This window comes from Heptranchias perlo, chromosome 5 (assembly GCF_035084215.1).
Source record: "Heptranchias perlo isolate sHepPer1 chromosome 5, sHepPer1.hap1, whole genome shotgun sequence".
NCBI classification, from domain to species: Eukaryota; Metazoa; Chordata; class Chondrichthyes; order Hexanchiformes; family Hexanchidae; genus Heptranchias; species Heptranchias perlo.
The window spans coordinates 51413041-51521804 of record NC_090329.1 but is presented as its reverse complement, the minus strand read 5'-3'; the positions used below and the strand labels follow the sequence as shown (position 1 = coordinate 51521804).

Here is a 108764-nt window from a genome sequence, read left to right as displayed (position 1 = left end):
GTTGAGGTAAAAATCAGATCAGCCATGATCTCAATGGCAGAGCAGGCTCGAGGGGCCAAATGGCCTGCTCCTATTTCTTATACAAGTATCTATTAGACCATACAATTTTCTGTATGTTTGTTGAAATAGGACTTTGTTGCTTTTATTAAGTATATTTCAGTTTAATTGGACCACATGTTGGATTGTAGTAGTGGTGCCCTTCTAAAGGATACTTCTGGCAGGTTACATCGGGGCAACTCAGTGCTGCCCCTATTGGTCCAATTAAAATAGGCCTAAGTCTCCCTCTTGCCTTTGCCCATTAAATGATCGCTTTATGCTAACCCCTGCCCACATTCTTTCCAATGCAAAATCATAAAAATTGCTGAAGTATTTTTGCCCCATGAACAAATTCTCTAGCTAAATCTGATTAGTGGTACCTAAACATTGTGTGTGTATACATGTATTGGCCCAGTCATTTTATGAAACGTTACTTAAATTCCTTGGTCAAATCCCACTACAAAAGGATTCTAATCTTTTTTAAATAATTGTCTTAAATGTATGACAGCATATGTGTAGTTCCTAGGATGTGAGATGGGCAAGGTTGTGCTTGGTGGTATCATTTAGATGGCAGAAGATTATGGTGAGGTTGGTGTGATTGAAGGTGAGGACAAAGGGACGCCTCTTCATTTTATGAGACAAACGGATACGAGCAGAGGCATAGGAAATGGAACTGACATGGTCAAAGAACTTGTCGGTCACTGGAAGTGCCATAAGAACCATAATCTAGGTGGTTGTGGTGGGCAATGGGCTTGCAAGCCCTTTGCCAGGAATTAAAAGCAGTCTGGGAAGAGAAGGCAGAGACCAGGACATTGGCCCAGATTGTTCCCTTAGTGGTGAATGAATGGCACCTGCTGATCATTAGACTTGAAATTGCCCACATACTATCCATGGGCTTTTGGGTGCTGGCAGTTCCTCTACCATTTGCACTGATAACATGAGACCTGTTAGGCTCACCATTTTTGGCACAGAATGCAGGTGAAGTTGGAAATTGGAAGGATAGTTAATGAAAGGTTAAAGGAAATTTTAGGGTTTTTTTTCAGCTGATTGGGATAGCATACAGTCCTTTTTGTGAATCTTGTAGAGTTGGAGAACAAGAGTGGATGAAGCAGGAGAGATTTCCAATTGAGATGAGAGGGAACTAGGGAAATGGTTTACAGTTTGGTAGCAGGAGATAGGAGTCATTTAATAGTTAGCATTCAGCCAGGTAGAGGTCCTTCCACCATATGAGAACAGTGCCCCTTTTGTCAGGTTAGATGATGGGGCAAGAATTAAAAGACTGGAAAGCTATGAATGCAAAGGAGATTAACTAATGGGAGTGGAGAAACTAAGGCATCCAATATCATGGCAATTCTCAAAGATGAAGGCAAATGATCTAGAGGGAGGTCGCCAGAGTGGAGCAGGGGACAGTTTTATGTTGAGTCAAGCCTCCTGGATTAAAAAGCATATGGTAGAAGATCTGTCATGTCAATCTCGGAAGTGATTTGAGGTGCTGGCATAGGGGATGAAGCCAAGTTCTTTGCTGAAAACAAATCATTTGGGGTCAGAAAGGGGATGGTTAGAGGGTAAGGTTAAAACCAACAAGAAGTGAGTTAGAAGTTGTGGGGGTCAGAAGAAAGTGAAGAGAAAAGAGGAGCGTGGGTTAGGATCCAAGAGTTACTTTAGGTTCTGGCCCTTACGACTTGAAAGGAGGAAAAATAATCAGTTATAACTGAACTTTCTAAACCTATTTCACACTACATACAGGTCAGAGGCTGGGTGTTCTGAGGCGAGTGACTCACCTCCTGACTCCCTAAAGCCTTTCCACCATCTACAAGGCACAAGTCAGGAGTGTGATGGAATACTCTCCACTTGCCTGGATGAGTGCAGCTCCAACAACACTCAAGAAGCTCGACACCATCCAGGAAAAAACAGCCTGCTTGATTAGCACCCCATCCATTGCCAAGGCTTCTTCAACAGCACCTCCCAAACCCACGACCTCTACCACCTAGAAGGACAAGAGCAGTAGGCACATGGGAACATCACCACCTGCACGTTCCCCTCCAAGTCACACACAAACTCGACTTGGAAATATATCACTGTTCCTTCATCGTCGCTGGGTCAAAATCCTGAAACTCCCTCCCTAACAGCACTGTGGGAGAATCTTCACCACACGGACTGCAACAGTTCAAGAAGGTGGCTCACCACCACCTTCTCAAGGGCAATTAGGGATGGGCAATAAACGCTGGCAGCGCAAGTGATGCCCACATCCCATGACCCAATTTTTTAAAAAACATTCACTTTTTACATGTATAGATGAGAGACCAGTTTAATAAAACTTTGCAGAAAGGAAAACAGACTAAAGTTCAAGCTGCTCTGCTTGGAACAAGTTGTCCTTTCAATGTTTAATAGTAATCATTCATGGTGACTCTGGTTTTATCTGCTATTAACGGCTCTCTCCATGACATTGCTCATAACACATCAGAGGATACATTCTTTTAATCACAGTGCCCAGTGTATCACTGGGGCTACTGGCTCACAGTGACAAAGTCAAATAGTGTTTTCATTGTGTAGTAATCTGGGATTTTTATTAGTGTTTTGGGAATCGAATTATGCAATATGTCCAATTTTCTCTGAAAACTAAATCAGTGGCCTTGATTACATATTCAATTACCCATGTATTCAATATTTATTTCTATTTAAACACAGATCAAAAAGCCCACCGACTCCCACAGCTTCCTTGATTACATTTCCTCCCACCCCGATTCCTGTAAGGACTCTGTTCTATTCTCCCAGTTTCTCCATCTCCGTCTTATCTATTCTGACAATGCCACCTTGCACACCAGTGCTTCCAATTTTTCCTCACCCGAGGACTCTCCACCAGTCTCGTATCCATCCCATTTCCCGCACATCACTCCCAGAACCACAATCGTCTCCCTCTTGTCCTCACCTTCCAACCCACCAGCCTCCACGTTCAACGGATCATCCTCCGTCATTTCCGCCACCTCCAGCGCAATGCCACTACCAAATACAGCTTCCCCTCCCCTTTCAGCATTCTGTTGGGACCTTTCCCTCCACGACACCGTGGTCCACTCTTTCATTACCCCCAATAACTGCTTCCCTTTCCCCCGTACCTTCCTACAAGAGCCACAGGAGATGCAACACCTGCCCTTTCACCTCCTCCCTTCCCACTGTCCAGGGCCCCAAACACTCTGGGTGAAACAGCAATTTACTTGTACTTCTTTCAATTTAATAAACTGTATTTGCTGCTCACGATGCGGTCTCCTCTACATTGGAGAGACCAAATGTTGATTGGGTGAATCGCTTTGCGAAATGCTTCTGCTCAGTTCCCAAGCGTGACCGTGACCTTCCTGTCGCTTGCCATTTTAGTTCTCCGCCCCACTCCCACTCTGATCTCTCTGTCCTACGCTCTTCCAATGGAGGCTCGAGGAACAGTACTTCATTTTTCGATTAGGCACTTTACAACAGTCCAGACTCAACATTGATTTCAATAACGTCAGATCATAACCACTGCTCCCATTTTTTTGTAAACAATTTTACAACACCAAGTTATAGTCCAACAAATTTATTTTTAATCCCACAAGCATTCGGGGACTTTCCCCTTCCTCAGGCGGTGTGGACCGCCTGAGGAAGGGGAAAGCCCCCGAAAGCTTGTGGGATTAAAAATAAAATTGTTGGACTATAACTTGGTGTTGTAAAATTGTTTACAATTGTTAACCCCAGTCCATCACCGGCATCTCCACATCATGCCCATTTTTTTGGACAGCGGGTGCTGGTAATGGTTCTGCTGTTGCCATTTACAGCTCCCCTCGACCCATCTTTTGTTTCTTTACTTGTCGCTTTACCACTCTCCTTGCCTTGCACCATCATCCCATTTGTTATTTGATCACTCCTGCCCTCCACCCTATTTCACCTCTTTTGTTCTCTCCTCCCAACCCCCCTCCCCCCACTTTGGCCTGGCTCTGTACTTGCTTAAAAACTGTTAACTCTTTAACTTCCAGTTCTGAAGAAAGGTCTTCAACCCGAAACGTTAACTCTGTTTCATTCTCCATCGATGCTGCCTAACTTGCTGAGTATTTCCAGCATTTTCTGTTTTTATTACAGATTGCTGATATTGTTTCATATAAAAATCCCTTCTGGCACAGTTGTACTAACATTTTTTGCATTGATATGCAATCATAGAATCATAGAAGTTACAACATGGAAACAGGCCCTTCGGCCCAACATGTCCATGTCGCCCAGTTTATACCACTAAGCTAGTCCCAATTGCCTGCACTTGGCCCATATCCCTCTATACCCATCTTACCCATGTAACTGTCCAAATGCTTTTTAAAAGACAAAATTGTACCCGCCTCTACTACTGCCTCTGGCAGCTCGTTCCAGACACTCACCACCCTTTGAGTGAAAAAATTGCCCCTCTGGACCCTTTTGTATCTCTCCCCTCTCACCTTAAATCTATGCCCTCTCGTTATAGACTCCCCTACCTTTGGGAAAAGATTTTGACTATCGACCTTATCTATGCCCCTCATTATTTTATAGACTTCTATAAGATCACCCCTTAACCTCCTACTCTCCAGGGAAAAAAGTCCCAGTCTGTCTAACCTCTCCCTGTAAGTCAAACCATCAAGTCCCGGTAGCATCCTCGTAAATCTTTTCTGCACTCTTTCTAGTTTAATAATATCCTTTCTATAATAGGGTGACCAGAACTGTACACAGTACTCCAAGTGTGGCCTCACCAATGCCCTGTACAACTTCAACAAGACATCCCAACTCCTGCATTCAATGTTCTGACCAATGAAACCAAGCATGCCGAATGCCTTCTTCACCACCCTATCCACCTGTGACTCCACTTTCAAGGAGCTATGAATCTGTACTCCTAGATCTCTTTGTTCTATAACTCTCCCCAACGCCCTACCATTAACGGAGTAGGTCCTGGCCCGATTCGATCTACCAAAATGCATCACCTCACATTTATCTAAATTAAACTCCATCTGCCATTCATCGGCCCACTGGCCCAATTGATCAAGATCCCGTTGCAATCCCAGATAACCTTCTTCACTGTCCACAATGCCACCAATCTTGGTGTCATCTGCAAACTTACTAACCATGCCTCCTAAATTCTCATCCAAATCATTAATATAAATAACAAATAACAGCGGACCCAGCACCGATCCCTGAGGCACACCGCTGGACACAGGCATCCAGTTTGAAAAACAACCCTCTACAACCACCCTCTGTCTTCTGTCGTCAAGCCAATTTTGTATCCAATTGGCTACCTCACCTTGGATCCCATGAGATTTAACCTTATGTAACAACCTACCATGCGGTACCTTGTCAAATGCTTTGCTGAAGTCCATGTAGACCACGTCTACTGCACAGCCCTCATCTATCTTCTTGGTTACCCCTTCAAAAAACTCAATCAAATTCGTGAGACATGATTTTCCTCTCACAAAACCATGCTGATTGTTCCTAATTAGTCCCTGCCTCTCCAAATGCCTGTAGATCCTGTCCCTCAGAATACCCTCTAACAACTTACCCACTACAGATGTCAGGCTCACTGGTCTGTAGTTCCCAGGCTTTTCCCTGCCGCCCTTCTTAAACAAAGGCACAACATTTGCTACCCTCCAATCTTCAGGCACCTCACCTGTAGCGGTGGATGATTCAAATATCTCTGCTAGGGGACCCGCAATTTCCTCCCTAACCTCCCATAACGTCCTGGGATACATTTCATCAGGTCCCGGAGATTTATCTACCTTGATGCGCGTTAAGACTTCCAGCACCTCCCTCTCTGTAATATGTACACTCCTCAAGACATCACTATTTATTTCCCCAAGTTCCCTAACATCCATGCCTTTCTCAACCGTAAATACCGATGTGAAATATTCATTCAGGATCTCACCCATTTCTTGTGGTTCCGCACATAGATGACCTTGTTGATCCTTAAGAGGCCCTACTCTCTCCCTAGTTACCCTTTTGCCCTTTATGTATTTGTAGAAGCTCTTTGGATTCACCTTTGCCTGATCGGCCAAAGCAATCTCATGTCCCCTTTTTGCCCTCCTGATTTCTCTCTTAACTCTACTCCGGCAATCTCTATACTCTTCAAGGGATCCACTTGATCCCAGCTGCCTATGCATGTCATATGCCTCCTTCTTCTTTTTGACTAGTTGCTCAATCTCCCGAGTCATCCAAGGTTCCCTACTTCTACCAGCCTTGCCCTTCACTTTATAAGGAATGTGCTTACCCTGAACCCTGGTCAACACACTTTTGAAAGCCTCCCACTTACCAGACGTCCCTTTGCCTGCCAACAGACTCTCCCAATCAACTTCTGAAAGTTCCTGTCTAATACCATCAAAATTGGCCTTTCCCCAATTTAGAATTTTAACTTTTGGGCCAGACCTATCCTTCTCCACAGCTATCTTAAAACTAATGGAATTATGATCACTTGTCCCAAAGTGATCCCTCACTAACACTTCTGTCACCTGCCCTTCCTTATTTCCCAAGAGGAGGTCAAGTTTTGCCCCCTCTCTAGTCGGGCCATCCACATACTGAATGAGAAATTCCTCCTGAATACACAACAAATTTCTCTCCATCCAAGCCCCTAATGCTATGGCTGTCCCAGTCAATGTTGGGAAAGTTAAAGTCCCCTACTATTACCACCCTATTTTTCTTGCAGCTGTCTGTAATCTCCTTACATATTTGCTCCTCAATTTCCCGTTGACTATTTGGGGGTCTGTAGTACAATCCTATCAAAGTGATCTCTCCCTTCTTATTTTTCAGTTCTACCCATATGGACTCAGTGGGCGAACCCTCGGATATATCCCCTCTCACTACTGCCGTGATGTTCTCCCTAATCAAGAACGCAACTCCCCCTCCTCTCTTACCTCCTGCTCTATCTTTCCTATAGCATCTGTACCCTGGAACATTGAGCTGCCAGTCCTGCCCCTCCCTTATCCATGTTTCAGTAATAGCTATAACATCCCAGTCCCATGTACCCATCCATGCCCTGAGTTCATCTGCCTTGCCCATCAGACTTCTTGCATTGAAATAAATGCAGTTTAATCTAGACTTCCCTTGGTCTTTGCCCTGCTTTCTCAGACCATCTGTCCGGTCATGTTCTGTACACTCTCCCTTACTGCCTTTTGTTTCTGTCACCATTTTATTTCCCACTGACTTCCTGCATCGGTTCCCATCCCCCTGCCACATTAGTTTAAACCCTCCCCAACAGCACTGGCAAACACTCCCCCTAGGACATTGGTTCCAGTCCTGCCCAGATGCAGACCGTCCAATTTGTACTGGTCCCACCTCCCCCAGAACCGGTTCCAATGGCCCAGGAATTTGAATCCCTCCCTCTTGCACCATCTCTCAAGCCACGTATTCATCTTAGCTATCCTGTCATTCCTACTCTGACTAACCCGTGGCACTGGTAGCAATCCTGAGATTACTACCTTTGAGGTCCTACTCTTTAGTTTAACTCCTAACTCCCTAAATTAAGCTTGTAGGACCTCATCCTGTTTTTTACCTATATCGTTGGTGCCTATATGCACCACGACAACTGGCTGTTCACCCTCCCCCTCCAGAATGTCCTGCAGCCGCTCCGAGACATCCTTGACCCTTGCACCAGGGAGGCAACATACCATCCTGGAGTCTCGGTTGCGTCCGCAGAAACGCCTGTCTATTCCCCTTACAATCGAGTCCCCTATCACTATAGCTCTGCCACTCTTTTTCCTGCCCTCCTGTGCAGCAGAGCCAGCCACGGTGCCATGAACCTGGCCACTGCCACCTTCCCCTGGTGAGCCATCTCCCCCAACAGTATCCAAAACGGTATACCTGTTTTGGAGGGAGATGACCGCAGGGGACCCCTGCACTGCCTTCCTACTCTTCCTCTGTCTGTTGGTCACCCATTCACTATCTCCCTCAGTAATTTTTATCTGCGGTGTGACCAACTCACTGAACGTGCTATCCACGACTTTCTCAGCATCGCGGATGCTCCAAAGTGAGTCCATCCGCAGCTCCAGAGCCGTCAAGCGGTCAAACAATAGCTGCAGCTGGACACACTTCCCGCAGGTGAAGGAATCAGGGATACAGGAAGGAGCCCTGAATTCCCACATCTCACAAGAGGAACATGACACGGCTCTGGGATCTCCTGCCATGACTTAACCCTTAAGTTAGCTTAACAACAACTGCAATGTCAAGAGAAAAAAAAAGAAAAACTACTTACCACTCCCTTTAAGGAGTTTACTCCTTTAAATTGTTCTCAATTTAGAGAATGTTAACTACACTAGGGACCTTGATTCACTAAAAAATAAACGCTACTTCCTATAAGACCAGCAGACCTTCCCTTTCCTTTTCCTTCAGTTACTGTCGATAAGTAGAAATACTCACCTGAACCTACTCACCAATCAGGTGCCTCCCCTGTGTCGCGTCCCGATCTGATTCCTGACGTCACTTCAAACTCGGTCGCAGCTCGGCTCGGCTCTTCTCAGCTGTTCTCAACGCTCTGAAATCCCGCCTTTTATCGGACGCTCCCTCAAATTAAATGAATCCTACCAATTTCACTTCAATTAAAAAGGTATACTCAAGGGCCCTTGCTGAACAGCAGTCCCCCACTACACAACAGAGACCAGAGAATCCACAAACTCTAACCTTAGACAAATTCAGCAGGAAAATACTCACCAGCCAATCACTTACCTCTTCCTTGGTGACGTCCCACTTGGATTACTTTTTGCTTCTTATTTATCTCAGGTCCAGGAGTTAAGTCCCTGTGATGTCGCACAGTAGTTGTCTCTTGGTGCAGGTCTGCTGCTGCTTTTATTCCACAATCTCAATCTTCTACTCTCAGGTCCACTACCGCTCTGGAGGAAAAGCAAGGCAAAGCAGCACCTCCTTCCCCCACTTCACCACACTCCCACACTTACCGAACTCTCAGCACACTGTGTTGTCCTCACACCGTGCTGTCCGCACTGACAGGCCCCTGTATTTCTACAGTTGAGACTCAGATGAGTCAGGCCTGCCCCACCTTCAGGGACCAATTGAATCTAGCTAACCAATTAACTTGCTACAGCAGCTCTCTGCTGAAGCCTGACAGAAACTTAGAAATTTAAACTTTTAAATTGACCTTAAACAGTTGAAGCACTATGCACTAGATTTAAAGAGATTAACCCTTCAACTCCCACACTTACCGAACTCTCAGCACACTGTGTTGTCCTCACACCAATGGTGTCATATGCATAAGAAAAAATCAATAGCAGGTTAGCAATCTGACCACAGACTTTACTAAAGGCAAGAAGCATTGAACCGCATTCATGAGTAGTGTCAGTTTGGCTCACTAGTCACAGTCTCACTTCTGCTTCAGAAGGTTCTGGATTTGAGTCCCATTTCAGGACATGAGCACATAATGTAAGCTGACAGTGTGGTACAGCAAGAGCTGCGTTGTCGGAGATGCTGTCTTTTCGATGAGACGTTCGAGTAATATTCTTGCGAGGGTTCCCTGATCTCCCACTGTAACTTCAGTGGAAGATCAGCAGATACCCTGGAAAAATGGCACAAATGGACAGTTACGGTATTTCTTTGGGGTTTCTGTTGATGTTACAGCAGGAAATTGGAGAACCCCTGCCGAAATTCTATCCCATTAAATCAAGGCTTCATCTGCCTGTTCAGGTGGATATAAAAGATCCCATGACATTAATCAAAGAATAGCAGGGGAGTTATACAGGACAAGATGTATCCTTCAATCTACACCACCAAATTAGATTAACTGCTTATTTATTCGTTGCTGCTTGTGGGACCTTGCTGAACACAAATTGGATGCTGCATTTGACGACCTAACAGCAGTGACTACACTTCAAAAGTTGAGGTGTCCCATTGATATGAAAGGCACTATATGAATGCAAGCTCTTTACTCTCACTGCTTGGGTTTCACTTTGACTGCAGTATAACTCAAATATGCAATATAATCATAAGAGAACAACTAAATCATACTATCATAATAGGTACAGCACATGAGGAGGCCATTCAGCCCATTGTGCCTGTGCCAACTCTTGGAAAGTGCTATCCATTTAGTCCCACTATCCCTGCTCTTTCCCCATAGCCCTGTAAATTTTTTCCCTTCAAGTATTTATCCAATTCCCTTTTGAAAGTTACTATTGCATCTGCTTCCATCACCCTTTCAGACAGTATATTCTAGATCATTACAACTCGCTGCATACAAAAATGTTTCCTCGTGTCACCACTGGCTCTTTTGTTGATCACCTTAAATCTGTGTCCTCTCGTTACTGACCTTCTGCCACTGGAAACAGTTTCTCCTTATTTACTCTGTCAAAACCGTTCATGATTTTGTACACGTTGAAAAATATCTCCCCTTAACCTTCTCTGTTCTAAGGAGAACAACCCCAGCTTCTCCAGTCTCTCCATATAACTGAAGCCCCTCATCACTGGCACCATTCTAGCAAATCCCTTCTGCACCCTTTCTAAGTCCTTGACATCCTTCCCAAAGTGTGGTGCCCAGAATTGAACACAATAGTCCAGCTGAGGCCTAACCAGTGTTTTATAAAGGTTTAGCATAACTTCCTTGCTTTTGTACTCTATGCCTCTATTAATAACGCCCAGGAACCCATACACTTTTTTTAAGCAACCTTCTCAACTTGTCCTGCCACCTTCGAAGATTTGTGTATGTGTATCCCCAGGTCTCTCTGTTCCTGCACCCACCTTTAAAATTGTGCCATTTAGTTTATATTGCATCTCCTCATTCTTTCTACCAAAATGCATCATTTCACATTTCTCTGCGTTAAATTTCATCTGCCATGTGTCTGCCCATTTCACCAGTCTGTCTATGTCCTCCTGAAGTCTGTTACTATCCTCCACATTGTTTACTACATTTCCAAGTTTTGTGTCATCTGCAAACTTTGAAATTATACCCAAGTCCATGTCATTAATAAATATCAAAAAGAGCAGTGGTCCTAATACTGACCCCTGGGGAACACCACTGTATACTTCCCTTAAGTTCACCAGTGCTCTTTGCTTTCTGTCCCCTCGCCAATTTTATGTCCACGCTGCCACTGTCCCTTTAATCCCATAGGCTTTAAATTTGCTAACATGTCTATTATGTGATACTTTATCAGATACCTTTTGAAAGTCCATATACACAACCTCAACCGCACTACCCTCATCAACCCTGTCTGATACTTCATTAAAGAACTCTATCAAGTTAGTCAAACACAATTTTCCTTTAACAAATCCATGCAGACTTTCATTTATTAGCCCATACCTTTCCAAGTGCCAATTCTTTTTGTCCCAGATTATTGTCTCTAAAAGTTCCCCACCACCGACGTTAGGCTGACTGGCCTGTAATTGCTAAGTTTATCCCTCTCCTCTTTTTTGAACAAGTGTGCAACATTTGCAGTCCTCCAGTCTTGCGGCACCATCCCCATATATAAGGAGGATTGGAAGATTGTGGCCAGAGCCTCTGCAATTTCCACCCTTACTTCCCTTAGTAACCTAGGATGCATCCCATCTGGACCAGGTGACTTTTCTACTTTGAGCACTGCCAATCTTTTAAATACCTCCTTTGTATCTATTTTTATCCTCTCCAAATCACTATTACCTCCTCCTTTACTGCTACAATGGCAGCATCCTCTTTAGTGAAGACGGATGTGAAGTAGTCATTTACTACCTCAACTATGCCCTCTGCCTCCACAAGAAGATCTTTTTTGTCCCTAATCGGTCCCACGCTTCCTTTGAATACCCTTTTACTATTTATATGTTTATAAAAGACTTTTGTGTTCCCTTTTATGTAAGCCACTAATCTATTCTCATACTTTCTCTTTGTCCCTCTTATTCCCTTTTTTAGATCTCCTTTGTACTTTTTGTATTCAACCTAATTCTCTAATGTATTATGAACCTCACATTCGTCATCAGCCTCCTTTTTCTGTTTCATTTTAATCTCTATATCCTTAGTCATCCAGGGAGCTCTAGCTTTGGATGCCCTTCCTTTCCCCCTCGTAGGAATGTGTCTACTCTGTACCCAAACCGAATCCTCCTTGAAGGCCTCCCATTGTTCAATTACTGTTTTGCCTGCCAATTCTTGATTCCAATCTATCTGGTCAAGATCACTTTTTAACTCACTGTTGTTCCTTGTTCTTTTCCATAACTGTTCTAAACCTAATGATATGATCACTGTTCCTCAAATGTCCACCCACTGAAACATGCTCCACCTGCTCATTTCCCAGAACTAGATCCAGCACTGTTTCCTTCCTCATTGGGCTGGAAACACACTGTTCCAGAAAGTTCTCTTGTATACATTTCAGGAATTCCTCCCCCCTCCCTTTGCCCTTTACACTGTTACTGTCCCAGTCTATATTGGGATAATTGAAGTTCCCCATTATCACCACTCTATAGTTCTTGCATCTTTCTGTAATTTGCCTGCAAATATTCTCCTCCATCTCCTTCCCACTATTTGGTGGCCTATAGTATACACTCAGTAGCTTAATAGCTCCTCTATTGTTCCTTAATTCTAACCAGATAGATTCTGTCTTTGACCCCTAAACTACATTATCCCTTTCCAATACTATAATAGTTTCTTTGATCAATACTGCCACCACCCCCCTCCTTTCTTTCCTTTCCTATCTTCCCTGAATACCTTGTAGCCAGGAATATTAAGTACCCAATACTCCCCTTCTTTGAGTCAGGTCTCTGTTTTTGGCACTATATCATTGTCCCATTTGGCAACTTGAGCCTGCAGCTCACCAACCTTATTTACCACACTATGTACATTTACACACATGCACTCCAATCTCACCTTAGTCTGCCTCGCATTTGCCCCCATCTGATCCCTCCTATTTCTGAACTATTCTTTACTCAAGTGCTATTTGTCTCTCCCAGTCTTATTTGCACCTTGTTTCTCCTCTCTAATGTTTCCTCCTGGTGCCCAGCCCCCTACCAATTCATGTCAGCGGTTGCAGGAACGCCTGTCTATTCCCCTGAGTATCGAATCCCCTATAACAGCTGCATTTTTCTTGCACCCCCACCCCGTGCAGTTGAGTCTCCCACAATGCCGTGGATTTGTTCCTGACTGTACCCCACCCCCCGAGGTGTCAACACCCTCACTGGTATTCAACACTGAATACCGGTTTGTGAGTGCCACACACCCAGGGGACTCCTGCACTGCCTGCTCATTCCTCCTAGTCTGTCTGGTGGTCACTCGCTCCCTCTCTGCCACTATCTTTAGCTGCAGGGTGACCACCTCCTGAAATGTGCTATCCACGAAACTCTCAGCTGCCCCTCAAGCTCAGAAACTCTGAGCTCGAGCTCGAGCATTTGGCAGCACTTCCTGCACGTGTGGTTTTCCAGGACACATGAGGTGTTCTGGAGTTCCCACATGGCACAGGATGTGCTTGCAATGGGCCCCAGCTGTCCTGCCATGTTAGCCAACAGTTATTTAAACTGTTTGTTTAGCTTTAAGTCACTTTACTGGTTATCTGATACTTAAACACTAACCTCTAAAAGAAACTTTAACCAATCACTAAAACACACTAACCACTAAACACTATATCTACAAAAACACTTACAATAAACTAAACACTTACACTGACTTACCCTCGGTGCTAAAGGCAATTATGTTCTTAATACTTAATAAACAATTAGCTCTAATTTCTAGGCTCCGTCGCTCCTCACTATGGCGTCACTTTTTTAGTTTGCCCTTTGTTTGTTTCCCCTCTGCCGCACTGGGTCCATTGACAGGCTCTGCTGCTGCAGGTATTTCAAGCCCCAAGGTGGAAAATGATGGATAATATCCCTTCATAAACACTTCTCTTCAACATTAAGTTATTTGAGAGTTTATCGCCATGATTATATTTCAGGTAATGTCCTGAGCCAGACATCACTAACTGTGATGCACAGTCAGCAGAGCCTTGTTGTAATGCACACAGACCTGAATCTGAGCAGCTCAAGTGCAGCCGCAGAGCTTTACACACACTTACTTTGATATAACCGCTAAGCTCCCTACTCCTCCAGCAGCTAACTTTTAAGGAGAGAGCAGTAGGAGTGCTTGTTTTTTGCCTTATATTAAGAATATTCTATTCAAGGAAGAGGTGCAACAGGATGCCAGGGCACTTTTGAAATGTTACTTCACACCGCTCTCTAGCTATACTGCAGCTATGCTTGAGCATCAGATCAGGACCATTCACCTCAGTTATTTTGCCACTTTTTGCTTTGATGTGCAGCCAAACTGCTAACCACCCAAGTTCCCTTCCTGACCCACACGCTAGCTGACATTGTAAATCATTCCCACTCCTCAGGTACTGTTGCTCTCCCTTTCAAAATCATCTTCATCCCCCCCCCTCAAAAAACCCACCCCCAACCCCTAGGTTCTTGCAAACTATCAAACCATCTCCAATGTCCTTTTTCTCTATAAAGTCCTTGAACATGTTGTCACCTCCCTTTTCCCCTCCCCTGCCATAGCACCAAAATGGCCCTAACCAAAGTCACAAATCAAATCCTCTATGACTGTGATTGTGATGCATTATCCCTCTTCGTCCTATCTACGGCCTTTGACATGGTCTACCTCACCTATCCAATTGTAGCCAGACCATCTCCAGCAATGGTTCTCCTCCTGTCTGAGCACAATTATTTCCAGAGTCCCGCAATGATCTATCCTTGGCTTTCTTCTCCTCCTCATCAACATGCTCCCTTTTGGCGACATCATCCGCAGACAATGAGTCAGCTTCCACATGTATGCTGACAGCAACCAGCTCCACCTCTCCAACAGCTCTCTCAACCCTTCCACTGCCTCAATGTTGTCAGACTGCCTGTCGAGCATCCAGTCACCCCTTTGCCCCAGCATTGGCAGCCACATCTTCATCAACATTCACCCCACCCTCTGGAATTCCCTCTCTAAAGATCTTTGTCTCCCCACATCTCTCTCCCCCTTTAAGATCCTGCTTAAAATCCTCCTCTTTTTACCACCTTTCGAATAGCTCCTGCTCTGGCTTGGTTTCCATTTCTTTTATTACACTTCTGTCAAGAACTTTCGGACTTTTTTAAAGTTAAAGGCAGTATATAAATGCAAGTAGTTGGTATACTGTTCAAATCAAATTAGTCATTGTTTGATATTATGAAATGTGGAGTTATGCCCTTGGCTATGTTTCTGCACTGTTTCATGAGCTTCACTTTGCCTCACTCCTGTGCGGCTCCCCGGAGTCAGCGCCAGGTGCTCGCGCTGCTACTAACGAGCGCGTGACGCTCAGTCCGGGCTCGGCTCCCGGTATAAATGGCGCGCGCCCTCTGGGTGCTTTGGACCATTTCATTTATTGAGTGGCGGTGGGACTGCAGCAAAAGACACGGGCCGGGATTCGTACTATGGCGCGTGTCCTGTTATTTGGGTACGTTTTTCGCGATGTCAAAGTTGTACTGTTTAGTGGATTTCTCATCTTTCTAAAGGTTGCTCATTTGTTTAACAGGTTCATATTGTCGGTGGCTGCGATAGTCCCTGAAGTATGGATGCAAACTGCGCCTCCAGGTCAGATATCGTGCAGATCCCATGTGTTGTGTTGTCACATTCACTTGTGTTGATAGTGAAGGAATGTCTCTGATCCCTTTCTGTAGGTTTTCTGAAGACTGAATGCCGCGACAGTGTCTTTTGGGTTGGACTGAATAAGCACTTTCTTGCAGGGAAGTTCTGGCAGATTAACGTTGTTGGTAAGTTCAGCGCCGTTATCTTGGAATCTGTCTCTATCTAACGGTACTCGGCTCCTGCACCCGGTGCTGGTGTGGCGGAACCATGGGCTTCATTTTAGCACCCGCTATTGGGTGCGTTCCTGGCGCGGGGGCGGGGCTCCGAAAATCGGGGAATCCTGGAGCGGGTCCGGAGCTCTGCTCCAACCCGCCCACTCCGGGTTCCCCGCTGACGTGTGCTGGCAGCCCCGCATGTGGGACTCCCGCAGGCAATTAAAGCCCATGGGGTGCCACTTGACAATATTTACTCAGGTATTTCAGGTCATTAACAGACCTGATTAAGGGAATATGTGAGGAGGGGTGGGATTTTAGAGACAGCTGGGACTGTTTCCCATACTGGGAAAACACTCCTTGTTGAAATGGACTTGTTGTAGCTCTTAGCCTGTGGCAGCTGCAAAGGTCCATTTGATAGGTGGTGGGGGGGGGGAGACCCTCGCTCATTGCAGGAGGCCACTCTGTCACTTTGGACAAAGTTTGGCCTCCACCACCCTCCTAACAATAAAATGCACCAACTTGCACACTTACCCCAGGGTCCAGAGACATGTACCTACTTTGTGGACCCCCTCCGATGTACATCTTCCGGATTGGGGGGGGGCGGCCCCCCGCTGTAGCTGCAGTCATGACCTTCTCTGAGGGCGAACAGCATCACCAGCCTCGCCTGCCATGTGGAGCTCCACAACAGAGTGCTTTGACACATCCACCTGCACAGCAGGAGGGAGGGCAACCGCAGAGAGATGCGTCACAGAGGGCACTACCCTCACCATAGGGTCCACAGACCGAGGCTCAGCTTCCTGGACCTCTCTGAGCAGCAGTGCACACGGAGGCTCAGAGTCACTCTACATGTAGTCGTGGACATCTGCAGCCTCCTGCATGCCGACCTGCTCCCGGTTGGCCCGAGTGCCATCTTCTTACCTGTCGCTGTCAAAGTCACCACTGCCCTCAACAACTTCTCCGCATCCTTCCAGGGTGCCACCGAGGACATCACCGACGTCTCTGTCATCTGCACAAAAGAGCCCTGCAAATACACCTACACCCACTCTGCAGTGACAGTGGGTGGCATCAGTTATGGGTCTTCATTTTGATCCTCAGGAAAGGGCATTATTGCACAAACCAGACAAGATTTGCAAAGATGTGGCAGTAGTGGTGCCAATATAATATGTAATGTGAGTTGGTCAGAAATTAAATATGAGTAAAAATCATGACAAACCCTCCAACATCCTTCTTATGCATCCCCTTCATGCTCATGACATGTTTGCCTTATGCTTCCTACTGCACATATGTGATGCATGCCCTGTGGCTGCAGCACAGGTAGTGGCAGGTTGAGTGAGGCTGACAGTGAAACAGATGCATGAGGGGGTGAGTATGAGGATTGGGTTGAGTGGTAGTGGCGGGATGAGTACAGGTGAGTGAGTGCAGGTAAGATGAGGTTTGAGTGGGTATGAGGGGTGATGTGCCAGAGTAGTGTTGGCAGTGCAGAAGGAGATGTGGGGTGGGGGCGGTGATGTGGCAGACGGAGTGTAGGAGAATGAGTAAGTGCACTCACTTTGGCTGACCTACTTAGGTCATTGCAGCGCCTTCTGCACTGTATGCAGGTGGGTAATATGTTGGTGGTGCAGATGACCTCTTCTGCCACCTCGAGCCAGGCCTTCCTGGTGGCAGAGGTGGGCTGCTTCCTCCTGTCTGCTGGGGGGGGGTGGGGAGATCTCTGTCCTCCCCCTCCTCACCCCATCTAATGATACCTGGAGTGAGTCATCATTAAACTGGGGGAGCAGCCTTCCCCCGGGCTGCTCCATGCTGTAATTTTTGCTATTTGTTGCAGCATCAGTCAGTGGAGGACTGCCCCTTTAAATAGAGCTCCTCCAGCTGACAGAGCTCACTGCGCAGTCTGCCCGAAGCGCAGATCAACAGTGGGGAACCCAGAAGACCAGGTAAGTGGATCCAATTAGGCTACGATTGCGCGGGGGGCAGACTGATTTCGCCGGTCGCGTGGCTGCGAACCCGCAGCCCTGGTAACTTCGAGCCCATCTATCTGCACCGGCTCAGGTCCCACAATCTGGAGTTGTAACTCTTTCACTGCACCCTAAACTGAAGATCACTCCAATATCTGCATGTGCAGTAATCGTGCTAATATAGCCTTGGATTGTTAAACTTCTGAAATGCAAAAAACCCAAATCACCTTTAGCTCTAATATCCGTATGCTGGGGGATCGAAGCTTGGTCCTGTGCCACTATAGCTATAAGTAATGCAACTTTTTCATGAAGATGCATTCAGTTCACTTGATTTCTTTTTCTGAGATGTGAGGTGCTAGCTGACTTTTTTTTAAAAAGTCATTGACCAGTAGTTAGTAGCTCAATCTGTTTTGTACATTTTTTTCCAAGAGTTGAGATTTGATATCTCTTAATATGACAATGTAGTGAAGTAAGTTGCACTTGAGGTTAAAACACTGCAAAATTGAAGGTGGGTGATCTTGTGAAAGTGAAGCTGAGAAACAAAGGAGGGTTGCAACAGTAGGGAGTCTGGAGCTATGACATTCTCCAGAAGAGTGGCCATGACTGCTATAGCTCCCAGAACAGATCTCTTTTGTTGGTGGTTTGCTCCTAGCAGAAATGTAGTGGTGTCCTACTGCTATGATCATATTTCTGATTTGTTCTTACTAGAAGGCTGTCATAAAGATTAAAATAACATTTGTGTGTAGTTGTCTAATTTGAACAGACTTGAGCCTAAATTAGATACATACTACACCTGGCAAGCTCAATCGGCAAAATGTAGTTTGTATGATGCAATAGGTATTCTGCAGTCATGCTTGTTTTAGGGGATTTAGTATTGGTGGATTTATAACTATCTTGATGACTCTTGGTTGGCATGGATATGCTATCCTAAATTGACTTGGCTTCCAAGATGATTATTCATTTGTCATCAATACAATCCCTCATTTCTGGGGATGGTAAGTTTCATACCAGCTGATACAACAGTTTCTCAATACCGTACTGCATAGGGAGTGCACCCTTTTTTTCAAGGAAGAAATCACTTTCTTCCCCCCCCCCCCCCCCCCCCCCCATTTTTAAGTCTTGCTTTCTGATTTGCAGACTATTCACCAACAATAAGTGCACATCGAATTCAGTTTGGAGGCTAACTTTGTTTTGGTTTGCTTTCTCAGATCAGTCTGGTTATATCTTTCCTGTCACACCAAGATTTGCATCCCAGTGTGGTTATACGATTGCTGTGGATCACTGGCGTGTTGAATTCCGTGCCTCTGTCCTTAGCTGTTGTGTCCATATTGTGGTAAGTAGATCTTGGAAATCTAGTGTGGAGAGATTTGCAAAGGACATGTGTTTAAAAAAAAAATTATTGCTTTGCCTTGACCTATGGACCAGTGAGATGCAAATGTTGCTGTTGTTTGTTTCAATCTTAAAATGTTTATTGGATGCATTTTTCAAGGCAAATGCAGGCTACTGAAGTTTGAACTGTTTTTAAATGCTGTCTAAATTTCACCAAGAATCTTGTTTGGAGGCATATTTTCCTAGAACAGTGGACATAGGGGTGGGTGGGATGGCAAGATCACCAGAGCCCTACATCCTAATGGAGGGACATCCTCCCAACTGGAATCAAATGATGTTTGCGGTTCAGTGTGTACTGCATTAAAGGAGGATGTAGATGGACATCTTCAATTCACAATATAGGGGATATTGAATGGGAGTTATGTGCTCTCCTTAGTGTGGGAGTGCCTAATGAAGCTCTTCCAGGGTTGTTACTCCAATAGAATCCTTTTTGCCTGAGAACAGTCACTGACACAAGCCAAAATGTAATGCTGATTTGCTTTTAAATGTATAATGAAATGGTTCATCAACTGTATTTTGATACCATTGATCACCTTTCCAATTTGTTTGTAGAATGATGAGCAATTCAACCTCACTATACAAGTACAAGTATCAGGAACTGATGGAGTAGCTTCAACATATATTCAAACTCTGTCTTGTATGTACTCTCCATGGGCTGCAAGGGAAATATTCTGTGAAGAAAACTACATGCAGGTAAAGACAGCAATACTGAATATCTGTCCAGACTGTCAAATATTTCAAAACTGAGAATGGAGGCTTCAAGATTAATGCAACACTTCAAATACAAATCACTGATTTATAATCTGTGTGTGTGCTTCTGGGTCAAATACTCTACATTGGCTCATACATCCTTGCATCAGGATTGATGTCTTAGTTGTAAATTAAGCTGATGGGCAATGTTTCTGATTTAATAAACAAAAACTAACTACCAAGTTGTGTATATCCAGTGGGTTCTCGTGGATAGAATTGTCGTCTTTCTGAAGATAATGTGTCCTCCAAATCCACTAAACTGCCTGATAGACCATGTGCCTGGATTTCAATAGGTGACCTTATTGAACTTGGGCAATGAGTGTTCCTGCCATTTTCCCAGTGACTCTACTGGAACTGTAGGCATGTAACTTGTTTCAGTAACTACAAAGATCTATTACACCAGGTTGAAGATTCACTAACTTTGTCTTGCCATCAATCATGCCCAGATCTCCGTACAAAGAAATATACCAACCATTGAGGAGGATTATGCCCAAGATGCTGAAGATTGGGCTTTAGTATTGCCAGAAGTAAGTAGCTTTTTTCTTTTCCCTCACTCTCAGAAACTTGCACTAAAGATTTTCCAATATTGGAATGGAGGGAAATTGAACTCCCAGTACTCTATATTGCACTTGTAAATGTCGAACATATTTGTATGGTTTGACCATCTCCTGATATGAGATGGGAAGACTTTATTAGATCTGTTTATCTTGGCCTCACATTGGGTTAAAAGATGAGAATCAAAACTTGACCTGGACCCTTGATTTAACTGATGTGTGTGAAACATGCATAGAAAATGCTGGAACCACTCAGCAAATTAGTCAGTATCTGTGGGGAGATTAGATCCAGTTCTTCAGAACTGGAAGAAATCAGATAAATTGAGGGAGGGACAACCAATGCATGCACAAACATTGAAGTGCAATGTATTGCATGCTGTCAACAGCCTAATTGTATTTTTTCCTCCTCGCCTCATAGCAAGTAGTTTAATGCTGTTTAAGCCATCTTGTAGATTAAGGGGACTTGTATTTTTCTGCCATACATCCATCAATACATGTTCCCCACCATGAAGTCATGTGGCATGAGCATTTTTTTCCCTGTTAAGGGAGTTTCACCATAGTCAATAATTTTCCCTGTAAAATGCACATATTGTCTTGAATCCCCCAAAAAATGCAATGTAGTGGCCTTCTCCAATTAAATTCTTGAGTAAGGTTGCTGCTTCAATTAGCAATAAAACTGAGGAGTCAGGCTTATTGCCAGCTGTTTGGCATGCCTTTTGACAAAGCATGCCAAAGGTCATGTCCAGAGAATTTAAGCTTGTAACTTGTCCTGAAAAATGTAAAAAATCTCTTTACTCCTTTCCGATCTCCTTCAGCCCCATCTGATTTGACTACAATCACTGGTCCCTTTTCCTCATTAGATTCCTATATTCCTGAATTGTGATCTGATCTGATCAGCCACATGATGGCGTGCTCCTGCTCCTATCTCATGGTCTAATTATTTTCAACTGGCCAACATGTGTAGTATTTTAATCCCAATCTGCTGGTTAGATAGAAAGATTGAAATTACTGGCAATGTAACATTCAAATTAGGGAAAATTAAACTTCTGGATCTCCACATATTTGACTTGGATATGATGTACTTCTGATTCTCTTCTATAGTTTTCCTCTTAACTGGAAAGACTCATCCACCCTTTTGTGGTCTCTACTGTTCATGTAGGCAAGTAGTGCAGGCAGTGGAATATGGCAAGTGGTATTTCATGTCCCTGGTGGTAAAAGGAGTATGACTGTGAAAGAAGCACATGAGAGAGGCTATGGCATCAACACAACAGTGTCTCGTATTTTGCTTCGTGCTCCATATCATGCAAATGAGGCTCAAATAGTCTTGGTAAGTTCACTAATCCTATTCTCCTTCAAGTGGTGGTTTGGGCCCAAAATTCTTGACTGAAGCATTCCTATAGGTAGGAGTTGAAATATTTTGGCTTTTCATGTAAATTTCCCTTTCCAATTAGGTCCAAGGTGTCCCCTTGTCTGTAATCCGATCGACCAGCTTTTACAAACGGCATTGGGTGATTCTGCTAATTGATACAGCAGTGGCTTGTCCTGTTGGTAAGAACTTGCATATTATGCTCTCAGTTGCACCAGACATTCTTCACCCTCCTGTCCCTACGGAATGAATAGATCAAGCCATGCAAAACTGTATCCAGTTCTATAACAACTTAAAGCAAAAGTGTCTTCCTTGTTTAGACTAACCTGGGCAGAGTTTCCAATTTCTGTGCTAGGGGTCAGCCTGTTTTTTTTTTTCACTAAATAAACTTTTTCTAAAACAAAAAGCAAGCCATTTTCTGTCACTATCCAAGAATGTCACCATCTATAGTACTGGACTCTTGATGCACTGTGTAGGGGAGCCATCCATTGCTTTCAGAATGTTGTTTGCATTCTGTCTGGAATAATTGAAGCCACATTTTTTTTTAAATGTACAATCTGTCAAATCAACAAAACTTTTTGTTCCCCCACTTCAGATGGCATTACATTCACTGATAATATAATCACCTGGACAGTGCCAAGAATCTTCACTCCAATTGTGACCAGTGAAGTTCATCAGGACAACACCTCCATGGGAGTAAATGGCATCAAGTTGGGTCCTACAAGAATGGCAGAAAGAAATTATACCCTGAATAAAAATGATACTGCTCTTGCTATAAGAGTCCCAATTGGAGCACAGGATGGATACTATAAGGTTGGTGACAAATTAGATTTTTGCATTGCTGATGGAAAGCAGATATATTCTCCACAATAGATACCCTTTGGACAGGGATTGCAGCCCACAATGTTGTACCTACTTGAAGAAAACTCCTTCTGTAAATGTGGCAAATCTATGATTGTTGCTATTATGGTATTGGCTTCTGTATATTTGGAAGCAGAGATACAAAATGTTCACTCTGGAAATGCCTTGCATATTTTGATATGCAACCAGCAGATTCTGTCTGAAGGCAAGCCATCCAATTCCCACAATGTGGGTTTGGCTCTTCAGGGTTTATTTATCACCCAGTCATCTTTAAATCTAGGGCTATTTTGTTGAAATTAAGCAAGGCAGAGACTCTACAGACAGTTAACCACCCCCTCCTCTGTCCACTTTACATTGCAGCTTAATGTAGCTGATTTCAACTATCTTGTCATGTCCCCGAAGCCTTGTTAAGGCTACAGCATATCATATTTCTGTTCATTAACTGCCAGATTCAACAGTAAACAGACTTTTGCCTAAGCTGCAGGTAGTGAAGGGTTTATTCAATCTGAAGTTGAGAATGTGACTTAAAGAAGCAAGCTTAAAAAGTGGAAGGTTTTTTGGCCCTTGTTAGACATTTCCTAGAATTCTGGCTCACTTACAAGAGTGGTTTGTGACTGAACCTGAAGAAAATAGCCACATTTTACATTTGTCTGTTATCCGTGTTTAAATTCTGATGTAATGTCACTCCGTTCTAATAGCTGAATTGTTACCTTGCTTTCAGAGCCATGTGGTGGATGGACAGTATGGTATCAAATACAGCATTAACTTATTCTTGGAACACCTGTGGGAAGATGAGGCATGGGGATGGAATAAAATCAATGTGATCCATCCAGTCACCACTCCCTTTATTCCTCAGCCTCTTGTTCTCACTGATGGTATGTAGTGTCGTCTTAAATACAACTGGCATATAGTCTTTCCTAAATGGGATGTTCTTGGTTATTAAAATTGACATGATCTGGATCATACATGCAAAAGTCTGATCTTTCAATTTATTATTAATTCCTTGGATGTGGGCATCACTGGCAAAGCTGGCATTTATTGACTATCCTTAATTGCTCTGAAAAGGTGGTGGACTGCCTTGATCTGCTGCAGTCCATGTTTGGAAGGTGCTCCCACAATGCTGTTGGGAGTTTGCTGGGTTAAAATCCTGGATGATGGATCTGTATGTCCAAATCAAGATGGGGTGTGTCACTTGGGAGGAGGTGTTCCCATGCACCTGCTGCCCTTGTCTTCCGAGCTGGTAAAGGTCACAGGTTTGAGAGGTGCTGCCAAAGAAGCATTGTTGTTAGTTCACATTGCATCACTGTATACCAAGGATGGATTTTTAAACTAGCGGCTGATATGCTGATCAAGCAGACTGATTTGTCCGCTAACAAAAATGGCATGGTAAATTAGTAATCCATAGTGCATGGCTCTGAACCAAACAGCCATTTGAATCCTTTTGGGCTCATGGGAGTTCTGAGAAAATGCCTGCTTCCACAATCTCATGCTACTGGCAAATAGTGTGACCTGAGTCAATATTGCATGTGTCCTGTCTCTGCCACTACTATGAAATGCCCTTGTCCCCATCAAAACTGCTGCAGTTGAATATATGGATGTCAGATGTTCCCATCATGCTGGATGGATTAAAATCCAGGCCCCAAAGGTGAAAATGCCTTTTTCTAACTCTCTGCTCCAACACACTGTTCAGTGCTTGTTTATAGTAATGCATCAAGTATCAGTCCAAGCTGATCAATTCGGTTACATCACTTGTTCACTGCATGGGCAATTGATGTTTCATGCAGATAAAGACCAATTCACACACCTGTGACTTAAATGGGTTTATTATGCTGCTACATAAATGTGTTCCAGATTGGAGTTCAACTTTTCTATATCTATTCCAGATACCATTCCTGAGCAATGGCTATTCAATGTCACACTAGGCAACTTTCTTCCTGATGTGGAACTAAAAAAGCTTACTCTGGGCTCTCAATCCTTCCCTGTGGATGAAGAAAACCAGATATTTAATGTGTACAACTGGACTACCACAAATGAGACAACCCTAAATAGAATCTTCATTCTCGAAGTTCCAATGGAGTCACCAGTTGTAGACCGAAAGGTAATGGAATATTGGTGAGAAATGTGGGTTCCTACATGGCCTGACATGTTGTTGACTCTTTGCTTTCTTTTTAGTATATAGGAAATGGTGTTGAACAATACACCCTTGACATCATTTACACCCTGACTGTGGTACCAGAAAATGTAATATTCACACATACAGCTCGTTTAATCCATAAACATAAAATAGGTAAGTTTTTCTCCTTGTGCCCACTAAGTCAGGAATGCTTTCTTTAAAGGCTTCAAATAATACTGTGTTTACTTTAGTACTTCCTGTGGCAAATGGCTTTTGTGATGAAGAAAACATGACACTGGTGATAACCCATGGAACCTTGGATCAGTACTGGATTCCTTTCATTGGCAATGTACAGTTAACCCGTCACTCTGCTGAGCAGAATGGTTATATGCTGAGAGATAATGGCACCCACTTAATACTTGTTGTTCCACATGATGCAGCTGAAGTTGTCCATGAGGTAAGCTGCTTTTACCTAGTCCCTCTTTTGGCTTTTAATTTGAGCTGATTCTGACTAATTGTGGTTTCATTACAGGCAATGAATAACCAAGGCCTTAGAAACAGATTTGACTTCAGACTGAAGGATAATAAAACCCTGGATGTGCTGACCAACTTTTCTGTTTCCTGCAGCTTTTCTACAGCAGACTTCATAAGTAAGCTCTTTGCTTTCACTCATATCCAAAGCCTGGCTTGCATGTTGATATACTGACTTTTTTTTCTTCTCTTAGCTTGTTTGCCAAATGGAAGAATGGTCATTACTGCTCTAAAACTTGAAGCATTGTTGGGAATAGATGCTGCCAAAATGATGCTGAAGGATAGAAGCTGCAAGCCAAAGGAGAGTGATGAATTCAAAGCTGTCTTTGAATTTTCTGCCAACTCATGTGGCACAATTAGAAGGGTAAGCTAACTATGGCCTTCTGTTGAGTGACATAAGCTGGAGGCTACAGGAAGGGCTCAGCAAGCATCTAGTAATTGACTAATTGGCTTCTCTTGTAGTTTGAGAAGAATTACATGATCTATGAGAATGAAGTGGTGTACTTCAGAGAATCAGAACCAACTAGTGACCCAATATATCGGTAAGAATCTGAGCAAAGGCCTTTCCTTTTTGTGGGTATATAAATAGTAAATAACATGTTTGCTCCTTTTTTAGGCTTGCCATATCTTGTCATTACCACATAAATGACTCCCTGCATATTCAGTTTGAACACCAAGTAAATCCTCTGCCAGCTGTTGTACCTGGATATGGACCTATTGTCTTAGTTATGCAACTTTCCAAAGGTAAAGCTCCTAAACTACAGTTCTATACTAGCTTCCATTTTAAAATAGTTGTACCCCACATGTCCAGTATGCAATCATGAGTGAATATCCAAGATTGCTTGATGTTGAAATAGGAAGAGCTCTTTTTTTTTGGCTTGGATTCTTGCAGATGTGTTGTATTCTAACCTGTATGAAGAAGGTGACTATCCAGTAGTGAAGTATCTGACTGATCCCCTGTACTTTGAAGTGCAACTGTTGCACATAGAAGATCCACAAATTGAATTGTTCTTGCAAGATTGCTGGGCAACTGCATCACCAGACAGAAATGATATTCCACAATGGCCAATCATTGTCAAAAGGCAAGTATGAGCCACTTCTTTCTGGAGAAGGTGGGGAGCTAATTAACTTGAATAACTAACTTTTTTTAAACAGCTGTGAGAACAAGGCTGACGTGCATATGACCATCTTTCATCCAGTAACCAGTAATGAGAGGGTCAGATACCCCACTCACTACAAAAGGTTTGAGGTCAAGATGTTTGCTTTTACTGTGGGCAACCTGAATACCATCGTGGGACAGGTGAGGATTGCTTCAGATAAACATGTTGGTCAGTGCTTTCCACATAATGTCCTGCTATAATGCTGTACTTTTATTTTAGGTGTACTTTCATTGCAGTGTAGTCTTGTGCAGGAAGGACCCAGTAAGTGGGCAACTTTGCCCTGGTCAATGTATACCAGGAAAACAGAGGCTGGGTAAGGTATTAAGATTGGAATAAAACTTGTGGTGGTGCCTGTTGCATGCTACTGACAAACTGTGTAACTGCAGGTCGAAGTGCAGGTGCAGAGCACCATCTGCAGGGATCTGTATCATCAGGAGCAGTGGTGATCGTGGCAGAAATCCCTACACTGGAAAGCAAGATTGTGACAGGTGAAGAACCTTTCTTGAGCTAGTCCCAGCAGTGATTTTGAAATATATTTGCTGACTTGTCTGGCTTTTTTTCATCAGATATCGCAGTGAAGTCCTACTCCTGGCCATTGCTACTGATTGGAGGTGTAACAATAATTGTTGCTTCTATTGTTCTTGGAATTATTGGTCACAAATGCCAAATGAACAGGTTATATTGATCTTAATTAAAAACAAATCTCTAATTTAAATAGTGTATTTCTGGTTTTTTATTCGTTCATGGGATGTGGGCATCACTGGCAAGGCCAGCATTTATTGCCCTTGAGAAGGTGGTGTTGAGCCACCTTCTTGGCTGGTTTGCTAATCCATTTCAGAGGGCAATTAAGAATCAGCCACATTGCTGTGGGTCTGGAGTCACATAGGCCAGACCAAGTAAGGACAGCAGGTTTCCTTCCCTAAAGGACATTAGTGAACCAGATAGGTTTTTACGACAATCCAGCAGTTTCGTGGCCACCATTACTGATACTAGTTTTTTCCAGATTATTTAATTAATTTAATTATTCCCCAGCTGCTGTGGTGGGATTTGAGCTCATGACTCCAGATTATTAGTCCAGTCCTCTGGATTACTAGTCCAGTAACATAACCACTATGCTACTGTACTTTGTCATTGTTATGACATTAGCCAGAAGCACCTGATGCAGTAAACTGCTTGGATGAAGTCCTGAGCAGAGCTTTTTACTGTGTTCCCTAATTGCTATCTAGCAGAAATGACTAACAATTGTGATTAGGAAGCAGTGAGGATTTTGTATTCTTTTGCAGATTGGGGACACTGAGGCCATTTTTTTTTGGGGGGGGGGGGAAGGAGGGGTGAAGAAAGGAGGAATTATAAAATAGTTAGTACACTTTTTAAGCAATTCTTGAACTTTCAATTTAATCCCAATTGACTATTTGTTTACAGGTTGTTTTTGCTGTCCTAGTTAATGGCACCACAGGAGATGTTAACAAAATTGATCAATTCTATGCAAGCTAAGGCAACTCTGTCTCTTTGACTGGTAGACACTATTTCCTGTAGTGCCTAATGGTCCTTTTAATGTGGGGAAAGGGTGGGAAAGTGGAGTTGAGGTAAAAATCAGATCAGCCATGATCTCAATGGCAGAGCAGGCTCGAGGGGCCAAATGGCCTGCTCCTATTTCTTATACAAGTATCTATTAGACCATACAATTTTCTGTACGTTTGTTGAAATAGGACTTTGTTGCTTTTATTAAGTATATTTCAGTTTAATTGGACCACATGTTGGATTGTAGTAGTGGTGCCCTTCTAAAGGATACTTCTGGCAGGTTACATCGGGGCAACTCAGTGCTGCCCCTATTGGTCCAATTAAAATAGGCCCAAGTCTCCCTCTTGCCTTTGCCCATTAAATGATCACTTTATGCTAACCCCTGCCCACATTCTTTCCAATGCAAAATCATAAAAATTGCTGAAGTATTTTTGCCCCATGAACAAATTCTCTAGCTAAATCTGATTAGTGGTACCTAAACATTGTGTGTGTATATACATGTATTGGCCCACTCATTTTATTAAAAGTTACTTAAATTCCTTGGTCAAATCCCACTACAAAAGGATTCCAATCTTTTTTAAATAATTGTCTTAAATGTATGACAGCATATGTGTAGTTCCTAGGATGTGAGATGGGCAAGGTTGTGCTTGGTGGTATCATTTAGATGGCAGAAGATTATGGTGAGGTTGGTGTGATTGAAGGTGAGGACAAAGGGACGCCTCTTCATTTTATGAGACAAATGGATAAGAGCAGAGGCATAGGAAATGGAACTGACATGGTCAAGGAACTTGTCGGTCACTGGAAGTGCCATAAGAACCATAATCTAGGTGGTTGTGGTGGGCAATGGGCTTGCAAGCCCTTTGCCAGGAATTAAAAGCAGTATGGGAAGAAAAGGCAGAGACCAGGACATTGGCCCAGATTGTTCCCTTAGTGGTGAATGAATGGCACCTGCTGATCATTAGATTTGAAATTGCCCACATACTATCCATGGGCTTTTGGGTGCTGGCAGTTCCTCTACCATTTGCACTGATAACATGAGACCTGTTAGGCTCACCATTTTTGGCACAGAATGCAGGTGAAGTTGGAAATTGGAAGGATAGTTAATGAAAGGTTAAAGGAAATTTTAGGGTTTTTTTTCAGCTCATTGGGACAGTATACAGTCCTTTTTGTGAATCTTGTAGAGTTGGAGAACAAGAGTGGATGAAGCAGGAGAGATTTCCAATTGAGATGAGAGGGAACTAGGGAAATGGTTTACAGTTTGGTAGCAGGAGATAGGAGTCATTTAATAGTTAGCATTCAGCCAGGTAGAGGTCCTTCCACCATATGAGAACAGTGCCCCTTTTGTCAGGTTAGATGATGGGGCAAGAATTAAAAGACTGGAAAGCTATGAATGCAAAGGAAATTAACTAATGGGAGTAGAGAAACTAAGGCATCCAATATCATGGCAATTCTCAAAGATGAAGGCAAATGATCTAGAGGGAGGTCGCCAGAGTGGAGCAGGGGACAGATTTATGTTGAGTCAAGCCTCCTGGATTAAAAAGCATGTGGTAGAAGATCTGTCATGTCAATCTCGCAAGTGATTTGAAGTGCTGGCATAGGGGATGAAGCCAAGTTCCTTGCGGAAAACAAATCATTTGGGGTCAGAAAGGGGATGGTTAGAGGGTAAGGTTAAAACCAACAAGAAGCGAGTTGGAAATTGTGAGGGTCAGAAGAAAGTGAAGGGAAAAGAGGAGCGTGGGTTAGGATCCAAGAGTTACTTTAGGTTCTGGCCCTTACTACCTGAAAGTAGGAAAAATAATCAGTTATAACTGAACTTTCTAAACCTATTTCACACTACATACAGGTCAGAGGCTGGGTGTTCTGAGGCGAGTGACTCACCTCCTGACCCCCTAAAGCCTTTCCACCATCTACAAGGCACAAGTCAGGAGTGTGATGGAATACTCTCCACTTGCCTGGATGAGTGCAGCTCCAACAACACTCAAGAAGCTCGACACCATCCAGGAAAAAACAGCCTGCTTGATTGGCACCCCATCCATTGCCAAGGCTTCTTCAACAGCACCTCCCAAACCCATGACCTCTACCACCTAGAAGGACAAGAGCAGTAGGCACATGGGAACATCACCACCTGCACGTTCCCCTCCAAGTCACACACAGACTCGACTTGGAAATATATCGCTGTTCCTTCATCGTTGCTGGGTCAAAATCCTGAAACTCCCTTCCTAACAGCTGGTGGGAGAACCTTCACCACACGGACTGTAGCAGTTCAAGAAGGTGGCTCACCACCACCTTCTCAAGGGCAATTAGGGATGGGCAATAAACGCTGGCAGCGCAAGTGATGCCCACATCCCATGACCCAATTTTTTAAAAAACATTCACTTTTTACATGTATAGATGAGAGACCAGTGCAGTATCAGTGGAAAGAGACCAGTTTAATAAAACTTTGCAGAACGGAAAACAGACTAAAGTTCAAGCTGCTCTGCTTGGAACAAGTTGTCCTTTCAATGTTTAATAGTAATCATTCATGGTGACTCTGGTTTTATCTGCTATTAACTGCTCTCTCCATGACATTGCTCATAATACATCAGAGGATAAGTTCTTTTAATCACAGTGCCCAGTGGTTGCTGGCTCACAGTGACACAGTCAAATAGTGTTTTCATTATGTAGTAGTCTGGGATTTTTATTAGTGTTTTGGGAATCGAATTATGCAATATGTCCAATTTTCTCTGAAAACTAAATCAGTGGCCTTGATTACATATTCAATTACCCATGTATTCAATATTTATTTCTATTTAAACACAGATCAAAAAGCCCACCGACTCCCACAGCTTCCTTGATTACATTTCCTCCCACCCCGATTCCTGTGAGGACTCTGTTCTATTCTCCCAGTTTCTCCATCTCCGTCTTATCTATTCTGACAATGCTACCTTGCACACCAGTGCTTCCAATTTTTCCTCACCCGAGGACACTCCACCAGTCTGGTTGACAAGCCCTTGATCGTATCCATCCCATTTCCCGCATATCACTCCCAGAACCACAATAGTCTCCCTCTTGTCCTCACCTTCCAACCCACCAGCCTCCACGTTCAACGGATCATCCTCCGTCATTTCCGCCACCTCCAGCGCAATGCCACTACCAAATACAGCTTCCCCTCCCCTTTCAGCATTCCGTAGGGACCTTTCCCTCCACGACACCGTGGTCCACTCTTTCATTACCCCCAACAACCGCTTCCCCTTTCCCCCGTACCTTCCTACAAGAGCACAGGAGAAGCAACACCTGCCCTTTCACCTCCTCCCTTCCCACTGTCCAGGGCCCCAAACACTCTGGGTGAAACAGCAATTTACTTGTACTTCTTTCAATTTAATAAACTGTATTTGCTGCTCACGATGCGGTCTCCTCTACATTGGAGAGACCAAATGTTGATTGGGTGAATCGCTTTGCAAAATGCTTCTGCTCAGTTCCCAAGCGTGACCGTGACCTTCCTGTCGCTTGCCATTTTAGTTCTCCGCCCCACTCCCACTCTGATCTCTCTGTCCTACGCTCTTCCAATGGAGGCTCGAGGAACAGTACTTCATTTTTCGATTAGGCACTTTACAACAGTCCAGACTCAACATTGATTTCAATAACGTCAGATCATAACCACTGCTCCCATTTTTTTGTAAACAATTTTACAACACCAAGTTATAGTCCAACAATTTTATTTTTAATCCCACAAGCTTTCGGGGGCTTTCCCCTTCCTCAGGCGGTGTGGACCGCCTGAGGAAGGGGAAAGCCCCCGAAAGCTTGTGGGATTAAAAATAAAATTGTTGGACTATAACTTGGTGTTGTAAAATTGTTTACAATTGTTAACCCCAGTCCATCACCGGCATCTCCACATCATGCCCATTTTTTTGGACAGCGGGTGCTGGTAATGGTTCTGCTGTTGCCATTTACAGCTCCCCTCGACCCATCTTTTGTTTCTTTACTTGTCGCTTTACCACTCTCCTTGCCTTGCACCATCATCCCATTTGTTATTTGATCACTCCTGCCCTCCACCCTATTTCACCTCTTTTGTTCTCTCCTCCCAACCCCCCTCCCCCCACTTTGGCCTGGCTCTGTACTTGCTTAAAAACTGTTAACTCTTTAACTTCCAGTTCTGAAGAAAGGTCTTCAACCCGAAACGTTAACTCTGTTTCATTCTCCACAGATGCTGCCTAACTTGCTGAGTATTTCCAGCATTTTCTGTTTTTATTACAGATTGCTGATATTGTTTCATATAAAAATCCCTTCTGGCACAGTTGTACTAACATTTTTTGCATTGATATGCAATGGTGTCATATGCATCAGAAAAAATCAATAGCAGGTTAGCAATCTGACCACAGACTTTACTAAAGGCAAGAAGCATTGAACCGCATTCATGAGTAGTGTCAGTTTGGCTCACTAGTCACAGTCTCACTTCTGCTTCAGAAGGTTCTGGATTTGAGTCCCATTTCAGGACATGAGCACATAATGTAAGCTGACAGTGTGGTACAGCAAGAGCTGCGTTGTCGGAGATGCTGTCTTTTCGATGAGACGTTCGAGTAATATTCTTGCAAGGGTTCCCTGATCTCCCACTGTAACTTCAGTGGAAGATCAGCAGATACCCTGGAAAAATGGCACAAATGGACATTTACGGTATTTCTTTGGGGTTTCTGTTGATGTTACAGCAGGAAATTGGAGAACCCCTGCCGAAATTCTATCCCATTAAATCAAGGCTTCATCTGCCTGTTCAGGTGGATATAAAAGATCCCATGACATTAATCAAAGAATAGCAGGGGAGTTATACAGGACAAGATGTATCCTTCAATCTCCACCACCAAATTAGATTAACTGCTTATTTATTCGTTGCTGCTTGTGGGACCTTGCTGAACACAAATTGGATGCTGCATTTGACGACCTAACAGCAGTGACTACACTTCAAAAGTTGAGGTGTCCCATTGATATGAAAGGCACTATATGAATGCAAGCTCTTTACTCTCACTGCTTGGGTTTCACTTTGACTGCAGTATAACTCAAATATGCAATATAATCATAAGAGAACAACTAAATCATACTATCATAATAGGTACAGCACATGAGGAGGCCATTCAGCCCATTGTGCCTGTGCCAACTCTTGGAAAGTGCTATCCATTTAGTCCCACTATCCCTGCTCTTTCCCCATAGCCCTGTAAATTTTTTCCCTTCAAGTATTTATCCAATTCCCTTTTGAAAGTTACTATTGCATCTGCTTCCATCACCCTTTCAGACAGTATATTCTAGATCATTACAACTCGCTGCATACAAAAATGTTTCCTCGTGTCACCACTGGCTCTTTTGTTGATCACCTTAAATCTGTGTCCTCTCGTTACTGACCTTCTGCCACTGGAAACAGTTTCTCCTTATTTACTCTGTCAAAACCGTTCATGATTTTGTACACGTTGAAAAATATCTCCCCTTCACCTTCTCTGTTCTAAGGAGAACAACCCCAGCTTCTCCAGTCTCTCCATATAACTGAAGCCCCTCATCACTGGCACCATTCCAGCAAATCCCTTCTGCACCCTTTCTAAGTCCTTGACATCCTTCCCAAAGTGTGGTGCCCAGAATTGAACACAATCGTCCAGCTGAGGCCTTACCAGTGTTTTATAAAGGTTTAACATAACTTCCTTGCTTTTGTACTCTATGCCTCTATTAATAACACCCAGGAACCCATACACTTTTTTTAAGCAACCTTCTCAACTTGTCCTGCCACCTTCGAAGATTTGTGTATGTGTATCCCCAGGTCTCTCTGTTCCTGCACCCACCTTTAAAATTGTGCCATTTAGTTTATATTGCATCTCCTCATTCTTTCGACCAAAATGCATCATTTCACATTTCTCTGCGTTAAATTTCATCTGCCATGTGTCTGCCCATTTCACCAGTCTGTCTATGTCCTCCTGAAGTCTGTTACTATCCTCCACATTGTTTACTACATTTCCAAGTTTTGTGTCATCTGCAAACTTTGAAATTATACCCAAGTCCATGTCATTAATAAATATCAAAAAGAGCAGTGGTCCTAATACTGACCCCTGGGGAACACCACTGTATACTTCCCTTAAGTTCACCAGTGCTCTTTGCTTTCTGTCCCCTCGCCAATTTTATGTCCACGCTGCCACTGTCCCTTTAATCCCATAGGCTTTAAATTTGCTAACATGTCTATTATGTGATACTTTATCAGATACCTTTTGAAAGTCCATATACACAACCTCAACCGCACTACCCTCATCAACCCTGTCTGATACTTCATTAAAGAACTCTATCAAGTTAGTCAAACACAATTTTCCTTTAACAAATCCATGCAGACTTTCATTTATTAGCCCATACCTTTCCAAGTGCCAATTCTTTTTGTCCCAGATTATTGTCTCTAAAAGTTCCCCACCACCGACGTTAGGCTGACTGGCCTGTAATTGCTAAGTTTATCCCTCTCCTCTTTTTTGAACAAGTGTGCAACATTTGCAGTCCTCCAGTCTTGCGGCACCATCCCCATATATAAGGAGGATTGGAAGATTGTGGCCAGAGCCTCTGCAATTTCCACCCTTACTTCCCTTAGTAACCTAGGATGCATCCCATCTGGACCAGGTGACTTTTCTACTTTGAGCACTGCCAATCTTTTAAATACCTCCTTTGTATCTATTTTTATCCTCTCCAAATCACTATTACCTCCTCCTTTACTGCTACAATGGCAGCATCCTCTTTAGTGAAGACGGATGTGAAGTAGTCATTTACTACCTCAACTATGCCCTCTGCCTCCACAAGAAGATCTTTTTTGTCCCTAATCGGTCCCACGCTTCCTTTGAATACCCTTTTACTATTTATATGTTTATAAAAGACTTTTGTGTTCCCTTTTATGTAAGCCACTAATCTATTCTCATACTTTCTCTTTGTCCCTCTTATTCCCTTTTTTAGATCTCCTTTGTACTTTTTGTATTCAACCTAATTCTCTAATGTATTATGAACCTCACATTCGTCATCAGCCTCCTTTTTCTGTTTCATTTTAATCTCTATATCCTTAGTCATCCAGGGAGCTCTAGCTTTGGATGCCCTTCCTTTCCCCCTCGTAGGAATGTGTCTACTCTGTACCCAAACCGAATCCTCCTTGAAGGCCTCCCATTGTTCAATTACTGTTTTGCCTGCCAATTCTTGATTCCAATCTATCTGGTCAAGATCACTTTTTAACTCACTGTTGTTCCTTGTTCTTTTCCATAACTGTTCTAAACCTAATGATATGATCACTGTTCCTCAAATGTCCACCCACTGAAACATGCTCCACCTGCTCATTTCCCAGAACTAGATCCAGCACTGTTTCCTTCCTCATTGGGCTGGAAACACACTGTTCCAGAAAGTTCTCTTGTATACATTTCAGGAATTCCTCCCCCCTCCCTTTGCCCTTTACACTGTTACTGTCCCAGTCTATATTGGGATAATTGAAGTTCCCCATTATCACCACTCTATAGTTCTTGCATCTTTCTGTAATTTGCCTGCAAATATTCTCCTCCATCTCCTTCCCACTATTTGGTGGCCTATAGTATACACTCAGTAGCTTAATAGCTCCTCTATTGTTCCTTAATTCTAACCAGATAGATTCTGTCTTTGACCCCTAAACTACATTATCCCTTTCCAATGCTATAATAGTTTCTTTGATCAATACTGCCACCACCCCCCTCCTTTCTTTCCTTTCCTATCTTCCCTGAATACCTTGTAGCCAGGAATATTAAGTACCCAATACTCCCCTTCTTTGAGTCAGGTCTCTGTTTTTGGCACTATATCATTGTCCCATTTGGCAACTTGAGCCTGCAGCTCACCAACCTTATTTACCACACTATGTACATTTACGCACATGCACTCCAATCTCACCTTAGTCTGCCTCGCATTTGCCCCCATCTGATCCCTCCTATTTCTGAACTATTCTTTACTCAAGTGCTATTTGTCTCTCCCAGTCTTATTTGCACCTTGTTTCTCCTCTCTAATGTTTCCTCCTGGTGCCCAGCCCCCTACCAATTCATGTCAGCGGTTGCAGGAACGCCTGTCTATTCCCCTGAGTATCGAATCCCCTATAACAGCTGCATTTTTCTTGCACCCCCCACCCCGTGCAGTTGAGTCTCCCACAATGCCGTGGATTTGTTCCTGACTGTACCCCACCCCCCGAGGTGTCAACACCCTCACTGGTATTCAACACTGAATACCGGTTTGTGAGTGCCACACACCCAGGGGACTCCTGCACTGCCTGCTCATTCCTCCTAGTCTGTCTGGTGGTCACTCGCTCCCTCTCTGCCACTATCTTTAGCTGCAGGGTGACCACCTCCTGAAATGTGCTATCCACGAAACTCTCAGCTGCCCCTCAAGCTCAGAAACTCTGAGCTCGAGCTCGAGCATTTGGCAGCACTTCCTGCACGTGTGGTTTTCCAGGACACATGAGGTGTTCTGGAGTTCCCACATGGCACAGGATGTGCTTGCGATGGGCCCCAGCTGTCCTGCCATGTTAGCCAACAGTTATTTAAACTGTTTGTTTAGCTTTAAGTCACTTTACTGGTTATCTGATACTTAAACACTAACCTCTAAAAGAAACTTTAACCAATCACTAAAACACACTAACCACTAAACACTATATCTACAAAAACACTTACAATAAACTAAACACTTACACTGACTTACCCTCGGTGCTAAAGGCAATTATGTTCTTAATACTTAATAAACAATTAGCTCTAATTTCTAGGCTCCGTCGCTCCTCACTATGGCGTCACTTTTTTAGTTTTCCCTTTGTTTGTTTCCCCTCTGCCGCACTGGGTCCATTGACAGGCTCTGCTGCTGCAGGTATTTCAAGCCTCAAGGTGGTAAATGATGGATAATATCCCTTCATAAACACTTCACTTCAACATTAAGTTATTTGAGAGTTTATCGCCATGATTATATTTCAGGTAATGTCCTGAGCCAGACATCACTAACTGTGATGCACAGTCAGCAGAGCCTTGTTGTAATGCACACAGACCTGAATCTGAGCAGCTCAAGTGCAGCCGCAGAGCTTTACACACACTTACTTTGATATAACCGCTAAGCTCCCTACTCCTCCAGCAGCTAACTTTTAAGGAGAGAGCAGTAGGAGTGCTTGTTTTTTGCCTTATATTAAGAATATTCTATTCAAGGAAGAGGTGCAACAGGATGCCAGGGCACTTTTGAAATGTTACTTCACACCGCTCTCCAGCTATACTGCAGCTATGCTTGGGCATCAGATCAGGACCATTCACCTCAGTTATTTTGCCACTTTTTGCTTTGATGTGCAGCCAAACTGCTAACCACCCAAGTTCCCTTCCTGACCCACACGCTAGCTGATATTGTAAATCATTCCCACTCCTCAGGTACTGTTGCTCTCCCTTTCAAAATCATCTTTATCCCCGCTCCTCAAAAAACCCACCCCCAACCTCTAGCTTCTTGCAAACTATCAAACCATCTCCAATGTCCTTTTTCTCTATAAAGTCCTTGAACATGTTGTCACCTCCCTTTTCCCCTCCCCTGCCATAGCACCAAAATGGCCCTAACCAAAGTCACAAATCAAATCCTCTATGACTGTGATTGTGATGCATTATCCCTCTTCGTCCTATCGACAGCCTTTGACATGGTCTACCTCACCTATCCAATTGTAGCCAGACCATCTCCAGCAATGATTCTCTTCCTGTCTGAGCACAATTATTTCCAGAGTCCCGCAATTATCTAACCTTGGCTTTCTTCTCCTCCTCATACATGCTCCCTTTTGGCGACATCATCCGCAGACAATGAGTTAGCTTCCACATGTATGCTGACAGCAACCAGCTCCACCTCTCCAACAGCTCTCTCAACCCTTCCACTGCCTCAATGTTGTCAGACTGCCTGTCGAGCATCCAGTCACCCCTTTACCCCAGCATTGGCAGCCACATCTTCATCAACATTCACCCCACCCTCTGGAATTCCCTCTCTAAAGATCTTTGTCTCCCCACATCCCTCTCCCCCTTTAAGATCCTGCTTAAAATCCTCCTCTTCTTACACTTCTGTCAAGAACTTTCGGACTTTTTTAAAGTTAAAGGCAGTATATAAATGCAAGTCGTTGGTATACTGTTCAAATCAAATTAGTCATTGTTTGATATTATGAAATGTGGAGTTATGCCCTTGGCTATGTTTCTGCACTGTTTCATGAGCTTCACTTTGCCTCACTCCTGTGCGGCTCCCCGGAGTCAGCGCCAGGTGCTCGCGCTGCTACTAACGAGCGCGTGACGCTCAGTCCGGGCTCGGCTCCCGGTATAAATGGCGCGCGCCCTCTGGGTGCTTTGGACCATTTCATTTATTGAGTGGCGGTGGGACTGCAGCAAAAGACACGGGCTGGGCAGTGGGGCGGGATTCGTACTATGGCGCGTGTCCTGTTATTTGGGTACGTTTTTCGCGATGTCAAAGTTGTACTGTTTAGTGGATTTCTCATCTTTCTAAAGGTTGCTCATTTGTTTAACAGGTTCATATTGTCGGTGGCTGCGATAGTCCCTGAAGTATGGATGCAAACTGCGCCTCCAGGTCAGATATCGTGCAGATCCCATGTGTTGTGTTGTCACATTCACTTGTGTTGATAGTGAAGGAATGTCCCTGATCCCTTTCTGTAGGTTTTCTGAAGACTGAATGCCGCGACAGTGTCTTTTGGGTTGGACTGAATAAGCACTTTCTTGCAGGGAAGTTCTGGCAGATTAACGTTGTTGGTAAGTTCAGCGCCGTTATCTTGGAATCTGTCTCTATCTAACGGTACTCGGCTCCTGGACCCGGTGGTGGTGTGGCGGAACCATGGGCTTCATTTTAGCACCCGCTATTGGGTGCGTTCCTGGCGCGGGGGCGGGGCTCCGAAAATCGGGGAATCCTGGAGCGGGTCCGGAGCTCTGCTCCAACCCGCCCACTCCGGGTTCCCCGCAGCTCCGCATGTGGGACTCCCGCAGGCAATTAAAGCCCATGGGGTGCCACTTGACAATATTTACTCAGGTATTTCAGGTCATTAACAGACCTGATTAAGGGAATATGTGAGGAGGGGTGGGATTTTAGAGACAACTGGGACTGTTTCCCATACTGGGAAAACACTCCCAGTTGAAATGGATGTGTTGTAGCTCTCAGCCTGTGGCAGCTGCAAAGGTCCATTTGATAGGTGGTGGGGTGGGGGGAGACCCTCGCTCATTGCAGGAGGCCACTCTGTCACTTTGGACAAAGTTTGGCCTCCACCACCCTTCTAACAATAAAATGCACCAACTTGCACACTTACCCCAGGGTCCAGAGACATGTACCTACCTTGCGGACCCCCTCTGATGTACATCTTCCGGATTGGGGGGGGCGGCCCCCCGCTGTAGCTGCAGTCATGACCTTCTCGGAGGGCGAACAGCCTCGCCGGCCACCTCTGCCACGTGGAGCTCCACAACAGAGTGCTTTGACACATCCACCTGCACAGCAGGAGGGAGGGCAACCGCAGAGAGATGCGTCACAGAGGGCACTACCCTCACCATAGGGTCCACAGACCGAGGCTCAGCTTCCTGGACCTCTCTGAGCAGCAGTGCACACGGAGGCTCAGAGTCACTCTACATGTAGTCGTGGACATCTGCAGCCTCCTTCATGCTGACCTGCTCCCGGTTGGCCCGAGTGCCATCTTCTTACCTGTCGCTGTCAAAGTCACCACTGCCCTCAACAACTTCTCCGCATCCTTCCAGGGTGCCACTGAGGACATCACCGACGTCTGTCGTCTGCACAAAACAGCCCTGCAAATACACCTACACCCACTCTGCAGTGACAGTGGGTGGCATCAATTATGGGTCTTCATTTTGATCCTCAGGAAAGGGCATTATTGCACAAACCAGACAAGATTTGCAAAGATGTGGCAGTAGTGGTGCCAATATAATATGTAATGTGAGTTGGTCAGAAATTAAATATGAGTAAAAACCATGACAAACCCTCAAACATCCTTCTTATGCATCCCCTTCATGCTCATGACATGTTTGCCTTATGCTTCCTACTGCACATATGTGATGCATGCCCTGTGGCTGCAGCACAGGTAGTGGCAGGTTGAGTGAGGCTGACAGTGAAACAGATGCATGAGGGGGTGAGTATGAGGATTGGGTTGAGTGGTAGTGGCGGGATGAGTACAGGTGAGTGAGTGCAGGTAAGATGAGGTTTGAGTGGGTATGAGGGGTGATGTGCCAGAGTAGTGTTGGCAGTGCAGAAGGAGATGTGGGGTGGGGGCAGTGATGTGGCAGACGGAGTGTAGGAGAATGAGTAAGTGTACTCACTTTGGCTGACCTACTTAGGTCATTGCAGCGCCTTCTGCACTGTATGCAGGTGGGTAATATGTTGGTGGTGCAGGTGACCTCTTCTGCCACCTCGAGCCAGGCCTTCCTGGTGGCAGAGGTAGGCCGCTTCCTCCTGTCTGCTGGGGTGGGGAGATCTCTGTCCTCCCCCTCCTCACCCCATCTAATGATACCTGGAGTGAGTCATCATTAAACTGGGGGAGCAGCCTTCCCCCTGGGCTGCTCCATGCTGTAATTTTTGCTATTTGTTGCAGCATCAGTCAGTGGAGGACTGCCCCTTTAAATAGAGCACCTCCAGCTGACAGAGCTTACTGCGCAGTCTGCCCGAAGTGCAGATCAGCAGTGGGGAACCCAGAAGACCAGGTAAGTGGATCCAATTAGGCTGCGATTGCGCGGGGGGCAGACTGATTTCGCCGGTCGCGTGGCTGTGAACCCGCAGCCCTGGTAACTTCGAGCCCATCTATCTGCACCGGCTCAGGTCCCACAATCTGGAGTTGTAACTCTTTCACTGCACCCTAAACTGAAGATCACTCCAATATCTGCATGTGCAGTAATCGTGCTAATATAGCCTTGGATTGTTAAACTTCTGAAATGCAAAAAACCCAAATCACCTTTAGCTCCAATATCCGTATGCTGGGGGATCGTAGCTTGGTCCTGTGCCACTATAGCTATAAGTAATGCAACTTTTTCATGAAGATGCATTCAGTTCACTTGATTTCTTTTTCTGAGATGTGAGGTGCTGGTTGACTTTTTTTTAAAAGTCATTGACCAGTAGTTAGTAGCTCAATCTGTTTTGTACATTTTTTTCCAAGAGTTGAGATTTGATATCTCTTAATATGACAATGTAGTGAAGTAAGTTGCACTTGAGGTTAAAACACTGCAAAATTGAAGGTGGGTGATCTTGTGAAAGTGAAGCTGAGCAACAAAGGAGGGTTGCAACAGTAGGGAGTCTGGAGCTATGACATTCTCCAGAAGAGTGGCCATGACTGCTATAGCTCCCAGAACAGATCTCTTTTGTTGGTGGTTTGCTCCTAGCAGAAATGTAGTGGTGTCCTACTGCTATGATCATATTTCTGATTTGTTGTTACTAGAAGGCTGTCATAAAGATTAAAATAACATTTGTGTGTAGTTGTCTAATTTGAAAAGACTTGAGCCTAAATTAGATACATACTACACCTGGCAAGCTCATAGGCAAAATGTAGTTTGTATGATGCAATAGGTATTCTGCAGTCATGCTTGTTTTAGGGGATTTAGTCTTGGTGGATTGATAACTATCTTGATGATTACTCTTGGTTGGCATGGATATGCTATCCTAAATTGACTTGGCTTCCAAGATGATTATTCATTTGTCATCAATACAATCCCTCATTTCTGGGGATGGTCAGTTTCATACCAGCTGATACAACAGTTTCTCAATACTGTACTGCATAGGGAGTGCACCCTTTTTTTTTCAAGGAAGAAATCACTTTCTTCCCCCCGCCCCCCCCCCCCATTTTTAAGTCTTGCTTTCTGATTTGCAGACTATTCACCAACAATAAGTGCACATAGAATTCAGTTTGGAGACTAACTTTGTTTTGGTTTGCTTTCTCAGATCAGTCTGGTTATATCTTTCCTGTCACACCAAGATTTGCATCCCAGTGTGGTTATACGATTGCTGTGGATCACTGGAGTGTTGAATTCCGTGCCTCTGTCCTTAGCTGTTGTGTCCATATTGTGGTAGGTAGATCTTGGAAATCTAGTGTGGAGAGATTTGCAAAGGACATGTTTTTAAAAAAAAAAATTAGTGCTTTGCCTTGACCTATGGACCAGTGAGATGCAAATGTTGCTGTTTGCTTCAATCTTAAAATGTTTATTGGATGCATTTTTCAAGGCAAATGCAGGCTACTGAAGTTTGAACTGTTTTTAAATGCTGTCTAAATTTCACCAAGAATCTTGTTTGGAGGCATATTTTCCTAGAACAGTGGACATAGGGGTGGGTGGGATGGCAAGATCACCAGAGCCCTACATCTGAATGGAGGGACATCCTCCCAACTGGAATCAAATGATGTTTGCGGTTCAGTGTGTACTGCATTAAAGGAGGATGTAGATGGACATCTTCAATTCACAATATAGAGGATATTGAATGGGAGTTATGTGCTCTCCTTAGTGTGGGAGTGCCTAATGAAGCTCTTCCAGGGTTGTTACTCCAATAGAGTCCTTCGTGCTTGAGAACAGTCACTGACACAAGCCAAAATGTAATGCTGATTTGCTTTTAAATGTATAATGAAATGGTTCACCAACTGTATTTTGATACCATTGATCACCTTTCCAATTTGTTTGTAGAATGATGAGCAATTCAACCTCACTATACAAGTACAAGTATCAGGAACTGATGGAGTAGCTTCAACATATATTCAAACTCTGTCTTGTATGTACTCTCCATGGGCTGCAAGGGAAATATTCTGTGAAGAAAACTACATGCAGGTAAAGACAGCAATACTGAATATCTGTCCAGACTGTCAAATATTTCAAAACTGAGAATGGAGGCTTCAAGATTAATGCAACACTTCAAATACAAATCACTGATTTATAATCTGTGTGTGTGCTTCTGGGTCAAATACTCCACATTGGCTCATACATCCTTGCATCAGGATTGATGTCTTAGTTGTAAATTAAGCTGATGGGCAATGTTTCTGATTTAATAAACAAAAACTAACTACCAAGTTGTGTATATCCAGTGGGTTCTCGTGGATAGAATTGTCTTCTTTCTGAAGATAATGTGTCCTCCTAATCCACTAAACTGCCTGATAGACCATGTGCCTGTATTTCAATAGGTGACCTTATTGAACTTGGGCAATGAGTGTTCCTGCCATTTTCCCAGTGACTCTACTGGAACTGTAGGCATGTAACTTGTTTCAGTAACTACAAAGATCTATTACACCAGGTTGAAGATTCACTAACTTTGTCTTGCAATCAATCATGCCCAGATCTCCGTACAAAGAAATATACCAACCATTGAGGAGGATTATGCCCAAGATGCTGAAGATTGGGCTTTAGTATTGCCAGAAGTAAGTAGCTTTTTTCTTTTCCCTCACTCACAGAAACTTGTACTAAAGATTTTCCAATATTGGAATGGAGGGAAATTGAACTCCCAGTACTCTATATTGCACTTGTAAATGTCGAACATATTTGTATGGTTTGACCATCTCCTGATATGAGATGGGAAGACTTTATTAGATCTGTTTATCTTGGCCTCACATTGGGTTAAAAGATGAGAATCAAAACTTGACCTGGACCCTTGATTTAACTGATGTGTGTGAAACATGCATAGAAAATGCTGGAACCACTCAGCAAATTAGTCAGTATCTGTGGGGAGATTAGATCCAGTTCTTCAGAACTGGAAGAAATCAGATAAGTTGAGGGAGGGACAACCAATGCATGCACAAACATTGAAGTGCAATGTATTGCATGCTGTCAACAGCCTAATTGTATTTTTTCCTCCTCGCCTCATAGCAAGTAGTTTAATGCTGTTTAAGCCATCTTGTAGATTAAGGGGACTTGTATTTTTCTGCCATACATCCATCAATACATGTTCCCCACCATGAAGTCGTGTGGCATGAGCATTTTTTTCCCTGTTAAGGGAGTTTCAACATAGTCAATAATTTTCCCTGTAAAATGCACATATTGTCTTGAATCCCCCAAAAAATGCAATGTAGTGGCCTTCTCCAATTAAATTCTTGAGTAAGGTTGCTGCTTCAATTAGCAATAAAACTGAGGAGTCAGGCTTATTGCCAGCTGTTTGGCATGCCTTTTGACAAAGCATGCCAAAGGTCATGTCCAGAGAATTTAAGCTTGTAACTTGTCCTGAAAAATGTAAAAAATCTCTTGACTCCTTTCCGATCTCCTTCAGCCCCATCTGATTTGACTACAATCACTGGTCCCTTTTCCTCATTAGATTCCTATATTCCTGAATTGTGATCTGATCTGATCAGCCACATGATGGTGTACTCCTGCTCCTATCTCATGGTCTAATTATTTTCAACTGGCCAACATGTGTAGTATTTTAATCCCAATCTGCTGGTTAGAGAGCAAGATTGCCAGTAATTTCAATGTAACATTCAAATTAGGGAAAATTAAACTTCTGGATCTCCACATATTTGACTTGGATATGATGTACTTCTGATTCTCTTCTATAGTTTTCCTCTTAACTGGAAAGACTCATCCACCCTTTTGTGGTCTCTACTGTTCATGTAGGCAAGTAGTGCAGGCAGTGGAATATGGCAAGTGGTATTTCATGTCCCTGGTGGTAAAAGGAGTATGACTGTGAAAGAAGCACATGAGAGAGGCTATGGCATCAACACAACAGTGTCTCGTATTTTGCTTCGTGCTCCATATCATGCAAATGAGGCTCAAATAGTCTTGGTAAGTTCACTAATCCTATTCTCCTTCAAGTGGTGCTTTGGGCCCAAAATTCTTGACTGAAGCATTCCTATAGGTAGGAGTTGAAATATTTTGGCTTTTCATGTAAATTTCCCTTTCCAATTAGGTCCAAGGTGTCCCCTTGTCTGTAATCCGATCGACCAGCTTTTACAAACGGCATTGGGTGATTCTGCTAATTGATACAGCAGTGGCTTGTCCTGTTGGTAAGAACTTGCATATTATGCTCTCAGTTGCACCAGACATTCTTCACCCTCTTGTCCCTATGGAAATGACTAGATCAAGCCATGCAAAACTGGATCCAGTTCTATAACAACTTTAAAGCAAAAGTGTCTTCCTTGTTTAGACTAACCTGGGCAGAGTTTCCAATTTCTGTGCTAGGGGTCAGCCTGTTTTTTTTCATAAAATAAACTTTTTTTAAAACAAGAAGCAAGCCATTTTCTGTCACTATCCAAGAATGTCACCATCTATAGTACTGGACTCTTGATGCACTGTGTAGGGGAGCCATCCATTGCTTTCAGAATGTTGTTTGCATTCTGTCTGGAATAATTGAAGCCACATTTTTTTCTTAAATGTACAATCTGTCAAATCAACAAAACTTTTTGTTTCCCCCACTTCAGATGGCATTACATTCACTGATAATATAATCACCTGGACAGTGCCAAGAATCTTCACTCCAATTGTGACCAGTGCAGTTCATCAGGACAACACCTCCATGGGAGTAAATGGCATCAAGTTGGGTCCTACAAGAATGGCAGAAAGAAATTATACCCTGAATAAAAATGATACTGCTCTTGCTATAAGAGTCCCAATTGGAGCACAGGATGGATACTATAAGGTTGGTGACAAATTAGATTTTTGCATTGCAGATGGAAAGCAGATATATTGTCCACAATAGATAACCTTTGGACAGGGATTGCAGCCCACAATGTTGTACCTACTTGAAGAAAACTCCTTCTGTAAATGTGGCAAATCTATGATTGTTGCTATTATGGTATTGGCTTCTGTATATTTGGAAGCAGAGATACAAAATGTTCACTCTGGAAATGTCTTGCATATTTTGATATGCAACCAGCAGATTCTGTCTGAAGGCAAGCCATCCAATTCCCACAATGTGGGTTTGGCTCTTCAGGGTTTATTTATCACCCAGTCATCTTTAAATCTAGGGCTATTTTGTTGAAATTAAGCAAGGCAGAGACTCTACAGACAGTTAACCACCCCCTCCTCTGTCCACTTTACATTGCAGCTTAATGTAGCTGATTTCAACTATCTTGTCATGTCCCCGAAGCCTTGTTAAGGCTATAGCATATCATATTTCTGTTCATTAACTGCCAGATTCAACAGTAAACAGACTTTTGCCTAAGCTGCAGGTAGTGAAGGGTTTATTCAATCTGAAGTTGAGAATGTGACTTAAACAAGCAAGCTTAAAAAGTGGAAGGTTTTTTGGCCCTTGTTAGACATTTCCTAGAATTCTGGCTCACTTACAAGAGTGGTTTGTGACTGAACCTGAAGAAAATAGCCACATTTTACATTTGTCTGTTATCCGTGTTTAAATTCTGATGTAATGTCACTCCGTTCTAATAGCTGAATTGTTACCTTGCTTTCAGAGCCATGTGGTGGATGGACAGTATGGTATCAAATACAGCATTGACTTATTCTTGGAACACCTGTGGGAAGATGAGGCATGGGGATGGAATAAAATCAATGTGATCCATCCAGTCACCACTCCCTTTATTCCTCAGCCTCTTGTTCTCACTGATGGTATGTAGTGTGGTCTTAAATACAACTGGCATAGTCTTTCCTAAATGGGATGTTCTTGGTTATTAAAATTGACATGATCTGGATCATACATGCAAAAGTCCGATCTTTCAATTTATTATTAATTCCTTGGATGTGGGCATCACTGGCAAAGCTGGCATTTATTGACTATCCTTAATTGCTCTGAAAAGGTGGTGGACTGCCTTGATCTGCTGCAGTCCATGTTTGGAAGGTGCTCCCACAATGCTGTTGGGAGTTTGCTGGGTTAAAATCCTGGATGATGGATCTGTATGTCCAAATCAAGATTGTGTGTCACTTGGGAGGAGGTGTTCCCATGCACCTGCTGCCCTTGTCTTCCGAGCTGGTAAAGGTCACAGGTTTGAGAGGTGCTGCCAAAGAAGCATTGTTGTTAGTTCACATTGCATCACTGTATACCAAGGATGGATTTTTAAACTAGCGGCTGATATGCTGATCAAGCAGACTGATTTGTCCGCTAACAAAAATGGCATGGTAAATTAGTAATCCATAGTGCATGGCTTTGAACCAAACAGCCATTTGAATCCTTTTGGGCTCATGGGAGTTCTGAGAAAATGCCTGCTTCCACAATCTCATGCTACTGGCAAATAGTGTGACCTGAGTCAATATTGCATGTGTCCTGTCTCTGCCACTACTATGAAATGCCCTTGTCCCCATCAAAACTGCTGCAGTTGAATATATGGATGTCAGATGTTCCCATCATGCTGGATGGATTAAAATCCAGGCCCCAAAGGTGAAAATGCCTTTTTCTAACTCTCTGCTCCAACACACTGTTCAGTGCTTGTTTATAGTAATGCATCAAGTATCAGTCCAAGCTGATCAATTCGGTTACATCACTTGTTCACTGCATGGGCAATTGATGTTTCATGCAGATAAAGACCAATTCACACACCTGTGACTTAAATGGGTTTATTATGCTGCTACATAAATGTGTTCCAGATTGGAGTTCAACTTTTCTATGTCTATTCCAGATACCATTCCTGAGCAATGGCTATTCAATGTCACACTAGGCAACTTTCTTCCTGATGTGGAACTAAAAAAGCTTACTCTGGGCTCTCAATCCTTCCCTGTGGATGAAGAAAACCAGATATTTAATGTGTACAACTGGACTACCACAAATGAGACAACCCTAAATAGAATCTTCATTCTCGAAGTTCCAATGGAGTCACCAGTTGTAGACCGAAAGGTAATGGAATATTGGTGAGAAATGTGGGTTCCTACATGGCCTGAAATGTTGTTGACTCTTTGCTTTCTTTTTAGTATATAGGAAATGGTGTTGAACAATACACCCTTGACATCATTTACACCCTGACTGTGGTACCAGAAAATGTAATATTCACACATACAGCTCGTTTAATCCATAAACATAAAATAGGTAAGTTTTTCTCCTTGTGCCCACTAAGTCAGGAATGCTTTCTTTAAAGGCTTCAAATAATACTGTGTTTACTTTAGTACTTCCTGTGGCAAATGGCTTTTGTGATGAAGAAAACATGACACTGGTGATAACCCATGGAACCTTGGATCAGTACTGGATTCCTTTCATTGGCAATGTACAGTTAACCCGTCACTCTGCTGAGCAGAATGGTTATATGCTGAGAGATAATGGCACCCACTTAATACTTGTTGTTCCACATGATGCAGCTGAAGTTGTCCATGAGGTAAGCTGCTTTTACCTAGTCCCTCTTTTGGCTTTTAATTTGAGCTGATTCTGACTAATTGTGGTTTCATTACAGGCAATGAATAACCAAGGCCTTAGAAACAGATTTGACTTCAGACTGAAGGATAATAAAACCCTGGATGTGCTGACCAACTTTTCTGTTTCCTGCAGCTTTTCTACAGCAGACTTCATAAGTAAGCTCTTTGCTTTCACTCATATCCAAAGCCTGGCTTGCATGTTGATATACTGACTTTTTTTTCTTCTCTTAGCTTGTTTGCCAAATGGAAGAATGGTCATTACTGCTCTAAAACTTGAAGCATTGTTGGGAATAGATGCTGCCAAAATGATGCTGAAGGATAGAAGCTGCAAGCCAAAGGAGAGTGATGAATTCAAAGCTGTCTTTGAATTTTCTGCCAACTCATGTGGCACAATTAGAAGGGTAAGCTAACTATGGCCTTCTGTTGAGTGACATAAGCTGGAGGCTACAGGAAGGGCTCAGCAAGCATCTAGTAATTGACTAATTGGCTTCTCTTGTAGTTTGAGAAGAATTACATGATCTATGAGAATGAAGTGGTGTACTTCAGAGAATCAGAACCAACTGGTGACCCAATATATCGGTAAGAATCTGAGCAAAGGCCTTTCCTTTTTGTGGGTATATAAATAGTAAATAACATATTTGCTCCTTTTTTAGGCTTGCCATATCTTGTCATTACCACATAAATGACTCCCTGCATATTCAGTTTGAACACCAAGTAAATCCTCTGCCAGCTGTTGTACCTGGATATGGACCTATTGTCTTAGTTATGCAACTTTCCAAAGGTAAAGCTCCTAAACTACAGTTCTATACTAGCTTCCATTTTAAAATAGTTGTACCCCACATGTCCAGTATGCAATCATGAGTGAATATCCATGATTGCTTGATGTTGAAATAGGAAGAGCTCTTTTTTTTTGGCTTGGATTCTTGCAGATGTGTTGTATTCTAACCTGTATGAAGAAGGTGACTATCCAGTAGTGAAGTATCTGACTGATCCCCTGTACTTTGAAGTGCAACTGTTGCACATAGAAGATCCACAAATTGAATTGTTCTTGCAAGATTGCTGGGCAACTGCATCACCAGACAGAAATGATATTCCACAATGGCCAATCATTGTCAAAAGGCAAGTATGAGCCACTTCTTTCTGGAGAAGGTGGGGAGCTAATTAACTTGAATAACTAACTAACTTTTTTTAAACAGCTGTGAGAACAAGGCTGACGTGCATATGACCATCTTTCATCCAGTAACCAGTAATGAGAGGGTCAGATACCCCACTCACTACAAAAGGTTTGAGGTCAAGATGTTTGCTTTTACTGTGGGCAACCTGAATACCATAGTGGGACAGGTGAGGATTGCTTCAGATAAACATGTTGGTCAGTGCTTTCCACATAATGTCCTGCTATAATAATGCTGTACTTTTATTTTAGGTGTACTTTCATTGCAGTGTAGTCTTGTGCAGGAAGGACCCAGTAAGTGGGCAACTTTGCCCTGGTCAATGTATACCAGGAAAACAGAGGCTGGGTAAGGTATTAAGATTGGAATAAAACTTGTGGTGGTGCCTGTTGCATGCTACTGACAAACTGTGTAACTGCAGGTCGAAGTGCAGGTGCAGAGCACAATCTGCAGGGATCTGTATCATCAGGAGTAGTGGTGATCGTGGCAGAAATCCCTACACTGGAAAGCAAGATTGTGACAGGTGAAGAACCTTTCTTGAGCTAGTCCCAGCAGTGATTTTGAAATATATTTGCTGACTTGTCTGGCTTTTTTTCATCAGATATCGCAGTGAAGTCCTACTCCTGGCCATTGCTACTGATTGGAGGTGTAACAATAATTGTTGCTTCTATTGTTCTTGGAATTATTGGTCACAAATGCCAAATGAACAGATTATATTAATCTTAATTAAAAACAAATTTCTAATTTAAATAGTGTGTTTCTTTTTTATTCGTTCATGGGATGTGGGCATCACTGGCAAGGCCAGCATTTATTGCCCTTGAGAAGGTGGTGTTGAGCCACCTTCTTGGCTGGTTTGCTAATCCATTTCAGAGGGCAATTAAGAATCAGCCACATTGCTGTGGGTCTGGAGTCACATAGGCCAGACCAAGTAAGGACAGCAGGTTTCCTTCCCTAAAGGACATTAGTGAACCAGATAGGTTTTTACGACAATCCAGCAGTTTCGTGGCCACCATTACTGATACTAGTTTTTTCCAGATTATTTAATTAATTTAATTATTCCCCAGCTGCTGTGGTGGGATTTGAGCTCATGACTCCAGATTATTAGTCCAGTCCTCTGGATTACTAGTCCAGTAACATAACCACTATGCTACTGTACTTTGTCATTGTTATGACATTAGCCAGAAGCACCTGATGCAGTAAACTGCTTGGATGAAATCCTGAGCAGAGCTTTTTACTGTGTTCCCTAATTGCTATCTAGCAGAAATGACTAACAATTGTAATTAGGAAGCAGTGAGGATTTTGTATTCTTTTGCAGATTGGGGACACTGAGGCCAATTTTTTTTTGGGGGGGGAAGGAGGGGTGAAGAAAGGAGGAATTATAAAATAGTAAGTACACTTTTTAAGCAATTCTTGAACTTTCAATTTAATCCCAATTGACTATTTGTTTACAGGTTGTTTTTGCTGTCCTAGTTAATGGCACCACAGGAGATGTTAACAAAATTGATCAATTCTATGCAAGCTAAGGCAACTCTGTCTCTTTGACTGGTAGACACTATTTCCTGTAGTGCCTAATGGTCCTTTTAATGTGGGGAAAGGGTGGGAAAGTGGAGTTGAGGTAAAAATCAGATCAGCCATGATCTCAATGGCAGAGCAGGCTCGAGGGGCCAAATGGCCTGCTCCTATTTCTTATACAAGTATCTATTAGACCATACAATTTTCTGTACGTTTGTTGAAATAGGACTTTGTTGCTTTTATTAAGTATATTTCAGTTTAATTGGACCACATGTTGGATTGTAGTAGTGGTGCCCTTCTAAAGGATACTTCTGGCAGGTTACATCGGGGCAACTCAGTGCTGCCCCTATTGGTCCAATTAAAATAGGCCCAAGTCTCCCTCTTGCCTTTGCCCATTAAATGATCACTTTATGCTAACCCCTGCCCACATTCTTTCCAATGCAAAATCATAAAAATTGCTGAAGTATTTTTGCCCCATGAACAAATTCTCTAGCTAAATCTGATTAGTGGTACCTAAACATTGTGTGTGTATACATGTATTGGCCCAGTCATTTTATGAAAAGTTACTTAAATTCCTTGGTCAAATCCCACTACAAAAGGATTCTAATCTTTTTTAAATAATTGTCTTAAATGTATGACAGCATATGTGTAGTTCCTAGGATGTGAGATGGGCAAGGTTGTGCTTGGTGGTATCATTTAGATGGCAGAAGATTATGGTGAGGTTGGTGTGATTGAAGGTGAGGACAAAGGGACGCCTCTTCATTTTATGAGACAAACGGATACGAGCAGAGGCATAGGAAATGGAACTGACATGGTCAAAGAACTTGTCGGTCACTGGAAGTGCTGTAAGAACCATAATCTAGGTGGTTGTGGTGGGCAATGGGCTTGCAAGCCCTTTGCCAGGAATTAAAAGCAGTCTGGGAAGAGAAGGCAGAGACCAGGACATTGGCCCAGATTGTTCCCTTAGTGGTGAATGAATGGCACCTGCTGATCATTAGACTTGAAATTGCCCACATACTATCCATGGGCTTTTGGGTGCTGGCAGTTCCTCTACCATTTGCACTGATAACATGAGACCTGTTAGGCTCACCATTTTTGGCACAGAATGCAGGTGAAGTTGGAAATTGGAAGGATAGTTAATGAAAGGTTAAAGGAAATTTTAGGGTTTTTTTTCAGCTGATTGGGATAGCATACAGTCCTTTTTGTGAATCTTGTAGAGTTGGAGAACAAGAGTGGATGAAGCAGGAGAGATTTCCAATTGAGATGAGAGGTAACTAGGGAAATGGTTTACAGTTTGGTAGCAGGAGATAGGAGTCATTTAATAGTTAGCATTCAGCCAGGTAGAGGTCCTTCCACCATATGAGAACAGTGCCCCTTTTGTCAGGTTAGATGATGGGGCAAGAATTAAAAGACTGGAAAGCTATGAATGCAAAGGAGATTAACTAATGGGAGTAGAGAAACTAAGGCATCCAATATCATGGCAATTCTCAAAGATGAAGGCAAATGATCTAGAGGGAGGTCGCCAGAGTGGAGCAGGGGACAGATTTATGTTGAGTCAAGCCTCCTGGATTAAAAAGCATATGGTAGAAGATCTGTCATGTCAATCTCGGAAGTGATTTGAGGTGCTGGCATTGGGGATGAAGCCAAGTTCTTTGCTGAAAACAAATCATTTGGGGTCAGAAAGGGGATGGTTAGAGGGTAAGGTTAAAACCAACAAGAAGTGAGTTAGAAGTTGTGGGGGTCAGAAGAAAGTGAAGGGAAAAGAGGAGCGTGGGTTAGGATCCAAGAGTTACTTTAGGTTCTGGCCCTTACGACCTGAAAGGAGGAAAAATAATCAGTTATAACTGAACTTTCTAAACCTATTTCACACTACATACAGGTCAGAGGCTGGGTGTTCTGAGGCGAGCGACTCACCACCTGACTCCCTAAAGCCTTTCCACCATCTACAAGGCACAAGTCAGGAGTGTGATGGAATACTCTCCACTTGCCTGGATGAGTGCAGCTCCAACAACACTCAAGAAGCTCGACACCATCCAGGAAAAAACAGCCTGCTTGATTAGCACCCCATCCATTGCCAAGGCTTCTTCAACAGCACCTCCCAAACCCACGACCTCTACCACCTAGAAGGACAAGAGCAGTAGGCACATGGGAACATCACCACCTGCACGTTCCCCTCCAAGTCACACACAAACTCGACTTGGAAATATATCGCTGTTCCTTCATCGTCGCTGGGTCAAAATCCTGAAACTCCCTCCCTAACAGCACTGTGGGAGAATCTTCACCACACGGACTGCAACAGTTCAAGAAGGTGGCTCACCACCACCTTCTCAAGGGCAATTAGGGATGGGCAATAAACGCTGGCAGCGCAAGTGATGCCCACATCCCATGACCCAATTTTTTAAAAAACATTCACTTTTTACATGTATAGATGAGAGACTTTGAGTCATCTGCAGTATCAGTGGAAAGAGACCAGTTTAATAAAACTTTGCAGAAAGGAAAACAGACTAAAGTTCAAGCTGCTCTGCTTGGAACAAGTTGTCCTTTCAATGTTTAATAGTAATCATTCATGGTGACTCTGGTTTTATCTGCTATTAACGGCTCTCTCCATGACATTGCTCATAATACATCAGAGGATACATTCTTTTAATCACAGTGCCCAGTGTATCACCGGGGCTACTGGCTCACAGTGACAAAGTCAAATAGTGTTTTCATTGTGTAGTAGTCTGGGATTTTTATTAGTGTTTTGGGAATCGAATTATGCAATATGTCCAATTTTCTCTGAAAACTAAATCAGTGGCCTTGATTACATATTCAATTACCCATGTATTCAATATTTATTTCTATTTAAACACAGATCAAAAAGCCCACCGACTCCCACAGCTTCCTTGATTACATTTCCTCCCACCCCGATTCCTGTAAGGACTCTGTTCTATTCTCCCAGTTTCTCCATCTCCGTCTTATCTATTCTGACAATGCCACCTTGCACACCAGTGCTTCCAATTTTTCCTCACCCGAGGACTCTCCACCAGTCTGGTTGACAAGCCCTTGATCGTATCCATCCCATTTCCCGCACATCACTCCCAGAACCACAATAGTCTCCCTCTTGTCCTCACCTTCCAACCCACCAGCCTCCACGTTCAACGGATCATCCTCCGTCATTTCCGCCACCTCCAGCGCAATGCCACTACCAAATACAGCTTCCCCTCCCCTTTCAGCATTCTGTTGGGACCTTTCCCTCCACGACACCGTGGTCCACTCTTTCATTACCCCCAATAACTGCTTCCCTTTCCCCCGTACCTTCCTACAAGAGCCACAGGAGATGCAACACCTGCCCTTTCACCTCCTCCCTTCCCACTGTCCAGGGCCCCAAACACTCTGGGTGAAACAGCAATTTACTTGTACTTCTTTCAATTTAATAAACTGTATTTGCTGCTCACGATGCGGTCTCCTCTACATTGGAGAGACCAAATGTTGATTGGGTGAATCGCTTTGCGAAATGCTTCTGCTCAGTTCCCAAGCGTGACCGTGACCTTCCTGTCGCTTGCCATTTTAGTTCTCCGCCCCACTCCCACTCTGATCTCTCTGTCCTACGCTCTTCCAATGGAGGCTCGAGGAACAGTACTTCATTTTTCGATTAGGCACTTTACAACAGTCCAGACTCAACATTGATTTCAATAACGTCAGATCATAACCACTGCTCCCATTTTTTTGTAAACAATTTTACAACACCAAGTTATAGTCCAACAAATTTATTTTTAATCCCACAAGCATTCGGGGGCTTTCCCCTTCCTCAGTCGGTGTGGACCGCCTGAGGAAGGGGAAAGCCCCCGAAAGCTTGTGGGATTAAAAATAAAATTGTTGGACTATAACTTGGTGTTGTAAAATTGTTTACAATTGTTAACCCCAGTCCATCACCGGCATCTCCACATCATGCCCATTTTTTTGGACAGCGGGTGCTGGTAATGGTTCTGCTGTTGCCATTTACAGCTCCCCTCGACCCATCTTTTGTTTCTTTACTTGTCGCTTTACCACTCTCCTTGCCTTGCACCATCATCCCATTTGTTATTTGATCACTCCTGCCCTCCACCCTATTTCACCTCTTTTGTTCTCTCCTCCCAACCCCCCTCCCCCCACTTTGGCCTGGCTCTGTACTTGCTTAAAAACTGTTAACTCTTTAACTTCCAGTTCTGAAGAAAGGTCTTCAACCCGAAACGTTAACTCTGTTTCATTCTCCATCGATGCTGCCTAACTTGCTGAGTATTTCCAGCATTTTCTGTTTTTATTACAGATTGCTGATATTGTTTCATATAAAAACCCCTTCTGGCACAGTTGTACTAACATTTTTTGCATTGATATGCAATCATAGAATCATAGAAGTTACAACATGGAAACAGGCCCTTCGGCCCAACATGTCCATGTCGCCCAGTTTATACCACTAAGCTAGTCCCAATTGCCTGCACTTGGCCCATATCCCTCTATACCCATCTTACCCATGTAACTGTCCAAATGCTTTTTAAAAGACAAAATTGTACCCGCCTCTACTACTGCCTCTGGCAGCTCGTTCCAGACACTCACCACCCTTTGAGTGAAAAAATTGCCCCTCTGGACCCTTTTGTATCTCTTCCCCTCTCACCTTAAATCTATGCCCTCTCGTTATAGACTCCCCTACCTTTGGGAAAAGATTTTGACTATCGACCTTATCTATGCCCCTCATTATTTTATAGACTTCTATAAGATCACCCCTTAACCTCCTACTCTCCAGGGAAAAAAGTCCCAGTCTGTCTAACCTCTCCCTGTAAGTCAAACCATCAAGTCCCGGTAGCATCCTCGTAAATCTTTTCTGCACTCTTTCTAGTTTAATAATATCCTTTCTATAATAGGGTGACCAGAACTGTACACAGTACTCCAAGTGTGGCCTCACCAATGCCCTGTACAACTTCAACAAGACATCCCAACTCCTGCATTCAATGTTCTGACCAATGAAACCAAGCATGCCGAATGCCTTCTTCACCACCCTATCCACCTGTGACTCCACTTTCAAGGAGCTATGAATCTGTACTCCTAGATCTCTTTGTTCTATAACTCTCCCCAACGCCCTACCATTAACGGAGTAGGTCCTGGCCCGATTCGATCTACCAAAATGCATCACCTCACATTTATCTAAATTAAACTCCATCTGCCATTCATCGGCCCACTGGCCCAATTGATCAAGATCCCGTTGCAATCCCAGATAACCTTCTTCACTGTCCACAATGCCACCAATCTTGGTGTCATCTGCAAACTTACTAACCATGCCTCCTAAATTCTCATCCAAATCATTAATATAAATGACAAATAACAGCGGACCCAGCACCGATCCCTGAGGCACACCGCTGGACACAGGCATCCAGTTTGAAAAACAACCCTCTACAACCACCCTCTGTCTTCTGTCGTCAAGCCAATTTTGTATCCAATTGGCTACCTCACCTTGGATCCCATGAGATTTAACCTTATGTAACAACCTACCATGCGGTACCTTGTCAAATGCTTTGCTGAAGTCCATGTAGACCACGTCTACTGCACAGCCCTCATCTATCTTCTTGGTTACCCCTTCAAAAAACTCAATCAAATTCGTGAGACATGATTTTCCTCTCACAAAACCATGCTGACTGTTCCTAATTAGTCCCTGCCTCTCCAAATGCCTGTAGATCCTGTCCCTCAGAATACCCTCTAACAACTTACCCACTACAGATGTCAGGCTCACTGGTCTGTAGTTCCCAGGCTTTTCCCTGCCGCCCTTCTTAAACAAAGGCACAACATTTGCTACCCTCCAATCTTCAGGCACCTCACCTGTAGCGGTGGATGATTCAAATATCTCTGCTAGGGGACCCGCAATTTCCTCCCTAACCTCCCATAACGTCCTGGGATACATTTCATCAGGTCCCGGAGATTTATCTACCTTGATGCGCGTTAAGACTTCCAGCACCTCCCTCTCTGTAATATGTACACTCCTCAAGACATCACTATTTATTTCCCCAAGTTCCCTAACATCCATGCCTTTCTCAACCGTAAATACCGATGTGAAATATTCATTCAGGATCTCACCCATTTCTTGTGGTTCCGCACATAGATGACCTTGTTGATCCTTAAGAGGCCCTACTCTCTCCCTAGTTACCCTTTTGCCCTTTATGTATTTGTAGAAGCTCTTTGGATTCACCTTTGCCTGATCGGCCAAAGCAATCTCATGTCCCCTTTTTGCCCTCCTGATTTCTCTCTTAACTCTACTCCGGCAATCTCTATACTCTTCAAGGGATCCACTTGATCCCAGCTGCCTATGCATGTCATATGCCTCCTTCTTCTTTTTGACTAGTTGCTCAATCTCCCGAGTCATCCAAGGTTCCCTACTTCTACCAGCCTTGCCCTTCACTTTATAAGGAATGTGCTTACCCTGAACCCTGGTCAACACACTTTTGAAAGCCTCCCACTTACCAGACGTCCCTTTGCCTGCCAACAGACTCTCCCAATCAACTTCTGAAAGTTCCTGTCTAATACCATCAAAATTGGCCTTTCCCCAATTTAGAATTTTAACTTTTGGGCCAGACCTATCCTTCTCCACAGCTATCTTAAAACTAATGGAATTATGATCACTTGTCCCAAAGTGATCCCTCACTAACACTTCTGTCACCTGCCCTTCCTTATTTCCCAAGAGGAGGTCAAGTTTTGCCCCCTCTCTAGTCGGGCCATCCACATACTGAATGAGAAATTCCTCCTGAATACACAACAAATTTCTCTCCATCCAAGCCCCTAATGCTATGGCTGTCCCAGTCAATGTTGGGAAAGTTAAAGTCCCCTACTATTACCACCCTATTTTTCTTGCAGCTGTCTGTAATCTCCTTACATATTTGCTCCTCAATTTCCCGTTGACTATTTGGGGGTCTGTAGTACAATCCTATCAAAGTGATCTCTCCCTTCTTATTTTTCAGTTCTACCCATATGGACTCAGTGGGCGAACCCTCGGATATATCCCCTCTCACTACTGCCGTGATGTTCTCCCTAATCAAGAACGCAACTCCCCCTCCTCTCTTACCTCCTGCTCTATCTTTCCTATAGCATCTGTACCCTGGAACATTGAGCTGCCAGTCCTGCCCCTCCCTTATCCATGTTTCAGTAATAGCTATAACATCCCAGTCCCATGTACCCATCCATGCCCTGAGTTCATCTGCCTTGCCCATCAGACTTCTTGCATTGAAATAAATGCAGTTTAATCTAGACTTCCCTTGGTCTTTGCCCTGCTTTCTCAGACCATCTGTCCGGTCATGTTCTGTACACTCTCCCTTACTGCCTTTTGTTTCTGTCACCATTTTATTTCCCACTGACTTCCTGCATCGGTTCCCATCCCCCTGCCACATTAGTTTAAACCCTCCCCAACAGCACTGGCAAACACTCCCCCTAGGACATTGGTTCCAGTCCTGCCCAGATGCAGACCGTCCAATTTGTACTGGTCCCACCTCCCCCAGAACCGGTTCCAATGGCCCAGGAATTTGAATCCCTCCCTCTTGCACCATCTCTCAAGCCACGTATTCATCTTAGCTATCCTGTCATTCCTACTCTGACTAACCCGTGGCACTGGTAGCAATCCTGAGATTACTACCTTTGAGGTCCTACTCTTTAGTTTAACTCCTAACTCCCTAAATTAAGCTTGTAGGACCTCATCCTGTTTTTTACCTATATCGTTGGTGCCTATATGCACCACGACAACTGGCTGTTCACCCTCCCCCTCCAGAATGTCCTGCAGCCGCTCCGAGACATCCTTGACCCTTGCACCAGGGAGGCAACATACCATCCTGGAGTCTCGGTTGCGTCCGCAGAAACGCCTGTCTATTCCCCTTACAATCGAGTCCCCTATCACTATAGCTCTGCCACTCTTTTTCCTGCCCTCCTGTGCAGCAGAGCCAGCCACGGTGCCATGAACCTGGCCACTGCCACCTTCCCCTGGTGAGCCATCTCCCCCAACAGTATCCAAAACGGTATACCTGTTTTGGAGGGAGATGACCGCAGGGGACCCCTGCACTGCCTTCCTACTCTTCCTCTGTCTGTTGGTCACCCATTCACTATCTCCCTCAGTAATTTTTATCTGCGGTGTGACCAACTCACTGAACGTGCTATCCACGACTTTCTCAGCATCGCGGATGCTCCAAAGTGAGTCCATCCGCAGCTCCAGAGCCGTTCAGTTGACCATAAGGATACTTATGCTTAAGGGGCACAGGGCACCAGAATAACTTGTTGATAATTGTTCAAAAATAGAAACAGTTGATCCAAGGTGAAATGTGCATTACATCCTCTAAAAGTAAAAATCAATCAAATGGTAGCACAATCAACATTGAGCAATCGCACAATCCCAACCCCCCAAAGGTATGACTTTTATTCGGCCTTCCCTTCTGAAAAAGATTTATTGATTTTTGTTTCTTTTACATTGGTGTAGCAGATTGCATGTACAAGTAGAAGACCATGAACTACAGATTATAGTAGATAGTGTGAAATTGCATACTAAAGTTTACATTGTTATGTCATGGAATGGTTTTAAAATTCTCCTCTGACCTACCACCCATTTTTGGGGCTGCAAAATAAATTCTTAAAGACCTTAAATCTGCCATAAAAGAAAAAAAACATTTGCATTGCTCTCACAAAAAACTGCCAGGTTCCTTTAAGGTCCATCACAAGCCTGCCCTGCCATCTCCCAAAAGTTGAAAGTAGAAACAGAAATTAAATCACAACTCTATGGGGGTGAATTTCCTCAGGTCTTCTCCTGCTCCACCACCAAAACTGAGATGGAAGTTCAGCAGAAACCCCGTTTACCACGCCTAAATGGCGATCCCGCTGAAACTCGCGCGGCGGAGCGGGAGAAGCCCCGGAAAAATTCACTACCTATGTGATAAAGGTATCTTTACTTTCAACAGCCCCATTCACATGGAAGTACCTACAAAATTAATTCTCCCTTTCTACAACTCTTTGTGCCAGCTACCTTACTTCCTAATCTCTAATCCTATGAAATGCTCCGAGTGAGATGAGATTGAACGTTGGGTGACTGGGACGGTTTCCATATAAAGCTTTAGAGACCTGTGGTGACTCTTATTTCAGGATAGCTGCTGTCCCACACTGGGCACTTGCAGTAGTAAGGGGGCTTGGACCCATCTCTGAAACTTCCTCATGAAAGGATTGAATGGGTCTTTATGGAGGTGGGGAGATTGCCACTCTCCAGAGACAGTGACATCTGCACCCACTCCGTGCAGCCCACTGTTACTGGGCACAGTTTCTGAGATGCTACTGGTCAATGTCAACACAGACTGACTAGTCTCAAATCACATGTTGGAAGCCTGAGAAAGTATCATGTTCAAATTACTGCCAGCTACCACTCTGGGAGCCACCAATGTCCTTTTATGGGTCTTGAAGCTGAAACATTATCCCAGGCTGTCAATCGCCAAGGTGTTCTGCAGGTCATGAGAACCCACCTGCAATATGTTGCAGATTCAGGTAGTGGACACCTTCCATTTATCCATCATCTCAACCATATGCATGGAAACCATCTCCATTACCTCCAAGTGAGATTGATGATCAAAAGCCATTGTTCCTTTGAACACTGGGCCCCTAGGCTCCGCAGCCAAGGGTAGTCAATTCTCCAACCCCACCCTCCTCTCTTGCAGTCCCAGGTTCTCACTAGCGCTCAATGATGCATTCAGTGACAACCCTTCTGACTGTCTAATTCTTTATGAGTGAATGTCTCTGGGCTGGTGTTTGTACAGGTAAGATGCCAGGACAGAGCTGTGGATCTGGAAGTATCATTCGAGTGACTTTTTCCCCCCCTCCAAAGCACCCCTCTGCTGTGAAAGATAGAAGAGTCCATTTAGCTGTACACAGTGACATTTGCTCTTAAAGAAATAATGGGTGAGTGTAAGAGTAGTATAATACTTTAGCAAAAAGCTGAAACTACATATGGTGAGCTTTATTCAGCCTTTACCAGCCTTCTCTTGCCAGCTTATGTCCAACCTTACCATTGCCTGTACAACTGTCTATAGCCTCCTCTTCCTTGAGGACTCAGTTTTCAGTGATGGTAGTTCTCCATTATCATTCTGTGGTGCTGAATGTATGCCACTTTGCTTAGAGGGAGAAGGCAATGTTACAGGTGTGTGAAAGCCATGGAGACTTGCCCCATATGAGGTTATTTATACCATGCAGTGAAGTTGCCTTGTCCCTTCAAACAGGGTGTCGTTTGGAGACTCACAGAAGCCCTTGTAGCATGTTTGATTAAAGAAGGCACCGAGTGTTTGCCCATAAGTGGTAGTTAACTGACAGCCCTTTTTTGTCCAATAGAAACATACCAGGCAGTTTAATATGAAGTTTTGAAGCCTGTTATTTTTTTTCTCCCCTTCTCCAGGCACAAAACGAGTTTATGCAGGAAGATCAGGAAAAGGAAGATTGCCTCAAGACAAAGCTTTTACTAACACTTCAAGAATTTAAAGACTAGGACCAGGTCATTACCACCTCAGTTCATCAAGGAGGAACCATTCCTTGTCTCCCTCCTGTACCAGGTCCATCTTAAATCATCCATGTTAGGCACAGCTATCACTAAGCACATTTCCTATCACTATCCAAAAAGGAAGCTAGCTCAGGTTTAATCATGAAGCTTTAGGTTGCTATTGTAATGACAAAATACCACTAATGGATTGGTCAACACAACAAAAAAAAAGTTTGCAAATAACTAAAATGAAGATTTGGGAAGTTTTTTTTGGCAGGGGAAAAAAAAAAGTGATCATCAGAGATGCTAGCTCCTAGCATAAAAGGAAAGAGCTGAATCATCTATGAACAGCTTTGAAACATACATATAATATGCAATGTAGTCTCCAAAAAAAGGTAAAACATCCTACTTGGAAAGAAACAGGCAGGAAAATGGGAAAAGACAATTATAGGTCTGAAGTTGCTTGAAAGACTAGCTAATATTGTGACTGGTATCAGTGACTATACTATTGCTACAGTTTGTTGTAGTTAGAACAGTACAGGAGGACCAAGAAAGAAATTGTAGAGAAGGGATGGAAGATAAGAACAAAGAAAGGTTAGATGGCATACTTGCTAACAGAACACATATTTTGGAAAAAATATGATCATTCAATCCACATTTAAAAACAACCACCTGTTGGGTGAAAATAAAGTCACATCTAAATCTGTGGTAAAGTAAAAGGTGCAGTTTATTAAAACAGAGCTCTGGGAGAAGGGTCTCTGACCCCACGGTCTGTGAGAGCACCTTCTCCCCGATCAACAAAATTCACAAGCTTATACACAAGACTGGAGCACACCGATAGCAGTTACTACATTAATTATTCCTTAGCCAATCCGGCTCCGTGGCAACATTCAAAAACAACCTAATTATATCTTTACATCGTTAGATAAAAGACAGAACTAAAAGAAGGCTTTTAGCTAAGTTTGTCCAGTTATCAGGACAGTAGGGTTTATTTTTGCTGTAATGTGGCTTCGGCCGATCTGAGTCAGTGACTCATGATTGGACATGGCTCAAAGGTTAATCAAATATACCCTCCATACACCCATGTGACAGTTGCTACTTCGTAACCCGATTGTTCTGCAAATTTTAACCTTGTCTTCACATGCTTAATCACTTGTAGTTCAGTTTCTGACCATCTGTTCCATTTGTTTTAAAAAGTCTCAACTGAAACTAAGTTGTTATGCTGTGTCGCTCGACTGCAACTCAGCTGGTTCAAATTCCAACCCTTCACCACCCAAAATAGTGGAGACTGCTTGGAGAGTCACTAATAGTAGGGATTGATGCAGAAAATGAAGTATCCTTCATTTGAAGCAGCAGAGTAAATATTCTGGGAGAAAAGTTCACTCCATCAACATGCTCATCTTTTCTTGAAGTGTGAATACATTTGAGACCACGAGTTGCAGTCAAAAAAAACAAGTACAGCAGTCAGGTCAAGTAGAGTTGGGGCAGGGGGAAGAAAAAAGACTAAAGGCAGAAAAAAAACCCTTCAGCATGAAGGGGAGTTAAACGCCCAGGCTGATTTCACTCAGGGTAGGAGGGGAGAAAGCAACAAACTGGTGATATTCCATTTTACGTGTATTATGTGGAGAAGGCTGGAAGGTACTATTCTATAAACAAAATGGCTTGTTCAGGTGGTTTTGGTGCTGTATACTCCCAAACGGTTACCATGTGACATTAGAAACCACCAGCAATGTCACAGCTACTATACAATGACTCAATTGTGTCTACGAAATTTATGTTGCACATTTCCATGAAGGTAGTAAATTCAAGTCTTCAACAACCATAGCCACCACTAAAGCAGATTTGGAGCTTGTGCAGCACAAGTCAGTTGTAGCCTCCACCTCCTTCTAGCCATACTGCAAGGGAGATATGCCACAGGACAACCCTCCATGATTAAGGTGATCAACTATCATTTGGATACTAGGCTGCTTCAGCACCTGCCTTAGACACATCGTTGTCCCATTACCTTCCAACCTATAGGCTCTTCCTCATTACTAAGTCCTTCATCCTCACTCCTTTAGTTTTGGTCAAGCCTGCAAGAATAGTTTCTATTTTGTCACTCCTTTAAATTCCATTATTAGCATAGTCCCTACACATTCAAATCTAAAAAAATTGTAACTGGCCTTTAAAATGAGAGTGATTTGTAGAAGCTGAACCATTCAGAACTAAAAAGTACATTTGTTAAGGGAAGAATTCTTTGGTGGATGTTAAGGGAGAGGCAAGGAACTGGAGTGACAACAGGGAGCAGTGGAAGACAACATCCACTCAAGCTGGAGGCTTCAGGGAGGGAAGGTCAGCAGCATTGCACGAAGTGGCTGATTTTTTTGGGGGTGGCTATTTATGCATCAAGCTTTTTCCCCCCCCCCCCCCCAAAAAAAAAAACCCACTTGTCCAGACTAGAAATCGATCATTGACAAGAGTGTTCAACAACGAATGGTGAGAGTCTGCAGATAACACCATAGCAGCCATTGGTTAGCATCAGCTGGGTGATATTAGTTTCCACATGTATTTGAAATGACAAGAGGTTAACAGATTGCAAAAATGTGATCAGTGACTCATACCAAAATAGAAACTAGTGTATCCCACAAATTTACATACAGAACCATTAAACTAATTTATTCTGGAATCATACACTAGGATCGAAATACACGACAGAAACGCAGACCAATTTCAGAACAAGCAACAGAGCATCTGGTGGAGAAATGCACCTTAGTGTAACATTTAAATTTCACATTATAATTCAAAATGTAGCTCATTACTTAATAGGTAGGTGTGAAAAATAGCATTTGATCATGCACCCCTACCAAGTGAAGTTAGCCATGGGCCAGTCCTTAGTCAACTAGCTTTCCTGTAGTGACTATTAAGCCAAGCACACTCCTGTCCTCACTGCTTTCCACATTTAAAGATTTAATAGTGTAGGGGGTGGGGGGACTCCTGGCAAGGTCAGGAAATGGTAGACTTGCTTTCTAGCAGGATTGTTTGTTTGCTTGTTTGTACTGCTGATGCAAAGTGTCTACTTCCTGGTTAAAATGTTACAGTACTTGAGGGCATGTCTGAAGGCTTTGGCAGTAGAGCATGTATTCCCTCAGGCAAAGCATGCTGAGATCAATACACTTCCCTGGACAGATTAGTTCTATACAGCTCCTCACCCCAGAAAAGATTTAGAATTACTGACATACTCACTTCATTCAACTCAAAGATGTGGGTTTATGGGCCAGAGACATCCATATTCCATAATGCATAATACATTAACAGATTGAGTGGTACTTAACCTCAACAGGGGGTGTCAAAACAGGCCTTTTTAAACTCATGCAACAGAATATACACTAAGCCAGTTCAAATTTCATTTATTTATTCAGTGGTACATGTGCATTTTCACAAGAATTAGTACAAGAATTAAAAAGATTACTGAACAGCTTCCCAGCACCCACAGCCAATAAGAGTGCATTGTTCCACCTGAAAAACAAGAACATTGATTTGACATTTTCCTCCATGATACTTAAAGGTCACAATTGGCAGTTCTCTAGGGTCTCAGCTGGGAGAGTGTTAAGGTATACAGGGACCACCAACACTGGGCTGGAAAGAAATACCCAGCACTCCCAACATCTCACCAGTGGCTCCTGTGGAACACTTGCACAGCCACTGCAATATCACATCCAAACAGGAGGAACCAGCTGTATTCAAACCTGGTGATTGCTGGTCACAAGTCAATAGTGATTTGATGAAGGTACAGAAGCTGACTGGTCAGCATCAAACGTTGGGTTTGTTGAAAGACAGTGGCCTTTTCTGACTAGTCAATTTAGTTTAACAATCCTGCTGAGTAGAGTAGGACAGGGCTGGATGGTTCCTTTCCAATAAGCTGTGAGCAAGATAATCAAGCCTCCGAAAGCTTGTGATTTTCAAATAAAACTGTTGGACTATAACCTGGTGTTGTAAGATTCCTTACATTTGTCAACCCCAGTCCATCACCGGCATCTCCCCATCAAGATAATCAAGCAAGCACTTGAAAGGATACAATAGCCATGCTCATAGAATGTTAAATGCAAGAGCACAAGTCAGAATGGTTTAGTTATCAATCAAAAAAAGGTACCCATTACACCAGTTTGGGCAGTGACCTGGCAAATGACGAGAATCATGAGTTAACAATATTACAGGTGCCTTTAAAAGCAGTGTTAACTCACCTTGTCCATTCTTGGCTTGTTCCAATGTTCCAGCAAAAAGCCACACTTCTCCAAGAGATACATAATCTTGGAGACTATCCTGACCTGTAAGAATTTAAGCATTAGTCCATGCAGAATATTCACATTCAAATTAATTACAAATGCACTATGTCTTACCTAGTTTTCCAGGAATACATTGCCCATTGCAAGAATAGTTGGTAGCTTGTTGCTTATTAGCACAAATCCCAACACTGCAGTGAAAGTATACCTGCAAATATAGTTATTGTTAATAACCTGAAGTATTTAACATTAATGCTAGATCATGTTCAAATGAAGCAACTGGATGATGTCATTTGTAAGCTAGTGGGTGAACTGGTTTGAGGCTCAAGAACGCCTTGTGACATTTAGTTTGCAACCCCTAGACTTACTTTCTTTGGCAAGACTGTTTGTTCTGCAGGAGACAGTTTCAGTGTTTTTACTTCAAATCTTTTCAGATGCTGGGAATCTTGGATACGGTTTGGTACTGGGTGGAAGACAGCCACGAACATCTCTTCTTTATTCTCACAACTGTTTAGACAGACATGGAGTTTAGACCAAAAAAAGCTAGTAGAAGCAATAGCTAGACATGTACATTTCATTACCCACCCAGCCTGAATAATATGCCACTCTGGTGGGCTGTTGTGATCAGGAGTTGTAGTCATCCAGCAATGATCCAACAATAAGTACATTTGAGGATCCTTGTGGTTTAGTAGCTCAACTTCAAAATAAAGGGATTCTGTCCAATTCACCACCACTGGGTATTCATCATCTTTGTAGAAATCCAAATAATCTACACCTGCAGAGACAGAAATGTATTAGCTTTTTGTACAGGGGATGAATAGACCAAAATGTAATGTCTGTCCAGCTTACTTTTGTAAATCCTTGAATGTAGGTTCAAAGTGTGCCTTGGCTTCTTGTGCCCTAAAATTAAAAAAAGATGCTGTAGTTGCGACATAAAATTCTTATGCCAAGACCAGTCAGATGAAGACTTAACCCATCTCTTGCCCAGTTTACAATGCCTGAATACAAGAGTGTCCATGTTCCAAGGATATCAGTTTCAGAATACAATAGCAAGCCAAGTGAGGAACTCAAGTCCCTGAACAGTTCATGCACTGAGTGGCTTTCAGGGCATTCTACAGTAGATAATTAGCAAGGTCTTCATAAGTGTACAAAGACAAATACTGTCCTTTAAGCCCTCACTAATTGAGAACAGTTATTTAATCCAAATTCATTAGGTAGACACGTGCATGCATTTTAAAAATGTGGACTATGGGCACTTACTTTCAACAAGGCTAAGTTGAAAACATATGTTCCATATTAGTTAACAGAATTCAGACCAACAGGAGATTCAGTGCAAACTTACCCCTCACTATTTGCAATCTATTGGCTGTAGAATTGTGACCAGTGCCTTTCTGGTATCCCTTCACAAACCCAAGGGCCAACGTATTGTTTATTTGGTACCGACAAGAGACAGTTAACCTATCGGGAAAAATAAAGCAAGCTCATCACCACTCCCACAAGTCTACAGCTATCTATTTTGCACAGCTGTACCTACCGATAATCTGGGTCTCTGGTTATCACTGGGAAGTCAACAGGGATCAGCTCTCTTGGGTATGAAACTTCATTCTCATAGATCAAGTAGTTTCCTTTAATCTAAACAGCATCATGCGATTACAACCACAAAGCTATGCATGCCAGAATACATGTTAATTTGCAAGTAAAGGACTAGCAAAGGTTTTTTGGGGGGGCGGGGGGGGGGGGGGGGTTGCCGGAAGGGGTTGTATTTGCTATACTTTAAATTGTAAGTATCAGTGAACCCAAGACTTACTGTTCTTGTGGTACCACAGCTGTCAACATCAAATTGGAAGAGGGCTTTATCGTGATCAAATTCCCTTGGCTGACATTTTCCATCCCTCAGTACCAACTTACTAGGATCTAGGTCAGGTAGTGTATCCACAACTGCAGTGACCACCATGGTTCCATTGGGAAAGCATACTACAACAAAATGCAAAGTAGTTTACTTCAATTATAGGTTAATCTTTTGATCCAGATTCTGCCTACATTGTAAAGCTTACCTGCAAGATCTACAGCAGGAAAACTGCAGGATACTGAGAAATGGATCTCAATCCTTAATGTACTTTTGTCTTTCAGTGTCAGGTTGAGCCGAGCTACAATTCCACGAAGGCTCAGTTCCTAAAGAAAGTGGAGCTACAGTTACTTTATACAAATGTAAAAGCTGGCAAATAAGAAAAAGGTGACATGCATCACATACCTCATAAATCACACCCATTGCAGAGAGAGGGACACCAAACAAAATATGGGTTGTATTATCCACAATGAGGTACCCATAATCATGTGCAGATTGTGGTGTCACCAGCATTTTACCAATGAATGGAAGCCAGTAATGCACCAAGTTCCCATGAGTTACTAGTAGATACATGGTCTTTTTGTCACAGAATCCAGTGGCCTTGGGCAATACTAGAAGGGGAAAAAAGGCACTTAGTTGTCTGTACTATTCTGTTCATACAAAGAATTTGTGACTACTCACCAATATCTGCCACTTCACACATTATCTCAACATCCTGGATGAAGAGTTCATTTTCTGGAATGATGTTGAAAGTGTAGATAACATTCAGTGTGTAGCGTCTGATGTCAGAATGTAGATGCTGGAAGAGAAATAGTGGCCACTTTGTAGCTCAGAATAAGAGAACTTGTATGTTCTATAGTAGCTGGATGCTATTCTGAAAGTCATTTTCTCCTCCCTCTGGGCACATGATAGCGTGAAGACAATTGACTCCTACCTCATGTTGAGAAATACATATGCTCCATTGCATTAGAACTATCTAGGTTATTATTCTACAAGTCCTGCTCTCCCCTTCAAAGTGATTGTAGGATGATTTCGCTTCCAAAACCCCATATTCTTCCTACCAGGAAGAAGTCTTCCTTAGACTGGGAATAAATGCTATTGATTTACATTCTGGACATTTAGTTTCCACCATCACCCAAATTGTTTGAAAGAATGCAGAATAAACCCTAGAGCGGGCAATCCATTTAAAATCCTGGTTTGGGTGGGGGGGGGGGAAAAAAAGAGAAAAAAAAAGAGAAGGTGTACCCAAACAGCTGTTGAATTAACACAATCTGAACCCCTTCAGGTGAAGGAAGTTGACAAATACCAGCCTTAAAAAAAATGCTGTTGTCCTAGAGCTGTGCAAGAAAAAAAGTGGGCAGAAGCATTAAGAGTTCAGTTCTACATAAGTAGATTTGTAGTGAACTGGAAAGATACAAGCAGTACTATTCTAGTTACAACCACGACTGCTTGCAACTTGATGATGGGCATTAGACCAATGATACCAGAGTGGCTCAAGTATTTCATCAGCAGCTAACACCATTGAAGTATTCTGAATCAACTCATAGGAACACAAGTAGGCCATTTGATAAGATCATGGCGGATCTGTGATTTAACTCAATATACCTGCCTTTGGCCCATATCCCTTAATACCTTTGGTTGCCAAAAAGCTATCTATCTCAGATTTAAATTTAGCAATTGAGCGAGTATCAATTGCCATTTGCGGAAGAGAGATCAAAGCTTCTAACACCCTTTGTGTGTAGAAATGTTTTCTAATCTCACTCCTGAAAGGTCTGGCTCTAATTTAAGACTGTGCCCCGTACTCCTAAAATCCCCAACCAGTGGAAATAGTTTCTCTCTATCCACCCTATCAGTTCCCTTTAATATCTTATAAACTTTGATCAGATCACCCCTTAACCTTCGAAACGCCAGAGAATACAACCCCAATTTGTGCAATCTCTCCTCGTAACTTAACCCTTGAAGTCCGGGTCTCATTCTAGTAAACCTACATTGCACTCCCTTCAAGCCCAATATGTCCTTCTGAAGGTACGGTGCCCAGAACTGCTTCCAGTCCTCCAGGTGCAGTCTAACTAGGGTTTTGTATAGCTGCAGCATAACTTCTGCCCCCTTGTACTCCAGATATAAAGGCCAACATTCCATTTGCCTGCTTGATTATTTTCTGCCCCTGTTCATGACACTTCAATGATCTATGTACCTGAACCCCTAAGTCCCTTTGGACAGCCACCGTTTTTAAACTTTACCATTTACAAAGTACCCTGTTCTATCCTTTTTTGAGCAAAAGTGGATGACCTCACATTTGTCTACATTGGGCAAAACTGTGGCAAATGGAATTCATTCACCTAATCTATCAATATCCCTTTGTAATTTTATGTTTTCATCTTCATTGCTTACAATGTCACCAATCTTGGTCATCAGTAAACGTAGATATGAGACTTCCTATGCCTTCATCTAAGTTGTGAAGAGTGAATAATTGAGGCCCCAAGACATTTCCCTGCGGGACTCCACTAGTCACATCCTGCCAATGTGAGTACCTTCCCATTATCCCTACCCTCTGTCGCCTTTCCCTCAGCCAATTTCCTAACCAAGTCCGTACTTGTCCTTCGATTCCATGGGCTTCTATCTTAGCTAACAGTCTCTTATGTGGGACCTTATAAAATGCCTTCTGGAAGTCCATATAAACAACATGCATTGACATCCCCCTGTCCATTACTTTCACCACCTCTTCAAAAAATTCAATCAGGTTTGTCAGGCATGACCTACCTTTCACAAATCCATGCTGGCTCTGATCACCTTGAATTTTCAGTTATTCAGTCAACCTATCCATATGGACTCCAGCATTTTCCCCACAGATGTTAGGCTAATTGGTCTATAATGCCCCGGTTTCCCTCTCTTAAAAATCTTGTCACCTCCCCAAAGTCATTGAAGGCAAAAACCCAAGACTTCAGGCTAGAGTATGATTAATAGACCAGCAAAAAACCTCACTGCTCTAAGACTACAACAGCTCAGGCTATTGCTCTATCCAAGCTGGCTGTTGGGCTCTTGAGGGACATAATTGGTCCATGATGTTCCTTTTGCCAAGTGGATTTAAATTAACAGCTTATGAAAGTTAGATTTTGAAGCTCAGGTTAAAATATTTAACCTGGTCAATATTGTTTGTGGATAATTACTGTAAAATCAGTTCAACCAATACTTCTGCACAGGTGTCACTTGTTTGATCTAGTTCTGATCACTTCACTCGAGCAATGAACAAATAAATTTGGGATCTTAATAACCAGCCCATTTTATTGTGAAGTCAAACTAGTGACACCATAGTTTCTACAACAGGATAGGAAAGGGATGAAGCAGTCAGTTAAAACTAGATAGATAAATTATCTAGTACATTATAGGATACTCATTGGCTTAAAACCAAAATTTCAGCACAAAGATTACACTAGCCACTTTACCTCTTGCTTCACATTTACATTCTCAAAGGGAACTTCCAATATGTAGGCTTTAGTGTCGTTAGGCAATATAGTTTCATAGATTTTGAATCCCATTTGGTCTGCCTGATCCACTGTGACCATCTGTGTTCCTACAGTTAGAGTTACAAGCTCGACATCAGGAAGGAAGCTTTCTAAAGTAATATTGAACACTCGCTTTGCTGGAATGGTATCTGAAGAAAAAAGAAAAAAAGTTACCCAAAGTATTACTCTACTTAAAAAATGTAGTTATCTCCTATGTTACTTACTATTGGTCACAATTGGTGGCTGAAGCATGAAGGGTGTGGCAACTGGATGGATCACTGTGTACTTCGTTAGCTTCCATTGATGTTCTACAAATAATTCTATGTAGTACAAAATGCCATATTGTCCATGAGCTATATGGCTCTGAAACACAAATTAGTATCTGGTTATTAAGTAGCCCTCACCACTGCTGCAACAAATAGAATATTCCTGTGAATTACAATTTATTCAATTAATCCCATTGACAATACTGCTTACAAACCTTGTAATAACCACCTTCTGCTCCAATGGGAATAGTAACAACAATGTTTGTATCATTGTATGATAATGTATAATTCATCTCAGCTATTGTATCCGGTTTCAGGACAACATTGTTGACTCCCATAACAATAGAATCATCATAGAACTGTTCTTCTGGGAAACTAAGGGAAGGGATTCTTCTTGGAATTCTCCAGGTGATTTTATTCTCAGTGAAGGTAATGCCATCTGTCAGTATAGAGGAGATAATATCAGCATGTGTTTCTCAACTTATCAAATAGCTATTGTGGAATTAATTATAGCTGCAAACTCAATCCTAACCATCCTTCCACTGGGCCTTAAATGCACTTCATGATGTGCCTTTACAATAAGTTACTGTTGTGTTCAGGCCCAATATTAATCAGAATGCATGATTAGTCTTCAAATGACCTTCACAGCCTTAAAGCTGATTTCTTTGTAATTAATTAAAAGAATGCTTAAAATAGCCAGAAACTCAAAACAAGCTTTTCAAATCATATTACAGCATGACTCTTGAAACTGATTTTAAAATACTAGGAGATTGCAGACATCAGTTAAGATACAAGTAGCATTGATCCCAATTCATTGACATTAATAAAAGGTCGGGGGTGGTGGGTGTTCTTGTGGATGCCAACTTCAGCTTGGCAAGACCTCCATATTCAGTCAAATCCCAAATGAAGGTTATGCTCATGGCATACAAGGGCATCTAAACACATGCAAGAAATCAAGATTTTAAAAGTAGATTTGTGGGCAATAAGCCAGGGAGGATTTCTTTTGGGGGTGGAACAAGGGGTGCAAATTTAGTGTTCACATACGGGTAAACATACGTGGATTTTACAATAGCTTGGTTTAGAAACAAACACCACCCAACTGACCCAAAAAGCTCACCCGTAGGACAGGCCACAGCTGTGTCAATCAAGATGATCATCCATTCTTGTTTGTAGAATGTGGTTGATCGGATGCTGGATATTGGCACGTTTTCTACCTATAGATATTATTGCAATAGGATATACATTATTAGAATGCAAAAGGTAGCACTTTAGATTGAGCCATTTCTCAGTACCCACCATTAACTGCTCAGCTTCAGTTGCATTATAGGGTGCCCTCAATAATAGCCGAGAAACTGTTGTATCAATTCTGTAATGAGCCCCCAATGTTTCATTCACAGTCATGGTTTTAGTTCCTTCAGGAAGGTGGAATACAACTTGCCAAACTGAGTTTTCAGCTTCTTGGGCCTGAAACAAAACCATATTTCAATGTTAACAAATGCAATTAGATTCTCTGAACCAAAAGCAGGACAAGCAACTTACCAATGGAACAGCTGCCACCCAGTCTTCATTATAGTCATTTTCAATTCCTGGTATTATTCTTTGTACTGAAACCTATCCAATGCCAAGGAGAGAGAGTGCAGTTAATTTCTTCCAGCTTACTGATATGGAAACTCCATAGCATACTTACTCATTTTACTGGTAATGACAGCTCAAGCACCAAATTATACATTTTATCACCAAGTAATGTCACAAAATTTGCACAAATAAGTTAACTCCAAGAATTTAGTGTATTTCTTAGTAAGATTTCCAGTTACTATATGTCTATGGATTTGGGATGAAACTATATAGATTCTATAAACACCAGTTAGAGATGAGCAGCCACAAGCTTTAAATGCTTCAGATGTATAGCTTAAGTTACATTAGGAACCATCTGGTTTCCAACATCTGAAGCATCTAGACCTTCCTCCCCATGAGTGAATTCTGCATTTAACATGCAGAATTAGAAGTCAATACAATTTAACGAAAAAAAATCCTTGCCAATTAACACTGCAACCATCAGGATCCCTGCCGACAAGCCATCTGACTGTTGATTCTTACAAAGAAGGGAGCAATCAAGTAGACAGAGGACCCAACCATCCATGGATCCTCAACTCCTGCACAAGTGCCAAGCTACACCTGCTGGGAACCTCACCAATTCCCTCTTTCATTCTAGGAAATCTGGTAGGAAGGTTCCTTACGTCACATTTTCTGTTAGTCAGCTGTACCATTATGGGCATCTCCCGTGGCAGAGGGACTGGAAAACCAATGGGGTAGAATTAAGTTTGTGGCCCCTTTATAAAGAGATTGAAAAAAAGAGACAGTGGTCTAGGTAGAGTCCCAGGAAGGCCCCACTTCGACCAGCTGGTCAACTAGTTCACTTATCTGGTGTACTAGTGGATCCCTGGCCAAGTCTGGTGAAACTGGGAGCCCTGTCACTAGCCACACCCCTTGAACAGGTGACTGCATGGGGACAAGCAGTTTAGATCCCACACCAGCACCTGCTGCATCAGGATCCAGGCACATTTCCATACTTCCACTAGATGTATAGTAGGAATGTACTAGGAACATGGACATTAAACCAATAATTAAATTGTCAATTTGTTGACATGTTCAAACAGTTTCTAAAGAAGTGAAATTTCAGGTGTACAAGTGCTTTAGGTTTGTTTAGCTTAGTGCGTGCATTTTTAGTTATATGGGGAAATCAAGATATGATAGTTAATATCCCAGGATGACACTACAGCTTACATGTGAAGATGCTCAAGGAACAACAGTATGCAAGGCCCAGAAACTACAACTATATATTTGCATGAAGTGGAAAAGCTCTCACAATTAGACAGTCTGAGTGAAGATGGCTTTTGACATTTAAAAAAGCCTGTTCACTGGAGTGCAATTTGTGAAGAGCGGAATTAAAATCAGCAAGGAGTGAACTATATTAGCCCTAGAGTGCTTGCCCCTCAGCTAGAATGCATACCTCCATATAGTTTTGTTCACAAAGGATTTCTCTCACTTGCCATGGGAAATATGAGCAAGTCATGGTATGGAAGTAAGTTGATGCTCTTTCCATGTGGCCAATTGCAGCAATCCAAATTTGCACAGTCAGCCTAAACAGGTCATCACCCTGGAAATAATAGCAAATTGGAGCTTTGAAAAATCTGTAGTATAAAATTAGGCATTACAGCACTAAATAAATCCCTCCGGAATCAGAAGAAGACTTTTCTTCCTTTTCATAGAGAATATATCCACCATGGATAGTGTTTAAACTGATCAGGAGCAATGGTTGGTTAAATCAGAACAGAATTCTGATTCCTCTAGAGATTAGCATAAACAAGTCAGTCATTTCATGTTCAGTCAGCATTTGTTGCCCAAAGAGTCAGCTTTCACTGCCCTTTATGTCACTTCAGAATACCTGGAGGTTTTCTTGTGCAGAAGACTAAAGCTCAGTGAGTTAAATGCATGGATGTGCAGACAGTCACAAATCCCCAAACTGGCTCAGGAGATTGGTAATGGATTAAATATTGCCATTTATGCTGCCTACAAACATTTTAAAAGTGATAAAATCAAACATTCTGCTGGTAAACCCTTATCCTATTTTCATTTAGGAAATAGGACAACTTACCGGGTATGCCTACAGCTCAAGTTATAACAATGCCCCATTACACCCAGTATAACCACCACCTTCACATAACATTTCAGTCTTTCCCCAGAGGAAAAACTGTTAAGACATGGTCCCAAAACAGACAACAATCCCACATAAGAAAGTATCTAGACTTAGCTTGTTGCCATCATCTATTCATGATGTGGAGATGCCAGTGATGGACTGGGGTTGACAAATGTAATGAATCTTACAACACCAAGTTATAGTCCAACTGTTTTATTTGAAAATTACAAGCTTTTGGAGGCTTTCTCCTTAGTCAGGTGAGAGTGGAATTCCATGGAAGTTTACTGCATTTATAGTCAGAACAATACCTGGTGATTACAGATAATCTTTCCAACTGCCCATTGTCAAGGCATTCAAAGTGTTCAGACAGAGATGTTACCTGGAACATGGAATCCCACACTCACCTGATGAAGGAGAAAGCCTCCAAAAGCTTGAGATTTTCAAATAAAACAGTTGGACTATAACCTGGTGTTGTAAGATTCCTTACATTTGTCATCTATCCAGTCCAACATGTCAATGCTCCACAAGCCTTCTCCCACCATAATAGAATTAAATCTCTTCAGCCATTGTAAATCAGTTGCCTTGGTCAGAGGTCGAGTCAGTCTTCTACAGCAGCTAGATAGGGAGGGCTAAATGTAAAAATTTAGAGCCCCTCCCCCGTATGTACTGTAAATTGTATTGTTAGGGAATTGAACAGCAAGTCGACTACTTATTATTTCCGTTCATGCAGCACTATGACTATCTGCAGGTTGAATTCCTATTTCGTTTGAAGTAGGAAGTGGCATTTGCCACAATAACCCGTCAATCTGATCAAGTGCCCCCTTTTACAAGGAAGAGGCTAAAACAACTGCCAACAAACTTTAAAGCAAAATGTGCGCGAGTTTAAAATACAACCACATATCGAGCAGTGCCCACCGGTCTCGAAACGCTCACTAAAATGTTATTAACACGTAGTGTACGCAGGCTCTTACCTCGTTTACTACCAGGCATGCCAACACCGAGGCACGCAACACAACGTTACCAAACGGATCCTCGGATACAGTGTAGCCACATTCGGGTGCGAACGGGGAGGTGAGCGGATAGACTTTGCCGGTTGGATCTAGCAATCGGAAGATGTAATGAGAATGGGACAGAATAGGAAAACAGGATCTAATCTTCAAAGATTAAAGAGATTTACCGGTGACCCCGAGAGTCCACGATTTGTCCTGCAGGAAGGAGGCATCCAGCCGGATCCAGAAGAGACGTCCAGAGCAACTACTCTGTAGGAGACCTGCATAAAAAGGGAGAAGGGAAGTGGGACAGAGTCCGTCTACCAAGAGATACACGGGTTATTAAAAACAAATCTCATTCTGACCTGGAGGCGGCGAGCGTTGCGTCCACGTGTTGGTGATAAACACCGTCAGGACTAACGTTATCCTAGAAAAGAAAAAAACACTCAACGTGGAACGTACATGAAACATCACTACTTTGGGCACTTGTAACCGGCTTACCCCACGAGAACACCCATCCTCCAGCACAGTAAACACACTGTACTACAAACTATAGGAACTGTTGCCCCATAAGAGTCACAACTATCGCCTTTTAACCTTTTTCAACCACTTCCCTCACAATTGATGGTATTTGTCCCCCGAAAGTGAAACACTTACAAAGTTATTGCTGACCAATCCGAAGTCACAGTTAATGTCAACTAATCACAGGGATGAGGAATTTCACGAGCGAACCCAGTGAGCAGTTGGAGAAAATCAACCAACTGAAATGATCGAGGGAAACACAAAACTCATCACCTCTCCAAACACCTCTTCTCAGGTTCCCTTTCATTTCTGACTTTTTAATCTTAAATTCTCAAGGCGTCTTCCTGTTACACAGATGTCAGCCAACTTTTTGAACTTGGGCTTAATGACCTAATTTTGTGATGAAATATTGCACTCTGGTTTAGTTGAGATTTCGGAAGATCAATATGTGCACGGTTTAAAATCAAGTCTTTTATCAGTTTGATCACCATCAATGCCTTCTGCATCCATGTCCTGCAAATGTTCTTCCTGACGATTCCACCTCATTTCTATTAGCTTTCGTACTGACTTTTGTCGATTTTCAGAGTTTTAAAGATTCACACAATCCGCAAAGATTAGGTTGTGTCGGAGTCCCTGCCCATGCCGTTTTCTGTCATTCGGCCACCACATATATAATGCATACACATTAAGATCTTTAATACCTTATTAACAGAAAAAAAAGTTGTTTCTCATCTTTAATTGAATAAATACTTGAAAAGGAAAAATTTGCAGGGCTATGGGGAACATTTAAGGTGGTCATGGAAAAGGACAGGGAGGGGCTGGAAATAAAGGTTCTAAATTGGGGGAAGGCCGATTTTAATAGGATAAGGCAGGATCTGGCCAAAATGGACTGGGATCAGCTGCTTGTAGGAAAATCCGCATCGGAGCAATGGGAGTCTTTCAGAAGGGAGATTGAGACCATACAATGGCAAGATGTTCCCGTAAAGGTCAAGGGTGGTTCCAAGAACTCCAGGGAACCTTGGATGTCAGGGGATATACGAGAATGGATTAGGAAAAAAAGGAGGGCTTTTGGCAGATACAATGGGCTAAAGACGGATGAAGCCCTAGAGGAGTACAAAAAGTGCAGGGGGATACTTAAAAAAGAAATTAGGAGATCAAGGAGGGGCCATGAAATAACACTGGTGAGCAAAATAAAGGAAAATCCTAAGATGTTTTATAAGTATATTAAGGGTAAGAGGATGACTAGGGAAAAAATAGGGCCCATTAGGGACAAAAATCGCAATCTGTGTGTGGAGCCGGCAGATGTAGGAGGGGTTCTAAATGAATTTTTTGCATCTGTTTTCACTATGGAGAAGGACGATGTAGACATAGAAATACGGCAGGGGGACTGTGATATACTCGAACATATTAACATCGAGCGGGAGGATGTATTGGCGGTTTTAGCAGGCCTAAAAATGGATAAATCCCCAGGCCCGGACGAAATGTATCCCAGGCTACTGTGTGAGGCAAAGGAGGAGATTGCGGGGGCTCTGACACATATATTCAGAACCTCTCTGGCCACAGGGGATGTGCCAGAGGACTGGAGAACCGCTAATGTAGTACCATTATTCAAGAAGGGGAGTAGGGAAAAACCGGGGAACTACAGGCCAGTGAGCCTAACATCAGTGGTAGGAAAATTATTGGAAAAAATTCTGAAGGACAAAATTAGTCTCCACTTGGAGAAGCAAGGATTAATCAGGGATAGTCAACATGGCTTTGTCAAGGGAAGATCATGTCTGACTAATTTGATTGAATTTTTTGAGGGGGTGACTAGGCGTGTGGATGAGGGTAACGCAGTGGATGTGGTATACATGGATTTCAGTAAGGCCTTTGATAAAGTCCCCCACAGGAGACTGGTCAAGAAGGTACGAGCCCATGGAATCCAGGGTGCCTTGGCACTTTGGATACAAAACTGGCTTAGTGGCAGAAGGCAGAGGGTGATGGTCGAAGGTTGTTTTTGTGACTGGAAGCCTGTGGCCAGTGGAGTACCACAGGGATCGGTGCTGGGTCCCTTGCTGTTTGTGGTCTACATTAACGACTTGGATATGAATGTAAAAGGTATGATCAGTAAGTTCGCTGATGATACAAAAATTGGTAGGGTGGTAAATAGCGAGGAGGATAGCCTCAGTCTGCAGGACGATATAGATGGGTTGGTCAGATGGGCGGAACAGTGGCAAATGGAATTTAACCTGGAAAAGTGCGAGGTGATGCACTTTGGAGGGACTAACAAGGCAAGGGAATACACAATGAATGGGAGGACCCTAGGCAAGACAGAGGGTCAGAGGGATCTTGGTGTGCAAGTTCACAAATCCCTGAAGGCGGCGGAACAGGTAGATAAGGTGGTAAAGAAGGCATATGGGATACTTGCCTTTATTAGCCGAGGCATAGAATATAAGAGCAAGGAGGTTATGATGGAGCTGTATAAAACACTGGTTAGGCCACAGCTGGAGTACTGTGTGCAGTTCTGGTCGCCACACTATAGGAAGGATGTGATCGCTTTGGAGAGGGTGCAGAGGAGATTCACCAGGATGTTACCAGGGTTGGAGCGCTTCAGCTATGATGAGAGACTGGGAAGATTGGGTTTGTTTTCCTTGGAGCAGAGGAGGCTGAGGGGGGACATGATTGAGGTGTACAAAATTATGAGGGGCACAGATAGGATGGATACTAAGGAGCTTTTTCCCTTCGTTGAGGGTTCTATAACAAGGGGGCATAGATTCAAGGTAAAAGGCAGAAGGTTTAGAGGGGATTTGAGAAAGAACTTTTTCACCCAGAGGGTGGTTGGAGTCTGGAACTCACTGCCTGAAAGGGTTGTGGAGGCAGGAACCCTCACAACATTCAAGAAGCATTTGGATGAGCACTTGAAATGTCATAGCATACAAGGCTACGGACCAAATGCTGGAATATGGGATTAGATTAGACAGGGCTTGATGGCCGGCGCGGACACGATGGGCCGAAGGGCCTCTATCCGTGCTGTATAACTCTATGACTCTATGAATCTAAGCAGGGGTGTGAGAGTAATTGGATAACTCTTTCAAAGAGGCGGCACTGATACGATGGGCAGAATGGCCTCCTGTGCTGTATGACTCAATGAATTCACCATCCCTTACTATTTGATGTGGACACACTTAAACATTTGTCTTTGTCATTGCTTTCTGTGCATTTTCTCCCACTCTTATTCCTTATTGTCTTCTTTCTTAACTCATTCTCTTGAAGTTGAATTTCTGGCCTCTGCAATTACAGTTGCTGCTACAAATTTTAGGACATGGGAATAACTCTGTATTCCTCTCGTGCTGTTTTGGCGGAGGAAGATGAAGATCTAAGAGGGTGAGAAGGACTGCCCTAACCCATGCTACGGAAGGAACATGATCACAGACCCACGTATAACTACTGGGGTGTGTCTGAGGAGATCTGTCTTCACAGCTGCACTTCACCAGGGAGGCAGTTCTTCAGTATCATCCGGCTTGACTTTCAGATAAGATTGGTGACTCTGCCAATGGCCTAAATGTTTATGACTACATACCATTCCAAGACACCTCTGGCATATATACCAAATCAGACTATCAGCAGTGCATTAATGCATACAGCATGTGACAGATGCATTATTTGCCAGAGCGAAGTCTTTCATAACTTTTCCAATGGAAAACCAATTGCAGCAAGAGAGGGCACTATTTCTGTGTGCCCCAAAGTACAGGGCATTACTGATGGCATACATGTGACTAACTGGGCCCTTACACTGAATTCCGTGGTCTTCATTAACATAAAGGAATACCATTCGGCCAATGTGCAGATCTATGACCATATTCGCAAAAGTATGTAACTGAATGGCTGTTACACTACTAGCAATCATAATGTCTTAATTTGAGACAATCCACCATGCTATCATTATTTCAAAGAGAAAGCAAACTGGACAGATGGGTCCTGAATGTCCAAGGATACCCTCTTCTGCCCTAACTCATGCCCCATTGATACAGCCACAAACAGAATGTGAATTGTAACATAATCACTTGAGCATGAGATATAAACAGATGAGGAGGCCCATTTAGTCCATCTTAGTTCACCTATCCAGAAAAACCGTACACTCCTCCTATTGCAGCATCTAATATTTTCTTAAATGATTCTAGGGTTTATGCTCCAGTATGCTACCTGCAAGTCCATTCCATGTATTAATCACTCTTTGTGTTAACTTCCTGATATTAGTCTTACATTTTCATTTTGCTAGTTTGGCCCTGTTTCCCCTTATCCTACCCTCACAATTTAAGTTGAATTAATATACTGGATTTACCTTTCCTATTCTATTAACTATTTTGTATCACTCTATAAGATTACTTCTCAGTCTTCTCCTTTCATGGCTGAAAAATATGAGTTTCCCAGTGTTTTTGTTGATTGCTGCTCTGGTCCTGTTGAGCATCCAAAGCAGCAACTTGTCCGTTCTCTTCACAGATGCTGCCTAACCGGCTGAGTGTTTCCAGCATTTTCTGTTTTTGGTTCAGATTTTGTGCATCTGCAGTTTTTTTTTGCTTTTTGTTTACAACTTGCTGAAATATGATTCAGGCAATTTCAGATCTGAATTGTACTGCACAGTTTGCATTGTTGCAAAACTAAAAACACCTCACAAAAGTGCAAACTGTAAAATATACCTGACTTCTAAGTGGTTAAATCCTACATTTTAGTTTAGATAGTCTTCCCTTCCTTAAATTATTCATGATGTTCTCCCTGTAAAAACTGGTACTGATTTCTTCCCTATAAGGGAAATATCTGATGCTCACTCTGATGGAATTGGGCTTTCTGTTAACCACACTTCAAAATAGTGCAGCAATAATACATTTTGCAGTTTAGAATATCAACATTTAGAAATAGTTACATACTTCCTAAATCTATGTTTTAAGAAATACACAATTCTCTTTTCAAATTCAGTGCCTGAAATGCTGAGATTGTCATTGCATCAGTCTTCTATGCATTATGCTTATCATCTATTGAATACAGGTGCGCAGTCATTGCTAGGCATCTGTCATTGTTAGTATCACAGTTCAAGATTCCTTGGCCATTTATTCCATGGAAAGGACTTTCACATGAGTTATATTAAAATGTATCTTTTAACAAAAGCTTACCTACAAGGGGTTAGCCTCCAAAGATGGCTTGGGATCAAAGTAGTAAACCATTATCTAGGCAGCAGATCTGTTGCATTAGAGTCAGCCCCAGGGCATGACAGAGAAGCAGTCCATTATGAGGCTCAGGTGCAACTGAGCTATACCATATGGTCCATGAAGATCTGCAGACAGCCAAAAATCTGCACTGCACTACCAGAGCCGGTAAAGTTCACCACTGCCCTCCCCTTTTGTGCCACAACATCTTCCCAGGGACACAAAGGGGACATTAGAGGGCAGGTTTTCCTTTGGAGTTACGGGTGCAAAGTTGGATGAGGACCCCTCTCACTCGCTGCCTACTGCAATGAGTGAGCAACAGCAGATACTGGTGGCAGGGACAGCCCAAGAGACAGTATACCAGAGGGTGAGGTCCTCTCCCAGGTCTGCTGAGGAGGATAGAGATGCGTACTTCAGTGACCCAGCAATGAAAAGAAAACTGATGGTCTCTCACAAGCAGTTATACCAGGTATTGGAAGGCCTGCCAAGGAATTTCAGCATTATTGTTGAAAGAATGGAGGAGTCAGCTTTCAGCCTGTGTGGTATCATCTCATGTGGCATCAGCATTCTGCAGTCCACCTTGGAGAGTGTGACCACCTCCAGGAAAGCTGTAGCAGGGCCCTCACAACAGGAGTCAATGTCAGCAGCCTTTGCAGCTTTGTAGGGAGCCCCTAGACCTATCCAAACACCTGAATCTCTGCTTCAGCAGGCCTATGGCGTACTCAATAATCTCCTGTGTTCCCATGGCTTTGATTACACCCGTATTTCTCAGCCATGGCGGGGTTACAGACTGGTATCATGAGCCACGTTTATAGGGGATATCCCTTGTCCCCCAGCAGCCATCCTGTCACATTGGCGGAAGGACCGAATGATGGGGGAATGGTTCAGTGTTGCAGGACAAAAGCATTGTGACAGCCGCTTCGGTACCTTGCACAAACTTGTATGATCCTGTTACTGTGATCGGAGACTAGCTGGACGATAATTGAGTGGTAGCCCTTCCTATTTATGAATGTGCTGGTTGGTGTCCTGTTGCCTTGATGACAACGGGTGCAGTCAATCGTGCCCTGATTGCAAAGGAAGCCAGCCGCTGCTGCAAATCCCTGAGCTCTCTCATATTGAATTTGGGAAGGTGCTGTACTAGTCAGCCCTGGTGAACATGGCCTTGGTGACCTTATTAATGCAGCTGTGCACTGCAGACTGGGAAATGGCAGAGATGCTCCCTGTAGTGGACTGGAAGCAGCCAGTGGCAAAGAAGTGAAGGGCTATGGTGACTTTGAGAGCCACTGGCAATTCATACCCCTGGTCCAATAGACAGCAGAGGTCTGCAAAAGTCTGCAGAGAAACATAGTCTCCTGTTGCACTGCTCATCAGATAGATGCATGAAACTAACTTTTGGCCTGTACATCCTCTATGCTGAGTATAGCCTCCTATGAACAGCCCCTCCCTTGCTGTCTGTAGGGAAATGGGTACTTCCCAGTGATTCGTGGATCTGGACAATAGTTCAGACAAAGAAAGACACCCATATGCGGTGGTTTAGTTAATCAAAGTGATTATTTAATAATTTAAAAAGCACACATAAGCATGAAGCAAATCAATTATTACGTGAATTACTCTACCCAATTCATACAAGCAGGCATAAAGCAAAGCAAGCAAGCAACACATACAACCTTTATAAAGCATCAAGGCAGCTGCCTAGGCCTAGAAATAATGTGTCGTTTGCTGCAGTGATTGCTGCGTCGAATGATACATCGTTGAGTGATGTGTCGAAGTTCTTTATCTTCTCATCATTGTTGGAGGAGCTCTGACTGCAGTAGTTGTTGCTCCTTCAACTGTTGACTGTTGAAGCTTCTTCCAGCTCCTCCGATGTTTTCTGTTTAAAACTGCTACGCTGTCCTATCTTTATTTGGTTCTTAGCTGATAGGGTGTGATCCAAGTTACGAGAAGTCCCATTTTGGCCACTCACCCATCGTTGCCTTAATGATAGATGGTTGGTTGGACCATTCAAGAACCATGTGAATCCACTGTATCTTCTTCTCCGTGTGAATCCAGGTGCATTTTAACAAGCTCTTTTGTTTTGAGAACCAAAGTTGTTTTCGAGCATCAACAATGTTCTGAGAACGGACATCATTAGAAACTTCTCGAAGCTTCTATACAGCTGCCGTCTTATCAGTTGTTATGAGAACCGAAGACCCATTCAAACTTTCTCGAAGGTGATTAAAACTTTTGTCTTTCGTGCTTATCAGTTGTTATTAAAAACCACATCTGTGAAAGCTTCTGTCTTTCGTTCTTATAAGTTGCAGTTTTAAACTGATGTAATGTAATATCTAAGTGAATGTCCAAATCCTTAAAGGGACTAGTTAACCTTTTACTTTTAGTTGTCCAGTAGGTTTTAAGTTCACATATTAAAATGGGGTTTGAACCCTTTCTTACAGTCCCTCCTGAGGTGGATCTGACTAATTTTTTTTATTTGTTCATGGGATGTGGGCGTCGCTGGCAAGGCCAGCATTTATTGCCCATCCCTAATTGCCCTTGAGAAGGTGGTGGTGAGCCACCTTCTTGAACCGCTGCAGTCCGTGTGGTGAAGATTCCCCCATGGTGTTGTTAGGAAGGGAGTTCCAGGATTTTGACCCAGTGACGATGAAGGAACGGCGATATATTTCCAAGTCGGGATGGTGTATGACTTGGAGGGGAACTTTCAGGTGGTGTTGTTCCCATGTGTCTGCTACTCTTGTCCTTCCAGGTGGTAGAGATCGCGGGTTTGGGAGGTGCTGTCGAAGAAGCCTTGGCAAGTTGCTGCAGTGCATCCTGTGGATGGTACACATTGCAGCCACTGTGTGCCGGTGATGAAGGGAGTGACTGTTTAGGGTGGTGGATAGGGTGCCAATCAAGCGAGCTGCTTTATCCTGGATGGTGTCGAGCTTCTTGAGTGTTGCACTCATCCAGGCAAGTGGAGAATATTCCATCACACTCCTGCCCTGTGCCTTATAGATGGTGGAAAGGCTTTGGGGAGTCAGGAGGTGAGCCACTCGCCGCAGAATACCCAGCCACTGACCTGCTCTTGTAGCCACATTATTTATATGGCTGGTCCAGTTAAGTTTCTGGTCAATGGTGACCCCCAGGATGTTGATGGTGGGGGATTTGGCAATGGTAATGCCGTTGAATGTCAAGCGGAGGTGGTTAGACTCTCTCTTGTTGGAGATGGTCATTGCCTGGAACTTGTCTGGTGCGAATGTTACTTGCCACTCATGAACCCAAGCCTGGATGTTGTCCAGGTCTTGCTGCATGCGGGCTCGGACTGCTTCATTATTTGAGGGGTTGCGAATGGAACTGAACACTGTGCAATCATCAGCGAACATCCCCATTTCTGACCTTATGATGAAGGGAAGGTCATTGATGAAGCAGCTGAAGATAATATCGGAGCCTTTCTTGCTGGATGCTGGGCACAGTAGTTAGCTTTTGCTCTGCAGGGTCATTTCACATGAACTGGTACACTTTCTTTGTTGAACTGTCAAGTCCCTGTTCGGGCGCCACTTGTAGGGAAATGGGTACTTCCCAGTGATTCGTGGACCTGGACAATGGAAGAGAGTTAAAAAGGCATTTTCACCTTTAGGGCCTGGATTTAACTCACCCAGATTGATGGGACCTTTTTCTCCCAAGAACTACATGTCCAACTTTGGCAGTATGAACCCAGTTCTTTTGTTTAATCTTCCTTTCCCAATAGGGCAGGACACTAGAGGGGAAAGGATAGTACTTTGCACTCAATGTATTCTAACAGTGGAATGCTCAGTAGTGGTACTGGATGGAGATAATAGGCTGGAAATTGCTCACACTGGCATGGCAACGTCCGCAGCAGCTCCTACAAATAAAAGATACAAAATTACTTACCCCAGATTACTTACACTTGCGTAAATTTGAAGATTTGAAAAAAAACGCAACATCAGCCCAGCCTCTGAACAGGGTGGGTTGATGCACATGGGAAATGGCTGTGAGAATGGAAGCAGGCAAGTAGAAATCATTCATTTAAAGTGAACTTCTCTATGTTGGTATAAATAAAACTTTAACATATCTTATAAAAAGCCAAGCAAATGAGTTAATTTAATGAAATTTACAGAAGTTAAAAGTAAAAATTTTTTTTTAAATTTTTTAATTTAAATTTGTTTTTAATGATCAAAAAATATTAAAGTAAGAGCAATTTGACATTCCACATTTTTAAAATTTCATTTTTTGTTTTGCAGTCATTAATAGTCACTGCACTTTTAAAAAGTAGTGTAGGGCTGGTATTGTCCAGCGTACCTTTTGGTGGCGTATCTTTGTTCCAGCTGGGCAGATGGGTAAGTTTACGAATATTTAATGATTTCTATGATTTTAGCGTACCACATCCCTTTAAATCAGAACTTTCAAATCGCCAGTGAACCAATGAGAACAAATTTGTGATTTCCGGGTTTTAGTGTGCATGTGAGCATTCGCGAACTTACTCCATCGATTCGCTGGCAGTCTGAGAGGACGGCATTATGGAACGACTGACCTGAGGTGAGTGATTTCTGGGCCAATTTGTTTTCTACAGCACCTGCTGGAGCTCACATCTGATGTTAAACCAAAGACTGTGGTATTCTCATTGGCTGAGCAGAGAAGAATCTCATTTCAAAATATGCTGGTTATGCCATGTTCATAAAAGACCACCGTACATACCAGTGAGAATAAGGGGGTGAGTAATAAGAGTAATAACTGGGTGGATCACATTGATTTCATTTAGTCCCCATGCCTCATTTTCTCCACAAGTGTTCCAAGAACAGATTAATGCTGTACTTGATACCATACTGTTCATCCACCACGTGGCACTGAAATTAAAGATAACCAAATTAATTCTTCACAGTGTAAGCGGTTAGTGACCAGTGATACTATTTTAGTCAGATGAATACAAGAATCTGAATCCATGTCTTCACTATCAAGAAGTGAAATATTTGGATAGGAGCCTTCAAAATTTGTTAAACTTCAACAGATTACATTCTTATAGAACAGACTTGCATCCAGAGTTCTGGTATATTAAAAAAAATTAGTAAATCAGGTTTCACTATTCCAAATTGATATATAATAGACAAATATGGATTAGCTTGTGGACATCCTTCTGCCTGCAATACAAAATCCAATCTTGCACCAACCTTATAGTATCCATCCTGTGCTCCAATCGGGACCCTTATGGCAAGAGCAGTATCCTTTTTACCCAGTGTATAATTTCTTACTGCCATTCTTGTGGGGTCCAACTTTATGCCATTTACTCCCATGGAGGTGTTGTCTTGATGAACTGCACTGGGTCACAATTGGAGTGAAGACTCATGGCACTGTCCAAAGATTGTATGATCAGTGAATATAATACCATCTGAGGGAAGACAGAAGTAGCATTTTTATATTGCTAATTTGAGAAGTAATTTTATCAAGATATCTTCAATTATTCCATGGACAGAACTCAACTAAATATGGCAATGGAAGGCTCCCTCATAAGAGCAAAGCTAAAAGTTGTAATAAACAAGCTGTTACAGCAAATTCTGCGAGATCCAGGAGATATTTTGAAGTCATTCTTAAATGGTTGAAATTTACTAGTGCATCTGTGAGCAATGGCCATGAGAGAAAAATTAAGACACAGCAAAGTTTCCTCAGTATATTTGTGATGCTGTAGGTATGCGAAGTCTACAGCTTCTGAAGTTCCATCTATTGGTAGAAGCGTGAAGCTGCAAACACAAATGTGACATTTTATACTAAAATACATGCCACATAAATGGAATGACAAAATGGTGATGTCCAAATAGGGAGTGCATGACATAAATAAGTTCAGATGTGTTTTAAAGCAGATTAAGCTATTTGTAGTTGCAAACAAATTGTGAAAGATTATGAAGCAGTGCATGATAAAATTCTCTATGCAACAGCAATTTTAGCTGCATCAGAAAAGTGTGATATGGATCAATGATTTGAGATACAGAACAGTAACGAGACAAAACATGCTTGTAGTTATTCATGGCATTTTCATATCTGCTTGCATTAGCACAGATAGCCAATTGTCTTTTAGCGGAGGGAGCGTCCGATAAAAGGCGGGATTTCAGAGCGCTGAGAGGAGCTGAGAGGAGCCGAGCCGAGCGGAGGGAGCGTCCGATAAAAGGCGGGATTTCAGAGCGCTGAGAGGAGCCGAGCCGAGCGGAGGGAGCGTCCGATAAAAGGCGGGATTTCAGAGCGCTGAGAGGAGCCGAGCCGAGCGGAGGGAGCGTCCGATAAAAGGCGGGATTTCAGAGCGCTGAGAACAGCTGAGAGGAGCCGAGCCGAGCGGAGGGAGCGTCCGATAAAAGGCGGGATTTCAGAGCGCTGAGAGGAGCCGAGCCGAGCCGAGCGGAGGGAGCGTCCGATAAAAGGCGGGATTTCAGAGCGCTGAGAGGAGCCGAGCCGAGCGGAGGGAGCGTCCGATAAAAGGCGAGATTTCAGAGCGCTGAGAGGAGCCGAGCCGAGCGGAGGGAGCGTCCGATAAAAGGCGGGATTTCAGAGCGCTGAGAACAGCTGAGAGGAGCCGAGCCGAGCGGAGGGAGCGTCCGATAAAAGGCGGGATTTCAGAGCGCTGAGAGGAGCCGAGCCGAGCGGAGGGAGCGTCCGATAAAAGGCGGGATTTCAGAGCGCTGAGAGGAGCCGAGCCGAGCGGAGGGAGCGTCCGATAAAAGGCGGGATTTCAGAGCGCTGAGAGGAGCCGAGCCGAGCGGAGGGAGCGTCCGATAAAAGGCGAGATTTCAGAGCGCTGAGAGGAGCCGAGCCGAGCGGAGGGAGCGTCCGATAAAAGGCGGGATTTCAGAGCGCTGAGAGGAGCCGAGCCGAGCGGAGGGAGCGTCCGATAAAAGGCGGGATTTCAGAGCGCTGAGAGGAGCCGAGCGGAGCGGAGCTGCGACCGAGTTCGAAGTGACGTCAGGAATCAGATCGGGACGCGACACAGGGGAGGCACCTGATTGGTGAGTAGGTTCAGGTGAGTATTTCTCCTTATCTACAGTAACTGAAGTAAAAGGAAAGGGAAGGTCTGCAGGTCTTATAGGAAGTAGCGTTTATTTTTTAGTGAATCAAGGTCCCCAGTGTAGTTAACATTCTCTAAATTGAGAACAATTTAAAGGAGTAAACTCCTTAAAGGGAGTGGTAAGTAGTTTTTCTTTCCTTTTTTTTTCTCTTGACATTGTAGTTGTTCTTAAGCTAATTTAAGGGCTAAGTCATGGCAGGAGATCCCAGCGCCGTGTCATGTTCCTCTTGTGAGATGTGGGAATTCAGGGCTCCTTCCTGTATCCCTGATTCCTTCACCTGCGGGAAGTGTGTCCAGCTGCAGCTATTGTTTGACCGCTTGACGGCTCTGGAGCTGCGGATGGACTCACTTTGGAGCATCCGCGATGCTGAGAAAGTCGTGGATAGCACGTTCAGTGAGTTGGTCACACCGCAGATAAAAATTACTGAGGGAGATAGTGAATGGGTGACCAACAGACAGAGGAAGAGTAGGAAGGCAGTGCAGGGGTCCCCTGCGGTCATCTCCCTCCAAAACAGGGATACCGTTTTGGATACTGTTGGCGGAGATGGCTCACCAGGGGAAGGTGGCAGTGGCCAGGTTCATGGCACCGTGGCTGGCTCTGCTGCACAGGAGGGCAGGAAAAAGAGTGGCAGAGCTATAGTGATAGGGGACTCGATTGTAAGGGGAATAGACAGGCGTTTCTGCGGACGCAACCGAGACTCCAGGATGGTATGTTGCCTCCCTGGTGCAAGGGTCAAGGATGTCTCGGAGCGGCTGCAGGACATTCTGGAGGGGGAGGGTGAACAGCCAGTTGTCGTGGTGCATATAGGCACCAACGATATAGGTAAAAAACAGGATGAGGTCCTACAAGCTTAATTTAGGGAGTTAGGAGTTAAACTAAAGAGTAGGACCTCAAAGGTAGTAATCTCAGGATTGCTACCAGTGCCACGGGCTAGTCAGAGTAGGAATGACAGGATAGCTAAGATGAATACGTGGCTTGAGAGATGGTGCAAGAGGGAGGGATTCAAATTCCTGGGCCATTGGAACCGGTTCTGGGGGAGGTGGGACCAGTACAAATTGGACGGTCTGCATCTGGGCAGGACTGGAACCAATGTCCTAGGGGGAGTGTTTGCTAGTGCTGTTGGGGAGGGTTTAAACTAATGTGGCAGGGGGATGGGAACCGATGCAGGAAGTCAGTGGGAAATAAAGTGGTGACAGAAACAACAGGCAGTAAGGGAGAGTGTACAGAACATGACCGGACAGATGGTCTGAGAAAGCAGGGCAAAGACCAAGGGAAGTCTAGATTAAACTGCATTTATTTCAATGCAAGAAGTCTGATGGGCAAGGCAGATGAACTCAGGGCATGGATGGGTACATGGGACTGGGATGTTATAGCTATTACTGAAACATGGCTAAGGGAGGGGCAGGACTGGCAGCTCAATGTTCCAGGGTACAGATGCTATAGGAAAGATAGAGCAGGAGGTAAGAGAGGAGGGGGAGTTGCGTTCTTGATTAGGGAGAACATCACGGCAGTAGTGAGAGGGGATATATCCGAGGGTTCGCCCACTGAGTCCATATGGGTAGAACTGAAAAATAAGAAGGGAGAGATCACTTTGATAGGATTGTACTACAGACCCCCAAATAGTCAACGGGAAATTGAGGAGCAAATATGTAAGGAGATTACAGACAGCTGCAAGAAAAATAGGGTGGTAATAGTAGGGGACTTTAACTTTCCCAACATTGACTGGGACAGCCATAGCATTAGGGGCTTGGATGGAGAGAAATTTGTTGAGTGTATTCAGGAGGAATTTCTCATTCAGTATGTGGATGGCCCGACTAGAGAGGGGGCAAAACTTGACCTCCTCTTGGGAAATAAGGAAGGGCAGGTGACAGAAGTGTTAGTGAGGGATCACTTTGGGACCAGTGATCATAATTCCATTAGTTTTAAGATAGCTATGGAGAAGGATAGGTCTGGCCCAAAAGTTAAAATTCTAAATTGGGGAAAGGCCAATTTTGATGGTATTAGACAGGAACTTTCAGAAGTTGATTGGGAGAGTCTGTTGGCAGGCAAAGGGACGTCTGGTAAGTGGGAGGCTTTCAAAAGTGTGTTAACCAGGGTTCAGTGTAAGCACATTCCTTATAAAGTGAAGGGCAAGGCTGGTAGAAGTAGGGAACCTTGGATGACTCGGGAGATTGAGGCACTAGTGAAAAATAAGAAGGAGGCATATGACATGCATAGGCAGCTGGGATCAAGTGGATCCCTTGAAGAGTATAGAGATTGCCGGAGTAGAGTTAAGAGAGAAATCAGGAGGGCAAAAAGGGGATATGAGATTGCTTTGGCAGATCAGGCAAAGGTGAATCCAAAGAGCTTCTACAAATACATAAAGGGCAAAAGGGTAACTAGGGAGAGAGTAGGGCCTCTTAAGGATCAACAAGGTCATCTATGTGCGGAACCACAAGAGATGGGTGAGATCCTGAATGAATATTTCACATCGGTATTTACGGTTGAGAAAGGCATGGATGTTAGGGAACTTGGGGAAATAAATAGTGATGTCTTGAGGAGTGTACATATTACAGAGAGGGAGGTGCTGGAAGTCTTAACGCGCATCAAGGTAGATAAATCTCCGGGACCTGATGAAATGTATCCCAGGACGTTATGGGAGGTTAGGGAGGAAATTGCGGGTCCCCTAGCAGAGATATTTGAATCATCCACCGCTACAGGTGAGGTGCCTGAAGATTGGAGGGTAGCAAATGTTGTGCCTTTGTTTAAGAAGGGCGGCAGGGAAAAGCCTGGGAACTACAGACCAGTGAGCCTGACATCTGTAGTGGGTAAGTTGTTAGAGGGTATTCTGAGGGACAGGATCTACAGGCATTTGGAGAGGCAGGGACTAATTAGGAACAGTCAGCATGGTTTTGTGAGAGGAAAATCATGTCTCACGAATTTGATTGAGTTTTTTGAAGGGGTAACCAAGAAGATAGATGAGGGCTGTGCAGTAGACGTGGTCTACATGGACTTCAGCAAAGCATTTGACAAGGTACCGCATGGTAGGTTGTTACATAAGGTTAAATCTCATGGGATCCAAGGTGAGGTAGCCAATTGGATACAAAATTGGCTTGACGACAGAAGACAGAGGGTGGTTGTAGAGGGTTGTTTTTCAAACTGGATGCCTGTGTCCAGCGGTGTGCCTCAGGGATCGGTGCTGGGTCCGCTGTTATTTGTTATTTATATTAATGATTTGGATGAGAATTTAGGAGGCATGGTTAGTAAGTTTGCAGATGACACCAAGATTGGTGGCATTGTGGACAGTGAAGAAGGTTATCTAGGATTGCAACGGGATCTTGATAAATTAGGCCAGTGGGCCGATGAATGGCAGATGGAGTTTAATTTAGATAAATGTGAGGTGATGCATTTTGGTAGATCGAATCGGGCCAGGACCTACTCCGTTAATGGTAGGGCGTTGGGGAGAGTTATAGAACAAAGAGATCTAGGAGTACAGATTCATAGCTCCTTGAAAGTGGAGTCACAGGTGGATAGGGTGGTGAAGAAGGCATTCAGCATGCTTGGTTTCATTGGTCAGAACATTGAATGCAGGAGTTGGGATGTCTTGTTGAAGTTGTACAGGGCATTGGTGAGGCCACACTTGGAGTACTGTGTACAGTTCTGGTCACCCTATTATAGAAAGGATATTATTAAACTAGAAAGAGTGCAGAAAAGATTTACTCGGATGCTACCGGGACTTGATGGTTTGAATTACAGGGAGAGGTTAGACAGACTGGGACTTTTTTCCCTGGAGAGTAGGAGGTTAAGGGGTGATCTTATAGAAGTCTATAAAATAATGAGGGGCATAGATAAGGTCGATAGTCAAAATCTTTTCCCAAAGGTAGGGGAGTCTATAACGAGGGGGCACAGATTTAAGGTGAGAGGGGAGAGATACAAAAGGATCCAGAGGGGCAATTTTTTCACTCAAAGGGTGGTGAGTGTCTGGAACGAGCTGCCAGAGGCAGTAGTAGAGGCGGGTACAATTTTGTCTTTTAAAAAGCATTTGGACAGTTACATGGGGAAGATGGGTATCGAGGGATATGGGCCAAGTGCAGGCAATTGGGACTAGCTTAGTGGTATAAACTGGGCGACATGGACATGTTGGGCCGAAGGGCCTGTTTCCATGTTGTAACTTCTATGATTCTATGAACTTAAAATGAAGCTTGCCAACAGGTAAAGGATACCAATTACCACCACATTGTATTACACCCAAGTCATGCTCTAATGTTGTACAACTTCCATAGATGCTGACTTGTGCATCTACAGTTGGAAGAATGGGCTCAATGGATACAACTTTGAATCCAAGTTGAAATTAAAAGTAGATGCAGTTTCAAATCAAATCCTACCATCGCATTCATTACAAATAAGCTAAACCAGATATTATGGAAATGCCTAAAAAAATTATTGAATTGAGATGCAAGTGTACTTGAGAAGCATTAAGAGTTCAAATCCCCTGGACATCTAAATCCTACTTAAGCCCCACAAGAAATTTTAATGTATATAAAAATACACAGGAATTTTGAATGGTGGCAAGAAAAGCCTTGCACTTTTACCTGAACAGCATCTACTGCACCCTGTGCATAATCCTCCTCAATGGGCGGTATCTTTCTTTGTACAGAGACTGGCACATGATAGTGAAACGAGACTAATGCATTTACTCAGTGGTTATTAAAAAATGTCCAAGTTGCATGCCTACAATCCCATTAATATCAAGTCACTAGTGTCAAATAACAGATCTGCAATCAAATCAAAGCAAATTGTTTGCCATAATGGATAAAATGAGTTTATTGAATTAGGAGCACAATCATTCTAGACAGATTTTACAATTTATTGTCGGCAGGTTATCGTCCTTCATCGTCACTGGGTCAAAATCCTGGAACTCCCTACCTAACAGCACTGTGGGAGGACCTTCACCATATGGACTGCAGCGGTTCAAGAAAGTGGCTCACCACCACCTTCTCAAGGGCAATTAGGGATGGACAATAAATGCTGGCCTCACCAGCGACACCCACATCCCATGAACGAATAAAAAAAAGTGCCCGATATTTGTAAAATGTTTAGATTATTTCCACTTTCTGGAACTGCTCAGAATTACTGCTAATTGAAGATACTACTAATATCGAATTACATTGAAACTACAGCACAGAAACAGACCTTTTGGCCCAACTGGTCAATGCCGGCGTTTATGCTGCACATGAGCCTCCTCCCTCCCTACTTCATCTAACCGTATCAGGATATCCTTCTAGTCCTTTCTCTCTCGTATGCTTATTTAGCTTCCCCTGACATGCATCTATGCTATTTGCCTCAACTACTCCTTGTGGTAGCATGTTCCACATTCTTACCACTCTTTGGGTAAAGAAGTTTCTCCTGAATTCCCTATTGGATTTACTAGCGACTATTTTATATTTATGACCTCTAGTTTTAGACTCCCCCACAAGAGGAAACTTTTCCCCTACGTCTACCCTATCAAAATCTTAAAGACCTCTATCAGGCCACCCCTCAGCCTTTCCTGATAAGAATATCCTCTCAGTTTTGGTATCATCCCTGTGAATCTTTTTTGCACCTTTTCCAATGCCTCCATCCTTTTTATAACATGGAGACCAGAACTGTACACAATACTCTGTGCGGTCTAACCAAGGTTCTATACAAGTTTAACATAACTTCTTTGCTTTTCAATTCTATCCCTCTAGAAATGAACCCTATTCCTTGATTTGCCTTTACGGCCTTATTACCCTGCACTACTACTTTGTGATTTGTGTATCTGTACCCCTAGATCCCTTTGCACCTCTATCCTATTTACACTCTTATTTTCCAAGCAGTATGTGGCCTCCTCATTCTTCCCCCAAAATGCAGCACCTCACATTTATCTATATTGAAATTTATTTGCCAATTAAACACCCATTCTGCAAGTTTATTAATGTCCTCTTGCATTTTGACGCATTCTTCCTTTGTATTAACTATACCCCCGTAGTTACAAGCCAACATTTGGCATATAGTGCAGATTACCATTCTGCCAAATAAAATATTGCTTTCTATTTACCTGCATGTCATTTTCTTCACAGAATATTTCCCTTATAACCCATAGAGAGTACATACAGATAGAGTTTGAATATATGTTGAAGCTACTATTCTGGCAGTTCCTTCTCGAAGAGTGAGGTTGAACTATTCATCAGCCTGCAAACAAAAATGACAATGTAAAGGCAATAAATGGCATGTTTTGGGGGGGGAAATGGTGGTGGTGATAAGTGCCACCATTTAGACACATGGATGAATCCCTACACATTTCTGCCTATCTTGCATCATTTAGGTGATGCATCAGACATCAAGGGTGCAATGACTTCTAAAGCACTGGAAAAGCTTTGCACTCCTACAGAAAAACAAAAAGCTTAATTTTTATTAAATGTACCTCCATCTAGGTATAGGTCTATATTGTTCCACTCCATTGTGGAACATAACCCCAGAAACATCAGACCCTAGTTGGGGAGCAAGTTTCCCCAGTTAGGGTCTATAGGGCCCTGCTCTCCTCCTATCTCACCCCTACGATACCAACAACTACAGTTCTTTCCACAGAGAACTTGGAAACCTCTCCAAGTTCAGTTTCCTGCATCTTTCCTGGCTGTTTGTACTTCTCAGGGGAAAAACAAGTATTGATATTTACACCTCAGGTCTAGATTTAGGATAAAGCTGGATTTTGAGGGTGTTCTATATTATCCTCTCTATGCTATACTCAAGGTTATCTTACCACAATATTTACAGAGGCACGAAATTCAACATTATTCCAGGAATCCACTGCAATCGTATAGCCGCACTGTGAAGCAACCCTTGGTGTAACGTGAAAGATATAGCCAGAGGGATCTGAAAACACAGCAAAAAGGCTAGTTAGCTCCAAAACTGAATTTTAAGTTAATTGATTGGTGTGAATATCCTGCTTTGCAAATCTGTTATTTTAGTTGGAAAAAAAATCCTTCACAAGGATCCAAGCAACAAGTAACTGCAGGTGCCTAAGTGGTAGGAAGGGGTCCAACCACATTAGCTTTTGCAGCACACTGAAAACAAGATGGTTTGCCCCCATATTTTGTTACAAGGAAACACGTATTTTAGTGTGCAAATAATGTAAATATAGGTAATCCTGTTATCATGGCAACATAGAAATAGGGTGCGTGTGATTGGCAAGAAAATGAGGAAAACCATTCCTTATCTGGGAGACAGTGGGTGAAAAGGAGTATAAAAGAAGGGGCAAAAGGCCAAGTGGTGTAGCGAGAGACGAACGAACAAGAGCCGAGGTCTCAGAGGATCGGGTAATAACGCTTTCTCTGTAACTATTGCTTAAATCAAAAAAAAAATACTTTACATTCTGTGATTCAATAAACCATACTTGTTATCCATAAACCAATTGATCTCTTCTCCTCTTCCTCCTCCCACCCACTGCCTCCCGATTTTCTTACAGTAGCACTAGAGCAATTTAACTTGTTTGGGTCCACCTGAAACAAGGGTCAAGGCAAGCCCCCTTTAAACATTGCACTCTGTATTGTAATATTTCACTTTACAGAGTAAATTATACTGCAGTATCACAAAAGCAGAACACTTGCAATTTTATTTTAACAAACTCAGTCTGCACTGGTATGTCTCAAATACGGAAAAGGCAATTTCATTTTTTGTTATTGGTCAGGGGCACAGGAGGGGGAGGAAAGGACATCACGTTGAGATGGATACACTGCAAATAATACCATGGGATCTTTGGGTTGTACAGGGCTATAAATCCTCCATGAGGAGGATTTCAATCCAGATCCATTCATACGGAGCACATCTGCCTGGCTTGTGCACCTCAGAAGCACTAACTCTCTACAGTCTCCTGTAACTTATGTTCTTGCTTGCAGCTTCTCAGGTTTGTTTTCCAAAATCAGTCAGTGGCACAACAACAACAACTCACCTTTAACGTAGTAAAACGTCCCAAGGCACTTGACAGGAGCTTTATCAAACAAAATTTTACACCAAGTCACATAAGGAGATATTAGGACAGATGACCAAAAGCTTGGTCACAAAGGTAGGTTTTAAGGAGCGTCTTAAAGGAGAAGAGAGAGGTAGAGAGGCAGAGATGTTTAGGGAGGGAATTCCTGAGCTTAGGGCCTAGGCAGCTGAAGGCACTGCCGCCAATGGTGGAGCGATTAAAATTGGGGATGTGCAAGAGGCAAGAATTGGAGGAGTGCCGAGATCTCGGAGGGTTGTAGGGCTGGAGGAAGTTACAGAGATAGAGAGGGGCGAGGCCATGGAGAGATTTGAAAACTAGGATTAGAATTTTTAAATCGAGGCGTTCCGGGACCGAGAGCCAATGTAGGTCTGCGAGTACAGGGGTGATGGGTGAATGGGACTTGGTGCGAGTTAGGACATGGGCAGCAGAATTTTGAATGAGCTCAAGTTTATGGAGGGTGGAAGATGGGAGGCCAGCCAGGAGACCATTGGAATAATCCAGTCTGGAAGTAACAAAGGCATGGATGAGGGTTTCAACAGAAGATGAGCTGAGGTAGGGGTGGAGATGGGCAATGTTATGGAGGTGGAAATAGGCGGTCTTGGTGATGGAGCGGATATGTGGTCAGAAGCTCATCTCAGGATCAAATAGGATGCCAAGGTTCTGAACAGTCTGGTTCAGCCTCAGACAGTGTCAGGGAGAGGGATGGAATCGGTGGCTAGGGAACGGAGCTTGTGGTGGGGACCAAAGACAATGGGTTCAGTCTTCCCAATATTTAGTTGGAGGAAATTTTTGCTCGTCCAGTGCTGGATGTTGGACAAGCAATATGACAAATGAGAGACAGTGGAGGAGTCGAGGGAGGTGCTTGTGAGGTAGAGCTGGGTGTCGGCAGCATACATGTGGAATCTGACATTGTTTTTTCGGATGATGTTGCCGAGGGGCAGCATTAGATAAGAAATAGGAGGGGCCAAGGATAGATCAGTTTTGATGATGGCAGACTTTTCAGCCATCAGTCCTGGACTCTAGAATTAAAAGAAAAACCTCCACAATAACCATCAGTCATCTCCCTTAACTCCTTTGTGTCCTCAGCCCCTACCCAAGACTACCCACACTGGAAAAAATGTTAACTGCAAGTTGAATTTTGGGGCTGCCCATTCATTGCAGCAATACGTTATCCCCAGAAATTGGGCCCTCTACAGTTAAAAGGAATATCTAAACACTTGTGCCAGAAATTTTCAGCAGTTCAGATTGCCAGGATTCAGCAACTACAGCACATTGAAGTTAAGAGACCATGTTCCTGAAAGTCTGGCCGTGGTTTTAAGCATTATTGGAGAGCAAGAACCTGTTCAAACAATTTGTCAATTTACACCTTCGCCTCACTGAATAAATCATTTTGGTTCCCTTAGAAAAGGAATGGGTATCAAATGAGCAGAGGGCATCTTATGATAAAACTTCACCTTTAGTTCCAATAGCTGTATGTTGGAGAATTGATTATTTTTGGACCCTGCTTTAGCGTTGTATGAGCAAATTTCGATCCTCCAACATGCAGATACTAGACCTAAAGTTAATTTTTTTTGCACTCCAGAAGTTTAACAATCCAAGACACAAAATCTTGCATTAATATTGCACCTTTAACATGGTAAATCATCCCAAGGCACTTCACAGGAGCGCTCGTTAATAGCAGTGTGAGCACCTGCCGCTGACTACAGTGAGCCGTATGACCCGCGCAGAAGTGAGGTAAAATGAAGCTGTGCAGCACATCAAACCATGCAGAAACATAGCCCTCTACAACCAAGGGCATGACTCCACATGATGAGACATTTCATAATATCAAACAATGACTAATTTGATTTGAACAGTATACCAACTACATGTATTTATATAGTGCCTTTAATTTTTAACAAGTCCCAAAGTTCTTGATAGAAGTGTAATAAAAGAAATGGAAACCAAGCCAAAGTAGGAGATATTAGAAGGGTGACCAAAACAATGGTAAAAAAGGAGGATTTTAAGAAGGAGGAGAGGGATGTGGGAAGACAAAGATCTTTAGATAGGGAATTCCAGAGAGTGGGGTGAATGTTGATGAAGATGTGGCTGCCAATGCTGGGGTAAAGGGGGTGACTGGATGCCAGACATGCAGTCTGACAATATTGAGGTAGTGGAAGGGTTGAGAGAGCTGTTGGAGAGGTGGAGCTGGTTGTTGTCAGGATACATGTGGAAGCTGACTCATTGTCTGCGGATGATGTCGCCAAAAGGGAGCATTTTGATGAGGAGGAGAAGAGAGCCAAGCATAGATCACTGGGGGACTCTGGAAATAATTGTGCTCAGACAGGAGGAGAACCATTGCTGGAGATGGTCTGGCTACAATTGGATAGGTGAGGTAGACCATGTCAAAGACTGTAGATAGGACGAGGAGGGATAATGCATCACAATCACAGTCATAGAGGATTTGATTTGTGACTTTGGTTAGGGCCATTTTGGTGCTATGGCAGGGGAAAAGTGACAAGGATTTGGAAGGTGGACAATATGTTCAAGGACTTTATAGAGAAAAAGGTCATTGGAGATGGGACGATAGTTTGCACGGACATAGGGGTCGAGGGTGGGGATGATGGTGGTTTTGAAAGGGAGGGTAACAGTACTTGAGGAGTGGGAATAATTTACAATGTCAGCTAGCGTGTGGGTCAGGAAGGGAACTTGGGTGGTTAGCAGTTTGGTTTTCAAATCAAAATAACTGAAGTGAATGGTCCTGATCTGCTGTCCAAGCATAGCTGCAGTATAGCTCCAAAGCAGTGAGGTAAAATGAAGCTGTGCAGCACATCAAACCATGCAGAAACATAGCCCTTTACAACCAAGGGCATGACTCCACATGATAAGACATTTCATAATATCAAACAATGACTAATTTGATTTGAACAGTATACCAACTACATGTATTTATATAGTGCCTTTAATTTAAAAAAAGTAACATTTCAAAAGTGCCCTGGCATCCTGTTGCACCTCTTCCATGAATAGAATTTTCTTTACTGTTAGGAAAAAAAACAAGCACTCCTACTGCTCTTTCCTTAAAAGTCATCTGCTGGAGGAACAGAGCGCTCAGTGGTTATATCAAAGTACGAGTGTACAAAGCTCTGCGGTCACACTTGAGCTGCTTAGCCTCAGGTCTGTGTGCATTATAACAAGGGTCTGCTGACTGTGCATCACAGTTAGTGACGTCTGGCTCGGGTCATCACCTGAAATATAATCGTGGTGTTAAACTCTCAAATAACTTAATTTTGAAGTGAAGTGTTTATAAAGGAATATTATCCATCATTTTCCACCTTGGGGCTTGAAATACCTTTTATTGAACTATGCTCTTCTCATTAGCATATGAGTTATACTGTAGTCAAAGTGAAACCCAAGCAGTGAGAGTAAAGAAAAGAACTTGCATTTATATAGTGCCTTTCACATCCTCAGGACACCTCAACTTCTGATATGTAGTCATTGCTGTTAGGTAGGTAAATGCAGCATCCAATTTGTGTACAAGCAAGGTTCCACAAGCAGCAATGAATAAATAATCAGTTAATCTAATTTGGTGGTGTAGATTGAAAGATACATCTTGTCCTGTATAACTCCCTTGCTGTTCTTTGACTAATGTCATGGGATTGTTTATATCCATCTGAACAGGCAGATAAAGCCTTGGTTTAACAGGATGGAATCTCTGCAAGGGTTCTCCAATTTCCTGCTGTAGCTTCGACAGAAACCCCAGAGAAATGCCGTAAATGACTATTTAAGCCGTTTTTCCAGGGTTTCTGCTGATCTTCCACTTATGGTGGGAGATCAGGGAACCCTTGCAAAAATATTACCCCCAACATCTTATCGAAAAGACGGCATCTCTGACAATGCAGCGCTCTTTGTACCGCACTATCAGCTTACATTATGTGCTCAAGTCCTGAAACGTGACTAGAATCCAGAACCTTCTGAAGCAGAAGTGAGATTGCGACTACTGAGTCAAGCAGACACTACTGATGAATGTGGATCAATGCTTCTTGCCTTTAGTATAGTCTGCGGTCAGATTGCCAATCTGCTTATTGATTTTCTCTTGTACATATCAATGCAAAAAATGTTAATAGAACTGTGCCAGTAGGGATTGTTACTGGAAACAATATCAGCAATCTGTATTTAAATAGAAAAAGTAGATAGGTAAATGAATATGTTTTGAAGGCTGATTTAGTTTTCTGAGCAAAGTGGACATATTACATAATTTGATTCCTAAAACTGAAATATTCCAGAATACTACATAATGAAAACACTATTTGACTTTGTCACTGTAAGCCAGTAGACCTGATAGAGGTCTTTATGATAATGACAGGGTAGAGGTAGGGAAAATGTTTCTACTTGTGGGCAAGTCCAAAACTAGAGGTCATAAATATAAAAGATAGTCGTTAATAAACCAATAAGGAATGCAGGAGAAACTTCTTTACCCAAAGAGTGGTAAGAATGTGGAACACACTACCACAAGGAGTAGTTGAGGCAAATAGCATAGATGCATTTAAGGGGAAGCTCGATAAGCACAAGAGGGGGGGGGGGGGGGGGGGGAAGGAGGAGAAAAGGAATAGAAAGGTATCCCACTAGGGTTAGATGAAGCAGGGAGGAGGCTTGTGTGGAGCATAAGCACCAGCATAGACCTGTTAGGGTGAATGGCCTGTTTGAATTACATCAAAAACTGCAGAATAATGTAAATATTAAAAGGAAAAAAGGCTGCAAATGGCATTGGACAGAAACAAAACATGTTGGAAACACACACATAAAGTCAGCATATGTAAAGAGGAAAAAAAAAGTTAACATTTCAGTCTTATACCCTCTGTGAGAGAACGGAAAAGCCAGCATTTAATAAAGGTTGAAAACAAAAGGGGGTGTTTCATACAATTCATCTGTTTCACCGTGTATGCTATTTCTAGTCAACAGTATTGTCTCAAACTATACTGCAGCGGTCCTGGTCCACTGCTTCACGTCATCCTTCGTTTTATTCAGCACTTTAATGAAACCCCCCTCATTCAAGTAGTAAGGGCTGGAACCTAAAGTAACTCTTGGATCCCAGCCTCCGATCCTCCTTGCCCTTCACTTTCTTCTGACCCTCACTTAGTGATCGGTTTTAACCATCCCCTTTCTGACCCGGAATGATTTGTTTTCAGCAAGGGACTTAGCTTTATCCCCCTCAATGACTTCTGAGATCAACCTGACCAAGATCATCTACCACCTCTGTCTTTGTCCAGGAAGCTTGCCTCCTCTCCATAAATCTGCCCCCATTCTCATTTCTAGCTTTCTCCACCCTGGATTTCTCCCTCTAGATCATTTGCCTTGTCATTGAAACCTGCTACCATGATATTGGCTGCCTTAGTTTCTCTACTCCTGTTACTTAATCTATTTCCTTCTGAATTCAAAGCTCTCCAATCTTAAATCATCTAATGTGCTGACAAAAAGGACCTTTACCTGGCTGCAGCTGAATATAAACTATTGGATGACTTCTCTATCTCCCTTTAGACCTTGACCTCAAAACCAAATAATCATTTCCCAGATGGTTATCATCTCAACTGGAAATCTACCCCTACCCCGTTGTGCATCTTGGAAAGTAGAGTTGGAGAATAAAGTGGACTGTATGAATAAATTGGTGGGACTGCATTGAGCAACTAATTTTCTTCAACCTTTCAATTAAAAACAGCAAGCCTAACAGGGCTCATTGTTATTTCAGTGCAAATGGTAGGCGAACTTTTAAGCGCACATGTGCCATCAGAAGTGGAAATCGGAAGTTCCTCTACCAAATGCCCTGCTTGTCTAGATGTTTCACAGAAAGGAGATTATGCTGGCTGACTCACCGTTCAAATGGCAGCAATTGTGTGAAGTTGCTCTCCTGCCCAGCTTGGAGCAAAATATTTGTTATTTGTGCCAGAGAAAGGTATGTCTAGTATTTAAGTCAAACCAAAATTTTAACTGCCTGATAAGTCTTAATGACTGCAAATGACTCTGGCACTGGAAATTTACTTTTGCAAGTGTGTGTCTCATTCCTTCACATTTTAATTGTTGGACATTTAAAAATTGTCTCGATCCAATATTTCTTACCCTTTCTGTAACTGATTTTCCATTGAATTTACTATTCCAATTGACACTGCCAGGTCTGCGCTGCTCATAGCCAGATTGAAGAATTGTTAAAGGGGATACACAGTTCTTTGCCCTGTTCACACAGCTCACAGATGCACTTACTTTAGCAAGTTGGTGCCCAAAAACCCATGGATAGTTTGTGGGTAAGTTCAAATCTAATGAGCGGCAGATGCCATTTGTTTGCTGCTCAGCGCAAAATCTGGGCCAATGTCTTAACCTGTCTGACTTCTCTTCCCAGACTGCTCTCTATTACTGGCAATAGGCTTTACATATACATCAGTTACAAGCCCAATGACTGCCACAACGACTTGGATTATGGTTCTAGTCAGGCACTGTGGAAGTGCAATAAGACCCTTGACCATGTTTGCCCTATTTCCTATGCCTCTGCTCTTACCCAATCTTCTCATGAAGACAAGAGGCTTCCATCACACCAACCTCCCCATTCAGCTAATCTTCATGATCCAACACCAAGGACAACCTTCCCCATCTCAGTCTGGTGGGTAGACCTTAGGGACTACAGAAAGTGAATTATTTTTAAAAAAAATTGGAATCTTTTGTACTGGGAGTTAGCAGAAGAACTTACATGCCTTTATCTCAGTTGATTGATGGCTCTAAATATGTCTGGAAAGAGCTGTCAGAGGAAAAATTGGACCACAAAGAACCACAAAGTTAAGGGAGGTTATCTTAGGATCAATACTAATTGGCAAAATGTCCTACTGTAATGTTTGCTATTGCTCATTTGCCATTTTCAATTAAACTTCCAGTTTGTGACTTAAAAGGCATAGTTTGATTATCTACTAGGCTTTAGAAAGTAGTATTTGAAAAGAGAATGAGATCTCTAGTAAACTAAATGCACTAAAAACTATTCTGTAACCTCCAGACTAGCTTTGGGAATGGTCTTTGACAGAAGGTACTGATGATAGGGAATGAGGGCTCACAAGAGTGGTCTTTGCCCAAGCATGAGAAATAAAAGTAATAAATGAGATTAGAGTGACAGACTAAAATTTTGAACAGCATTTTTTAAAGTTAATTAAATAGGAGCAAACAGCATTCTTCAGAATAAACAAATCTGGATCACAAGCACATTTAATTAGAAGTGGAAAAGAAACAATTTAATATAGTACTCAAATGAGAAACTATAAAAAACAATGGTATAGGAATGGGGAAGAGTTGAGTCATTGCAAACTGAAGGCTAATGAAAAGGAAAATCAATGTATGAAAAAGTTCAAGAATTCAAAAACCTGACTAATATCAACACACTTACTATTTTATAATTCTCTTCCCCCTCCCAAAAGCTTAGCCTCAGTGTACCCAATCTGAAAAAAAAAAATCCTTGCTGCTTCCTAATCCCAATTGCTTTAGTGATTTCTGCTAGATTGCAATTAGGGAACAGTGATAAGCATTCACTGTAAACATAAAATCACAACTCTGCTTAGGACTTCATACAAGCAGTTTACTGCATCAGGTGCGTCTGGCTATTGCCATAACAGTGACAACACTAAGAAAACAAATACACTATTTGAATGAGAGTTGTTTATTTAAGATTAATATAATCTGTTCATTTGGCATTTATGACCAATAATTCCAAGAACAACAGAAGCAACAACTATTGTTACACCTCCAATCAGTAGCAATGGCCAGGAGTAAGACTTCTCTTCGATATCTGATGAAAAAAAAGCCAGACAAGTTGCAAATATATTTCAGAATCACGGCTAGAATCACTAGCTCAAGAATGGTTCTTCACCTGTCACAATCTTGCTTTCCAGGGTAGGGATTTCTGCCACGATCACCACTGCTCCTGATGATACAGATCCCTGCAGATGGTGCTCTGCACCTGCACTTCGACCTGCAGTTACACAGTTTGTCAGTAGCATGCAACAAGCACCACCACAAGTTTTATTCCAATCTTAATACCTTACCCAGCCTCTGTTTTCCTGGTATACATTGACCAGGGCAAAGTTGCCCACTTACTGGGTCCTTCCTGCACAAGACTACACTGCAATGAAAGTACACCTAAAATAAAAGTACAGCATTATTATAGCAGGACATTATGTGGAAAGCACTGACCAACATGTTTATCTGAAGCAATCCTCACCTGTCCCACTATGGTATTCAGGTTGCCCACAGTAAAAGCAAACATCTTGACCTCAAACCTTTTGTAGTGAGTGGGGTATCTGACCCGCTCATTACTGGTTACTGGATGAAAGATGGTCATATGCACATCAGCCTTGTTCTCACAGCTGTTTAAAAAAAGTTAGTTAGTTATTCAAGTTAATTAGCTCCCCACCTTCTCCAGAAAGAAGTGGCTCATACTTGCCTTTCGACAATGATTGGCCATTGTGGAATATCATTTCTGTCTGGTGATGCAGTTGCCCAGCAATCTTGCAAGAACAATTCAATTTGTGGATCTTCTATGTGCAACAGTTGCACTTCAAAGTACAGGGGATCAGTCAGATACTTCACTACTGGATAGTCACCTTCTTCATACAGGTTAGAATACAACACATCTGCAAGAATCCAAGCCAAAAAAAAGTGAGTTCCAGAGAGAGGGGCTCTTCCCATTTCAATATTAAGCAATCATGGATATTCAGTCACATGATTGCATACTGGACATGTGGGGTACAACTATTTTAAAATGGAAGCTAGTATAGAACTGTAGTTTAGGAGCTTTACCTTTGGAAAGTTGCATAACTAAGACAATAGGTCCATATCCAGGTACAACAGCTGGCAGAGGATTTACTTGGTGTTCAAACTGAATATGCAGGGAGTCATTTATGTGGTAATGACAAGATATGGCAAGCCTAAAAAAAGGAGCAAACACGTGTTATTTACTATTTATATACCCACAAAAAGGAAAAGCCTTTGCTCAGATTCTTACCGATATATTGGGTCACTAGTTGGTTCTGATTCTCTGAAGTACACCACTTCATTCTCATAGATCATGTAATTCTTCTCAAACTACAAGAGAAGCCAATTAGTCAATTACTAGATGCTTGCTGAGCCCTTCCTGCAGCCTCCAGCTTATGTCAATCAACAGAAGGCCATAGTTAGCTTACCCTTCTAATTGTTCCACATGAGTTGGCAGAAAATTCAAAGACAGCTTTGAATTCATCACTCTCCTTTGGCTTGCAGCTTCTATCCTTCAGCATCATTTTGGCAGCATCTATTCCCAACAATGCTTCAAGTTTTAGAGCAGTAATAACCATTCTTCCATTTGGCAAACAAGCTAAGAAGAAATAAAAAACTCAGTATGTCAACAGTGCAAGGCAGGCTTTGGATATGAGTGAAAGCCAAGAGCTTACTTATGAAGTCTGCTGTAGAAAAGCTGCAGGAAACAGAAAAGTTGGTCAGAACATCCAGGGTTTTATTATCCTTCAGTCTGAAGTCAAATCTGTTTCTAAGGCCTTGGTCATTCATTGCCTGTAATGAAGCCACAATTAGCTCAAATTAAAAGCCAAAAGAGGGACTAGGTAAAAGCAGCTTACCTCATGGACAACTTCAGCTGCATCATGTGGAACAACAAGTATTAAGTGGGTACCATTATCTCTCAGCATATAACCAGTCTGCTCAGCAGACTGAGGGGTTAACTGTACATTGCCAATGAAAGGAATCCAGTACTGATCCAAGGTTCCATGGGTTATCACCAGTGTCATGTTTTCTTCATCACAAAAGCCATTTGCCACAGGAAGTACTAAAGTAAACACAGTATTATTTGAAGCCTTTAAAGAAAGCATTCCTGACTTAGTGGGCACAAGGAGAAAAACTTACCTATTTTATGTTTATGGATTAAACGAGCTATATGTGTGAATATTACATTTTCTGGTACCACAGTCAGGGTGTAAATGATGTCAAGGGTGTATTGTTCAACACCATCTCCTATATACTAAAAAGAAAGCAAAGAGTCAACAACATTTCAGGCCATGTAGGAACCCACATTTCTCACCAATATTCCATTACCTTTCGGTCTACAACTGGTGACTCCATTGGAACTTCGAGAATGAAGATTCTATTTAGGGTTGTCTCGTTTGTGGTAGTCCAGTTGTACACATTAAATATCTGGTTTTCTTCATCCACAGGGAAGGATTGAGAGCCCAGAGTGAGCTTTTTTAGTTCCACATCAGAAAGAAAGTTGCCTAGTGTGACATTGAATAGCCATTGCTCAGGAATGGTATCTGGAATAGATATAGAAAAGTTGAACTCCAATCTGGAACACATTTATGTCGCAGCATAATAAACCCATTTAAGTCACAGCTGTGTGAATTGTTCAATATCTGCATGAAACATCAATTGCCCATGCAGTGAACAAGTGATGTAACCAAATTGATCAGCTTGGACTGATACTTGATGCATTACTATAAACAAGCACTGAACAGTGTGTTGGAGCAGAGAGTTAGAAAAAGGCATTTTCACCTTTGGGGCCTGGATTTTAATCCATCCAGCATGATGGGAACATCTGACATCCACATATTCAACTGCAGCAGTTTTGATGGGGACAAGGGCATTTCATAGTAGTGGAAGAGACAGGACATATGTATTATAGACTCAGGTCACACTATTTGCCAGTAGCATGAGATTGTGGAAGCAGGGCATTCTCTCAGAACTCCTGAGCCCAAAAGGATTCAAGTGTTTGTTTGGTTTTGAGCCATGCACTATGGATTACTAATTTACCATACCATTTTTGGCAACAGACAAAGCAGTCTGCTTGATCAGCATATCAGCCGCTAGTCTAAAAGTCCATCCCTACTATACAGTGGTGCAATGTGAACTAACAACTCAGCAATGCTTCTTTGGCAGCACCTCTCAAACCTGTGACCTTTACCAGCTCAGAAGACAAGGGCAGAAGGTGCATGGGAACACCTCCTCCCAAGTCACACCCCATCTTGATTTGGACATATCACAGATCCATCATCCAGGATTTTAACCCAGCAGACTCCCAACAGCATTGTGGGAGCACCTTCCAAACATGGACTGCAGCAGATCAAGGCAGCCCACCATCTTCTCAGAGCAATTAAGGATAGCCAATAAATGCCAGCCTTGCCAGTGATGCCCACCTCCAAGGAATAAATAATAAATTGAAAGATGAGACTTTTGCATGCATGATCCAAAACATTTCAATTTTAATAACCAAGAACATATGCCAGCTTATATTTAAGACCACACTACATACCATCAGTGAGAACAAGGGGCTGAGGAATAAAGGGAGCGGTGACTGGATGGATCACATTGATTTTATTCCATCCCCATGCCTCATCTTCCCACAGGTGCTCCAAGAATAGGTTAATGCTGTATTTGATACCATACTGGCCATCCACCACATGGCTCTGAAAGAGAACAATTCAGCTATTAGAACTGAGTGATGTTACATCAGAATTTGAACACTGATTACAGCAACATTTTACATTTGGCTGATATTTTCTTCAGGTTCAGTCACAAACCACTCTTGTAAGTGATCCAAAATTCTAGGAAATTTCTAACAAGCTCAAGGGCCAAAAATCCCTGTCACTTTTTAAAAGAGTGTTTGTTTGAAGTCACATTCTCAAGCTCAGATTGAATAAACCCTTAATTACCTGCAGCTTAGGCAAAAATCTGTTTACTGTTGAATCTAGCAGTTAAGTGAACAGAAATACAATATGCTATAGCCTTAACAAGGCCTCAGGGACATTACAAGATAGTTGAAATCAGCTACATTAATCTGCAATGCAAACTGGACAGAGTCTCTGCCTTAATGTCAACAAAATAGCCCTAGAATTAAAGATGACTGGGTGATAAATAAACCCTGAAAAGTCAAACCCACATTGTGGGAATTGGAGGTCTTGCCTTCAGACAGAATCTGGTGGTTGAATGTCAAAATAGGCAAGACATTTCCAGAGTGAACATTTTGTATCTCTGCTTCCAAATATACAGAAGCCAATACCATGATAGCAACAATTATAGATTTGCCACATTTACAGAAGGAGTTTTCTTCAAGTAGGTACAACATTGTGGGCTG

At 42.9% G+C, this 108764-nt stretch overlaps 4 protein-coding genes across 5 annotated transcripts in view; 2 read left to right on the top strand and 2 right to left on the bottom strand.

The window, feature by feature from the left end:
* Positions 1-15335: 15335 nt before the first annotated feature.
* On the top strand, positions 15336-27150 carry LOC137321372 (uncharacterized). Its single transcript, XM_067983757.1, has 22 exons — positions 15336-15410; positions 15489-15547; positions 15634-15726; positions 18920-19044; positions 19653-19793; positions 20297-20377; positions 21564-21731; positions 21856-21952; positions 22366-22583; positions 23353-23506; positions 24515-24729; positions 24804-24918; positions 24996-25201; positions 25277-25394; positions 25470-25639; positions 25738-25817; positions 25892-26019; positions 26168-26357; positions 26431-26575; positions 26655-26748; positions 26822-26923; positions 27002-27150. The coding sequence occupies exons 1-22, from the start codon at positions 15388-15390 to the stop codon at positions 27118-27120; spliced, it is 2841 nt and encodes a 946-aa protein (XP_067839858.1). The 5' UTR covers positions 15336-15387; the 3' UTR covers positions 27121-27150.
* Positions 27151-38295: 11145 nt separating this feature from the next.
* Positions 38296-50103, top strand: LOC137321371 (uncharacterized). The gene is made up of 22 exons (XM_067983756.1): positions 38296-38382; positions 38461-38519; positions 38606-38698; positions 41871-41995; positions 42602-42742; positions 43246-43326; positions 44513-44680; positions 44805-44901; positions 45316-45533; positions 46303-46456; positions 47461-47675; positions 47750-47864; positions 47942-48147; positions 48223-48340; positions 48416-48585; positions 48684-48763; positions 48838-48965; positions 49114-49303; positions 49381-49525; positions 49608-49701; positions 49775-49876; positions 49955-50103. The coding sequence occupies exons 1-22, from the start codon at positions 38360-38362 to the stop codon at positions 50071-50073; spliced, it is 2841 nt and encodes a 946-aa protein (XP_067839857.1). The 5' UTR covers positions 38296-38359; the 3' UTR covers positions 50074-50103.
* Positions 50104-64731: 14628 nt separating this feature from the next.
* LOC137321754 (uncharacterized) lies at positions 64732-76498 on the bottom strand. 2 transcript variants are annotated; one of them, XM_067984365.1, is made up of 23 exons: positions 76419-76498; positions 76283-76344; positions 76106-76198; positions 75900-76027; positions 74242-74388; positions 72771-72842; positions 72528-72695; positions 72349-72445; positions 71447-71670; positions 71190-71328; positions 70906-71114; positions 68144-68261; positions 67868-68073; positions 67671-67788; positions 67424-67590; positions 67151-67248; positions 66959-67074; positions 66466-66516; positions 66202-66391; positions 65985-66123; positions 65734-65824; positions 65578-65661; positions 64732-64852 (listed from the first exon to the last, which is right to left on the bottom strand). In XM_067984365.1, exons 1-23 carry the CDS (start codon positions 76433-76435, stop codon positions 64752-64754), a joined length of 2835 nt encoding a protein of 944 aa, XP_067840466.1. In that variant the 5' UTR covers positions 76436-76498; the 3' UTR covers positions 64732-64751. The 2 variants fall into 2 exon arrangements, with proteins under 2 accessions (XP_067840466.1, XP_067840465.1); XM_067984364.1 differs by having other exon boundaries at positions 76283-76426.
* Positions 76499-104293: 27795 nt separating this feature from the next.
* Positions 104294-108764, bottom strand: part of LOC137321370 (uncharacterized) — a 10016-nt gene continuing 5545 nt past the window's right edge. Inside the window, exons 10-22 of the mRNA XM_067983755.1 lie at positions 107943-108096; positions 106733-106947; positions 106544-106658; positions 106261-106466; positions 106078-106195; positions 105832-106001; positions 105654-105733; positions 105449-105576; positions 105093-105282; positions 104871-105015; positions 104695-104788; positions 104520-104621; positions 104294-104438 (exon numbers count right to left, since the gene is read on the bottom strand). Coding sequence (XP_067839856.1) covers positions 104320-104438; positions 104520-104621; positions 104695-104788; positions 104871-105015; positions 105093-105282; positions 105449-105576; positions 105654-105733; positions 105832-106001; positions 106078-106195; positions 106261-106466; positions 106544-106658; positions 106733-106947; positions 107943-108096 — 1836 coding nt within the window. The 3' untranslated portion in view covers positions 104294-104319. The remainder of the gene's footprint in view (positions 104439-104519; positions 104622-104694; positions 104789-104870; positions 105016-105092; positions 105283-105448; positions 105577-105653; positions 105734-105831; positions 106002-106077; positions 106196-106260; positions 106467-106543; positions 106659-106732; positions 106948-107942; positions 108097-108764) is intronic.

Bases quoted from the DNA above. Each gene is read 5' to 3' on its own strand.
- LOC137321371 (XM_067983756.1), top strand. From the start codon at position 38,360: ATGGCGCGTGTCCTGTTATTTGG. The intron at 48,764-48,837 runs GTAAGAATCTGA...CTCCTTTTTTAG, and splicing joins ACTGGTGACCCAATATATCG to GCTTGCCATATCTTGTCATT. The intron at 49,304-49,380 runs GCAAGTATGAGC...TTTTTTAAACAG, and splicing joins TGGCCAATCATTGTCAAAAG to CTGTGAGAACAAGGCTGACG.
- LOC137321754 (XM_067984364.1), bottom strand. From the start codon at position 76,388: ATGTTTCATGTACGTTCCACGTTGAGTGTTTTTTTCTTTTCTAGGATA. The intron at 76,199-76,282 runs GTCAGAATGAGA...CTTTTTATGCAG, and splicing joins GCAACGCTCGCCGCCTCCAG to GTCTCCTACAGAGTAGTTGC. The intron at 72,696-72,770 runs GTAAGTTGCTTG...GTTTTGTTTCAG, and splicing joins GGGTGGCAGCTGTTCCATTG to GCCCAAGAAGCTGAAAACTC.
- LOC137321372 (XM_067983757.1), top strand. From the start codon at position 15,388: ATGGCGCGTGTCCTGTTATTTGG. The intron at 19,045-19,652 runs GTAAGTAGATCT...ATTTGTTTGTAG, and splicing joins GCTGTTGTGTCCATATTGTG to AATGATGAGCAATTCAACCT. The intron at 25,818-25,891 runs GTAAGAATCTGA...CTCCTTTTTTAG, and splicing joins ACTAGTGACCCAATATATCG to GCTTGCCATATCTTGTCATT.